Source organism: Canis lupus, chromosome 14 (assembly GCF_048164855.1).
Source record: "Canis lupus baileyi chromosome 14, mCanLup2.hap1, whole genome shotgun sequence".
Lineage (NCBI taxonomy): Eukaryota > Metazoa > Chordata > Mammalia > Carnivora > Canidae > Canis > Canis lupus.
This window is the reverse complement of record NC_132851.1, coordinates 52413107-52557285: the sequence shown is the minus strand read 5'-3', so window position 1 is coordinate 52557285 and position 144179 is coordinate 52413107. Positions and strand designations below refer to the sequence as shown.

Genomic DNA, 144179 nt, shown 5'->3' with positions numbered 1-144179 from the left:
AAACCTCTATCGCTTTACTCACTCTCCTTTGTCCACGAGATAACTTCTTTGATTCTATGAGACAAGAACCTAGCTCTCCTGCTTCACTTATATGCTACATTCCTAAAAACCTAGGTACTATACCATCCACTCAAACTGGAAAGCTTCTATTTACTTCATAGATGCTACTTTTCATTGGGATCTAAACCTGTTTCAACCTCCCAAAAACTAATGCTTGCTGCTAACTACTGGAATTGAGAGGATAACAGAAGGAGATTAAAATGTGTGTGTATGTGGAGGGCTGTGCTCAAAAGAAGAATTTCAGTGAAGTACAATATCAAAATCAAAATCTATTATGAGATGGTCCAGCATAGATTTGAAGCTGTAGATAAACTGAATCATTGAGATAGAAAACAAACTAGAAGTACTCACAAAGAAAAGAAGAAAACAAAGAGTCAATCAAAACAGACTATAAATCATATGATTCCACATATATGACATATTCAGAAAAAGCAAATCCATAGGAACAAAGTAAACTAGTGGTTTCTTGGGGCCAGAAGTTGAGGAAAATAGAGGTTAGCAGTAAATGGAATCTCAGTGGGATGATGAAAATGTTCTGAAGCTGATATATGGTAATGATTACAGAAATTCATAAATTCATTAAATATCACTGAGGTGCATACTTAAAGTGGGTGAACTGTATGAAAATATGTCTCAGAAGCATTATAAAAAAGGAGAAAAGGCTGTTCGTGAGCAAAGGAAAGTAACACAACAAGCATGAAGGAAAGAGAATGTTGATCTTATATTCAGATATCTTTTATCCCATTAAAAACAAAGATCTAAAAAGTAAAAAACAACAATTAGAAGAAAACTGAGCTGAAGGTAACCTTGTGACTAAATGAAGGGATGTCTGAATACCAGAGAATAAACTGTAAATGTTCGAATAAGCACAAAAGAAAAAAGGCCTGGTGATGTGCATACAGAAAAAAGACATTAAATTGAGGGCACAGAAAACAAGGCTGTACCAAACTGGACTCATAAGATTCCACCAATGTTAAGAAGACAATAATAGGTTTGGGTTTTTTTTAGAACTTTGAAAGAATAAATTATTATTTGGAAATATTATTCCCATGCATTAGCATTTAATAATTTCCATCTACAAAAACATTATTCCCTTTAAATATGCAAAGCTTTGGAAAATGTACTACCCATATATTCATCTTTTTAGAAATACTAGATTTATTCTACTTCACCAGAGATGAAAGGAAATTAGAATTCATAAAAAGAAATTTCTTTTTTTTTTAAGATTTTATTTATTCATGAGAAACACAGAGCATGAGAGAGACAGAGGCAGAGACACAGGCAGAGGGAGAAGCAGGCTCCATGCAGGGAGCCCGACATGGGACTCGATCCCAGGTCTCCACGATCATACCTGGGCTGAAGGCAGTGCTAAACCGCTGAGCTACCCAGGGTGCCCAGGAAATTCTTTATAAAGATATTTTCAAGTATTTTCTTAATTAGTTTAGAACCAGAACTCAGGAGTCATTTTATTAGTTAGAGTCTGTCACACAAGGATGAACTTTTAGTCCATGTTCCCTTAACTTTCCTTTTTATATAGTCATTTCTTTTCAGCTTTTAGGAATTTAGTTCCTGCACCAGACCTGCCACTGTACTGCTTAATTAATTATTTTGCTGTTTCATGAATACTTAGAAGAATAATGATCACCAACCTTTTCTAAATTATGACAAATGGAATTACTTTTACAGTGGCCCGTGCTAGAAGAATCACTAAACAAAAAAGCTCTTAATCTCCCTTAATATAAATACATTGATATTGCATTGAGATGATTCTTTTGGTATAAAAGAAGACTGAATCACAATATTTTGCCCTTTAAAAGATATAAAGTGACTTTTTTTTTTTTACCAAGTAGGAAAGACCAATGCATTTACCAAATACTATTATTACCTGTCTTCATGCCACTCCTATTATAAATTTTAGTCTAGCAACAATCGTTTTGCAATAGTTTTTAAAATAAAAATTTGTATTATGAGTTCAATTCTGGTCAAATATTCATATGAAAGTCTTTAAGGAAGTGCATTAAAATGTTACAAGTAACCATGTCTACATGGTAGAATTATAGGTGTTTAAATATATGTTATATGATTTCCACATCTCAAATTATCCATAAAGTTGTCAAACTCAGTAAATAAAATAAACATAATATATATTGAGTTAAATTTGTATTTCAGAAAAAAATTCATAGAACTTTTATTATAAGTATGTCCCAAATATTGCAAAGGTCATATTTACATTAAAATTAAATTTGAACTTAATTTTCAAAATTTTTAGATAATAACAACTCTTAATGTATTCCTCATGCAATCAATACTTGAAACATACTTATAACAATAAAAAATGTCCATTGTTTATTTCAGATGCAAATTTAACCCAGTATCCTGTATTTTCTCTGGTAACTCTAACCACCATGAGAAATTATGGTTCTTTTAGTTAGAAGTATACCACTTAATTTCATACAGTTACCTTATCAGAGTTAGAAGGGAATGCATCATTATGGTATAGCTATTTCTTTGTCAGGTTCCAAGTTGCAGATGATAAGCATATTATACATTTTATAATGAAAAAGTCTTTAGAAATAAGGACTATAAAAAGGATCACTAAAACAATTAGAATATACACAAAACATATGAATGAACCACAAAGTGAATGGGAGCTAGAAACGAATCCATAGTTAGTGGAGAAGAATCTGATGCAACTATTTCTTTCCAATTTTTCCTCTCTAAATCTTTCAGTGTGGCTTTCAACTAAGAGATGGTTTCCTATCTGTATAAATAATTTCAGTAACAATAAAAAGAAAAAAATTATTATCATGTAATGGTAAGATGCCATTGTAGATGACTTAAAAACCAAAGTTAATAGCATTGAATATATACATAGACACATTGTTCCTCAAACTTTCTTATGAAACATCTTAAAAATTGATCTTCATGCTTTCTCACTCTAGAAAGTATAGATATTTAGGTGGTGATAAAAACCAAGTCTTAGGTCTACTTTATTGATTTAGCTCTTTCCTCTTTTTTTTTTTTTTCATTTTTAAATTTTTTTTCCCTTGATTTAATAGCTGGATTGGAGAAGTCTGACTGACATGGCAAGGGGCAAAAGAATTCTCTGAGCCTCACAGGTAAATGGGTGAATGTCAAGACTAGCAATCATAACACAGCTAAGAACATTCTATAGAAGAGACCCCTGAAATCTTGACAGTGTGGCTGCTATGCCAATTGTGATCCAAATTTGTGTACTCCAAATAATTTCTTCTTAAGTAAACCAGAAAAATTCTGATTATTTCACTCCAATGACAAGAGAGTACAATGTTTAAATCCACCAGCAACTCCAACAAAGGGAAAGCTGCTTATACTGGTGAAAAGAATCCTACAAATGCAAAGAGATCCACAAAGAAAATGAAATAAAGATCACACCAAATCTCTTAAATTACAAAGTAGTCAAACACATGTAGTCTAACACTTTTAAATAAAAATAGGGCATAAATTTCCAACTAATAAGCATAGCTAAAGCTAATTTTGGAAGTTATTGTCTACTAGAAATAAAGTGTTTTTTAAGTTAATAAGCTAGATAAATTAGCGTGTGTTCATAATATGATGTAAAAAGAAAATAATTTTCTCATTTTATTGCCAAGATAAGTTTTTAATTTTATAATCAAGACTGCATTATAACATAATTCAGATAATAAAAGTTCTCTAATTTTCAATTGCAAAAGAATGGGTAGCAGAAATAACTCATAAAGTAGGGCAGAAAAAGTACATATGGCTAGATGATTTTATTTTAGTTTCACTTTTTAAAAATGAAAAAAAGTTAAAGTAAGATACAATTTTGTTGGCAGGATACAATGCCAAAGTATTGGACTCAAAAACTTGTTTTATTTTACTTTTTTTTCATTTGGATCCTGGAAACAGCTTTTTTTTTTCTTTTTTTTTAATTACTTAATCAATCAATCAACTAATTAATTTAAAAGATTTTATTTAAAAAAAAAAGATTTTATTTTACTTATTAGAGACACAGAGATACAGGCAGAGGGAGAAGCAGGCTCCAGGCAGGGAGCCAGACATGGGACTCGATCCCTGGTCTCCAGAATCAGGCCCTGGGCCAAAGGTGGCGCTAAACCGCTGGGCCACTGGGGCTGCCCTCTTTCTGTTTTTATTAAATGAGGTTGCATATTCATTCTCTATTGTTATTTATAAATAAAAATATCAATAATAATTACATTTTATTATAAGGCTTAAATTATGTTGCTATTGTTTCTCTTATTTATTCATGTTTAAATGACATGTTAACCTCCATTGCAAAAGACACGAAATAATAATTTTACATGAAGAGGAGCTGGTTAAAATGTTTGTCAGAAAAGTCACTCCTGGGATCCCTGGGTGGCGCAGCGGTTTGGCGCCTGCCTTTGGCCCAGGGCGCGATCCTGGAGACCCGGGATCGAATCCCACATCAGGCTCCCAGTGCATGGAGCCTGCTTCTCCCTCTGCCTGTGTCTCTGCCTCTCTCTCTCTCTCTCTCTCTGTGACTATCATAAATAAAAAAAAAAAAAATTTAAAAAAATTTATTAAAAAAAAAAAAAAAAAAAAAAAGAAAAGTCACTCCTGAGAATACCTACATGTGAAAACTAAGTGGGAAAGAGACCATTTTTACCTTCTAACATTTTCATGGGTGATCTTCCTTATAAACAAAGAAGGAAGGATTGTCTAATTGGAGAAAAAAATTGTCCAAAAACAAGAATGCCTCCTTGCCATGAAAGAAGGAGGCATTCTCCATAGGGTAGACCCCCCCCTTGTTTTAAAAATCAAGGAACTCCCTTTGAGTCTTGCCACAATAATGTTTCTCTCTTCTAAGTGAAAGTCTTCTCTGTTCCATAAAAGATAGAATGGCCCTCATCTGCATATTAAAAAGTGGGCATATTGCCAGTTTAGGAAAGCTCTCCTGGAACTTTTACTCTACCATAAAAGAACTGAGAAACAGTACCCGGCTACAGCAGAATGGATAGTGTCTTTCCACGGGAAAAAGAATCGATAAAGACTACAAAAAAGGAAAAAGGCAACGTACTGTAGGTTCTTAAATGAAAATTGATTTCCACCATTGACCATGGAACAGGCTCATCAGTAACATCACATTTAAAGGCAATCTAATTGTTTCTTCTTACCGTAAGGTTTGAACTTGGAAAGGGAGTATAAGAAGGAAATCAATCCTCTGTTATCACAAGTAGCTTAGTCACAGCATACTGATTCAAGAGAATACAATTGCTTAAGAGGCCATTGTAACCACTCAATGGATTGCCTCAGAAAACCAAGCTGCATTCCTCAGGAACATATGGGTTCAATTCTTAATTCTTTCTTTTTTTTCGTGTATTTACCTGACCATTAGAAACACCCCTAATTCCTTTCAGTTACATAGCAAATGATATATAAAAGAAAATGGATTAGTGCAAATTCGGTAGTTAAAGGAGGGTGATGATCCAAATTGTGGGTCATACTGATGATTCATCTCTGTTTGTAAGGGCCAACATGTTAATTTATTTACTTATAATGAGGTTACAGGACTGACCATGATATACAAATCTCTGATTTCATGGTACTTATACTGTATTTTATCTGTGAGTGAAAGAGAAGACAAAGAAGTAAAAAATTAATGAAAAAAAATACTTCCTAATAAATATAAGTGGTAAGACTTGACCTTAAATAGACCATCCCAGGCAAAGGGAAGAGCAAAAAGTGGAAGCATGATTTCCACGGTAAAAGGACAGAAAAGAGAAAGTTCAGTGTGGTTGGATCTGAATAAGCTAGAATAGTATTATGAATTGATATGGGAAGGGTACACACAAACCAAGGTATGTATAACCATGAAGACCACAGTCAGTGGGTTAGGTCTCATTGAAAGTAAATTTGGAAACTTTGGAAGGTTTTGTGGGCTAGAAGGGAGATACCATTTGATTTACACTGTTTAAAAACTCATGCTGGCCAATATAAGAAGAATAAACTGAAGAAGCTTTCATAATCAGTCCTTTAGTCCATGGGAAGAATGATTGTTCTCAACTATGGTGTAACTTTCTTTTTTTTTTTTATAAATTTATTTTTTATTGGTGTTCAATTTGCCAACATATAGAATAACACCCAGTGCTCATCCCATCAAGTGCCCCCCTCAGTGCCCGTCACCCAGTCACCCCCACCCCCCTGCCCACCTCCCCTTCCTATGGTGTAACTCTTGTTACAAGACTATTGTGTTTTCATAAAAAACTTCTTTAAGTTTAGCCATCTTGGGCTGGGACAGTTGCATAGAAAATCACTGAATGCAGCTTAATGAGAAGAAAAGTAGAGAGAGCCATGGATCACCCTCAGAGCCATAAATATTCCCATGACTAGTAAACACCCCAAAATGAGTCAACTGTCCTTTCAAAAAATCTCTCAATTCACCTCACACATCAAATACTACATTGCTAGACATTCAAGTTCTTTTTAACTGCAATAAAAACTACTATCAAGTCTATCTGTTTCCACCTGCCAACCTCCCTCCCTCATCCTTCATTCAGGCATAGTTCACTTCCATCTTTTATAGTTCACAACTATCATAGTGATAGTCTCGTGCTGGCACAATGGAAAAAGCATTGACTTAAAAGCAGTTAAATTCCAGTCCTGACACTTGTTGACTGAAGTGACCTTATAAAGTTCTTAAGTTTCCCAGGTCTTACTTGCCTAATCTGTAAAGTTAGAACAGACTCTTCCCATATCCTAGATGCCTTAGATATTTAAATTTGATCCACAAAATAATTCTATGAGTTAAGTATTGTTATTGTTGTTGTCATCATTCCCATTTGACAGGTAAGGAAATTGAGCTATACGGGCAAGGTAATCAGCTTAGTCAAAGTCACTACTACCTGATAAATTGTAGGGCCTAAATTTGAACACAGTCTTCCTGATTATAGAATGCACATTCAGAAACACGATATTATATATTTAATGAACTAAGATATCACAGATACTTAATAAAACTTTGTTACTGCTTTCATATTTCCTATGCTTCCTCCCTTATTTCAACTCGTAGTAACTATGTTCAGTAATAATTATATCCACCAGAATTATGCAGCCTTTTCCGTGCCTTAGTCCAAAATGATATTCCTCCTTCCCAATTTGTCATCTCTTCCTGAAGTCCTGAATCAGCTGCCACCCATTATTAAGAAATAAATCTGTTTGTTTAATTTCTCTCTTTATGACTTCCACAGTCATATAACCTGAGCTGGTAATATTAATTGAATTCCAAACCTGTTGGATGATGCTTCCAAAAGAAAATAATATGCATAATGTATTTACAGGATTCAGAGAAAATGATAGAATTTTCTGTGTTTGATAGCACAACTGATATATAGTTATGACTTTCTGAATTCTCACTTTCAAGTTATAGTAATTTGATAGAATTTTTGATAGAAGAAAATATGGGAAAATGTCACAAATCACAGAAAAATCTAAGCAATCACACACCTCAAAAGTTGAGAAAAGTCACTTTCTGTCCAGTTAATGGGTTTCACTAGTCACAGACAGGCTAATTAGTAGTAGAAGTAAATATCAGAAACAAATAGGAGATGGAGCATTTATATTGAAAAATATTGAACACAACATTGAGGTTTTCAGTTTCAGAAGTAGTGATGATGGTCTTCAGTGGAGACACTGGTTAAACATTTTTTTTAAGATTTTATTTATTTATTCATGAAAGACAGAGAGAGGCAGAGACACAGGTATAGGGAGAAGCAGGCTCCATGCAGGGAGCACAATGTGGGACTCGATCCCAGGAACCCAGAATCATGCTCTGAGGCAAAGGCAGATGTTCAATCACTGAGCCATGCAGGCATCCCTGGTTAAACTTTTTTAGATAGTTTTTATTTGCTTTCACGATAGTCTTAAAAAGTAGGTAGTAGTGGCAAGAGTAGGAGATAGTTTCATTAGTAACGATAGTAGTATCAGTTGAACTATTTTGTAGAAGTAAAAATCGAGAAAGAGAAACCAGTTCAAGTTCTACAGCTCATAGGGGATAGAATTGGATCATGAGTTCACTTCCTTACACTCAAATTCACTGGGTTTTCCATTATAAAAAGGCTATGAATACAAATTAATATTTCATTATAGTATGGAACTATTTAAGAAGGACATTTATATATCAGAAAACTACTTTTATGGTTTGAGTTAATATATAATATGTACCTTCTATTTTGAGCGCAGAAGTGTTTGAAGTAGAATGTTGTGCTTTAATTCCCTGAGTGGGATAAAAATTATTGAGAATAATAAATTTAAAGAGGAAATATAGCTAAATTAAATACCTTTAATGTATTTAATCCCAAATGTTTTTAATCCCAAATTATCTTTAATTGATTTCTAAATATTAAATATCATCTTCATTTTTTTAAAAAGGAAACAGAGAATTATTTCGTCCATGGAGGAGCTGTCAACAAAGTGAACAAAATCTAATCACTCTGGTTTTATCTCATGCATTGAAACATAAATATCCCTATGAAATGAAAATGGTGCTATTATTGTCTCCAAGCATGTGCACAATATTGCATTTTTAAATTATAAACATTAAAGTTCACCAAAAAATTATTACTCAAACAAGAAGGAACTAAGAACATTTATTGAATAACTGCAGTGCCGAATGAAGTGCTGCTGTTTACATGTGTATTCTCGTATTTAACCCTGACAAATCTCCTTCAAGGTATAATTGAAAGTATTTTCCAGAGGAGTAAACTAAAATTGAGAAAGATTAAATAACTTGTCCACATTATGCTACAAGTAATTTTCAGTTTATATTTGGTCATATCTAGCATTTTTTGAGACCACTTAACCCATGGCAGTGGCAAAAAGTTAAAGAAAAAAGGAAACAAACAAACAAAAAACAGCAATAATAATAATAATAATAATAATAAATTCATTAACACCAACTGTTGAATAAATATTTCTCAGTAGAACTCACTACTATTGCATAGTCATATTAACTACCAAATAGTAACAAAAAGATAACTTTTGGGCTCAATAAACCTGATCTTAATAATCCTTTGACATTCTGAAGAAGTATTAGATCCAGATCTCATTACTTTGTCTCCTTGATCCATTTTGTGTTCTTGTGATACCTCTTGGCACTACTTCTTCACTTCTATCATGCTGCAGTAGTACATTATTATAAGCTTTTTCTACATTTCCATTGTAAGTACTAAAAACTTCTCAAGAAGTTATATCAATATTGAGCACTGCAGAAATGAGATGGGGATTGCCTGTTAGCACAATCTTGGAATACTCTTGAACTGATATTACAAATCGGATATTCAGTGTTTTTGAAATCTATCATTTATAATACAACTCAATGTAAGAGAAGGAACAAAAGACATTTTTACAATTGATAACAATTCTAATTCCTGTAAATTTAATGAGAGGCATATACATTCACCTCAGGGAGCAGAGTTAAGTAGGCAAAACATTCAAACTTATAAGTCAAATTTTAGAAAGTTCATTACAATTACAGAAGTGTTCCAGGCACAAGAGGTCACTTAGATTTTGGCCCACATATTGTTTTAACAATTAGTCACCAAAAGTAAGTGATCTACATAAAAAAGCCTTAAACCACAGTTCCTACAGACCCATGAATTGGAAATGAAGGAGAAGGAATTCTGTACCTAAAATATGCTTTTTAATTTTAAACAATTTTATACAATGTAGTGATAGCTTCTCAAAATGCAACTTAAATTACAAAGTTACATTTAATTGGACATTATGATTCATATCATATTGACTGAAGTTCAAGGAAACTTAAATATAAAGCCAAATTTTAAGTGATATTCCTTAACTCCCATTTGCATTGATTTTGACTTCTATATTAAAAATCTTGGCCAGGAAGGAGGCACGATGGTGGGAGAATAGGGGTCATCCTTTCATCCGGTCCCCTAAATTTAGCTAGATAACTATCAAATCATACTGTAGCCAATGAATTCAACCTGAGATGTACAGAAAAAAATGGCTGGAATTCCACAAAGAGAAAAGTGATCACTTTTTGCAAGGTAAGGTATAGAAAAGAGAAATGGGGAGGATATATCAGCGGATAAAGAGTCCGGGGAGGGAGCTTTTGTAAGCGGGCTGGAGGAAAGTGATACAGCCCTGGAGCACAAATTTAGAACCTTTGAAATCTGCTTCTGTGAGATACTTCCCTGCTTGAGATGCTCAGTGGTGAAGCAGGGCAAATCTCAGGTGGGACAGTGCAGGGGCAAGGGTGGAGGGCAGGGAGGTGGAGGAGGGTTCTCAATATTCTCAGAGGAATAGAAAGAACAGAGATGCCTGAACCAGCAGAAATCCCAAGCACTGGAGCCAGGAAATGGTTAGGTCACTGAGCCTGGGAGAAGGCTCAGTTTGTTGTGTCATAAACCTTGAACCTCAGCAGGGCTGGAGGATTGCTCTCCCTGTTGGGTCCCTGCAAAGAACTAGAACACAGCAACCCCCTGGGAGAGGCAGATCATGTGAGCACTCAACCAGATGAACACTCTCCATGCCAGTGCCCTGCAACAGACAGAAACAGGGCAACCCTCCACTTCCTCTGGGAGGGGTAGAGCACAAGCAGTTTAGCACCACCTGGGATCTCTCAGCTCCAGGGCTAGAGATCTGGGTGTGGCCATTTTTTTTTTTTCCTTTCACCTTCAAAAGAGGCTCTGAAGGCCTCTAGGGAGCAAGGACTTCACATAGCAAACAGCTTACTCTGAGCCCAGCCACCTGGAAATGGGGGGGGGCATCTCCACCCAGGCTCAGATATCTGAGAATCAGCACAGCAGGTTCCTCCTCAAGAAGTCCAGCTGGAAGAACAGGAGAACAGAAACTTTATTAACCAACAGGAAAACATCAGGACTGGGAGAAAAAAGTATACAGAACTCGAGATTTCTCTCTTATGATTTATTTAGCTTTCAGATTAAGATTTCCCAATATTCTTTCTTTTTTTTCCCATCTCAACTAATTTATACTTTATTAACTCTTCATTAAGTTTTTCTCTTTTTTAACTTTCATATTTTACAAGTACAAGTTCTAGATATATTCTCCATTTTTTTGGCTTCCTTTCATTGTAATTGATTTTATTTTTGTATATAAATATATATGATTTTTTTTTTAAATAACTTTGGAACTTAGTACCTTCTAACATACAGAGAAAAATACACTCAGAACTAAGTGGATCACCATTTTGGTCCACTCTGTGGACCAAATTATATTTTCTCTCTCCTTCGTACCACCTCCCCCCCTTTGTTGTTGCTTCCTCCTTTTTTTAAATTTGTTTTTTTCTTTTTCTTTAACTTTTTTCTTTTATTTTCTGGTCCCTGACCTCTTCCGGATTGTCTAGTGTGTATTTTGTTTGGGTCATGGTTCATACTTTTGACTCTGCTCACTTGTACACGCATTCCGCAGGGGACAAAATGACTAGAAGGAAGAATTCACCACAAAAGAAGAACCAGAGGTAATACTCTCTGCCACAGAGCTAATGGATATGGATTTAAGTAAAATGTCAGAGATAAAATTCAGTATTAAAATTATAAAATTATTAGTTGGGCTTGAAAAAATCTTGAAAGATGGTAAAGAACCTCTGAGTGCAGAAATGAGATCTAATCAGGCAGAAATTAGAAATAGCCTAACTGAGATGCAATTTAAACTGGATGCTCCAACAGCTAGGGTAAATGAGGCAGAATAGAGTGACAGTGACATAGAAGACAAGTTGATGGAAAGGAAGGAAACTGAGGAAAAGAGAGAAAAATAACTAAGAGCCCACAAGGAGAGGCTCTGTGAAATAAGTAATAGTTTGAAAGAAAAAGTAATACCCATATTATTAGAATTCCTGAGGATGGAGAGAGAGAAGACCAGAAGGTATATTTGAGCAAATCATAGCTGAAAACTTCCCTAATCTGAGGAAGGAAACAGGCATTCACATCCAAGAGATAGAGAGGACCCCTCCCCAAATCAACAAAAATGGATGAACACCCCACCATATAATAGCAAAGCTGGCAAATTTCAAAGATAAAGAGAAAATCCTGAAAGCTCAAGACAGATTCCTAACATATAGAGGAGAAATACTAGATTGACAACAGACCTATCCACAGAGACCTGGTAGGCCAGAAAGGGCAGGCATGATATGTTCAGGGTACTAAATGAGAAAAACATGCAGCCAAGAATACTTTATCCAGCAAACCTCTCACTCAGAATGGAAGAGAGAGATAAAGAGCTTCTGGAACAGACAAAAACTGAAAAAAACACCAGACTAGCCCTGCAAGAAATATTAAGAAGATCCTGGAAGCAAATAGGGAGCTCAAAGAAACATAGACAATCTACAGAAACAAGAACTGTATAAGTAATACAATGGCCCTACATTCACATTTTTCAATTGTTACTATGAATATGAATGGGCTAAATGCTCTAGTCAAAAGACACAGGGTATCAGACTGGATAAAAAAGCAAGACTGGGGGGGGAGGAGCAAGATGGCGGAAGAGTAGGGTCTCCAAATCACCTGTCTCCACCAAACTACCTAGAAAACCTTCAAATTATCCTGAAAATCTATGAATTCTGTCTGAGATTTAAAGAGAGACCAGCTGGAATGCTACAGTGAGAAGAGTTCGCGCATCTATCAAGGTAGGAAGACGGGGAAAAAGAAATAAAGGAACAAAGGCCTCCAAGGGGGAGGGGCCCCGCGAGGAGCCGGGCTGAGGCCGGGGCGAGTGTCCCCAGGACAGGAGAGCCCCGTCCCGGAGACGCAGGAGCTGCACCGACCTTCCCGGGGGAAAGGGGCTCGCAGGGAGGTGGAGCAGGACCCCAGGAGGGTGGGGATGCCCTCGGGCTCCCCGGGACAGTAACAGACACCTGCGCCCCGGGAGATGCTCCGAGCTCCCTAAGGGCTGCAGCGCGCACGGCGGGACCCGGCGGGACCCGGAGCAGCTAGAAGGGGCTCGGGCGGCGGGTACGTGGAGGGGGCTGCAGGGCGGGAGCGCGAATCCAACAGCGCAGGCCCCGGAGCACAGGGCGCCGGGACACAGCCCAGGATCCGGCCTCCCCCCGGGACAGGCAGAGGCCAGGAGGGCCCAGGACAGCCAGGACGCTCCTGCCACGAGCTGAGCAGATCAGCGGCCCCGCCCCGGAGCCTCCAGGCCCTGCAGACGGAGAGCTCCGGAGCTACTGCGGGGGCTGACTCCAGGGCTGCAGAGCTGGCCCCGCCACTGGGCCTGTTCCTCCAGGGGCCTCACGGGGTAAACAACCCCCACTGAGCCCTGCACCAGGCAGGGGCAGAGCAGCTCCCCCAAGTGCTAACACCTGAAAATCAGCACAACAGGCCCCTCCCCCAGAAGACCAGCTACACGGACAACTTCCAGGAGAAGCCAAGGGACTTAAAGTACACAGAATCAGAAGATACTCCCCGGTGGTTCTTTTTTTGTTTGTTTGTTTTTGTTTTGTTTTGTTTTGTTTTGTTTTGCTTTTTGATTTGTTTCCTTCCCCCACCCCCTTTTTTTCTCCTTTCTTTTTCTTTCTCTTTTTCTTCTTTTTTTTTTCGTTTTTTCTTCCCTTTTGTTTCTCTTTCTCTTTTCTTTCCTTCTTTCTCTCCTCTCTTTTTCTCTTTTTCCCAATACAACTAGCTTTTGGCCACTCTGCACTGAGCAAAATGACTAGAAGGAAAACCTCACCTCAAAAGAAAGAATCAGAAACAGTCCTCTCTCCCACAGAGTTACAAAATCTGGATTACAATTCAATGTCAGAAAGCCAATTCAGAAGCACTATTATACAGCTACTGGTGGCTCTAGAAAAAAGTATAAAGGACTCAAGAGACTTCATGACTGCAGAATTTAGAGCTAATCAGGCAGAAATTAAAAATCAATTGAATGAGATGCAATCCAAACTAGAAGTCCTAACGACAAGGGTTAACGAGGTGGAAGAACGAGTGAGTGACATAGAAGACAAGTTGATAGCAAAGAGGGAAACTGAGGAAAAAAGAGACAAACAATTAAAAGACCATGAAGATAGATTAAGGGAAATAAACGACAGCCTGAGGAAGAAAAACCTACGTTTAATTGGGGTTCCCAAGGGCGCCGAAAGGGACAGAGGGCCAGAATATGTATTTGAACAAATTCTAGCTGAAAACTTTCCTAATCTGGGAAGGGAAACAGGCATTCAGATCCAGGAAATAGAGAGATCCCCCCCTAAAATCAATAAAAACCGTTCAACACCTCGACATTTAATTGTGAAGCTTGCAAATTCCAAAGATAAGGAGAAGATCCTTAAAGCAGCAAGAGACAAGAAATCCCTGACTTTTATGGGGAGGAGTATTAGGGTAACAGCAGACCTCTCCACAGAGACCTGGCAGGCCAGAAAGGGCTGGCAGGATATATTCAGGGTCCTAAATGAGAAGAACATGCAACCAAGAATCCTTTATCCAGCAAGGCTCTCATTCAAAATGGAAGGAGAGATAAAGAGCTTCCAAGACAGGCAGCAACTAAAAGAATATGTGACCTCCAAACCAGCTCTGCAAGAAATTTTAAGGGGGACTCTTAAAATTCCCCTTTAAGAAGAAGTTCAGTGGAACAGTCCACAAAAACAAAGACTGAATAGATATCATGATGACACTAAACTCATATCTCTCAATAGTAACTCTGAATGTGAACGGGCTTAATGACCCCATCAAAAGGCGCAGGGTTTCAGACTGGATAAAAAAGCAGGACCCATCTATTTGCTGTCTACAAGAGGCTCATTTTAGACAGAAGGACACCTACAGCCTGAAAATAAAAGGTTGGAGAACCATTTACCATTCGAATGGTCCTCAAAAGAAAGCAGGGGTAGCCATCCTTATATCAGATAAACTAAAATTTACCCCAAAGACTGTAGTGAGAGATGAAGAGGGACACTATATCATACTTAAAGGATCTATTCAACAAGAGGACTTAACAATCCTCAATATATATGCTCCGAATGTGGGAGCTGCCAAATATATAAATCAATTATTAACCAAAGTGAAGAAATACTTAGATAATAATACACTTATACTTGGTGACTTCAATCTAGCTCTTTCTATACTCGATAGTTCTTCTAAGCACAACATCTCCAAAGAAACGAGAGCTTTAAATGATACACTGGACCAGATGGATTTCACAGATATCTACAGAACTTTACATCCAAACTCAACTGAATACACATTCTTCTCAAGCGCACATGGAACTTTCTCCAGAATAGACCACATATTGGGTCACAAATCGGGTCTGAACCGATACCAAAAGATTGGGATTGTCCCCTGCATATTCTCGGACCATAATGCCTTGAAATTAGAACTAAATCACAACAAGAAGTTTGGAAGGACCTCAAACACGTGGAGGTTAAGGACCATCCTGCTAAAAGATAAAAGGGTCAACCAGGAAATTAAGGAAGAATTAAAAAGATTCATGGAAACTAATGAGAATGAAGATACAACCGTTCAAAATCTTTGGGATGCAGCAAAAGCAGTCCTAAGGGGGAAATACATCGCAATACAAGCATCCATTCAAAAACTGGAAAGAACTCAAATACAAAAGCTAACCTTACACATAAAGGAGCTAGAGAAAAAACAGCAAATAGATCCTATACCCAAGAGAAGAAGGGAGTTAATAAAGATTCGAGCAGAACTCAACGAAATCGAGACCAGAAGAACTGTGGAACAGATCAACAGAACCAGGAGTTGGTTCTTTGAAAGAATTAATAAGATAGATAAACCATTAGCCAGCCTCATTAAAAAGAAGAGAGAGAAGACTCAAATTAATAAAATCATGAATGAGAAAGGAGAGATCACTACCAACACCAAGGAAATACAAACGATTTTAAAAACATATTATGAACAGCTATACGCCAATAAATTAGGCAATCTAGAAGAAATGGACGCATTCCTGGAAAGCCACAAACTACCAAAACTGGAACAGGAAGAAATAGAAAATCTGAACAGGCCAATAACCAGGGAGGAAATTGAAGCAGTCATCAAAAACCTCCCAAGACACAAGAGTCCAGGGCCAGATGGCTTCCCAGGGGAATTCTATCAAACGTTTAAAGAAGAGACCATACCTATTCTCCTAAAGCTGTTTGGAAAGATAGAAAGAGATGGAGTACTTCCAAATTCGTTCTATGAAGCCAGCATCACCTTAATTCCAAAGCCAGACAAAGACCCCACCAAAAAGGAGAATTACAGACCAATATCCCTGATGAACATGGATGCAAAAATTCTCAACAAGATACTGGCCAATAGGATCCAACAGTACATTAAGAAAATTATTCACCATGACCAAGTAGGATTTATCCCTGGGACACAAGGCTGGTTCAACACCCGTAAAACAATCAATGTGATTCATCATATCAGCAAGAGAAAAACCAAGAACCATATGATCCTCTCATTGGATGCAGAGAAAGCATTTGACAAAATACAGCATCCATTCCTGATCAAAACTCTTCAGAGTGTAGGGATAGAGGGAACATTCCTCGACATCTTAAAAGCCATCTATGAAAAGCCCACAGCAAATATCATTCTCAATGGGGAAGCACTAGGAGCCTTTCCCCTAAGATCAGGAACAAGATAGGGATGTCCACTCTCACCACTGCTGTTCAACATAGTACTGGAAGTCCTAACCTCAGCAATCAGACAACAAAAAGACATTAAAGGCATTCAAATTGGCAAAGAAGAAGTCAAACTCTCCCTCTTCACCGATGACATGATACTCTACATAGAAAACCCAAAAGTCTCCACCCCAAGATTGCTAGAACTCATACAGCAATTCGGTAGCGTGGCAGGATACAAAATCAATGCCCAGAAGTCAGTGGCATTTCTATACACTAACAATGAGACTGAAGAAAGAGAAATTAAGGAGTCAATCCCATTTACAATTGCACCCAAAAGCATAAGATACCTAGGAATAAACCTAACCAAAGATGTAAAGGATCTATACCCTCAAAACTATAGAACACTTCTGAAAGAAATGGAGGAAGACACAAAGAGATGGAAAAATATTCCATGCTCATGGATTGGCAGAATTAATATTGTGAAAATGTCAATGTTACCCAGGGCAATATACACGTTTAATGCAATCCCTATCAAAATACCATGGACTTTCTTCAGAGAGTTAGAACAAATTATTTTAAGATTTGTGTGGAATCAGAAAAGACCCCGAATAGCCAGGGGAATTTTAAAAAAGAAAACCATATCTGGGGGCATCACAATGCCAGATTTCAGGTTGTACTACAAAGCTGTGGTCATCAAGACAGTGTGGTACTGGCACAAAAACAGACACATAGATCAGTGGAACAGAATAGAGAATCCAGAAGTGGACCCTGAACTTTATGGGCAACTAATATTCGATAAAGGAGGAAAGACTATCCATTGGAAGAAAGACAGTCTCTTCAATAAATGGTGCTGGGAAAATTGGACATCCACATGCAGAAGAATGAAACTAGACCACTCTCTTGCACCATACACAAAGATAAACTCAAAATGGATGAAAGATCTAAATGTGAGACAAGATTCCATCAAAATCCTAGAGAAGAACACAGGCAACACCCTTTTTGAACTCAGCCACAGTAACTTCTTGCAAGATACATCCACGAAGGCAAAAGAAACAAAAGCAAAAATGAACTATTGGGACTTCATCAAGATAAGAAGCTTTTGCACAGCAAAGGATACAGTCAACAAAACTCAAAGACAACCTACAGAATGGGAGAAGATATTTGCAAATGACATATCAGATAAAGGGCTAGTTTCCAAGATCTACAAAGAACTTATTAAACTCAACAGCAAAGAAACAAACAATCCAATCATGAAATGGGCAAAAGACATGAAGAGAAATCTCACAGAGGAAGACATAGACATGGCCAACATGCATATGAGAAAATGCTCTGCATCACTTGCCATCAGGGAAATACAAATCAAAACTACAATGAGATACCACCTCACACCAGTGAGAATGGGGAAAATTAACAAGGCAGGAAACAACAAATGTTGGAGAGGATGCGGAGAAAAGGAAACCCTCTTACACTGTTGGTGGGAATGTGAACTGGTGCAGCCACTCTGGAAAACTGTGTGGAGGTTCCTCAAACAGTTAAAAATAGAGCTGCCCTACGACCCAGCAATTGCACTGCTGGGGATTTACCCCAAAGATACAAATGCAATGAAACGCCGGGACACCTGCACCCTGATGTTTCTAGCAGCAATGGCCACGATAGCCAAACTGTGGAAGGAGCCTCGGTGTCCAACGAAAGATGAATGGATAAAGAAGATGTGGTTTATGTACACAATGGAATATTACTCAGCCATTAGAAATGACAAATACCCACCATTTGCTTCAACGTGGATGGAACTGGAGGGTATTATGCTGAGTGAAGTAAGTCAGTCGGAGAAGGACAAACATTATACGTTCTCATTCATTTGGGGAATATAAATAATAGTGAAAGGGAATATAAGGGAAGGGAGAAGAAATGAGTGGGAAATATCAGAAAGGGAGACAGAACGTAAAGACTGCTAACTCTGGGAAACGAACTAGGGGTGGTAGAAGGGGAGGAGGGCGGGGGGTGGGAGTGAATGGGTGACGGGCACTGGGTGTTATTCTGTATGTTAGTAAATTGAACACCAATAAAAAATAAAAAAAAAATAAAAAAAAGCAAGACTATCCATATGCTGTCTATAAGATACTCAATTTAGACCTAAAGACACATTCATACTGAAAATTAGGGGGTGAAGAACTGCTTACCATGAAAATGGACCTCAAAAAAAAGTTGGGCTAGCAATCCTCATATCAGAAAAATTAGATTTTAAACCAAAGACTTTAGGAAGAGATGAAGAGGGACACTATATTATACTTAAAAGGTCTATCCAACAAAACCTAACAATTACAAATATTTATGCCTCTAATGTGGGAGCCACCAATTATATCAACCAATTAATAATAGCCAATCAAAGTAAAGAAACATATAGATAATAATACATTAATAGTAGGAGACTTCAATACTGTACTCTAAGCAAAGGACAGATATTCTAAGCAGAAGATCAATAAAGAAACAAGAGCTTAGAGTGACACACTGGATCAGATGGATATATATATATATATATATATAGAGAGAGAGAGAGAGAGAGAGAGAGAGAGAGAGAACATTCCATCCTAATACAACAGAATACACATTTTTCTCAACTGTACATGGAACTTTCTCCAGAATAGAGCACATATTGGTTACAAAACAGTTTCAACCAATACCAAAAGATTGGGATTATTTCCTGCTTATTTTCAGACCACAGTGCTTTGAAATTGGAAGTCAATCACAACAAAAAATTTGGAAGGAACTCAAATTCTTGGAGGTTAAAGAGCATCCTACCAAAGAGTAAATGGGTCAACCAAGAAATTAGAGAAGATTTGAAAAGATTCATGCAAACTAATGAAAAACGAAGCACAAATGTTCTAAACCTCTGGAATTCAGCAAAGGCATACTTCTCTTGAGGGAAGTACATTTCAATACAAGTCTCTCTCAAAAAATTAGAAAAATCTCAAATATACAAACTAGCCATACACTTAAAGTAGCTGGAGAAAGAACAGCAATTAAAGCCTAAGCCAAGTAGGAGAAGAGGAATAATAAAATTAGAGCAGAACTCAATGAAATAGAGACCAGAAGAACAGTAGAACAGGTCAATGAAATTAGAAGATGTTTCTTTGAAAGAATCAACAAGATGGATAAACTCCTAGCCAGACTTATTAAAAGAAAAGAGAAAAGACTCAAATTAATAAAATCATGATAAAAAAATTAAAAATAATAAAATGAAACAAAAATTAAAAATTTAATAAATAAATAAATAAGATCATGAATGAAAGAAGAGAGATCACAACCAATATCAAGGAAATAAAAATGATTTTAAGAATTTATTATGAGCAACTATATGCCAACAAATCAGGCAATTTGGTAGAAATGGATGCAATCCTGTAAACTTAAAATTACCAAAACTGAAACAGGAAGAAATAGAAAACCTAAACAGACCAATAACCAGCAAGGAAATTGAAGCAGTCATCAAAAACATCCCAAGAAACAGGAGTCCAGGGGCTGATGGCTTTCTAGGGTCATTCAACTACACATTTAAGGAAGAAGTAATACTTATTCTACTGAAGCTATTTCAAAAATATAAATGGAAAGAAAACTTCCAAACTCTTTCTATGAGGCCAGCATTATCTTGATCCCCAAACCAGAAAAAAGGTCCCATCAAAAAGGAGAATTACAGACTCGTATCCCTGATAAACATGGATATCAACACACTCACCAAGATACTAGCCAATAGAATCCAACACTACATTAAGAGGTTTATTTGCCATTACCAAGTAGGACCTATCCCTGGGATGCAAGAGTGCTTCAACATCCGTAAATCAATGTGAGAGATCATGCTAATAAAAGAAAAGACAAGAACCATATGATCCCCTCAAATGATACAGAAAAAGCATTTGACAAAATACAGTATCCTTTCCTGGTTAAAACTCTTCAAAGTATAGGGATAGAGGGAACATACCTCAATATCATAAAAGCCATCCAGGAAAAGCCCAAGTAAATATAATTCTCAATGAGTAAAAAAAACTGAGAGCTTTTCCCGTAAGGTCAGGAATAAGACAGGGATGTCCACTTTCACCACTATTGTTGAACACTGTACTAGAAATCCTAGGCTCAGCAGTCAAACAACAACAAGAAATAATAAAAGGCATTAAAAATGGCAAAGAAGTCAAACTCTCTCTTCCCAGATGACATGATACTGTATATAGAAAACCCAAAAGACTACAAAATTGAAAGACCCCAAATTGCTAGAACTCATACAGCAATTCAGCAATGTGGCAGGATACAAAATCAATGCACAGAAATCAGTTGCATTTCTATACACTAACAAAGAGACTGAAGAGAGAGAAATTGCCAAATCGATCCCATTTACAATTGCACTAAAAAACCGTAAGATGCCTAGGAATAAATCTAACCAAAGAGGTAAAGGATCTGTACTCTAAGAACTAAACACTATTCTTTCCTGCAGGAAAGAATATCCAATGGAAAAAAAGATAACCTCTTCAACAAATGGTGTTGGGAAAATTGGACAACCACATGCAGAAGAATGAAATTAGACCATCCTTTTACTCCATACACAAAGATAAACTCAGAATGGATGAAAGATCTAAATGTGAGACAAGATTCCATCAAAATCCTAGAGGAGAACACAGACAACACCCTTTTTGAACTCATCCGCAGCAACTTCTTGTAAGACATGTCTATAGCGGCAAGGGACATAAAGGTAAAAATGAACTATTGGGACTTCATCAAGATAAAAGGCTTCTGCACAGCAAAAGAAGGAGGCAACAAAACTAAAAGGCAACCTACAGAATGGGAGAAATTATTTGGAAATGACATATCTGATAAAGGACTAGTTTCCAAGATCTATAAAGAACTCTTCAATCTCAACACCCCCCAAAAAACATCCAGTCAATAAGTGGGCAGAAGACATGAACAGTCATTTCTCCAAAGAAGACCTATAGATGGCCAACAGGTACACGAAAAAATGCTCCACATCACTTGCCCTTAGGGAAATACAAATCAAACAACAATGAGATACCACCTCACACCAGTAAGAATGGCTAAAATTAACAAGACAGAAAACAACAAATGTTGGAGAGGATGTGGAGAAAGAGGAACCCTCTTGCACTGTTGGTGGGAATGCAACCTGGTGCAGCCACTCTGGAAAACAGTGTGAAGGTTCCTCAAGAATTTAAAAACAGAGCTACTCTATGACCCAGCAATTGTACTACTGGGTATTTATCCCCAAGATACAGATGTAGTGAAAGGATGGGACACCTGCACCCCAATGTTCATAGCGACAATATCCACAATAGCCAAACTGTGGAAAGAACCAAGATATCCTTTGACAGATGAATGGATAAAGAAAGTGGTATATATGCACAATGGAATATTACTCAGCGATGAGAAGGAATGAATAGCTACCATTTACATCAATCTTATCTAATAGTTGAAACTGGAGGGTATTATGCTGAATGAAATAACTCAATTGGAGAAAGACAATTATCATGAGGTTTCATTCAGATGGGGAAAATAAGACAATGGGAAGGGAGGGGAAGGAAGAGAAACTGAGGAGAAATTGAGTGGGAAAAATTAGAGAGGAAGACAAACCATCAGAAACTCATAATTTCTTGGAAACAAAGGGTTTCAGAAGGGGAGGTAAGTGGGTTAATAGGTATTGGGGATGGGGCATGTGATATGATGATCACTGAGTGATTCACTCTCTATATTGGCAAACTGAATATAAATAAATAAATAAATAAATAAATAAATAAATAAATAAATAAATAAATTTTTAGAACTTAGGTAATTAAAATCTTAAGAGGTAATGTTTTGTTATGTCATTGATAGGTTACAATCAGTTGATTTAAGCACAATTATAATGAAGCTAAAGTCCCAGGGTGGGTTTACAATGGCAATTTCTCCTCTTGACTACCATTAGTCATCTTAGAGTCATTTGTTTCTGATTCTAAAGATGGCAAAATTCAGGAAAGAAAACATAATTCTATATCAGGCTATTTAACATCAATTTAATATCAAAATGATAAACACAATTCCAGCCAATTTCTGCATTTTTGAAGTACTTTTTTTTTTTTTTTTTTTTTTTTTTTTTTGCCAAAGATCACACCAATAATGTTCTTGATCTCTGGGATGTAAAAAGATGCCTTGGGTAATGCCTTTATCCATTACATCTTTTTCAATGCCTTGAAAAAGAAGTAATATAGAAACATGCCTTTCCAGAGTGAGCAAAAAGAAATCACAGCTCTCAAGGATCTGTACTAAATGCAAATCTGGGATAAAACTGTAATGTCTTAAATGTCTAATGTGGGAGATGCTACGTAAAAGCATGAATCTCTGAGTATATGGCTAATAAGATGTGCAGTATCAACATAATTTTAAAGTGATCCATCTGTGATGAAAAAGAACCCCAGCCTGAAGCTAGAAATATGATTTTATACTCAGGAGAAAATGATCCCTGACTCCAATGGCTGTCATGATCTCTGTCAGGACTCCAAGAATGGGTAATCCAGCCATATACATCTTTTTTTGACTATAAAATTACCCCCAAATCCCTACTTACTCTCCTTAACTGATGATGTGCATGGAGCAATGCAAGTGACATGCCATTGTTAAACTAGGTTCACCCTGGTTTCCACGTGAAAATCTTGTCTCCAAGCAGGAGACATCTTTAAGTCTCAAAGAGAGAAATCCAAATATTTCCTCACTTGTGAAATAGGACCATTAATAACCCCTACTGGGATCATTTATTCTGTGTCCTTGAGAACTTTATTTTACCTTTTATGCACAGGAGAACTCTGCCTTGAAGGGTCCACACTGAGGAGGGGAAAACCTATTAGCTCTTCTCAGGGCAAAGTTTCTTAATCTGAAGGTGAGCTTCAGGCAGGCCACACTGCACCAAAATTACACGCAAAATATTCTAGTTTTATATTAAGTCCTTTAAACTCCTGGGGATCAAATTTAAAGAGTTAGTGACTCTGAAAAGATTAATAACATCTGGTTTAGAGATCAACTGCTGTATAAAATAAGTTTCTGAAGGGAGAAATAGAGAAACAGTATTTGAAATAACACTAGATTTTTCTTCAGTTAGCTTATTTCCATGAAAATATTATAGGTCCTACAATATTTTAAAGAACTGTGTACATTGCAAAATTATGTGAACTTCTACTAATAAGTTTTGCCATAAAATTATGGAAACCCTACTTCTACCACACACATGTTCACACATACGTTTCCCCCAAGTTTATTTACTGCATTTGTCTAATTCTGCTGTTATTCTAAAATGAATTCTGTGGTAGCTTTTGATAGCATGGTAACTGAGTACACTATGGCCATCAAAGAGGTAGAAAGTCATGATATTATTCAGATCTGGCCAGGTTAGGACACAGGATTCAAAGAATTCACTAAGTTGATGAGAATCTTATCTAATCTTTCTGGAGAGAAATGTCTGACTGCACATGTCAAAAGGCCCATGTTCTTTCCTCCCTTCCCTGGCAAAATAAAGCAGCAAAACATACTCTTGTTCTTCTGGAAACATTATTTTGGGACTCAGTAAAGTTCTGAATCTGAATAAAAGCATTCAGATGCCGAACAATGTTATATACGATTCTTTCCAGGAGGAATACATGTGATATGGATGGTGCTCCAGTGGCTAGTCGAAAAGTCTACAGCAACTATATATAAAGCTTTGGAGCAATGTAAAATTTGGTTTAGCACACTGATGATGCAATATAGTGAAAATGAGATATCTTTCAAATCTTTCCTAGTCCTGTAATAAAGTGATGGGTTAAATAGTTAAAAAGTCACAAACGTCTTCAATGTTCCATTATCTCTCCTATGGAGATCCAAGAAGGCCCTCTATTTGGGGAAAAGGTCTTTGACTTAGCTTGTACCAGATGAGGCATCAACATAAAGCCCTCAGAAGAAACCTAATAATAGCAGTCATTGAGATTTATCACTAAGCAAAAGAATCAAAAACAGGACAAGAGGGACAGGGCAAGAATTCTGAGCGGTGAGAAAAGCACCATGAAGCAAAATGTGATTAACATAGATTAACATGTGAATCTCAGGCAATGAGCTATAACAGGCCAAGATGTCTGTGGCTTATCCTATGCTGGTTCCTGACCAGTATTAGGCTCCTAGGAATAAGGGTGTTAGGCTGGGCCAAACATTATCAATGTTCAATAAATTCAGATGACTCTATCATATATCGTCAATGAGTATCACCATGTATCATGAATAGCTCCAGCAAGTTATCAAAATACATGCTTTATTTCACTTATCTCATGAACTCTGTGGGTGGCAAACTCTCCATATCAATTTTGGTTAACACGATGACCTTCCATCCAACATTTAGGCACTTGTAAACTCCAGTGGATCTTAATTTTTAATACAATAACTTGTATAAGAGCAAGCATTCAGAAACAAAGGTTCTTACATTTGATGACTCTTTACAGTATATAAGAAAGTGTTTCCTGAACACTGGGGATGAATTGACTTATTAAGAACAATTGTTTAACATGTACTTGGCAGACAGGAATCAATTCACATTCTTTTTTGCATCAGCCCAAAGTCTAATTTTTGTTTAGCCTATTTTAAACATTCAAGATAATAATATATTTTAAAGGTATTTCAAAATCACGAGGAAGTATACACCAAGTGCTTGAGAGGTAAACTGTGCCATATATCATACCCTAACTATGCCAAGGCTGAGTGATTTTAATTTGTTCACTTAGTAAGCTCTTTGGAATTTCAAATGTATTTTAAACAAGCTGGTGATTGAGAATATACATTTTATTAGTGTGATTAAATATGACACTTTCATCTATTGCAGGTTGGGCCAGTCCCAGCTTCATAGCTCATATGTGAGAAATGAAATAATTTAATATACATTCTATGTGCCCTGCACAATTTTTCTATATCTCATTGAAATTCTGTCATAATTTATCATTATTTAAAGACCATATAGTAGTGATAGTCTATGAGATGTCTTCAAAGAAAAATAAAAAATGGACTTAATAGCATGTATCCATCCTTGGAGAACTCCATATCTTTTTGATTCAAGAAAGGAATACATAAATTTATGGAATGAACTAAAAATTCCATAATTTAAATCATTTGTTACATCATGCGGAATGAAACCCAAAAGTTATTACATCGGTCACAAATCATTGGTGTATATTTTATGTGGTCTGTCAATATGTTGGCATTAAATCTTTATGTAAGGAGGAATTGAAGAGGTAGAAATTAAAAGAGAGTCAAACATTGTTTGTTACTCTGCAAGTGCCTTTGACATTATGAAAGGTATATTCCTTTATACTTCATCCCCAAATAGCTGCTATCCACCTCTATCCCACATTCTGAAAACAATCATCAAATTGCTCAGGATGATCCTGATTTTAATGCCTTATCATTTCCTTTTTTTTTTTAAGATTTTATTTATTTATGACAGAGAGAGAGAGAAAGAGAGGCAGAGACACAGGCAGAGGGAGAAGCAGGCTCCATGCAGGGAGCCTGACATGGGACTCGATTCTGGGTCTCCAGGATCAGGCCCTGGGGCTGAAGGCAGCGCTAAACTGCTGAGCCACCCGGGCTGACCCACTTCCATGTTTTAAAAGCAAAATCCAATTTCATTCATTTGTTAAATTTTCTAGCACTAATAATTCAAATAATGCATAATACTAGAAAAAGAATAATTCATTTTTTAGTTATAGGAAGTGAGATTATCTCACTTGAGATACATTTTTAAACTATTGAAAGAAATACTTCAGAATTTTTAAAAAAGCAGACATTTTATGAAAAATAAAAGTTATCAAGGGCCCCTGGGTGGCTCAGTCAGTTAATCATCTGCCTTTAGCTCAGGTCATGATCCTGGGGTCCAGGGATAGAGTCCCCAGTCAGGCTTCCTCCTCAGTGAGGAGTCTGCTTCTCTCTCCCTCGCCCCTTCCCTCTGCTCTCTCTCTCTCTCTCTCTCTCTCTCTCAAATAAGTAAATAAAAACTTTAAAAGTCATCAAATCTTGAAATGCATTAAGAATTTCTGGTAATAGGGATCCCTGGGTGGCGCAGCGGTTTGGCGCCTGCCTTTGGCCCAGGGCACGATCCTGGAGCCCTGGGATCGAATCCCACATCAGGCTCCCGGTGCATGGAAACTGCTTCTCCCTCTGCCTGTGTCTTTGCCTCTCTCTCTCTCTCTCTCTCTCTCTCTCTATCATAAATAAAAAAATAAAAAAAAAATTAAAAAAAGGATTTCTGGTAATACACAATAAAATCTTTAAAAGTCATCAAATCTTGAAATGCATTAAGAATTTCTGGTAATATACTTTGTGTTCTATAATGAACTATACAATGTACAGTAACTTAATAAAAGAACATTTTGACTTCAGTGTTTATCTAAATGTTTAAAACTGTAATTTACTTTTGCACAAGAATAGTATTACTGATAAAATGATTTGTTAAAAAAAATATTTCATTTATTTATTTATTTGAGAGAGAGACAGAGCCAACATGCACGTGAGCGAGGTGGAGGGGCAGAAGGAGAGGGAGAAGCACATTCCTCACTCAGCAGGGAGCCACGGCTGGACTCTATCCCAGGACCCCCGGATTATGACCTGAGCTGAAGGCAGAAGCTTAACTGATTGAGCCGCTAAGGTGTTGTTTTGTTAAAGGCAAAAGAAAGTAACTTCTTAATGAGATTCAATTTAATAGAACTATACAAATAGTAGAGGAAAATCGTTGTCTATATCTAACACAAATGTCTGAATAAATGTGATGTGCAGGGTTAGCAATAAATGCTGCTGAGTGTACAAACTTGTACATGTGTGAATCCCATTTTCTCTCTTATCTACTCTTGCAAAAGTAAAACCTGTATTTCCCATCAGAGTACTTCCCCTACTTTTGCCCAGATCTTTTCCCTTATCTCATTCTCAAAGTCTTCATGACTTTGTTAATCCCATCTCCCCATACCATCATCAAACTCTTTCTAGATTATCCATATCAGCATTGAACTGTGATCTACTATCCCACTTGAAAACAGCATCTAAGAATAAACCAAACTAAACAAAACAATGCTTCCCTTGACCCAGCATCAGGCCTCTATCCTCCCCGACCAACTACAACTGCATTTGTTACTCAGTCCATTACTCACTAGATCCTGCCTCTACTATGATCAATAACAAAAGACTTATCCAAGTAAGTGAACATTTGTCTATCTTCATCTAACTCAGCCTTCCAGACACCATGACAAAGTGGCAAAGTAATCTCTTTTTCCTTGAAAATTTTGTGTAGGGGTTGGGCTTGGAGAGGAAGGGGAGAATCATTTATACTACCGTTCCCGATTTTTCCACTTACTTCTCTGGATTTGCCTTGCTGTCTGTTGCTCATTCCTTTTTCCACATGTATGGATTCCCCAGGGTACATCTTGAGTCCGCTTCTTTTGTCTCTGAATATTCTAACCTATGATGATAATCATAAATTCCAGCATATGAAAGATCAACTCTATTGATGTCATGCTAGTTAATTTTTTTTTTCCACCCCAGGATATTAACACCCCAGATTTTTTCCTTGCATGTCCCCATTATCTCTCCAAAACAATCAACCCATCAGTGATCTTTTCAATCTTATGTACAAACTATGATTCATTCATCATCTTTTACTTATCCTACATGCCGAACTTTAGCCCACACCACCATCTTCTTTGGCTAGACCCCTACTAACAGCATATAAACTTATTTCCTCACCTCTGTTTATTTTATATTTCAATCCATTTTTTGACCAGCTGCAAAACCCACCTTAAAATGGAAAGTTCATGATATTTCTCTGAAAAGTAAGTGTTTCAACAACTTCCCACTGCAGTTAGAATCATATCATATTACTTACTTTGGTCTGAAATTTACTGTGTAATTGGGTTCCTCTCTATTTTTTCCATCCTTATCTCTGACTACTGTCACCTTTTCTTCACTGCACTTTAGGCACTCTAATGTTCTTTGAGTTCTTAGAATAAGCCAAGTTCTTTCTGTGTCAAGACATTTGTACGTGGAGTGGACCATGCCTAGAATGTTCTCCATTTCATTTTCAAATAGTATCTTCTAATTGATTTTTTTATAGCTTGAATTTTAACACTTTAAATTTGTCATAACCACCTTCTATAAAATATCAATCTGTTTACCCTGCAAATATTTTCCATTTAGGTCCTCCTTGTTTTTGAATACATAATTAATATTAAATTATTATTTATAATGATGTCATTTGATTACCCATTTTACATTTTCATCACCCACTTTTTTGTACTTCTGTCTTTTGGTTGAAGGAATTAATGGATTATATTGACATCTGCAACCCAATAAATTAGTAGATGTGGCTATCTTAATTTTAATTTTTAAATGGCTTTAATAACCAGAATAGCTTGGCCACTGCTAAGTTGTTTTGGGAACATAGAAGTGCAAATATTTGAACCACCTAGTGAACATTTGTTGTTTTGGGAGGCTCATTTTCTCCAAGGCAGTATTTAAAATGAGCATTCGGGTTCTGGAACAGATATACATAGTTATAGATAATTGTAGCACCCTCTAAATTAAACCATACTTTATTAATAATGCCATTTTTCTTTGGCATAGATATTCAGCTTATTATATAAATCTGCAGTACTAAAATCACTAGAGATTTGTGCAAGAAAAAAAATGGACAATGAACAAACATTTCATCAAATGAAAAGTCTTTATAAAATTTTCTTATAAATAAAGCTGTTAATATATCTTTTAACAGAAGTAGCACTGTGGAAAAAGCAAGAGACTTTACAACTAAATGGTAACACAGATTTCATCATCTATAAATATAGAGATATTATCTTCCTCATAAAATTGACATGAGGATTAAATAAGATGTAAAACTCAATACTAATATTTGATGCACAGTGGATTCTAATGTGTTATTTTTATATTACTTGAATGTATCATAAAATCTCAGTACTAATTACAAGAAAGGCAAATATAATAAAGAAAATTTATAATTATGAAACATTTAAATAAGCAGCTTTATCATTTTCAACTTCACATATTAGTAAAAATGGACTCAGAATGTGCTATATGCATATATGAAATTTTAAATTGTGAATTAGTGATCTTCCATTATCAGCTTAATAAATAATTTAGTGTATTACCTAGTAAAGATTCTTAGAGTGCTCAATTTAATAAATATTCATTTTGATTTATAGTTTGTGGTTATTTGAAAATAACTTAAATATTTAAGGCTGTCTTTTCCCCATTGTATATTCTTGCCTCCTTAGATTAATTGACAACATAAGCATAGGTTTCTTCCTGAGCTCTCTATTCTGTTCTATTGATTTATGTGTCTATTTTTGTGTCAGTACCATACAATTTTGATCACTACTGCTTTGTAATATATCTTGAAATATTGAATTGTGATGCCTCCAGCTTTGTTCTTTCTCAGGATTGCTTTGGCTACTTGAGGTCTTGTATGGTTCCTTACAAATTTTCATACAATTTGTTATAGTTTTGTGAAAAATGCCATTAATAATTTGATAGGAATTCCATTGAATCTGTAGATTGCTTTGAGTAGTATGAATAAGATTTTAAAAGGATCTCTAAGCTGCCTTGTTAAGAATATAGGAGATGAGGGAAGGTCAAATAGAATTAGGTAGGTCATTTATAAGGTTTTGCTATAATCCATAGGAGATAGATCTGTTGTTTAGAACATGAGTTAACAATGGAGCTGAATAAAAGGGGTCAGGTTCTGAATATATTTTATCTTAGAGCCAACAGATTGCAACAGGATTTTCTGATGCTGGCACGTTTTGTATTTTAGAGTGAATGATATCAGTGTATCCAGAGTATTACCAAGGCTTTGGTTCTGAGTAACTGGAAGGCTAGATTTACAATAAATGAGTTGGGATGGGAAAAGATGCAGGTGAAAAACATTTACGATGTTGTTTGAAAGTGAAAGGAATTCTTGATAAGGTTGAGATGTTATACTTGATTTTTAGTTGATAAACATTCTTATAATTGAGACCAATAATTCAGGATAATAATAGTTAACATTTATGTAGCACTTATTACATGGTAGATGTTGATTTAAGTTCATTACTTTTCAATGAATCCCCATCCATATTACTCAAAATTTATTTTCATAAGGATGTTTATATAGACAATTTTTTATCCAGAGCCATCAAGGCCAGAGGCTTTTTTGATTTCAGGAATTACTAGGTTGTAAAAAAGTAGTATAGTGTATATGCAATCAATTTACAATACCTTTCAGTTGGACCTAGGGTACTATTCCTTAATTGACCATATGATTATCTCTTCAGAAAAACATAAATATTCACAGTAGGAGGGATCAGTAAGACTATAATTAGCCTGCTACCTGTTGAGGTCTGGCATTCCACCAAACAAGTTCAAGTCAATCAGATTTTACTACCAGATGAGTTGTTTAAAACATATTTTCAGATTTTCAGAATTGGGCAGCCCTGGTGGCTCAGCGGTTTAGCGCTGCCTTCAAAGTCCGGGGCAAGAGACCCGGGATCGAGTCCCACATCTGGCTCACTGCATGGAGCCTGCTTCTCCCTCTGCCTGTGTCTCTGTTTCTGTCTCTCTGTCTCTCATGAATAAATAAATAAAATCTTAAAAAAAAAGATTTTCAGAATTTATTGAGTTTCAGATAAAATTTGAGATAAAGCTCTGCAGACTTACATTAAGTGTGTAATTCTGTAAATCCTAAAAATAAAACACAAAGTTGATGCTGACAAGTCACCCTTCTATATGGGTGAACTCGTCCTTTGGATTACAGCTCAAAGGAGATAATTTCCATAGGACCCATATAAACTTCTTCAATATTTAATTCATATCTAGTATTTTGTGACATGTGCTTTGATGCATATTTTAAACTATTAGTTATAAAGCTCTTACTAAAAAATTAAATCTTGTTTGATCCTATGACAAGTACTGTTCCAATGCCTGTTGTATTCTTTATTTTTGGTTAAGAGAAACAATAGCTTGTTATCATTAAGAAAAGATAAATGGGGAATAATGTATAAGGTATATGCAAGAACTACTCACAAATTAAAGTGGTCATTATAAATTATTTCCAAAGCATTTGTCTATGCCCATAATAATTAAAAACACCCTAGAATAGAATGGCAAAATGAATAACCTTAAGTGTTACATCAAATAAATGTGTCTAGTCACTTCAAAGAATACAGGTAATTGCCATAAAACGTTAAACACCACAAGATATTTTTAAATGTTTTTAAAAAATGTTTTTTAAAAATGTTTTTAAAAAAAACATGTCAATATTTATCTATCAAGTACACTGAATTCTCAAGTAAATTGAATAATGTACTCTTTTTAAGAGTAGACTTAATTTTTTAGAGTAATTTTAGGGTTATAACAAGACATCAGAAAGTTACAGAGTTGCCATATCCCTCCCCCCCAGTCTTTCTTTGCACATGAAAGGCCTCCCCTCACCCTACTCTTCTGTCAACATCTTTCACCAATGTGGTACATCTGTTGTGAGCAATAAACCTAGGTTGACATATTATTATTCTGCAAAACCCATAGTTTTCACTATGATTCATTCTTGGTGTTGTGCATTCTATACATTTTCCCAAATATATGATGACATATATCTACCATTATAGCATTTTATGGAATACTTTCATTGCCCTAAAATTCCTCTAGGTCCACTCCTCTTCAATACATTAAAATTGTGCTGGAAATGTTGCATAGAAAAATTTAGTTTTTTTCCTAAGGATTCCCAACAAGGTTTATATTTCATGTAAAAGACCTCCTTCAGTTATGTATTTTTTCTTCTTTCCAGATACACAGGTATTATCCACCTCTGCAGCATGAATGTAGGAGAAACCAGAAATAGTCAAATGATATAAAACAGAAAAATAAGGAGAATATTATCAAGGGATAGCAGTAACCATCATTTTATCAATTCATTCATTTTGCATCTAATAAATGTATTTTTACTGTCTAGTTTATGCCAAGCACTCTTAAGTGTACTGCAAAATGTGAACATATAGGTAAAATTCCTTTGCTTAGGGAAAAAGAAAGACAGTAGATAAATACTAGGCAAAATAAGTTGAAGTATCGTGGTGATTTTTTTTTTTTTTGTAGTAGTAAATATTACAACAAGAAACAAAGCAATGTAGGGGGAAAAACTCGGTGGGAGATCTCATAGGGTAGTGGCTGGGAAGGGCCTCTCAGAGCCTATGCTGCTCTATGAAAACGGATCCAGATCAAGTGGGGGAATGAGTCACACCATGGTCTAAGAAAGAATGTTCCAGGTAGAAGGTAAAAAGATTACTAAGTCTCCTGGGTAGCTTTGAGCTAAAGAGTATAAAGAAGACAATGTTTCTACAGTAAAGTAAGTGGTCAGAGATGGGATGCAAAGTAAGAGAAAGACGCCAAATAATATTGGGCTCTTATACTATTAAGAGCTTAGTTTGTTGTTTTGTTTTATTTTTATTTTTTTTCTACTGAGTGTAATGGGAACTTATTAGGGTTTTGAGTAGGCCTATAACAAACTTTAACCAACACTTTCTAAAATATCATTGGATTGTACAGAGAGAATGGGCAAGAGTGAAAACTGACAGATGAATCCGTATGCTATTGCAATAGTCTTGGTAAGAAATGGCAGTTTCTTAGACCATAGTGTTTCTCCTTCATTCTTTTAATATGGATGAATGTACTGATTTGTTTTCAGAAGTCAATGTATGTCTTGTATTCCTAGAAAAAAAAATAACTGTAGGCATAGTGTATCAGACTATTATACATCATTGGATTTGATATGCTACTATATTAGTATATACTATATTAATATCATATTAGGTCATACATTAATATATTCATCAATGATAATGTAAGGTATTATGCCATGGGTTTCAATAGTGTAGTAATTTTTTTCCCATTTAGTATTAAGGTAGTTTTGGTGTTATGCAATGAATTATTATAGCACTCTTCTTCCTTTCTGAAAAAGATAATATAGCTTTGGTATCATTTCTTCATTAAAAGTTTAACAAAATCTACCAGTATAGCTATATGAACATAATGTTTTGATTGTGAAGGGATTTTATATTATGATCTAATTTATGATATGATATAATTTATTTAATTTCTGTAGGTCAACCCGTTACCTGTTCATTCTAGAGTCAATTTTGATATCTGTATTCATTTTCTCTGGCTGTTGTAATATATTCTCATAAATTTAGTGGCATCAAACAACACATTTTTATCTCACAGTTCAATGGATCAGAAATTCAGGTGTAGAATGGTTCAGTTTGGTTATCTGTTTAATGTGTCCCAAGGCTAAAATCAAGATGTCCTTTTGAGAGGCTCAAAGGGTAAATCACATCCAGGCTCATTTAAGATGTTAGCCAAATTTGGTTCCCTGCGAATGTAGAGCTGAGCTGTTCCCAGTTGCCAGTCAAATAGAGTCTGCTCACATTCCTTCTCATGCTCTCCATGTGATCCCTCTCCAGCAACAAAGAGGGGTCCCTCTCATCCTTCAAAACTCTTGGAACCCCTCTTGTGCCCTATCTCTTTAAACCCAGCCTGAGAATATTCTCTGCTTTTAAGGGCTCATATGATTAGATTTCAGCAAGATAAACTGGTAGCTCTCCTTGTTTTATGGTTCAGTATATTATTTACAAAGTCCTTTCAAGCCATGTAACAACAGATTCACAGATTCCAAGGATTAGTGCATAGATGTATTTGGGGGTCAGTTCTGCCCATCACGGGAGCTTTCAAAGAGTTTATCCATTTTATCTAAGTCATATTGAATCAGCTTGCAAAAACTGTTTATAATATTTCTTTATTATTGCTTTAATGTCTTTAAGATAGGTACGGATACCCTCCTTTTATTCTTAATGTTGGAAGTTTGTGAGATTTTCGTCTTGATTCATCCAGCCAGAGGTTTACTCAATCATATCTATCTTTGTAAAAAAAAAAAAAAAAAAATCTTTTAGTTTTCTTGATTTCCTCTATTTTTGCACATTTTCAATTTCATTATTTCTGCTCTTATACTTAATATATGATTCTTTCTACACATTTAACTTTATCATTTTTTTTTTTTTAGTTTCTTAAAGCAATGTCTTCAATCTTTGATTTGGTTAATAATGCTATTAATGGCTTCTATATCCCCACTGACTTTTGTGGTCTATTCATTCTAGCAGTTACTAAGAGAGGTAAGTTGAAGTTTGTAACTATAATTGTCAATTTGTCTATTTCCGTAAGTTTTTGTATCAAGCATTTTAATGCTCTGTTAATAAGTTTTGTGGAATTGTGATATAATAAGAAATACATATTTTTCTCTCATCACCGGCTCCTAGATAGAGCTCCTGAACCATTGCAATTTCCTAAGCTGTAGTGTCCTAAGAGTATTTTGTTATATTTGACTTTTGACTTGCCCCAGGCATAGATCTCCTAAAACTTTTGTAATTTCCTAAGTGATAGGAGTACTAGGAGTATTCTTTCTTCTAACACTTGGTCTTTGACTCCAGTTCCTATCACAGAACTTCTAAATCCCTTGGAATTTTCTGGGTGATAGGAGCACCTTTGTTCTAATGAAACTGCTCTTGGAGAACTCTGTATTAGCTTCAGAGTGGGGATTGGTCACCAGAAAGACAAGACTATCAATAGATACTTGGATCTTTCAGTCCCACTCTCCCATCATTCAGGGAGGGAAGAAGGGCTGAAGATGAAGTTAATAATCAATCATGCAGCCTCCATAAAAATCCCTAAAGTAGGGGATTTGGAGGACTTCTGTGTTCCTGAACACATCCATGTATTGAGAGGGTGACACACCCTAACTCCACAGGCCCAGAAGTTGCTGTCTTGGAACTCTTTTAGTCCTTGCCCTATGTATCTTTCCATCTGGCTGTCCACCTCCATCCTTTATAATATCTTTTATTGTATAATAGACTGGTAAACATATATTTCCCTGAGTTTTGTGAACTGTTCTTGAAAATTATAAAAGCAAGGAGGAGACTGTGAGAAACCTGATTTATAGCTGGTCGGTTATAAATAGAGGTGACAACCTGGGACTTGAAGTAGAGGTAGTCTTGTAGGACTGAACACTTTAATTTGTATAGGATCTGATGCTAACTCCAGGTAGATAGTTCCAGAATTGGGTTGAATTGGAGGATACCCAGATGGAGTCTGGAGACTTGGAGAACTGCTTGGTGTGGACAAAATCCCACCACACACTTGGTGTCAGAAGTAAAATGTTCTGACAGTATTGAGAGAGACAGAGTTTTTCCTTTCCTTTCATGCAGAGAAGTCTTTTTTCCAGGTTTGTAGACATTTGAGGTATTGTATGTTTTTGATAGATTGTTTTCTTCTCATTATGAAATGTTTTCTTTATCCCTATGATATTCCTCTTTTTGGAGTTTATTTTTCTGATATTAAAATAATCACTGTAATTATCTCATGCTTAGCTGTATCTTTTATATATCTTTATATATAGTTATAATTTTTCTCATTGTAAAAAAACTTCTTTACATATTTATATTTAAAATAAGTTTTTAATAGGCAGAAACTGGTATAATCTGTCTTTTAATTGGATAAGATTTTAATGTTCTGTGTTTCATAGAAAACCGTAATATTTTTCCTTAAAAATCAGATACTTTGTGACATTTTTAAACACTCAGAGATCTATTATTAATGTTAAAAAGATATATTCTCAGGAATTCTTCTAAGATTATCAAGTATAACAAAAACAAAGTTGTGAGCTGGTGAAAATGGCCAGATTTGTTTAAAAAGTTAATTGCACTATGAAAAACCACTGTTTTATATTATGGGTGAGATGAGAGAAAATATTTTTTCTATCATTCACTCTACTTTTTTATATCTTTACTTATAAATTACAGTTACATGCTCTCATTTATGTCCTTGTTTGATGTCTGTCTCCCCACTGGAGAGTGTACATCACAAAGCAGGATATATTCTCTTTTATTAATTCCTTTATACACAGCACCTACCACAGTGCTTTAAACATTGTAGATGACCAATGCATAATTGTTTAATAAATGAATGGCTAGTATTAGGCTTGCACTTGCTAATCTCTTAGGTAATAGTGATACATAACATGGAAGAGTTTGAAGTGTGTAAATATTATGACAAAAGTAAAAGGATGGATTCTCCAGAGAAAAATAAAATGTCATTTGTCAAAAACTATCAACAGACAGCTGAACTCTGATACAGTCCTGTTAAAGGAAAGAAATGGGAGAGAAACAAATTAGTGAGCTCTAGAACATACTCCATACTCTCTGCTTTGGCAAAGGTGAAACTACATGGACCCCACCTCTTCTAGGAAGGTTTTGTCCCTCCCTTCCTGTAATTTCATTCATTAGGTATTTGATTATCTCAGCCCTTTGAAGCCTTAAGATGTTTTATAATTTGGTAGATTTTCCAGTTTGTTCTTGTTAGATTGGGACTACATTCTCTTGCCACTTTATATATTCTCAAAAAGAACCCTCTCTATTCTTGGCTATTGAGTATTTTCCTTAATACATAGAAAATCAAGCTCTATTTAAAATAATGATTTTTTTTTCAGTTGCCTATCCTCCAAGTGTTCTGTATTGAAATTCCTCCAACCCCAGAATATCTCTAATAAAATGTTGAGATGGAAAATAAGATCATCTTTATTTCTAAAAGCAAAGTCCATAGATATTGCCTAACATTGACTAAAGAGAAAAGGATACTATTAGAATTATGGATTTCACCTTCAGAAGAATTCAAATCCCAAATAAGCAAAAGTGGTTGTTGCAGGGAAGTTCACCAGAATTTTGGACTCTCTTTGATTTTTTAATTTATGCTTTTCAGTAGTGCTTAAAAAAAACATTGTTTATGTATTATTGTTAACATTAAAATATTTTTATAAACATACTACCTGTAAAAATTAGGGTAGGTTTGGTTGCTGAGTCAAAATGGTGGTAAGTAAGCAAAAGTGATTCTAGCTATTTAATATTGGTGTTCACCTACAATGCAATTCATGCTAGCTCATAATCTTGCCACATATAAGGTGGACCAGGAAGCTAAACTGGATGGGGAAGAACTCTAAACATCAGAATGGCAGTTAGGAGTGAAGCTAAACAAAATCTTGAGGTTTACAAGAGTATGAGACAGACTCTGAGTGCAGAGCTAAAGTCTGGTTAGCAAAGACAAGATAGATTGAGATCAATAATCATGAAATAGAGCTAATTAGGCTATTCAGTCAAAAGCCAGAGAAACCTTCAGAGGAACAAGGACTTAGGATATGACATGTTACTATACCTCTCCCCTCTGTCTCTAATATGATACTGCAAAATCTGTCTGCATAATAAAGGTTCTGGGCACAAATATTTTAACACACATTAGAGGGAAGAAATTCTTGCTGTCAATTTGGTATTTCAGATTACTTGGCCAATTCTGAAAAACATGAGCTTTTTAACATTTGTGTAAAATATGCTCACAATGTTCATGCTCTTTTTTCTTTCAAATCTATACTGAAAATTGTTACCATGAGTCTGTTGTTATTGATTGAAGTTGTGAGACAATAAGGTCTGGTGTGTACTATTTTGTATTATAAGTAGTTAAGCTGGATCAACTGACCTAAAATAATTAAGAATAATGAACCTTAATGATGACTTCTTTCATCAACAATTTTAAAAGATACTATAAGATGAGAGAGGTAATTATTGTTTCAGCCTTGCAAAGCACCGACAAAAATAAATCCATGACACATATCTACTTTTTAATAGATCAGAAATAAGTATAACCTCTATATAAATACTTCATTTTGATTACCTACACGTTTATTTAAGGGAAAGAACTATCAAATAACAAACACTAGGTACAGTAGATACTGCATGAAGTTAAAATAACTAGGCTAAATAATGTGTTAGACAACAATTTCATTTATAATACTTTAGAATAGACTAGAAACATTAATTCATAAATGATGTACACTAATTTGAGAGCTCTGGCAGGGTAAGCAAATGATTAGAAATCATATGTGGTATTATGAAATGAGAACTTAAGCATGCAGTATTTGTGTTCCAATAAAGTATAAGCAGAATCTAGTTTTATAATGTGTGTGTTTGTAATTGTAATAAAAGCAATTTGTTTAGGACACAAGACCCCACATAAATTGATTGTAACCCGGGGACCAAAATTTTATGATTTGCTTGAATTATTATTCTATAGTTAGTATTGATGGCTTAAATGAATCATTGAATCATGAAATGTAGGGCTGGAAGCCATTTCAAAGTCACCTTTTCCAACAGTGCAGAAGCAATCGAAACAAATGGAGTCTATCAGATGGCTATCTGTCTTGTCATTAAAAATTTCCCTTAAGAGAAATTTACTGATCTCCCTGAGTACATGGCTCTGAGGTTTGATTGGCCTGACTACCCTGAAACTAAGCCTGCTTTTTGACTAAAAATTTTAATAATGTTAAAAATATTTTAAAAGCCTCTTGGAAAGCATGTCTCTCTTACTCCTTTATATTCAGCATAATGCTGAAAATGAAAATAAGAGCAGAGCACAGAGAATTTTTAGAGCAGTGAAAATAGTCCACATGATATTGTAATGATAGATACATGCCATTATACTTTTGTCCAAACTCATAGAATGTACAACACCAACAGTGAACCCTAAGGTAAACTACAGACTTTGAGTGATTATGAATGTCAGTGTAGGCTCATCAATTTTAACAAATGTACCATTCTGGTGGGGGATGCTCAGAGGTGGGAGGCTGTGCGTGTGTGAAGGCAGAGGATGTATGGGAAACCTCTCTACCTTTCTCCTGATTTTGCTTTGAACTTGAACCACTCTAAAAAAATAAATAAATAAATCCTAGAAGAGAACACAGGCAGCAACCTTTTTGAACTTGGCTGCAGCAATTTCTTACTAGACATGTCTCCAAAGACAAGAGAAACAAAAGTAAAAATGAACTACTGGGACTTCATCAACATAAAAAGCTTTTACACAGCAAAGGAAACAGTTAAGAAAACTAAAAGGCAACCAACAGAATGAGAGAAGACATTTGCAAATGTTTTATCAGATAAAGGGCTAGTATCCAAGATCTAAAAGAACTTATCAAACTCAACACTCAAAAAACAAAAAAAATCCAGTCAAGGAATGGGTAGAAGACATGAACAGACATTTCTTCAAAGAAGACATACAAATGGCCAACAGACACAAGAAAACATGCTCCACATCACCTGACATCAGGGAAATACAAATCAAAACCACAATGAGATACCACCTAATACCAGTCAGAATGGCTAAAATTAACAACTCAGGAAATAACAGATGTTAATGATGATATGAAGAGGAACCCTCTTACACTGGTGGTGGAAATGCACTGGTGCAGCCACTCTGGAAAACAGTATAGAGGTTCCTCAAAAAGCTAAAAATAGAGCTACCCTATGACCCAGCAATTGCACTACTAAATATTTATCCAAAGCATACAAACATAAAGATTCAAAGGGGCACATGCACCCCAATGTTTATAGCAGCAATGTCCACAATAGCCAAACTATGGGAAGAGCCCAAATGTCCATCAGCAGATGAATGGATAAAGAATATGTGGTATTTATGTACAATGGAATATTACTCAGCCATCAAAAATGAAATCATTCCATCTGCATCAATGTGGATGGAACTAGTGGATATTATGGTAAGCAAAATAGGCCAGTCAGAGAAAGAAAAATACCATATGATTTCACTCAAATGTAGAGTTTAAGAAACAAAATAGATGAGCATAAAGGAAAGGAAGGAAAAATAAAATAAGATGAAAATAGAGAAGGAGGCATAAGAGATGCTGAGCTTTAGAAAACAAACAGGGTTGTGGAGTGGAGGTGGGTGGAGGGATAGTGTAATTGGGTGATGGACATTAAGGAGGGCACTTGATGTAATGAGCACTGGGTGTTACATGTGACTGATGAATCACTAAATCCTACTCTGAAACTAATTTAAAAAAGAATAACAAAAAAAATTAAAACAAAGAAGAAAATACAAAAAGAGTGAAAAGCTAAAAAAAATAAAATCTTTTTTTAAAAACAGACTTTTTTGGGACGCCTGGGTAGCTCAGTGGTTGAGCATCTGCCTTTGGCTCAGGGCGTGATCCCAGCCCCAAAAGGGGCTCCCTATTAGGAGCTTGCTTCTCCCTCTGTCTGTGTCTCTGCCCCTCTCTCTCTCTCTCTCTCTCTGTCTCTCAGGAATAAATAAATAAAATCTTTTTTAAAAAAGACTCTTTTTGAATATTATCTTCACTCATATTTTATGCCCTCTACTCAATTCTGTCTCCTTTGTCTTATACTGTATCTCTCTCCAGTTCCTTTCAGTCACTCTTTCTCCTCTGGCCTGTCTATAGTCAAGTTTTTACACTCTTTAAAACAACTTTTCCTTAACTTGAGATAACCTCTAAGAGGTATAGACCCATCTATGCTTTTTGAGTTCTTCATACCATTATTTTCTAACTTGTGCTAGAGATCATATATTACATTCATTTCCTCTACTTTTTAATATCCAATATAATTCTTAACCCTTCCTATTTGATCATTATTTATTCATTCATTAATTCAACAATCATTTCTGAATTTCTGTTATGTACCAAAACCCCAATGGTGGTTAGCAGAGTGACAAGACAGTCTCAGGGTGGAAGGTAGAAAAAGCAGGTTTAGTTTTGCAGAGGACATTCCATGATTCTACTAAAATTTCTCCTTTAGAGGTCATTGATAATAGTGTAATTGTCACATCTAGCAGCCTTGACTCAGTGCACATCTGACTTAGTCTTTCTGGAATGTATGACCTAACTGACTCTTTCTTAACAATTTTTCCCATTTTAGTTTCCATGAGTGTAAATCTCTCAGGAAATGCAGGAAATATATTGGCCCACTCCAAGAATGAGACAAAAATAAAATAAGTGATAGAAAACTGTTTTGTTTTTTGTTTGCTTTTTTTTAAGATTTTATTTATTTATTCATGAGAGACACACACACAGAGAGAGGCACAGATACAGGCAGAGGGAAAAGAAGGCTCCACACAGGGAACCCAATGTGGGACTCAATCTCGGGACTCCAGATCATGCCCTGGGCCGAAGGCCAGGGCCAAACTGTTGAGCCACCAGGGTCCCTGAAAATTTTTTGATTTAATTGCCCTAGCTATGCTGCTTTTGATGTGTAGATTCTGGCAAAAAAAAAAAAAAAAAATCAGATATTTTCTCTACCTCCTAACGTAACTATGCTGCTCAGACAAGTTTGCTGCTTGAATTTCAAATTATCTCCTTTATCCTTCTAGAATAGTCCACAGTGTCACCTAGCTTTTTTTTCATTCTCTCATTAAAAAAAAAAAAAAAGATTTATTTATTTATTTATTTATTTATTTATTTATTTATTTATTTTAGGGAGAGAGAGGGAGAACACACACATGAGCAGGAGGAAGAAAGAGAGAGGGAAGGAGAATCTCAAGCAGACTCTTCACTAAGCACAAAGCCCAGTTCAGGGCATGGGACCCCCAAGATTATGGCCTGATCCTGAACCAAGGATCAGATGGTTAACCAATCGCCACCCAGGCACCCTGTCACTCTCACATCTTATGAATCTCTATGACACATTGCCACAATATTTTTTGAGTAGTACATCAATGATTATGGCCTGTACTTGCTCAAAGTTATTATACTTTCCCAGTACCAAGAATTGGTTACTCAGTATATATCCTTTTTCCCTCTCTGATTCAATAGTGTACATTTTTCACCTCTCCCCACACCTTAGATAAGCAGAGGAATTGTTTGTTCGCTTGCACAAACACAGACACGGACACATAAACACACAAGAAAAAAAGCTCATGAAGAGAAGGACTTACTCTTCTTGTTCACTGCTATATCCTCAGAACATAGCACTATACTTGCCACATATTAAGTGATTAATAAATATATTTTTGATGCATGCAAACATAAATTGATGAATGGTTGATGTTACTGTATCTTTCCTCTCGGGACTTTGAGTAAAGTTGGTATTTTGAAAGAATGCTATCTACGCAACCCTTAGGATACCACTGTGCACTCTTGATGCTACTCATATGTAGGTGCAAACTAGAAGCAGAGCTTTCATTTAAATCTTCCTTTTGCTGAAGAGAGAATTAAGCTCAAGATTAATCGGACAACATTTCCAATATTTCATCCAAAGCCATCGATAGGTTTTGCTTCTACGTTAGATGTTTTCCCTCTGCTTTTCTGTCAAATATTAGTTGCTATTCCTTTGGTATTTTAAGATCTAACTCACATGCTGCTTCACTCATCCTGTCTTCTTCCATCAGTCTGGTAGAATTTTGGTTTTGCCTGTGTTATAGAGAAATGATATCTGGCTGGAATTGCATAAGATGCTGTTTTTCCGAGCTTCATCTCTTATTGCATGTGTTACTATTTTTTTTAAAAAAAGGTTTTTTAAGTCTTATATTCTTTATCTGCAAAATTGTAGTATTTCCATTTCTATGCAACAGTGAATGCAGGTCTTCTTGGTTGACTGCATATGGGGGGCCGTGTGCAGGGGATTGAGATGTGCCATGTGGTTGCCAGATCATTGTCAGAAAATATTTCTTCAAATTCTCTTCTGCCACAAGCTGTGAGAAATAGTGTTGATAATGACTTGCCCGAACTAATGCAAGTCCTATTGCATTGAATGCAAAAATTCGTGCAGATACATTAGGACACAGAGGTCTTTCTGTAGGCATCTGCCCTAATCCCCGGGAGTGTAGCCTTTTTGTTAAGAATACATCAATGACAAAATAGAAGCAGTGTCTTAACAATCGAAATCATGTCAAAGATGTATTTGAAATGAGTTTTTCTATTACCAAATTGGATGCTGACATTAAAACTTCAGAAGAATCAAAGGTGACTGTAAGAAAAGTTGAACAAATTCTCTTATCACATTTATACTCTAGAGGCTATTGTAGGAGGTATCTTTCCACGACTTCATATAATGTCTCACATATAACCACAGAATAAATTTCTTTCTAGCCTACATTTGAAGAACAGGCTGTGGATTCAGCACCTTTTTTTTAAGGACATTATGCACATCACTGAAGGTGCTTCTAAAACGGGAAGACAGCTCTGAACTCTTCGCTGCACGTTCAGTGTGTCAGTTTTATGTCTAGTTTAGGTGTTTGGGCAGGTGTATGCATATGTGTGTGTGTTAGTATTATAATTGTAGAGTTCATGGTTGCTGACATGACTTAAGGCTCTATAGCTGAAATGATACTTGACCGTGAACAATATGTGATTGATATATATATGTATATATGTATATATATGCATACACATAAAATATGAATATTATCAGTGAATGATGAAGTGAAGTTGTTATTTTATAGTTGGATTCGTTATCCAAAAATATTTTCGTTGTAACTCATAAATTAACATGCATCCCACTCTGAAAAAAATAAGTGGGATGATTTACAGATACTCCTTTGCAGCTCAGATTTGCAAAGAGAAACAGAGAAGAAAGCAAAAAAGTATGAATAATGGAAACAGGCAAGAGGTGAAATTGTAAAAGCAGAGAATATGCTCTCACATCTATTTTTTAATGTTCACTTTAAGATTTATTTTATTTATTTCTATAAACTCTGCACATGTCCCCAAAGACTACAATTTATTTCTCTAAATTTTCATGGTATGGTGGTTAACCAAGTTAAAACCTGAGGATTGATGAAGCAATTGGAAGCCTCGGGCATTTGTGCTCAAAAATTTAACTGTAATAAAACTTCTACATCAGAGCAATACAAACATAATGCTGCTCACCTGTGTCTACTTAATTCCTCATGCATCTTCCCAAGTGATTCTTTGAGACAAAAAAATTAAAGAGGCCATGGAGTTTCTATTGTCTGTGTGTGCACATACACGTATATGTGTGTGCTTCTTTCTATGTATGTATATAGTTACGTGATAATGTATGTATATCTATCTATGTAGATATAATTTGAAGCATCTATATGTATATATTTTTTCAAGAATCTGACATGAAAGATTTTTTTAACTATATTTAATTTTTCTGGAAGGTTCTTCTTACTTTATCTACCACAGTACTTCATATATATGCAGGCTCAGCTGGCAAATAATTTTATTTTTTTTCCACTGTGAATAAATGTAAAAAAATCTAAACATTTAAAGAGTACATAAGAACTACTTTTTTTTTTTTTTTTTGCTAAGTTATTTTAAGTCAGATTAGGAACCTTATAAGCACTTGATTGTGATTCCTGATACAGAAAAAAGCTTGTTTAGAGAACAGTGTTCATTCTCTTTTAAAGGCCCCACATCATCATTCCCAACAATTTCTTAAGAAGATTTGACTCAATGGAAGGAAGGAAGGAAGGAAGGAAGGAAGGAAGGAAGGAAGGAAGGAAGGAAGAACACATCAAAGGCTGGGTATAGGAGAAAGGGAGGAGGAAGAGGAAAGAGGAAAACTGAAATAACCAATAACTTGCCATGTACAAAGAACCACATTTTGTTTTAATTATTTTGGAAACGTATTTTTATTTTTAGTTAAAAATGACATCTATAATTGTAAGCTGCTTTTATTTTCATTTGTTTTTTTCATGCAGGTTACTTTCCTCAAACATAGAAGAGTTACAGCTCAGTATTGCACTGTATACATAAAATTTTAATATAGGCTTATTCTCAGATATTATGCTTACATCTCTGTTGAAATCTCTGGTTATGCACAGAGGATATTTTTCTAGATTAGCATTAAAGAATGCACATCTTCTAAACTTTTGATAAGCATTTGGATATAACGCTGTAGAACAATCATCCCTATTTGCCTTCTCAACAACAGTACAGGAAATTGTCCACTTTCCAAACAGTTGTAAAGGTGGGGGATTTTAAGAATGATGATAATAAAATGATTATTATGTAATGTAATAATATTTATATGAAAAATAATGCAATAATAATTATCACTATTACATTACAAGACACTCATATCCAATTTTTATTTTCATAGGCTTTGTGGATCACTTGAATCACATTACTTATAAAATTCTTTTCATGTTCTTTCTCAATTTTTTTTCTATAACATGCTTCAGTTTATCTATGTTGTGTCAGTACAATTTAAATATCATGGGCATGTATTATTTCCATGTTACATATATCATAAATATTCTTCTCATTCTGTCCTTGTGATGTAGGAAAGATGTTGGGGCTTGAGCCAACAACCAAGAAAGAATTCTTGAGACGTCTTTGTTGCAAAAGGGTGATTTTATTAAAGCATGGGACAGGACGTGTGGGCAGAAGTTGCTGCACAGGGGTCATGAGGAGTGACCCATTACAGACTTTCAAGTTCGGAGGGGGGTTAGGGATAATGTAAGTCTCTAAGGAATTTTGGAAGCAAGGTTACCAGAGCCTTGGGGGGACTAGCTATTGTTAGGAAAGGGTAAAACCCTAGTCATAAGACCCTTCTGACGTGTATCGGTGGGCTATATGCTTATGGGATGATTACTATCATATAACTTGGGGGGGTAGAGATAAAGGAAGTTTCCAAAGGAATTTTTATATGTTAAAGCAGATTTACAGGATCCTGGGGAGTCAGAATAATGTTCAGCTAAGATTGCCTTTTGCCCTTAGCAAAGTATTAGCATCGAGGCAGCTAAGCTCCTAGAGGAACTCTGTCTGTTTCAAGAACTTGTCAGTGGGCTGTGGGCAGTAAAGAAACTTAATTTTTTTTTTCTTGCCTCTGCTTCTCATATTACTAAGACTGTACTAATAATATTTTGTTTCTTTTGCATCTTTGGTCCTTGATATCTGATTTGGAAAAGTCATCTTCAATCAAGATAAATATCCATCCACAATATCTTCAGGTTTTGAAAAAGTTTAAATGTTTTTACATTTAATTCTTTAATCCATCTGGAATTTTGTAACTTAAGATCAACTATAATACTTTCATTTAACCTCCCTCAAAGAAGTAATCACTCTGCACCATTTATTTGTTTGTTTATTTGTTTATTTTTATTTATTTATTTATTTATTTTTGAGAGAAAGAGGACAGGAGGAGGGGCAGGGGGAGAGGAAGGAAGATAATTCTCAAGCCGACTTCCCTCTGAGTATGAAGCCCAATATGGTTCAATCACAGGACCCTGAGATCATGACTTGAACTGAAATCAAGAATCGGATGCTCAACAGACTGAACCACCCAGGTGCCCCTGCCCTGCACCATTTATTAACTGATCCATCTTTTCTTTACATGTAGAAACTAACTGTATATTTATAGTAAATGCATACAAATATATACACACATATATTTTATTTCTAAGTTTTCTAATTGATCCCATGGATCTGTTCTTCTACTTTGGTACCAATGTCATATTTTGGTTTTCATTATTGAGACTTAATAATTGGTTTGTTAAATATAGTGGTAATGGAAATTGTTTTCAATTCTGAATTATTGTTGTGCTTAATTATGTAGATTTAATACTTTTAAACTGTCTTGTGTTCATTATTAGAATAAAACATACTAAGTAATCATGTATTATCATTTCAATGGAGCACTCTATTTTCTGATATTTTTAGGTAAGATTTTTCATCTATTAGACCTAATGTTTTAGGAGTGTGTATTGGAGTACCAACTTTATAATATTCTGATATTAGGATTATTTTTACTTCATCCCAATCATGTGATTGCTTCTCATTGTCATAGTATCAGTATTTAAGCTTGCATTTATAAAGATAGCTATTTTGGTCTAATTGTCTCAATAGGCCTTGAAGTTCCTCTATTTTGGTTCTGCTAGTTTCCATCCCATGTTCAGGAATGTTTCTTCAAAACAACCTTCACTGGGGTGGCTGTGTCATGAAAGATTATAGCCACACTATGGCAATATAAAGGAAATTGTTTTGTGTTTCTGCAGAGATGGAGCTTTCTGAATAAATTTTGCTAAAATCTGGGACCCTGAGCTAAAAGCAAGTATTGGGAGGTTAATATTCACCTATACATATACACAGAGAGATCTCCAGAGACAATTACCTAACTCCTGAGATATATGTTTGTATTTCGAAGGGAAATCATGCCCAGGACCCTGGAGAGCTATATCCAGAAACAATTGGGTATATCTGGCCTTTAGAGAGATGTATTCACATCCCATATTATTAGAGCAAGAATGTAGGATTCTTTCATCCTGTCTCCAAGGACCAGAAGTTTTTGCTCTTCCCTTTGGCAGAGAAGACAGGCACCTGCCTCCTTCTCCTTAATAGAAGCAGAGAAAATCCTCTTTACTTCCTCCCTCACCTCTGCAGTATTTGGCCACACATGCGCTGGATTTCTTTCCACCTGATTGTCATCTCAGGGCTAAAACTGGGTCAAAGAGGGCCAGTGTAGTTCCTCTCATATAAATATTAATAACTAATATTTCTGATCCAGAACACTCATATGGGTATTCTGAATAAAATTAATACAAATAAATACTTAAAACCCAATATTCTTTCTCTGTGCCTAGAAATCTAGAACCGAGACTATGAGTGCCTTTCCTTGCTTCCTTCCTGTAAACAGGCCTTGACTAGAAGAATAGAAAGTAAGAACTGTGCAGAGAGTGGTATAGAAATGATCAGGGATGTGATTTCTATCAACAATTTAACAAATACTGGTGTGATAGAGTCATGCTAAGCAGTAAGTGCCAATAAGTTCTCCAGTATCTTGCAGGAAACATTGAGAAGGAAACAAAGGACACAAAGAGAGGTGGGAATTAAGTTAGGCTTATTCTTGGCAGGAATGAAAAAGCCTTTCTATATGTAACAAACATTTATGTTATCTTTCTCAGGATCATACATTGTTTTGGCCGCTAGATGTGCAAAGACAAATTTGAATGTCTGTTCTTTAGACATTCATTGTTTATTGAAAGAGTCAAAAAGTAACCTTTAAGTGCTGTGATGAGAGTAAAGAGATGAACAAAGAAAATAAATGTTTGGAAAGCAAAATTGTCAAGGCTTGGTGTCAGCTAGAATGAAGGGAGTAGAGAAAAGAAGAGTTTATATCTTCCGGTTTAGAGGATTAGATGAATGGTGATGCCACTTGAAAGAAAAATCTAGAAGTAATTGAATCTAGGTTTAAAGCTCAGAAGAGAGGTCAGGGCTGGTGGTATGGATTTTTCCAGCATCAACATGTAGATAACCATTCCCCAAAAAGTATATTTTCCCCTGAGCCTTTTCTTCCACACCCATGGCAAATATCAAAGGCCTCAAATGTTGCTACTAATCAGGAACACAGACTATAAATCCTTCTTAGTCTTAGCCCCCTAGATAGCACTATAAAATTATTAAACTTGACAGATGAGATCAAATTAATTCTTTTTTCCCTTTCAAGCTAAATGAACAATCTTAATAACTATAGAGCAAATATAAATAGGGAAAATATCAGAGGAGCTAAGGCAAAATTTAATGCATAGCAAAATTAAAGAGGTGTGGGGTAATAGAGAAGTACAATAGACCAAAATAAATGAAAGCAGTTTAAAATATACTAGAGTCCTATTGTTACAGTATGAATCATTGTATACTGTAGTCAAATTCGTATCACTCAATCCCAGGATTATGAGAAAAAAGAAATGAAAGGGGTGTCAGTCCTGTTGTGTGACTGTAGTCTTTTAATAAGGTTACATTCTATTTAAAAAACAATTTAGATGATGCCTTGCATCTTGGAAAAATTCAAAAGCTAGCTTTGCCAGCAAAAGAGGTTGTGTTTATGGAGCACTCTGGAAGTAATAATGCATCAGTTGGATTCCCCAGCTAAACAGAACCAGCAAATCTCCATCAATATCTGCATCTGGGCCTATATCTGTAGCTCTAAAATACAGAGATTCATTTCAAGAAATTGGCTCATGTGACTGTGGAGACCGGCAAGTTCAAAACTTGTAGGACAGGTCAGCAGGCTGGAAACTCTCAGGCGAGAGCTGATGTTTCAAACATGAGGCAAAATTTCTCTTCCCTTAAGGAAACTTCCATTTTTACTGTTCAGGCCTTCCCACCAAGTGGATGAGGCCCACCTATGTTATCAAGGTGATTTCTTGAAGTCAACTGATGGTAGATGCTAACCACATCTACAACATATTTCCGCAGCAACTTGTACTAGTATTGGCTGAGTGGCAGGCAGCCTAACCTAGCCAAGTTGACACATGAAACTACCAGGGCAAATACTGTTTCTTACAATACAGAGAAATCCTCACTCATTTCAATGGTCTTAATGTGTTATCATTTTGTTACCATTTTGTTTTCTTATAAACATGATATGGCACTGATATAGGGCACTGGTATTCAAGAATGCTTCTGATAGGTTGCTGATGCCAGTCTTTTGTTCTCTGGGTTAAAACAGGGGCCCAGAAACTTCTAGTGTGTCACCTACAACTATATCCCTAAGTTCAATTAAGATCTGGTGGGAACTGTCATTATATGGTTCAGATGCATGGCCCAGGGCAGGCCAAATACAGCTCCCAGATGAACAGAGGATCAATCCCCTCCTTCCTGTTGAACTGGAGCTTTGGGGCAGTTGGTAAAAGTCAAAGGTAAAAAACAGTTTGCTTTCCCAAAGCCCCTCAAGCAGTATCTGGGGAGGGGAAATGGAAGAGCTGAAACAGTGCCATGACTGGACTCAGACACACAAACATTTGAAATAATATTAGTCTTTTCTAATGCTTCACACATTTAATCTGAGGTTTCTGTATCCTGATGGTGGCTTAATTAAATATAAATGCTGATTTATTTCTCAGGTTGGAAAACACTCTGTTGAAACTGAGCCTAAGTAGTACAAAGTGTTTCTAAAATGCTATAGCATTTATCTGGGTTAAAGATTTTTAAATGTTTTAACAGTGAGAGGAATATCGGAAGGAGGGTCGGAGAAAGAAAGGGAAAGAGAAAAAATGGGAGAAATAAATGCAGAAATGAAAGCTATATATTTCCATTTAGTTGATTTTGTTCAATTAGGTTTATGATTTTCAAAACTATAATCAAATATCAAATATTATGTGCTATTGCACAATGCTTAAATTAATAAGAGGGGAAAACTTTATTTCATCATGTTGATTGAACATTTTAAGTTAATTTTTAAAAGAATTCCCTTCTCATGATTTAAGGAAACCATGAAGTAGTGTATATTAACTAAGAATAGTAAAAGAAATAGACCAGGTTAGGTAATAAGGAGGAAAAAGAATAAAAATAGAAAACTGAGACACTAATCACAATAATAATTATAACAAATACTTTAATTATGTTAGAATAATGATAATATCTAAGTGTAATTGGCATATTTTATATCAAGGTAAAAGTGATTTAAATTTTTCCATATATCTTTATCACACCACAGAACCCTTGTAAAGGTAAATTCTTCTGTAAAGAAGTTCGACCACCTAAATGTTTGATACAAACAACACAAAATCTCAAACAAACAGAACGTGCCATTGAGAACTGCTTCATTACAAATACTGCATTCGATTTAGAAAACAGTATGAAGTGTCTATGAGTTACTGTTTTACTTCATCTATATGCTATTTTAAAACATTTGAACATATATAACAAATATTCAGAATATACATCCAGAAGGATGTTATAAATAGTTGCTGAGGATTTTGATAATAAGTAAACCAACTGTGGTTTTCTAAAGACTTTATTTGAGAGAGAGGAGAGAGAGAGAGAGGAGAGCACAGAGATAAAATCAGAGGGAGAAAGAGACTCCCCATTGTGCGAGAGCCTGACCCAGGACCCAGGGATCATGACCTGAGCCAAAGGCAGAAGCTTAACTGACTGAGCCACCCAGACACCCCCAATTGTGTCTTATCAAACCAAAACAAACAGCAGTCATAAAAAATATATATGTATATATATATATGTATATAATTTCTAGTTGCTTTTACAAATCAATTATTTTATTTATTTTTTTTATTTTATTTTATTTTTTTTTATTGGTGTTCAATTTACTAACATACAGAATAACCCCCAGTGCCCGTTAAATCAATTATTTTAAATAGATTTCAATTAACACTTCTTTGAGGATTATACAAAATTCACTCTTTAATAACCTTGAAAAGAGAACACTTGCATTTTGTACTAAAGATATATTCTTGAAGAAATGCTTGTAATTCAAAATTTATGTTTTTCAGGCAGCCCAGGTGGCTCAGCGGTTTAGCGCTGTCTTCAGCCCAGGGTGTGATCCTGGAGACCTGGGATCAAGTTCCACATAGGGCCCCCTGCATGGAGCCTGCTTCTCCCTTTGCCTTGTGTCTCTGCTTCTCTCTCTCTCTCTCTCTCTCTCTGTATCTCTAATGCATAAATAAATAAATTTTTTCTAAAAGTTATGTTTTTCAAAACTTCTTTTTTAGGTAAAGGGGATTAAGAGTACGCTTACCACGATGAGCACTGAGTAATGTATAGAACTGTGAATCATTATACTGGAAACCTGAACCTAATGTAACATTATGTGTTAATTATACTGAAATTTAAAAAAAAAAAAAGAACAGAGGGAGAAAACCATTATTTTTCTCCATAGGAATAAATATAAAATATGGGAAAGACATTCTCAGAGCACTCAAATCTACATATTTTTTTGTGCTGATAACGGCATGGATCTTGCAGCCAATCACTGGCATTCTCCCATCATCCTTGCCTGCTTACATACTGGTTTTCTTTTTTCTTTTGAAAGATTTTATTTATTAGAGTGCACATGAGCAGAGGAAGGGCAGGTGGGGAAGAAAGAGGACCTAAAGCAGACTCTGCAGAGTGTGAAGCCTAATGCGGGGCTTGATCTCAGGACTCTGAGATCATGACCTGAACTGAAATCAAGATTCTTAACTGACTGAGCCACTCAGGTGTCCTTCTTCATGGTTTTAAAATTATAAGCACTTCTGCTTTAGGATCCTTTAAAAATATTTCCTGCATTACATTAATAGTTTCTAGAGTGCACAATTCTAAATTAACAGCAGAATTGTCACATTATTTACTTGGTATTTTTTTATTTTTTATTTATTTATTTATTTTTATTTTTTGGTATTTTTTTTTAATTGTAGTTTTTTGTCACATCCAATTTCTGGTTCACAATTAACAAATTTAGGTATGATTTTCAGCAGTGATACTAATAATACTAAACAATGAATGTGTGGATAACATTGTTACTGGATATGAACATATTTTAAATGATAAACTTATGTAAAAATAAAAGAACAGCACAGTAGTCATCCAAAATCATTCACAGAAAAATCCAGTGCAAGCAAGCAACAATATTTTAGCCAAGACACTTATGTCATAGGTTTCTCAGCTCAAGCGGCCAAGGTAAAGCAAAGTGCTTTTTCCTGCCAACTTTGAAGTCCTTACATTCTTGATAATTTTTCTTATACTTTGCATTTCATACTTGTTTGTATGTGCATAAATTTTTATTAATACTTTACTACACCGTAGGGGATCACCATATACATTGTCCTAATTTTACTTTTTAAAGATTTTATTTATTTGTTTGACAGAGAGAGAGGGGGAGAGAGAGCAAGCACAAGCAGGGGGAGCAGCAGGCAGAGGGAGAGGGAGAAGCAGGTCCTGGCTGAGCAGGGAGTCCAATGGGGGGCTTGATCCCAAGACTCTGGGATCAGATCCAGAGCTGAAAGCAGATGCTTAACTGACTGAGCCACCCAGGCACCCCTATATTATCCTAATTTTAGATCTAGTTCTTACAGATCTAAATTTTATATCTAGTTTTTCATGAAGTTAAAGTTGCTGAGAATAACCAAGGTGATGCTGTGCCTGCACGTGTGTTGTACATCCTATATGTTCTCTCTCTATATATATGTAATATATATTTTATACATGATAGCTTATTCACACATTAACCTCGTAGGGTTGCACATAAACATATATGAATAGGTAAAAATGATTAGACATAAAGTTAATGTTGCCTTTTTTTTTTTTACTTTTGTGGGCAAGGACCGTTTTGTCTTATAGGAATATATTATCAGTACAGTGCTTTGCACAAAAGAAATGTCTCAGTAAAAAAAAAAAAAAAAAAAAAAAGAAATGTCTCGGTTGAGGTTACCCCCCAAAAGTAGATTTTTAGACAAGGGTTGAGTATTTGTCATTTTGGAGGAAATGCTGACAGTGTCTTGGGGAGGTGACACGGGGATCAGAAAGCAAACAATAAGGGGTATATTGTTAAATGAACTTCTGTGTTCATTGGGCATAGCTCAAATCCAGAAAGCTCTGGGAAACAGTGTGAAACATGTTTCAGAAGTAGCATGGCCAGAGTGAAGGAGCTAGGATATTTATTCACTCACCCCTACCTTTCTGTTATCAGTTACAAGGTAGGCTTCGGTTGAGGCACGTTAATTTCTCATACATTCCCAGTCTACCAGGCTCATGGGTAAGGTAGGGTCCAGCAGGCTGAGGGCAGCTCTTCCCTAAAGTGAGAAGTTGTGCTCATGTATAGAAATGTAAAGATGAATTCAGGGATATGGGCCAAGTGCAGACTGAATCCATACAATGGATAATCAAAAAACACTTAATAAAATAAAATAAATGAAGCAAGCGAAGTAATTGTTCAGTATTAAATGGCTAGTGCCAGAAAATAAAAACTTTTTTTAATTTAAATTTTTTAAGCATTGGGAAAAAAGTTTTCTTAGGTAATGATCTCTGTTCATTCCCATTTACTAAAAACCAATTTTTAAAAACATTTATTCCTTTCCAAATTCTCATTTATACGTTTCCTCAAGTAATATTTATGTATTAATATTCAGGTTTTAATACATTATGAATTTTTAATGCCTAAATCTTACCCCCTAAAGTAAACATTATTTCTCTTCTCCTCTTCCAAGGCCTTATATCTTTGAAACTAAACTGTGAGCTTGTGTTTAGGTAACATAGGGGTTAAATACTCAGGCTTTGGATTCAGACACATGGGTTCCTGCTCTGTCATTTAGATGTTATGTGGCTTAAGACACGTTACTTAATTTCTCTTATCCAACATTTGTCCCTCAGAAAGATGAAGACAGCAATACTTATCCCTCAGGATTGGTTTAAGGATTAAGTAAAATGATATGTAAAGTGTGCAGTACCTAAAATATGGTAAACATTTATCAAATGGTACTCTAGCCAGATTAAGCTGAGTGACATGGGTGGTAAACATGTAAAATCATGGATGATCTCCAAAATTTCAGAATAACATGATTTATGCATGTGAGAGGAGTTTTACATGCTAATAACTGCATATTTCTGGAAGGCCCCTCTCCCTTGCTAAGACTGGGTTATTATATCTCTCCTACTGAATATGTAGAAAACCCAAGAAGCCCCTAATTGACAATTGGCTCAGGGTTCTCCAGATCACATCTCTTGAAAAGTGACTGACTGGATTCCAGAAAACATGAGACCTACAGTGCCTTGTAAAATAGAATTCCTTAATGAGCCTGGTACTGGGTAAAAGCTTATTCATCATTCCCTGTTTCAAGCAGGCTCAACAAGCTGTAGTCACATAGCCTATGCATTTTAGACATAAATAGGATCACCTATATAGACTTTGTTTCACCTTATTTACTAATCTCCCCAAATGGGTGTGAACTCCAAGTCTACCTCACGATGTCCCCTAGATCTACTATGGGCGATTGCTTAAACTCTTGATGGCCTAGTTTCCCATCTACAAAAATAATTATAACTCATTTGACTGTTACTTTGATGATTAAAGCAGTACATGTAAGTAAACTACTTAGAAAAATAGCCTGACTTAAAGTAATGTTTTAAAATATATTTTATTTTAAACTATTATTATTAGTAGCAGTAGTAGTATTTCATACTAAATTTCCAAATCATCAATGGCCTATGACTCGGGAATCTTTGATACTTGATGTGCCATTCTTATATGCTAGCTCCTTAGATTAAATTTCGGTTGCACTATATCCCAAAAAAGGTAATATACAGTTTATTAGCTCTTAAGACCAAAAATTTTTGTCCATAAAACATTGGCTTCCTCTATTAATAGGCTTGACCTAGGCTTCACTTTGGTTATGATTCTGTTGTAATCTCTCTAAGGTTTATCCCCCATGGCTTACTTTGTAAAAATACATGTTTTTTTGTTCCACTCCAAATAAGTCACCTATCTGTCATGGGTTTCTGCCAAGATTGACCTATGGAAAACCCCAGCAATTGACTCGTTGGTCTCCAAAGTACATGTTTCCTAGTGAAATTAAATTATGGAAACATTGAGCAACCAACACACAGAAAGTACTGTGTTGCAGATAGGGCCATCAAAATTAAAAATCATAAAATAGCCATTCCTCGACTTTCTCCCGCTGGTACTTCGGAGCTGTGAATTCTCAGAGCAGCCTCCACAAATCTTTCTTGTAGCATCTAACACTGGATATTGCAATACTTCGCATGGAATAAGAAGCAGGTATCTTTTTCTTAGAAAGCATAATGTCATTTTTTCAATGCAACTTAGGTAAGGCACAGGATTTATATAGCTTAGTTCTTTTTTTTTTATAGCTTAGTTCTTTTATAAAGTTCAATAGAATGTTAATAGCCACAAAGTATTGAAATCTAGGATTTAGATTTCATTATAATGGGACCAAATGGCATGCAGGAAACCCCAAGAGTCCTGTTCAGCTGTGCAATGCCTGGCATATCTTGTGGGTGGTTTCCAGGAACTTGTGTATAATAGAAAAGTAAGAAAGAATACAGAAGATAGCAGAATGATAGGCATATTGAAATTCTTCTAAAGGTTTTAAAAATATTCAAATCTTCTTTGCTAAGAACCTTTTGAAATCATTGCCACAGATCTGAAACAAATTAAAATCAAAGCTTATCTATACTCTTATATTTTTCTAATTTCAAGTTGATAGATAAGTACTACAAAGTACTATAAAAATATTAGGATAAGCCTTCAATATTGCAAGGATCCCAGTTTGGCTAATAGGAAATGAGTATTTCAAAATTAAAAATTTCAAGATCTAGAGTAGAAGCTGAGAAATCTAAATAAAACTTTAAGGAAAATTTCCTATAGGAATTGTAAAGCATCAATATAAAATACACCATCATTTATTTGTGAGACATAACTTTGATCGATATATCTTTCTGGGAATAAATATGTGCAGAGATTGTATAAGATTATGGAATTAAAAGCTAGTGCTACTAGAAGGAATCTGTCTGTATGTCTACCAAGAAGAAACCAAGGAATCCCCAGACCCAATTAATTTTAGATTTTCTGTGGAGACCTCTTTTCTTAGTAGTTCTAGATCAGCCTTGTCCAATAAAAACATGAACCAGAAATGAAAGGTACACATGCTGGCTTGATATGGCCACTTGCATAATGCATAGCATAGCAAACCAAACACCTCTCGAACTTACATGTATACACACACACTCACACACACACAAGTGCGTATACACAATCCTGTTCCTCCATTGGTGTTTAACATCATGATAAATGATTGTGTGTCTCCAGATTCAGTCTCCACTCCTTACCACTCCTTGTTTGGCTCTGCCAGTGGTTGACACCCCTGGGAATGAGCAGGAAGCAGTAGGGGACAATCAGTGGGTCTATTGCCCCTCCCCACTCTCTCCTGGGGAGATTGCGATTTGATAGTGGCTGAAATTTTCAACCGAAGAATCATAGTTCCTTCTTGCCCATCTCATAATTAGAGCTCTTGCCAGGTTTAATAGCACCACAATCTTTCCTCACCCTTCAGGGAGGTAACACTGACTTTCTGTGGTGCTAGTTTCTGGATGCTTTTGCCATCTCCCGGTGGATTCTTTTACTTTGCCCAAATCCCTGTAAGTCCTTTATTACTTTCTCTGCAATTAAATCTGAATGTAGCATCTGTTTCTCATTGGGACCCTAATTGATATAATGCTATAATAATTTACTTACTATTACTTATGCCATAAAATTAACATCGTTTTTTACTCATATCTGCCAAATTAGCAGGCTATTTAGCTATTAATTGCTTCCTCCTATTACTTTCCATATTTTCATCTTGGACTCCATCACTTTCTAACATAATTTGTCAAAATCTCCTTTTGGCTTCTTGCTTTAACTAAAAATTGGAATTTCTTCCCCAAGATACCACATTTCTTACATCTGCTTTTTATTCTCATGCTTATACTATATGTCTGGAAAGCCCATATTCTTATTTTCCAATTACCAATTTATTCACCATTCTTTGATTTATTCTTCTAGCTTTCATTCAACAGATATTTCTTGAGCACTAATTACATATCAGGCAAATTTTAAGAAAAAGGAAAAATCAAGAACCAGTTACGTAAAATTTTGTGTCCTTGTGGTGCTAATATACTGCTAGGGGGACAGACAATTAACAAGGTAAGTAAACGTTATATACATTATGTTAAAGAGTGACATGGCCTCTTACACAGCATTTCTCTTCAGCAATCAGGCATGAACATCCTCTTTTGAGGCTTATGTCACCTGAGTAATTGTGCAAGAATTGCTGAGTGACAGGCTTACCCCATTACTCTCCATGACAGTTGCAGCTCTGGACTCAACAGCCCTCATCTGTCTACTCCAACTATTATTCTTAGTAACATCTACATTAATGTGTGGAAACTGATGCACACTGCACCTTCCGAGTTCTTTGACCTTCTTTAAAGCTTCATTCTAGTTCAGTCACTCTGACAACCAAACTTCATGAGTATAGTTAGTATGTCATAGTAACACAGATTCCATTTCTGAAATACATTAATATAACCTAACACCCTCTTACTGAAACTATCATCATTCTAGTACACCAGCAGCCCTATTTGCACTATATCTACTGTTAGATATAAATAAAACTTTAGAACTTCTGTTTTCTTATGGGCCATTGGCCACATACAGCTTTTTCTTCTTTCTCCATCTAGCATGAGCTGCAAGGTTTCCTTTGCAGACCCGTTAGCTGACACTTTCAATTTTATCAATCTCAGAACCTCACTGTAAACTTCTATACCTTATGAATCCAGACTAAGTGGGGTTTTTTTTTGCCTCTATTAACACACACACACCCACACACACACACACGAAAGAACACATACACAACAGGAACAACAGGCCTGCATTTTTGCAAATCACAATGTTCCCTATTTGTTTTTCTAGGTCTTTTTATTGACACATGAAATATTTGAAACAGCTTTTATTCAGGTCCCATAACTTACGTAATCATCCTTGCTCACTGCTGATGAGGAGTCTCTACCTAAAAGAGCTGAAGCTAATATGCATAAACTGTCTTATTTCCAGCCTGTAGACCTGTGTGGCTCACGCTCATGTTTACTTTCTTGTCATCTGTCTCTGAGAAATAGATGGTTCCATTTGGCTACTTCATTATTGTCCATTCCTTGTCTTCTCCTTCAAATCTTTCTTTTTCTTCAATTACTCGTTCTCTCTTCACTTTCTTACGTTTTTACTTTTTTAAGATTTTATTTATTTATTTGAGAAAGAGAGAGAGAGACCGAGAGAGCTCTCAAGCAATGGGGAGGGGCAGGGGGAAAAGCAGACTCCCCACTGAGCAGGGAGCCTGAAGTAGGACTCTGGGACCTCAATTCCAGGACCCTGGGATCACGACCTGAGCCAAAGACAGATGCTTAACTGACTCAGCCACCCCAGCACCCTTTCTACTAACTTTTTAATAGATGTTGTGCTCGGTATATAACAGGGCCCAAGGTTGTTACATTACAATGCAAACATATCATGAACATATAAATAAATCAAACAAGAAAAGTAAGTAAATAACTGCTTATGTCTCCTCTTCCACCTCATATTTCTGGAATTCACCACTAACTCAATGAAAGAAGAGAAGAGTTTGAGGAGCCAATCCAAGGCTACTGTAATCAGAACTCTTCTCTTTCTGCATTTATAAACTAACAGAACTAGTTATCTTGGAGTCCATATACCTATCACATTTGGGTACTATCAGATCAATCTTAATTACTAGATATTTATTTTTAAAAGGCTGGATATATTTTCAAAATTAAATGCTGTGTCTTGTGTCCAAAACTGCCTAATGGTATGCTTGTGATTATGTGTTTAGACTTGATAAGGAGTGGTATTCAATGCCTGTGATTGAAGATGACATCAAGACAGCTTTGATTTGCCTTGGAAGAATTTATCAGTCTGAGAGAATACTCCAAAGCATCTAGGAACAAAATACTTATTTCCAGTGACTGATAGATGAAACAATGGGTGATAGGAATTACCTAGAGGCACTAGTTTACTTAAAACTTCTCATTGTAGTTGACATGACCTTGGAAGGATATGAACACTGGCTCCTCAGGGTATTTAATCAACTAGGAAATAGGAGCTTACAATTGTGCCTTGGCAAATGTCAATTCACCATACCTCTCTGATAAATTTCACATTTAGTGTCACAAGAGCAGGTAAGAAGTTCCTGAAAATATCTCTGCCATGATCAATTTATCATATCAATATATATATATATTGATCAATATATATATATATATATATATATGATATGATATGATTGATTGATATATATTGTCCATTGCTAGATATATATATATCTACACATATTTTGAGGATTTGGCAGAAACTACAGAAGTTTGTGATTTATACAAGAACTTCACCTCCATGCAATGACTTAAGTAATCAGATAAGAATTGGAAAACACATAAGGCAGGTGGAAATATAGAAAAGTACTTTTATGATGACAAAGTAAGATGTGAAGAAATAGAAACAGATGGATCAATCTTAAAAAATAAAAAAATAAGACACTTTTTGTAGTAAAGAATGCTGTGGTAAAGAGCAAGACCTCTGAAAGGCATGCAAATAATAGCATAGAGACTGGAAGAAGATTTAGAGACAAGGAAAAGTATCAGAATCCTCCCCCCAAGAAGCCTGTGTGCCTACAGGAAACATTAGAACTTTATGAAACATTACATTCATACAAACTTGTAAAATGAGGATGTATAGAATGAAGAGATGGGGCTGTGTCTTCTCCAATATCAGTCTGTCATGGAGCTAACAGGATGTTAGTGTCACTACATCAAGAATAATAGTTTTCTCAGAGATTCCTCTATTGCTAAACAGTGAAGCCAGCTGATGCCACCAGATCAAAGATTGCTATAGAGCATAATGTCATGGCAAGAAACATTTGATAATGTGACACGTTAAAATAAAAAAAAAAGGTTAGAATTTTATTGCATATTTATGCTATCAACAAACCTTTGATTATTTAGGCATGTGGTCCCACTATGCCTTCAGAACAATGCTGAACAGAGAAAATGGACCAGAAAACCTTAAACCCTACAATGGTAGACGGAATAATGCCCCCTCCCACAAAGATGTTCAGAGCCTAATTCCCAGAACCTATGAATAAGTTGCCTTACATGGCAACAGAGACTCCATCAGTATGATTAAAATGATGATGCTGAGATGGGGGAAGTTATCCTGGATTATTTAGGAAGGGCTAATGTAATCACAAGGAATTTTATAAGGGAAAGAGGGAGGCAAGAGAGACATAGTCAGAAAACCATGACAACAGAATTAGTTGGAGTGATGTGCTTTGAAGATGATGGAAGGACCACAGCCCAAGGAAACATTAGGAAAATAAGTTCTAAATTCTACATGATCCGATAATTCCACTATTGGGTGTTTACTCAAGGAAAACAAAATCAATAATTTAAAAGGACATTTGCACCCCTATATTAATTGCAGTATTATTTACAATAGCTGAGATGTGGAAGCTACCCAAGTGTCCATTGCTAGATGAATGGATAAAGAAGATGTGAGATCACACACACACACACACACACACACACACAGAGGAATATTACTCATCTATAAAAAAAGATGAGATCTTGCCATTTTCAACAATATGGACAGACCCAGAGGGTAACATGCTAAGTGAAATAAGTCAGACTGAGAAAGACAAATGCCATATGATTTCACTTATATGTGGAATCTAAAAAAAAAAAAATCAAAGCAAATGAATAAACAAACAAACAAAAGGGAGAACCAGAACTATAAATAAAAAGAGAAAACTGATGGTTGCCAGAAAGAAAAAGAATGGAAGGGGGAGAGCAAAATGGGTAAAGGGGACTGGAAAACAAACCAGGGCTTCCAGTTATGGAATGAAAAAATCATGAGAGTAAAATATATAGCATAGGAAATATAGTCAATGGTATTATAGTAATGTTGTATAGGGACAGATGGTAGCTACAGTTGTGGTGAGCAGAACATAATATATAAATTTGTCGAATCATTACATTGTACACCTGAAAGTAATGTAACATTGTGTGTCAACTGTACTAAAATAAAAACAAAAAGAGAAAAGAAGAAAATAAGATAAAAAAGATTTTCTCCTGGAAACTCTGGAAGGAATGCAGTCTTGCCAAAACTTGGATATCGACCCACACATAAGATTAATTTCAGACCTCTGACCTCCAGAACAGTGAGACAATAAATTTCTGTTGTTTTAAGCCACTAAATTGGTAGAAAATTGCTACAGCAGGAATATGAAAATAATAAACCGCTCAAAAGAAATATATAGTCTGTATCTTATGCAGACGAATTGTTCAATAATTAAACCCAAATATCAAGAGTATTATGGAGTTTTGAAAATACCAGTGGAAGTCCAGAAAAGGGGCATTGGACTTTTATTGGTGGTTTATGGAACACTTTCTAAATAAGATTATTGTTAATTATGAATTATGAGGAGGAAGTAACCAGTATTCTTAGCCAATATCACTTCTGTTCTTTGATCATGCCATTCCCAGTGCTTTCTAAAATGTGAATCTGATCATATTATCCCCACATTTAAATCCTTCAGGGGGGTCCCAGGTTAGAATTCTGATACCTTTAAAAACAACAACAACAACAACAACAACAACAACAACAACAGGGGATCCCTGGGTTGCTCAGTGGTTTAACACCTGCCTTCGGCCCAGGGCATGATCCTGGAGTCCAGGAATCGAGTCCCACATCAGGCTCCCTGCATGGAGCCTGCTTCTCCCTCTGCCTGTGTCTCTGCCTCTGTGTGTGTGTGTGTGTGTGTGATGAATAAATAAATAAAAATAAATTAAAAAATAATAAAAAACAACAATTTTCCCTTAATACTTCTCTCTAATCTATCATTTTACAATAAACAGCAGGGAGAAAGAACAACAATCAAACAGGCAGCACCTGCAGTCTTTGCTTGGAAGTCTTCTTTGCTATATAACCAAATGCCACAACTTACCTAAATAAGTAACTGTAGATATTTTCCCAAGTTCTCTGCCACTAGGCAAGAACTCACTTTCTCCCACTTCCAATAACATGTTCCTTCTGAACCCTCACAGTCAGTGTGCTTAAAGTCCAGACTTCCACTAACAGTGCCTTCAAGGCAATTGAGGCTTCTTTACTGTGCCTCTCAAAACCTTCACCCACTAGCAAGCTCCAAAACCACACCTACATTTTTAGGTATTTGTTATATAGAAGCACCTCACTTCTAGTACTAAAATTGATAATCAGTATTCTATTTACATAACAAATTTACTCAACTATAGTAGCTAAAAGCTACTCACAACTGTTATCACATAGATTCTGTGTGGCATAGTCTTACAGAGCTCAGCTGCATCTGCCACCAAGGATCTCATGAGGGCTACAGCCAAACTGTATTTCCTTCTGGGGTCTGGGACTGGAGAAGAATCTGCTTTCAGATTCACTTAGATTGTTGGCAGAGGTCATTTCCTTGTGGCTGCATGACTGGAGGCCCCAGCGTTTTGCTGGATGTGGGCTGGAGGTTGGGCTCATGTTCTAGAGACAGCCAACAGTTCCATGCCCTGTGGCATGGTGGATACTCAAGATGGTGGCCACTTACTTTTCCAAGCCAACCAGGAGAATTTCATGCTCCAGTCTGCTAAAATTAAGACTTAAATAATGTAATGTAATCTCAGGGGGAACATTCCATCAGCTTTCCTATATTTTATTGTCTAGAAGCTACAGATCTTGCCCATACCCAATGTGTGTTGCTCACACCACACATTGATACCAGAAGATGAGAAATCTTAGGGTTTTTCCATCATTGATAAATTCAATTTCTTCTATATAGAAATGCACACATAAATAACATATCCCAGGACTGACTCTCCCTCAAGGGACAAGGAAGTAATTTTTCATCTATTAATTACCAAAAATATTGTTTAAATTAACAGAGTCCTCAATATCATCATTTATTTTTTAAAGGTTTTTTTATTTATATATTCATGATAGAGAGAGAGAGAGAAGCAGAGACAAAGGCATTGGGAGAAGCAGGCTCCATGCCGGAGCCCGACATGGGACTTGGTCCCAGGACTCCAGGATCATGCCCTGGCCCAAAGGCAGGTGCTAGACCTCTGAGCTACCTAGGGATCCCCCATTTATATTTTTATATTAAATTAGTATGTATTCTTTCATGGCAGGGTGGTGGAAATAGCTTGGATTATAAAATAAAAGCTTCTGAGGCACCTGGGTGGCTCAGTTGGTTAAGTATTTGCCTTAAGCTCAGGTCATGATTCAAGAGTCCACTCAGCTCCCTGCTCAGCAGGGAGTCTGCTAGTCTGCTTCTCCCTCTGCCTCCCCGCCACTACTCATGTCTTTCTCTCTCAAATAAATAAATTAAATTAAATAAAGTAAAAGCTTCCAAGACTATTACATATGTTACTGACTTGTCTATAGCTCCTTTTATAGATTCTGAGTCAATCCTTTTTAACTTTCTGAGCCTAAGTTTATTAGTCAAGTCAGGATGTCGACAATGTCATGAAAAACCATGTATGTATGTGTGTGTGTGTGTGTATATATATATATATCAGCATGTATATTTATAATGTATATACATTGAGGCAAACACATATCTTTTGTAAACTTTAAAGTTCTATGCATATGTGGTTTGGATAATATAGATAATCACAGTACTAATTACAAAGTAAGACCTGTGAATGTCATCTCAGTGGTTAGTCTTTGGGAATTCCAAAAAGATAAACTAGACAAGTGTTTTGTTTCATTGCATTTTTATTATCATTACTTTTGCCTTATTACTTTTCAAAAAGATTCTTGCCATGATCATCTGTTTTCCACAAACCTATTTCATCTACACATAATGCCTCCTCCGAGGCTTTTGCCCAACATTCTTTAGTTTTTCCTCATTTCATCACAAACATACAGTAATATTAATGCCCCATATTCTTTGTAAATAGTAGTTTACTTTGGAACTAGTTACAAGAGACTTAAATAAAACTGAGCTTTTCTTTATCAGTGTTCCTGTTCAACTTTATTTTCCACCTTTATGTGTTTGACTTAATCATTAATTATATTCTTTATCTTTTACCTCTTCAGTTCAAGCATTTGAACTGAACACTTGGGTGTTAAGATCCCTAGGAGTACTTAGGATACAGTGCTGTATGTTTTTTCTGTCTTTGCCTTTTCCTTATTTGACTCTATGTTAATTGAAGTGATGATAATAATTATGTATATGCAAATTTAGTAATATATGTAACTTATTTTTATTTACAGAGTGCTATATTTGAAAGAATTACCACAGCTAAAATTATTCCAGATGACACTGAGCCAGATTTTTATTGTCATGCAGCATAAACCAGTTGGTTTATAACGGTTGAAAGTTTAGCCTCCTGAGAAAAATGAAACTTTTTAAGAACATAAAAAAATAAAATTTAGGAAAGGGAAGTGTTTTAACCACATTAATGACTTTCCAAAAGGAATATCGAAAGTAATTTTAAAACTTCATTTATAGCCGTGAATGCTTTATTTTTTTAAAAATCTGTGAATTTCTTATTTTCTTATTTAATTATAATATATAGTCAATTTCCTCTGAAAATCTTATTTTTGGCCTTTCTAAAGACATAATGTTATTCCAGTGGTAAGTAAAAATTCTCGTCATTTATTTAACATTCTAATTTTGCTATTTAGCATCATATTTAGCAAGCAAATCTACCTTAAAACACAAATTTATATAAATAGTGGAACTGACATTGCTTTCTTCCTTTATATTTATTTTCGGGCTTTAAAGAGACCAAAGAAAAATGTAGACCTTTGATACCCTTCCATGTAAATCATTCACTTCTGTGAAGTCTACCAAGGAGCAAAGACAAGATAAAGAACTGGTAAACATTCAGATTCTGAACTTTATATATTCTCAAATACTTACTTATTAAGGTAAGTATTTTTTAAAGATTATTTGACAAATGTTTTTAAATTACATTGCCCTTGTACAGTACCATAATGATGATTGATGACTTTTGGCCCTCTTCAAGTGCAGGAGAGTTCTCCACATTAAAGCTTTAATCTTAATGTTTCAAATACTTTCACAAAGCTTTTTCTCTGGGTTAACATTAATGAGACACCTGCTACCTTAAAGCAGCTAGAAAGTCAGTTCATCTGTAAGACAAGAAATAAATCAGACAATTGGGCAGCTACAAATGAAATGGTAGGCTCAAAATACAATTAGTAGCAGTAAGCTAATTATTCTGCTTATAGTGTTTCTCACTATTTAATAGCAGATATTTATTCCACAGGGATTATCAGCTTATTGTTCCACTGATAATTAATAATTTTAGAATTTTTTTTTGTCAGTTGAGTATATTTGATTGTAGAATATATCAAACAATGAGTCAGTAAATATGTATTTCTTCAATAAATATTTAAGGGGATACAAAGTATCTCCACACAAGTTATGGGGCCAACCAATAAGATCGGAGGTAAAGATGAATAGTCCCATCCATGTTCTTAAAGGATGTGTCACATAGTTTTGAAAATTTCTACACGTAATTGTAATACAAACCAAAATACAGTAAGTGGTAAAAAGATATAAAGAAAACATTATGGTGATTCAAAATGGAAAAAACAAACATTTTTTTTGCCCAAGAGTGATTAGACAAACGTCAAGGAAGGTGGCTTTTGGTGATGCCTTGCACAGTAGCAATTTTGTTCTTTTAGATAAATGTACATGAAATCAGTGTCTGTGCAAAACAGAAACGTTACAGCATGCAAAACCTTTGAATACCTTCAGTGTGCCAAATGTTTTAGGCCCTTAGTTGGTTTTCTATTGCAGCATAAGAAATTATCACAAACCTAATGTCCTAAAGCATTACAAGTGTCTTGAGGTCAAAAGCCTAGCTTGGCTCTCTGAATTTTTTTTTTTTTAAGATATCTGAAGTCAAAGTGATGACTGGGCTGGGCTCTTACAGGCTCTGAGATGAATCTTCTAAGCTCACTCTGAACGTTGGCAAAATCTAGTTTCTTCTGGTTGTAGATCACAAGAGCTGTTCCCTTGTTGCCTTTCAGCTGTCTGCTCCTATAGGCCCTACACACACTCCTTCTCATGTGGCCCCTCCAAGTTCAAAGCAGCATGTTTGAGCTCTTGCCCTGTTTCCTACCTTTGAGATTCCTTCGGCCATATCTGTCTTCCACTTCTGCTATCAGCCAGAGAAAATTATCTGTTTAAGGACCCATGTGATTAATTTAAGCCCATCTGGATAACTTCCTCTCTTTTAGGAGCAGTCGTGCCATATAACATAACATAATCATCACCTTCGCCAGTGCTAGGGATTAGAACTTGTTTGATTCCAAAGTTCAGGTTCAAAATTCCACTACATATAAAATTAGTGGTGTTCAGAGTTGTGAAGATAATGTAAATATCATATGTATCCAAGTTAGAAGCATTGTTTTTTTTTAAGATTTTATTTATTAATGAAAGACACAGAGACAGAGGCAGAGACATTAGGCAGAGGGAGAAGTAGGCTCCCCACGGGGGGCTTGATGTGAGAACGATCCCAGGACCCCAGGATCAGACCTGAGCTGAAGGCAGATGCTCAACCACTGAATCACTTGGGTACCCCTAGAAACATTGGATTTATCAAGTAGACAGCTTCAAAAGAAAATTGGGATTCTGAGATATTTCTACAATTAGAAGTCTCTGATGATGACACCCTCAAGAAACTGCATTTCCAGAAGGAAGAACATCAAGCAGGCTAAAAAAATGGGCTCTTCACCTTTTTTATCTGCATGGGTACTTATAACATGAGCGTGATACTGCAAGACCAAGTTGACCACAATTTCAGGACTCCTAATAAAAAGAATAGCCCCAGAAAATATCCAGCCAGACTCTTTTATTAATATGGGTGATTCCAACGTGCACTTGGTACTACAGGGTCCAGCTAGTCCCACATCAAAAAGAATAAAATACTGAAGACTAAACATAATCAAGAAAGTAAAAGACTTGTACAATGAAACTACAAAATGTTACTGAAAGAAATTAGAGAAGACACAAACAAATGGAGAAACATTCTTTGCTCACAGTTTGAAAGACTTAATATTGTTAAGATGTCAGTACTGCCGAAAACAATCTACAAATACAATGTAATCCCCATAAAATTCCCAAAGGTGTTTTTGCAAAAATAGAATGGAAAACTCCATCCTAAGTTTCATGGAATCTCAAGGGACCCCAAATAGCCAAAACAATCTTTAAAAAGAACAAAGTTGAATGTCTCATACTTCCTGAGGTCAATACTTAGTACAAAACCACAGTAATCAAACGGTAGTTAATGCCATAAAGATAGACATATTGACCAATAGAAAAGAATGAAAAGCCAAGAAATACACCCTCATTATATGGTCAAATGATTTTCAACAGGGACGCCCAGACAATTCAGTGGAAAAGGTGGTCTCTTCAATAAGAGAGGTTGGTACAACTGGATATCTATATGCAAAAGAATGAAATAGTCTTACCTTACTATATACAAAAATTAACCCCATGTTGATCAAATACTTAAATATTAGACCTAAAACTATAAAACTCTTATATAAAAAAAACAGGAACAGAGTTTCAGTTTTGTCAGATAAAAAGAGTTCTGGAGATCGGTGACACAACAGCGTGAATATAGTTAACACTACCAAATTGCACTTAATATATGGTTTTAAGATGATAAATTGGGCAGCCCAGGTGGCCCAGCGGCTTAGCACCGCCTTCGGCCCAGGGTGTGATCCTGGAGACCCGGGATCAACTCCCACATCGGGCTCCCTGCATGGAGCCTGCTTCTCCCTCTGCCTCTGTCTCTGTCTCTCTCTCTCTTTCTGTATCTCTCATGAATAAATAAATTTTAAAAATCTTTAAAAAATTTTTAAAAATAAGATGATAAATTTTTTGTTCTGTGTACTTTACTATAATTGAAAAATATATATGATTGTAAAAAAAGTTCCTGATAAGTTTTAAATAAATTTTATCTACTGTTATGCTATTATTTAAGGAAATCTTAGGAACATGTACAGACACATAAGCACACGCACATACACACACACACACACAATGCATGAAGTATAAAAATGGAGTCAGGGAGAAATCTACTCTTGTTTTAAAGGAGGAACTAGATAATTTTGAGGTAAAGTCAAAGTTGAATTGATTCAATATTGCTGTCAATAGGCTCTTTATCAGTTAATATACTGTTTGTCCATCATCCAAATGATTACCCACACAATATCAAACACCTGCATATTTGGAAACATGATACGGACTTTAGTTTTCCTCATTCCCCTTGGATTTCTCTCTTCTAAAGAGAGAAAAATTGGAAATGTTGGGTTGGGATATAGAAGGCATGTATTTTTCATGTTTTCATTAAACACCTCTGTTATTGTTAGAGTTGCAGTGAATATTAACTTTTTAAAAAAATCCATCACAAAATGTGGTGCCTGGATGGCTTAGTTGGTTAAGTATCTGAGTCTTGATTTCAGTTCAGGTCATGATGTCAGGGGTTGTGAGATCGACCCCCACACTGGCTTCAAGCTCAGTATGGAGTCAACTAGGGATTCTATTTGTCTTCCTCTACTCCTCCCTCTGCTCGTGCTTGCTCTCTTTCTAAAGAAATAAAATCTTTAACAAAAATTAAATAAATAAATAAATAAATAAATCTTTCACAGTCTATGAAAGAAAACTCTTAGTCAAAATATCCTTTTATCAACACTATATTTTATTTTATAACAATGTGTTTTCTGGAAGAAAACTTTATCTTTAATGTTATTGCAGTAATCCCTCAACAAGACTTTGCAAGTGTAAGTCTTACCTAATTTTTATGTTTTGGGCTATTTCCCTACAAATGCAGTGTGTCTGTTACTATTGTGGTGATCTTCAACAATGTATTAAATTTAAAATTGAAGAAAGCTCAAATGTTCAAGTAATGCAGAAGTTCCAAGAGTAATAACAATTTTTCTGACTTTCATTTTAGCTGGATTAAAGGGTCCTGGAAATATAGTCACTAATAATGATGATAATATTTTATATTTATGTATCACTTTAAACTTTGCAGAGTCACTCATTTATTTTCAGTGTATGCATACAATGATGCTTGAGGCTTTTGTCATCAGGGACATCTTTCTGATGAAAACTTGATGATAAGACGGGTAAGTTGCCCAAAGTCAAAGCTCATGTGTAGCAGTGTTAAGAAGAAACTCAGAGGCACTTCAATCTAATTTTAGTTTCTTTTTCTTGCTTCTGTCATATTTCAAAACTACATAGATGACCACTGGTTGGGTTCTTGTAGCAAACTAATTTGCCTGTCTTTGCTTGATATTCTCTGTGTCCCAGAAAAGGAAAGTTGCTCTTTCTTCTGACAAGGTGGCATGCTGCCATTACAAGATCCTTTAATAAATAAACACATCTATTCAATGTCACAACAAATTAGAAAGTACTTATTTCTGTTCAGTGAGCCAGATGAAATCAATAATCACCAGGGAGTTGCTACTATAATTCATTAGAGCCATTTGCTGGGCCTCAGTAATCAGCTCAGAAAATGGAGCCAAAGTCTGGGCTCACTGGGGAGAGAAAGTTAGGATCAAATGTCTCAGCTCAAGCGAAAATAGTATTCAATAATCATTGAGTTTCAGCCTTTTACACTTCAAAGTGCTGCATTTCCGTCTCAATAATGGAAGAAATGGTTTCAGAATCACCTGCTAATTTTGAGAATGTACCCAGCATTTTAAAAAACTTGAAAATGACATTAGCTGAAAGAAATAATGGCAATGAATTTTCTAGATGTACTCTGATACTCTGGTCTTTTCCAGTCCCCTAAGTCCGGAACTCCTTGGTCACAACTCAGCAGCTCCTCCTGGTTGATTTCACTGCTTACTACTTTCATTTCCATTCTTGAAGGCTCCTTTTCTCTTCTGCCTCAATATTGGAGGCTTCAAAGTGATCTTGTCTTCTCTATATCTAAATCTATTTCCCTAGTGATATTCAGTTTCACAGTTTGAAATAATATTCGAATGGCCAGCAATCCTGAATTTATAAGTCTTTCCTAGATTGTTTGCTGAACTCCTCACTCAGATACCCAATTTGACATGACAATTGGCAACTCCATTTGGATTTCTTTTTTGTTTCTTAAGATTGTATTTAGTTACTCGAGACAGAGAGAGAGTGCGTGAGTGTGGGCACATGCAAGCCAGTGGGAGGATGAATGGAGGGAGAGGAGCAGAGGGAGAGGGAGAAGCAGACTCCCTGCTGAGCAGTGAGCTCCCCTGGGGGCTCCATCCCAGGACCCTGTGGGGTTCCATCCCAGCAGCTTGACATCATGACCTGAGCCTAACCAACTGAGCCACCCAGTCCCCATCCATTTGTATTTCTCAAAAAACATTTCAAAAGCAGCATGACCATAACTGACTCCTCATTTCCCTCCTAAATCTGCTTTGCTCAACCTATCTCAGTTGATAGCAACCCATCCTTCAGTTGACCAGTCTTCGAACTTTGATGTCACATTGCATTTTCCTCTTTCTCTTGGACCAGACCTCTATCTCAGGAAACTGTGGACTTTGTCTTCAAATACATGCAGAATGTACCTCTTCTTATTGGCTTCATTACTACTTCCACTTAAAGTTAATATCATCTTACCCAAACTAAGGTAAGAGCCACCTGAAAATTCTCCCTGCATCAAATGTATGCTTCTCCTCTCAGTTTTATTCTCAAAACGGCAGAAAGCATAATTCTTTGACATTATAAATCCCATAATATGACTAATCTATTTAAAATCTTGCAACGGTTTACACAGAATGAAAACAAAAGTCCTGAAAATGGCTTTCAAAGGCCTACAGAATTTGGCTAATATTTACCTTATTACTCACTCACTTCACTCCACATGTTGGCCTCAAGCAGCCCCAGGAACACAGCAGGCCTACTACAGGTGTAGAGAGCATTTGCACCGAATGCTCCCCCTGCCTGCAATGCCCTTTTTCCTAATACCTAGATGGCCATCTCCTGCAAACACTTCAAGCCTTTGTTCAGTTTCCATTTACTCAGTGACTCTTTTTAAAATAAGAACCTGTACCTTTGGCCAACTCCAGCTTTCAAGTTCCTTTTTCCCTATAGCTTTTACTATCTTTTAATCTAATACAATGCATTTTATTGCTATGATTATTATATGCTGTTTTGTGTTGTTACAATGTAAGTTCCATGAGGGACTGAATCATTGCTTTCCTCATTGTTGTACAGCAACATCTAAAGTGTCTGATGGATAACAGACACTTGGCAATGGCTGAAATATTTTTTCTCAAGAAGTTTATCTCTTTCGACTGACACAATAACTGTCTTTCCAGATATCCTATAAATTATACACATATATGTATGTGTATTTTTATATATTCCTTATATCTAATATTTTAAAATAGTTTTCTGTGTCATTAACAAGTAAAATTGCCCTATGATTAATGCATATAGTTGTTTACAGAAACAAGTTTGTATAACACTCATCTTAAACCATTCATAACATAAATCATGAGTTATGTTTAATTAAAATTATATGATAATATACATATATATACATATATATACAGAAAAGTGCTGCAAAAAATAGAGAATTGGAAATGAAGAGACGTAATAATATTATTAAATAAAATAAAATATTAAAATAAAACTAGCTTCTTAAAATTATTTACATTAGGGGAATGGCACAAAATTTCATATTTAATTATTATTCTAACATTTTATTTTTCAACTCAAATATTTTTTCCATTTCAGATAAATTATGGACAGAAAAGGTACGAAGTTCTGCTTGAACAGCATGTTTATTCAGAAAAAAATTATTATTTCTGAACTAATTTTATGAAAAGGAACAACTGATTAACTGTATCTTTAAGTTTTCAACCTGATTCGGAATGTTTTAATTTCTAGTTCCTTTTTATTACTTTCTTACTTGTTTGCTACAGTTGAGATTGGTTATATTCCATGCTCCATGGTATCTAGATAGGGTAAAAGAGTTGTTGGTTTGTCAGAGAAATTGTAAGTTATCTATTGATGCATTAAATTTGTCCCAAATTTAACAGTTTAAAACAACAGACATTTATTTTTTCTTGGTTTCTCTGGGCCAGCAATCTGAGAGTGATTTAGCTGAGTGGTTCTGGCTCTAAGTCTCTTACAGAACTAAGTTAAGCTGTAGGCTAGGATTGCAGTCTCTTCTGAACACTTGATTGGAGCAGGATATGCTTTCATACTCACTAGCATGATTGTAGGCAGACCTCTGTTCTTCACTGGCTGTCAACCAGAGACTTCAATACCTCACCACAAGGGCCTCTCCATTTGCTACCTGAGTGCTGTCAAGACATGATATCTGGTTTTCCCAAAGTAAGTAAGTGATCTGAGACAAGGAGTGTGGGAAGAACACCCATGATTTATTTTTATGTCTGTTTTATAATCTAATCTCAGCAGTGACATGTTATCAACTCTGCCATATTCTTTTCATCAGAAGAATATTATTAGATCAAATCCACACTCCAGCAGAGAATATTAGATGAAGATAATATCAAAGGACAGGGACCACTGAGGGCAATCTTAGAAGCTGCCTACCATAGTCCAATCCTAGTCTCTATTGTCCTTCAATATGCAAAATACAAACATCCCTTTCAAAGGGCCCCACAAAAGTCTCATTACAGAATTTACCCCAACTCTAGAATCTTATCATCTAAATCACATTCAGGTGTGGAAGAGATGCTGGGTTTAATTATTTAATTATGGCTCCTCAATATAGATACTCTCATTCTATAGACCAATGAAACTAAAGGGACAAGATATCCATCCTCATACACTGAACATGCAATGGTAGAAAAGGCACATCATAATTCCTGTGTACATTTCTGTTCAAAAAGAGCAAACACATAAAGTACAAATGAATCTGAAATTTGCAATTCTGAAATTCAATTGTACATATGGAAGTTTCTTGATTATGTCTGAAGGTCCAAGAATAATTTGCTCCAAAATCAGAAGAGACTGTACTGATCCACTTGTTGAGGACTGCTAAGCCTCCAAAGAGCAACTCTATCTACCATTGACAATTCAAACACTAATGAATATGGTGAATCATATGTTTCTAGCAGCAGAGCAGTAGTAGAGGAATTGCTGCTTCCTGCTCACTGGGTTCAATCAGCATAATATTATCAATATAATAGAGCTCTGTGATGTCCTGTGGATTGAAAGGCAATCAATGTCATTGTGGATGACATTATGACACAAGACTTTTGGTATGAGGAATACGATCTTCACAAAATGTTCACATCCAAGTCTCAGAAACTTGTGAATATGTTAACTTATGTGAAAAAAAAAAGAGAGCAATATTGAAAATGTAATAGATATTGAGATGGGGGAGATTAGCCAGGTGGGCTCAATGTAATCACAAGAGTCCTTCCCAGAGGGAGTCAGGAAGGTTAAAGTTAGAGAAAGGGTTGTGAGAATGGAAGCAGTTATGTTCATGTTCTACACCTCAGAAGCAATTCGTATGGCAAAATGAACTTCGCAGATGTAACAAAATTAACAAACTGGCAATGGTGGAGCTATCCTGGATTACCTCCGGGGGTCCAAATAATCAAAAGGATCTTCATAAAGGGGACTTGGGAGGAGTCAGATTTAAAGAAAAAAACAGACATGATGATGGGAGCAGAAATTGGAGTGGCCCACTTTGAGTGAAGGAAGGAGTCACAGGGAAAGGAATACAGGCAACCATTAGAAGCTGAAAAGGTAAGGAAAGAGATTGATCCCCCCGAGTTTCCAGAAGGAACAAGCCCTGCCAACATCTTGACTTTCGTCCATGGAAATTGATTTTAAGATATCTGATCTCCCAGAAGTATGAAAGAATAAATTTTGTTGTCTTAAGCCACTAAATTAATGGTAATTTGTTACAGCAGCAATAGAAAATTGATACAAAATGTAGAGAAAAAAGAACTTGTAAAATCAATAACTACATATTAGGTGCCATGGAATGAATGTATTTATTTGCACTTGCACCAAAATCTAATCTGGTACAGCAGCTACAATGGGAGTAACTGAGTAAGTTTATAAAAAAAACTACTATCATTTTCTAAGATTCATTTATCTTTTACACAGGCCAAATTGGTGAGTTGAAGGGGAATGTGGTAGTATTAACTGAAAAAACTCTTAGCACATAATGAGTCTGTTCAAACCCCTGCACTGAGACTTGACCAAAGTCTAGTATGACTTCTAGTAGCTTCAGACTGTGTTCCTAGGATGAGGCTTAAAATTTCTGCCTAGGAGTACCTGAGTGGCTCAGTTGGTTAAGCATCTGCCTTCGGCTCAGGTCGGGATCCCAGGGTCCTGGAATCAAGCCCCACAGTGGGCTCTCTGCTCAGGGGACAGCTTGCGTCTCCCTCTCCCACTGCCCCTCCCCCACTCATATCCTCTCCCTCCCCCCCTCTTTCTCACTCTCACTCTCACTTTATATCAAATAAATAAATAAAATCTTTAAAAAAATTCCTGTCTATAAAAGGTAAATGCTGCCAGGAGAAGCGTTGCTTTGGAGGGCTTGCAATTATAAATCCTTTCTCTACCCCTTTGTGATGTTAATCTTCTACCACCCAGAACCCTTACCTCAAGGATCTGAAAGTTCTCTCTTTGTAATGCAAAGATTCAGCGAGATAACTCTCATTCTCATCTCCCAGTTCCTATGAAGGGGAAGGGCCTAAATTCTAGAGGCAACTTGTTCTAACTCCCACAACTACCCCCTGCCTGTAATAAAAATACAAGATGCTTGTTTCACCTCTGGATAAGTGCAATTAGCATACACAGATGACCTACTCATGTGGATCGAACCTTCCTTTTATGTCCTTCATGGTCTTTCCTTTAGCATTTCCCAGCATTTAAAAAGTTGCCCACTTCCTGTTTCTGTGAAGTTGAGGTCAGTCTACAATGAGTTCTCTACTGCAGTAGTTGCCACTAAATAAAATCTGGCTTTACCACCGTTAATTACTGTCCAGCTTTGTTTCTCTTTGATGATAGTAATAGTAATCACACCTCTGCCATTTCCAAATCCTTGATGGTATCACCAATGTTCAGTCCGTCCAGAAATGAAATATAGTTTTTGTTTTGGTTTATTGCATTCATATGTAGAGGCAGTTCTAGTGGCTTCTGTTTTGCAGTTCCTATCACAATAACTTCACAGGCTAGGGAAGCGATGAAGAGATTCTACTGGTATTAACTATGTCTATTTCAATTATGTATCTAGAACTGGGGAAATAACCACAGAATGGGTTCAGGCGCTTGTTGGGAACACTGTAGGATTAACTAGAGCCAAACTCCCTGGGGACCTGACATTAGCTTCTACACTGACCACAGGACTACACTGGTCATTGGGTCTCTAGGACTTAGTTTCATTTCTTTTCAAGTATTTTTGTAATCCCAAAGATGTTTGATTGTGCTTTCTTCCTTAATTCAGTTATCCTGGAGAATGGCTGCAGTTGTCTTTAGGAAAGGCAGAAAGAGAAATTAATAGTATAAAATTTTAGTTTAAGAGTCCTTCCTCAAGATGACCTGGCATTCTGGGGCAGCCCAGGTGGCTCAGTGATTTAGCGCTGCCTTTAGCCCAGGGCCTGATCCTGGAGTCCCAGGATCAAGTCCCACTTCAGGCTCCCTGCATGGAGCTGGCTTCTCCCTCTGCCTCTCTCTCTCTCTCTCTCTCTGTCTCTCATGAATAAATAAATAAAATTTTTAATAAAAAAAATATGACCTGGCATTCTGTTTATTCAAGAGGCTTGAGCTCTGTGAAATGGTTCAAGCATGAGAATTGAACAAGTGAGAGGCAATGGTTCTTTGTTTTGGTTATTCAAGTCAGACTTTTATTCACTTCCTATTTATACAGATCAAGTAAAACATCAGGGTTTTTCTTTTATGATTTTTTATGATTTTTTTAAAGATTTATTTGAGACAGAGAGAGCACAAGCAGGGGGAGGGGCAGAAGAGGAGGGAGAGGGACAAGCAGACTCCCCACTGAGCAGGGACCCTGACATGGGACATGATCCCAGATGCTGAGATCGTGACCTGAGCTGAAGCCAGACACTTAACCAAATGAGCAACCCAGGTGCCCCAACACTTTAGTTTTCTGCCCATCTCTTTCATTCTGGCAGTACCATAGATCAACTAGCCAATGCAAATATCTCTACAGGTCAGAATATTGCTGATTATTGCTTTTGCTCCACTGTGTATAACAACTATAGGCATCTTGTCTTTGGCAATTAAGTTCTGCCACTTAGACCCTGTGACCTGGGATCCTATTATCCCATTTACATTTAGGGATCCCAGTTCTATGGTAACATTTCTCACTATAATTTCTGATACTCAGAGATGATTGACCAAAGAGCTCTTCAAGTTTGCTAAGGCATCTCTCACAGTTCTTTTAGTTGTGGTAAAGGGCATGTCCTCTGGATTTTCATGGGGGTGGATTGGCTAGTCTTCTGTGATAGGCATTCAGCTCTCTAGCATTCTGAATCTCTACGTTTTTGGATAACTTGAGCTATAGTATGCCAAAGAAGCTCTGGCATCTTGACTTCATTAGAGTATGTCATCTTTGGATACTCATTTCAGTCAGCCAATTAAACTATTAGAGTCATTATTAGCCTCTCAAACTAAAACACTTAATTTGGAGTCCAATTTAATATTCCTTCAATTCACATTTTCCAAGGCTTCAGGTAATACATATGGGCAAATCTGTGCAATTATTTTGGTGTGCATCACACTTCCTCATGGGTCACACTTCATACCTCAGATTCTTTGGGGCCTCATGGAACTTGAATCTTGCTATGTATCTACACACAAAGACAGGTGGTAGGAAAAGGCCCTGAAGAGAAATCTGCAGCATTTTGCAAGGCAAATGACACACAAGAACAAATCATACTTTCTTCATGAAAGGGCAGGTTAGTTTTTTTTAGGCAAAGCTCACTCTACAGAATACACAGCTTTCAAGGTTCAGTAGAATCTGTCTATATTTTCCTATCCCAAGTTTTATTATTGCATTCCTTCCCCATTATTGCACCAGCTTTATTTAAGAAGACCCTAAGTGAGTGGGAATTAATTTTGCATTATTCTTTAGCCATCTACATGATTAGACATTGAGCATGGTTTTCAGAAATCTTAGCCCTGCAGATATGAGAGATAAGGGTTTCTTTCACGGCATTCATCAAAGCTTTCGGGTTCCTTGAGCTAAGAATTTAAAGTCTTCAGTTTATCATTTTCTTTCCCTAAATTCTCCAGTGCAGTTAGAAGCAACCAATCAATCCCATTATCCTCTTTTCCTTTATACATATATGTTTATGGTAATGAACACTTTCTTGCCTTGCTTCTTATAGGCAATTGATTATAGGTATCTATAGGTGATCATTTAAGTAATCACTTGCCATGCAATTCTAGTACCCCCTTCACCACTGGGAACAAGAACATTAATGACTTTAAAGCTAATAAGATCAGAGAATCAGTTTCCAAAAATCTCAAAATCATTAAGAAAATCCATCCTTAAAATTCGGTTCTTTGAGGTAGATTGATCGATTATCCCAGTTTGCTCAGAACTTTTCTAATGATGGCACTGAGGTTCTCATATCCCAGAAAACTCCTTACTCCCAGAAAACAAAGGAGTAGGTCACTCAGCAGCCAGTCTTCATTCCAAATTCTGTGTTCAAGGTTTACTCAGAGATGTTTATCTGAAGCTTTCCTTCTGCCCTCTAAAACTCACATAGGCATCTCAGATCCCACCGTAAGTAGAAAGGGAATTCTGGGAAATGAGTTCAGCCTCACCACATTGACAGATTTCAATGCAAAACCACCACAATATCATTAAATACCATATCCTCCCTACTTTTAGGGAAAATTGTTTGTGATTTCTGCTTTTTGAACTGTTACTACCTAAGAATGAAACAATATCCATCCCATGTATCTAGAACTTCATGTGGAAGATTTTTTTTTTTATCATAGTGCTTCTTCACATAAGTGTATACATTTGGAATTGAGTCTAATACGTAGCCTTAAAAATATTATCTGTGGTTATTTTAGTCACAAGCATAGAAATCCAGTTCTACCTATTTGTTAAGCTATGTAAAATGCGATTTCTCTCAATGAACCCTACATTTTCAATGAATTTCACAAACCTCATATGTGCTTTGTTCGATTGAAATATTTTTGGTAGCATGGCATGGGGAGATTTTTGTATCCAAGGGGGTTGTGATACTAAAAGGGCAGCCACATTGATAAAGAATTCTAGGAAAGAGCTGAGATTGTAAATACATGAAGCAACCAGGCAATCAACAGCAACAATAACAACAAATCAGGAAAGGAACTTCAGAGATTCTCAGGCTCTGAAATCAGAATTTTACAGTGCTGCTATGTAGATATCCCAGGTCCAAAAAAGACTATAAATCATGTGAAAAATATTTTTTCGTTTTGTTTGTATTTAATTTCCTTAACACTACAATCTCTTTATTAAGATAATTTTCAACTGAGGTGATTTCAGAGAATTTCTACATGCCGTTTTCATTCCAAAAAGAAATATGTAATGAAATTCTCAATACCATTAGGTCTAAGTGTTTCTATTTGTTCTGCTGTTATCAAGAAATACTCAGTCTTAAATTCAGGTCATCCAGTACCCACCCTTCTTGGGGAGGGACATAACAAAAAAGATATTCTTTGTCCGGAACACACTGGGATGTGCTCAGGAAAAGTAACACAAATTTGAAAGAAACTCTGAATCTTGAGTCCAGAAATTAAAACACTGTGTAGTTTCAGCATTGTTCAGGCCAGATATGAGGTCATCTGAGACAGGAAATAAAATTATGAATCGTAAATTCAAAACATGTGTAAACCAATGTCCCAAACCTTCGACTATATAAAGACAATGCAGAAAGAGGAGGGTTAATTCAGAAAATTATTCCTTCAGTGATAGGATTGAAAAAACTATCCAGCTATTTCCCACATTCTAATACTCCAGTACATTTGTTAACAGAAATCAATAAAATGTCATTAAAATACAACCCAGGGACTCCTGGGTGGCTCAGTGGTTGAGCATCTGCCTTTGGCTCAGGTCGTGATCATGGGGTCCTGGGATCAAGTCCCACTTCAGGGTCCCCCCTGGCAAGGAGACTGCTTCTCCCTCTGCCTATGTCTCTGCCTATGTCTCTGGCTCTCCCTGTGTCTCTCATGAATAAATAAAATCTTTAAAAAAAAATAAAATGCAACCCATACTAGATACTAGTTGAAGTGATTTGTTTACCCGTTCTATGTGTTGGGACAGTTTAGTAAATATTATTTGGGCTGAAAGCATGTGGAATCCAAAATGTTTTCATTATACTATCCATTTATTTTTTAATTCTTAATTATAGAAGTTATAGCAATTGTCATTTAAAGAAATAGTATTTTTAAAGATTACCTCTGCTTTTTGCCAAATTAAATAAAAACTATATGTAGAGAACTCCAACCTCACTTTTCTGAAGTACTTAACATGCACTAATTTGCATATATGGTCCTATGTTGCCACATGTTTTCTTCATGTATATCTCAATTAAATGGATTTAAAATATGTTGAAAAAACAAAATTTAAAATATTATACTTAAAAGCATAGTTATTTAAAGTGTTATACGAAAGTACTTTCATGATTTTTTTTTTTTTTTTTTTTTTGGTAATTGTACAAATGGAATGGAATCACTAAATCTTTTTGTGATTATTTGAAAATCTGTGCTCTTAGATTTAATATGGTAAAACAGTATATATAAAATTTGTTGAATTAAAACAACTATATCAAAGTACTTTAGATTAGTTCACTGTGTCATTTAAATTACATAAATTTCTTAAGATAGTTTTGTACTCATGTCAATACATTCACTAAAAGAAATCTGGTTCCACAGATAATGAGAGGTTCAATTTCAGCCTTGCCTTTTCTCAAATTCTCAAATTCAATTTTTCAGAATGGCCTGAATTAATGAGTCGTTTTTATGATAAAACTCTGAAAGAAACATTAAAATGATGAATGTATCACAAACTTAGGAAAGAGCTGGTGTCGTAAAAAGAACTTAACACTTCTAATAATAAATAATTCTCTCAACTGCTGAATTTTCAGTTCAATACCTTCTCAGGAAGATGTCAGAATGAAGCATTAAGGGTTGCTTGACTCCATCAGAATGGGAATAGAGTGGCAATCTTGAGGAGAAAGCAACTAGAGGAATCAATAAAGCTCCCCAGGATGGCTCCACAGAGAGTGAAATGGAATTAGTAGTATGAGCGCTTGTGATGGACTAGATATTTTCAACATATTTTTCCATTTCGTTCCCACAACAAAGCTAGATATGATTCTCCTTAATGTAGGGGCAAGAAAAATATGGCTTAAAAAGCTTATATGAGTTAAAATAAATGACAAATATGATTTGGTAAGCCAAGATTTAAAATAAATGACAAATATGATTTGGTAAGCCAAGATTAAAAGTGAAATCTGGTGGAACCAGAGGCTCAGTGTGGTCCACGGAAAAGCAGCATCAGTACCACCCAGAAGCTTGTTGAAACAGCCACCTTGGCCTCATCTTAGATGTACTGAATCACAGTCTGTAGGGATGACACTCAAAATTGGTTTTAACCAGCTTCCCAGGTGCTTCTAATGTATACAATAATTTCAGAGAGTACTGCCCTATACCACACAGGTGACTTGGAATTGAGCTTCATTTATCATATTTACAACTACATGTCCTTGTACAAACCACTGAACTCTATATATCATTTTATCATCTTTTTAAAAGGTGAAAAAAATATCCTCTATGCTTTTCTCATAAGACCTTTAAAAAAGAATACATATCCTACAAACCATTATAAAATATACATGCTGAAATGTATTATTATCATCAATCATAATTAGTACAATTATTCTCTGTCACAAGCATGAAATATTTGTAGTTAAAACTCCTTAAAGAAGCTGACCCCTCCCCATCTTATTTCCTTTGTCAAGAGTTCTTAGAGTTGCCCTTGAGCACAACAGTAACTGATGACCTTGTCAACATAATAATTATATCATTTGAGGGTCTGCTTTCCCAACATGAGCAACAAGCAATGAGCTTCCTTAGGTTATTAAGATCAAAATTAAAATGTAACTGGTTTTCATTTTTGTTTTTGTATTTTTTTTTTAGGAGAACAAGATTGGGATTTGAGCAAATCCTGCTTCTAAAGAAAGGACAGTGCTGAGTTACAATTGTAATTCATCATTCATATCTTAATTTAACAGCAGGTTTGAGCCAGCTTTGGAGACTAAACATCAAGCATTCAGAAGCGTGATCTGTCAGAAATGAGATAACCTTGTAGAAATAGGAGTTTGTGCTTTGTTTCACAAGGGTTAAGTCCCTCCCTATTTCTCTTTCAGCATACTGGGAGTTTGTGGGTGGGTGTGGGTGCAGACAAGGGTATGAATAATGCATAAACAAGTTATGTTTTTAGAAACTTCTAAATGAGGATAATTCTGAAATCGAGACAGTTACAATTTCTGAAGACTGTCTATATCTTCTTTCTGTTTTTCTTAAATCCAGAATTTTGTATTAATCCCTCCTCCATGCCAACATTCCTCAAATTAGTAAACCTAGTTTTCTCATCTCTTATTTTTATTTTAAATACGATTACTACAAACTCTCTGGAAAATATCTTCAAATGTGCAATTAAAGACAAAGTACACACATGCAGGCCCACACATTTTATGCCTTCCTCAAAATAACCTAGAATCAAGCATCTTAAACTTTTGGGGGGATAATACTGTTCATATATTGATCATGCTGGGATCTATCTGTCTCTTTGTCTCTCTGTGTGTTTCTCTCTCTTTTTCTATCTCTGTCTGTCTCTAACAGACACACAGGGACAGAGAGAAAGAGAGAGGTTTGGAAGAGTTTATACCTTGAGGACCATTTGTGAAGCTGCTGTTGAAAGGCTAGTCTGGTCTCAGTTATTCTTGAGAGGGAGCATCTTGCAACTGTTAAGGGCCAACTTTGAAACCAATTACCTTGTAATTCTGTTCCATTACTTAGCTACTTTGTTAACTTTGGACAAGTTACTTTCTCTCTGACTTCAGTTTCCTATCTATGAAATGGGGTTAACAAAAGTGCTTACCTCCAAAGATAAGTATTAAATTAAATACATATTCAAGTATTAAATTAGTAAGTATTAAAAGAAGTTGAAGTTCCCTTACTTAAAAGGGTCATCTTTCTTAAGTTCATCAGATCAATTTTTGAATCGACTCTTAAGTGGCAACTTTGCTGTTAAATACTTCTAGAGGATATGCTTTGCAAATGTGAGAAGCAACTAGAATCTAGAAGAGTCAACTCAGCCTCCATACCCTCTAAGAGCACCTATTATTTTTTCCTTAAAAAAGCACATGCTACTACAAAAAGAAGACTTTCATGAAGTAACAACATAGTTTTTGTGATGTGAGGTATTTGTAAGAGAGGACACTAATAAGATAAAACCAAACAAAGAACCGGTGTTAGACAAAGAGTTGATAAATATCAGATTCTATTGAGGAAACAACGGTAGCCTAAAGTAAGACAACCATAAATTGTTACTAAATCAAAGATACTAAAAGCTGAGTGTGTGTGTGTATGTGTGTCTGAGTGTGTTTTGTGTGTGACTATTGGGAAAATGAGGATTCTAAAAACTCATTATGAACAACATACAGTAATTTGAGGATATAATAATGAGTATATTACATGAAGAAAAGAATGAGCAAGAACATGAGGAAATATTGAGTGAATTCAAGGAATAAAGAAAAAGAAGCAGACTGAATTAAAGGTGTATATTTCTAATATCATTTATACTATGCATGGATTCACAAAAATCAATATTATCCCTAATAAAAAACCAAACATTTGGAGATTTAAAAAATCATATTGAAAGGTACACTTCTAATAAGAGTTTAGATTACTATAAACTCTCTGGAAAATATCTTAAAATGTGCAATTAAAGTCTAAAATATGAGTACATCTTATGCTCTCAATTCTACATCAAGAAACCTATTTTAAAATAGTATTCACCAATAAAATATATATATATATATCTGAGAAGGTTTATTGCAAGTTATTTGCAAATGTAAAATAATAAAACAATATATGAGCAATGATTAAGTAATCATTAAATTAATTCTTTGGCATCATTAAAATAAAAGCAATTCAACATTAAGTTATAAAATACCTTTTAATAACTTAATAAATGCATATAAATGTAATGTTAAGTGAAATGTATATAAGAAATAATATAAAATTATATCTGCAATTTCTACTATACAGTTTTATCTGTTTGTAAGCAGAAGTATATATACGAGTCAAAGTGAATAAACAAAAATGTTCTCAGTGATGATTACAGATGATATTTTTTCCTAGTTACCACTTTTCTGATATACAGATATTACCTCTTTAATGACAAATAAACAATTCAACACCAGACTTATATATACTCCAAAGAATGTATGTGTGGGATTATATTAGGAGGAAAAATCAGCATATCAAAACCTTAACCAATTTGTCTAACCACAAAGTTAATCATAATTATCTAAATATTGATTTTTAAAATTTATTTATTTATTTATTTAGGGCACAAGAAGAGGGAGAGGAAAAGATCTCAAACAGAATCCAGGCTGGGCACAGAGCCCAACTCACAGGATTTGATCTCACAACCCTGAGATCATGACCTGAGCTGAAATCAAGAGTCAGATGCTTGGGTGCCTGGGTGGCTCAGAGGCTGAGCATTTGCCTTTGGCTGAGGTCATAATCCCGGGGTCCTGGGATCAGTCCCACATCGAGCTCCCAGCAGGGAGCCTGCTTCTCCCTCTGCCTATGTCTCTGCCTCTCTCCGTGTGTCTCTCATGAATCAGTAAATAAAATCTTAAAAAAAAACATAAAAAAAGAGTAAAACGCTTAACCAACTCAATCATCTATGTGCCCCTGAACTTTTATTTTTAAATTAATTATAAACCTGTTTAAAAATATGGAAAATATTTGAAAATATTTGAAAATTTTGCATATTCCAAAAATATACATATAATTCACTCTTTTGAAATATGACCAAATAATATTAAACTTTTATATATATATACAATAAATAAATTTCTATTAGAAACTATGTTAGTTATATAATAAAATTCCATTTTATAAAAAGGAAAATAATTACTCAAAATAATTGATTCTATCATACATGTGTATTCACATTCTTAATATCTCTGTATGTCTCTTATTTCTCCTTTCCTATTAAAAAGGATCTTAGAAATGTTATATTTATTTAATTAAATAATAATACAATATTCCTAATAATTGAAAAACTATTTCTAATAATTGAAAAGCTATTCTTATTCTTATGAAATTTGGGCCCATTGTGATTTCTTTCTATGTCCCTGGAATGAGCAATACATACACTCCATGCTTCTAAGAATTTGAGTTAGTCTTTTATATGTAGCAACAGAATTGAATAAGTAGTTTGTGAATGTCCTTTAAAAAAGAAAAGAAAAAAGCAGTTGAGTGGGATGCTCTATTTGAACAAGACTCTTAGTTGTCAGTGGATCGTGAAGTACTGTGTCAATTACTTGCAAGATTCAGTATCACTGATAAGTTTCTACATTCCATGGTCAACGCCCTTAGACGAAAGAAGAGGTTATATTGACTGGATTTTCAAAAGACATTCTAGTCACTATGACATTCTAGTCACCATCTAGGACTAAAGAAAGAACAAGAATGTACTTCTTGACTTCCTTCTTAAGATGAGAATTTCCAGAGTAGAGTTGCCTCTTTGGTAAAGGCGAAGTTTTCCTTGAAGAGCAAAGGGGCAGACCTATCCTTGATTATGATGCCTGCAAACGTTCATCTCTCTGTTCCATTTATTCCTCTGAATTTTACAAGGTAAAAGTAAGTGAAATAAAATATTTTCAGTGAGGCACTTGCCTTGAAATCCTTGAAATAATACAGGCTGACATGAAAATGGGGATGGAATCATGCTTAGATAAAATTCTGCAGATTCATTTAAAGCATGCAATCTGGTTGGCAGAGAAGAAATACGAGATAAAGAGATGAAAAACAGCACAAGAGATAAGTTGAGGTCTTGAGCTTTAAAACCAAGTATGATAAAGTCAGTGGAATATTGCATTTAGGTTGCTCCTCCTCCTCCCCAACTGTATTGAAGGAGAGATTAATCCCTCAAAAAGAGCATTGCTAACACTTCAAAAATCCAATTTGTGAACAATGTTCAAGTGTCTGAGAGTACACATTTATAATCGTAACAACCTAGTCAGTCTAAACTTGGATGAACCTGTCATTCATTTTCAAATATCAGAGGATGTCATACCCTGAAGAGAAAATTAACATCAGAAAGAATGAACATTTTACGGAAAATTGAAGAAAGAACAATAAGAAATACAGATATTTTGTTCCCCTGACAATTAAGTTTAGTTGGCTGGCACTATAGCAAAATATTTTTGGTTTAATATTTTGGTTAGAAGATGTAATAATGACTTTTTGATGCTCTTTACTAAATACTTAAGTATATGCAGAAGGCCAGCTGCAAGGTAGATGAAAGTAGAGAAAAAGTCACAAAAGAAAAACTATAATGAGTGCATTTCGTATTTAAAGTATGGGTCTCACATACCAAAATCCATCTTCTCAAAATATAAACATAAAATACTTCATTGAATCTCACAGAACATTATAATTATTTTTTTCTTTTTTTTAAAAAAAATATATTTATTTATTTGAGAGAAATAAAGAGAGAGCATGATTGAGGGAAGGACAAGGAGAGAGACAGAGAGAGAGTCCCAAACAGACTCCATGCTGAGTGTGGAGCCTGACAAAGGGTTCAATCCCACAACTCTGAGATCATGACCTAAGCCGAAATCAAGAGTTGGATGCTTAGTTGACTAGGCTGCCCAGGGGCCCCTAAATAATTATTATTAATGTCACTAAATTTTAGTTTTCTCATCTGTAAAATGACAATAAGTTATCATAGTAATCAGTTTTTATATACCCCCTTACACAACCTTCTGTTTGATTGCTTATCCATAAGAACTTAAGAGACAGATGTTTAAAACTACATATCCTTTTTTTCTTTAAACTTGTTATACAATACCCTACATCACAACATCTCCCAAGAAATGCTATCAAACAGCTAAAATTTAGGAAAAAAATTAAATCATTTTCTTTGATTCAAAAAGCAAATAAAACACATTGAGAGGGGCACCTCATGGCTCAGTTGGTTAAGTGTCTGCCTTCGGCTCAGGTCATGATCCCAGTGTTCTGGAATCAAAACCCACATCAGCCTCCCTGATCAGTGAGGAGTTTGCTTATCCCTCTCCCTCCGCTCCTCTCTGTGCTCCATCTCTCTCTCTCTCTCTTACTCTCTCTCTCTCTCAAATAAATAAATTAAATATTAAAAAAAAACCACATTGAGAAATTGTTTGACAATACTTTTCTGAAGCCTGTATTGGCAAATGTAGAAAAAGGCAATATTAAAGGAAAAAGCTTTGCCTGTGTTATGAATGGTTTATTTGAATTAAAAAGAAGTTTTAAAAAGCCAGACACAATGTCTTGTTGACATTTTAACATAAGGCACAAAGTGTTGTTGATCTTCCTGGATGATTTAACATGAGCATTCATTCTCCGTAAGGCTCATGGACATATGTCTTTAAATATTTTGACTGTATGATGAGAGGATTTAGAGTACACATTGAAATAATAAAACACTGTGATTAAAAAAAATACTCTTGAGTTAATAACTGGAGTTAGCTTAAGCGAAACTGAGGAATTTGTGAGACAATAGAAAGAAAGAACAATTCTTATTTCCAAGGAATTGGAACAAGGAACCAAAAAGCCAAAATGAATTTCCTCTCTATGAGCTCTGCTTTTCTCTAATATCTGCCTCACTTTTTAACACTAGAGACCATATTGCTCCCCACTCTCATGGTTAAGGATGGGCACCCCACAGTTTCTAAGTTTGCAATTTATAATTCTGACTCATAGAGAGAGACTCAACAGCGTCTGTAATCCCAACCCAGACTTCTCAAGAGACAGAATATGATTGGCCCAGCACGAGGCAGCAGCTTAGCTCGTCTGATTAGTTGTGGCCAAAATGACACTGTCACATAGTACAACAATAGCACTTAATCCCTGGGGGTTAGGGAGGCAATTCTCAGAAAATAAGAGGTCATTGTGAAATGGCCAAATGCCATCGAATGTAACAACATCATCTAGCATTATTCTTGAGTCTGAATACCCAGTTAGGTTGGCCTGTACCAGCTACTTTCCAGAAACTGGCGTCCTAGCTAAATGATTTCCTATGTATGATTCCTCTTCAAAATGTGCCCCTTGACCAGGCTACCCATAGTGACCTCACTTTTCCCCACAGTCCAATAACTGCTTGAAAACCTTTTGCCATTCTTCATTGAGTTATACTGAGTAAAGGCAAATTGAAAAATGAAACTAAATTTTCTTGTTGATAGTTCTGTTTTTGCCGTTTGTTAAACACGGTTTATAGATGCTGATTAAACAATGCTATTCATCTTTCACAGATAGGATTCCAGTTATGTGTGAAGCATAACAAAAGACCTCATGATTGGGTTTGCCTAGGAAGTCCATTCAGCAAGAAATATAAAAGCAGTCAGGTCAGTTGTATGCCGTTATGTGGAGAAACCACTAAAAAAAACAAAAAAAACACAGACAAAAAATCAGCTGATTGGTGGACTGAATTTTTTTTCAACACTGAGCTGATGTAGAGAGGATGACAGAGTTAAAATCAGAGTCTCTGCAGTAAGTGAATGATCATACCTTACACGGCTTGCCCCTCTCTTCAATGGAAAATATAGACAATTAAGAAAGATAACCCCAAATCCACTGTAAGATATCAAAATCTGAGAAAATCTAGGATAATTATTACTTATGCTTTTAAACTAATATTTAAATGCAGCATTTGCATTTTGATAAGAATGAAGTTCAAGGGGATCCCTGGGTGGCTCAGTGGTTTAGCGCCTGTCTTCCACCCAGGGCCTGATCCTGGAGACCCGGGATCGAGTCCCACATCAGGCTCCCGGTGCATGGAGCCTGCTTCTCCCTCTGCCTGTGTCTCTGCCTCTCTTTCTCTCTGTGTCTCTCATGAATAAATACATTAAATCTTAAAAAAAAAAAAAAAAATGAAGTTCGAGATTTCTCTGAGACCCAGGGGAGTTTGCTATGCATTTCTATAAACAGTCATGACTGCTTAAAATCTGCTTATATATTTCTATAAACAGTCATGACTGCTTAAAATCTGCTTATATATTTGACTCTAAAGGTGGCTGGCAACAGTTACAAAATTCCTTGGAAATATTTACATTTCCAAAGAAGAAGCTAGGGAAGAAACAATTAGCCAAAAGAGCTAAGCACCGTAAGTGAATGTGGTGTGGCCCACAGATAGAACACATATTTGGCCATAGGGATTGTTCCATCTCATATCTCCTTTTACATCAACCTGCAGAACTGGCATATAATGTTTCAAAGGGTTTACAAAATAAAATTCCTCACTCATAAAAGTTAGCTTTAGTATTATATAAAAGCAGTCTTAACGTATTAAGGTTTAACATTGACACTTCAGTCATATCTGCATTTGACTTGGCATTTTAATAAAAAAAAACATTGATCATATTTCTTCGCTACTCCAAAAATCATCTTTGGGGGATGAGTATGTTGAAATCCAAAACCAGATGAGTAATTATATGCGCATGATAACTACTTCTGCTCCTCTGCTCTTAGGACTCCAGAATTAAAAAATATGTTCTGATTTTTCTATATGAAAGCCGTGGCAGTGTATTTCTTCTTGGTACTAAATCTATGCTTTTTTGAAATGCTTTTTGAGATGATGATTCTGGGGCTGAATTCTGGAAACATTTCTGCTTGGATAACTTCATCAATAGTAAGCCTTTTCATGAAGGATAGATGAGGATCATTGTGAGGCTATCACAAAAGAAAACGCCTTTCTCTCCGGCCAAGTATGGTGAGTTACTGCTCTGTAGGTATGCCTGCTTGCAAGCCTGTGGGAGGCCCAGTGGTGCTTATCTTCATGGTCTTCCCAACCAGTTCTGGTTCACCCGTATGCTTCAGGAAGCTTTTTTGCCACGCTGTGGACTATTACCACAAACCAACTTTGACCTGCCCACAGTCCCTTGTGGATTTTTCTGCCTCCTAATGATTCACCCCCACAGTCCTCACCCATTCCTCTGTCAAATTTCTCTGCCTCTGGTGGACCATGTGTTTTGGTGGCAGACACACATTCTTCTACAAGTTTAGAATCTCAGCTTTGGGGTGGATGGAGGTGGGGCCAGAAGATGTTTCCCTAAGTTCTTAGTCTCTTCTTTGGCACTTTTTCTCAGCCCTAGAGGTACAGGTGCTTCCTGCCTTTGCTTTGGCTGAATTTCTAGAGTTCTAGGTTGCTATTCTTTTTTATTAGTTACCCTTTTTACTAGTTAAAAATGATTCACATTAAATTGCCCCTGTTTCAATTGGTGATGTTCTTTTTGCTTCATAACTGATGGAAATGCATATTGATAATGTAAAAAGTCACACTGACGAGTTTCAGTTGTACCAATGGTGAATCTAATCTACAAGAAAATATCACTAGATCTCAAGATATGGTGTTAAAATACCAATCCAAGTGGGTGGGATTCATTTGTTTCAATATTTGTGTTTTAGGTTTAAAAAAAACATTGCAGAGGGAAGGCAACAGTTGGACATGAAAGGTAAATCTATCCAGTAAACTACTGTGTACTCATTACTTTGATTCATTATAGAACATCTTGTACATATGTGTTTCCTAAATATTAGAAGCTTTGTGAGAAGATTTATGTGACTATAAAGAAGTTTCCCAACAATATTCATTTCCATTACTCTATATTTACCTCTGACAAATGAGAACAGTAACTGAAGCAGCTTAAAATAGTTAATGGGATACTGTTGCCATGTCAATAGAACTCTATCTCTCAGGAAAGTACCCTATATCCTATTAGGCACTGCTAAATCTTTCCTATTTGGGGTTTTAGTTATATTGCTTCCCATATTATCACTGTATTACAGAATTACCTTAGGTGACTTTAAAGCAGTGATATTGTCATATGAAGTGAAAAGCACTCCAAGCACTTGGAAAATATGCTTGGAGCTTGTCTGCTAAAACCCACCTTCCCTCCCCAAAGCAGAAGACACTCAAATCGCCTCTAACAAATCAGTAGAAATCCTAAAGTTATGACCTTCAGGATGAAGTTTTCTTCAGATTTCTCTTCTCCAAATATCAATCCAAATCCTACTGGCTCATTGTAGATGTTGACTAACCCATGATAACTCACTACTCTACCACCCATATCATAACTGAAACAAGAAAAGCTCTGAAGCTCCACCACAGATGTCTATGGTGTGCACTTACTTCAAGGTCAAATGGTGGAAATGGCGGCCTCGCAGCTCTCCATGTCCTTTCTAAGTAGTCGCCCTCCGAACTTTATAGATCTTGCTCCTGTGAGCTAATCATATCTGACTATACAACTCCTTCTTTGCCTTGTAGGTGCTCCAAATTTCCCTATTGTTGCTAAATAGTCATTAATCATAAGGACTTCTAAATTTATTATTTCCAACTTAAGCCTTGTCATTATTTTAACATAGCAATGTTCATAAAAATAATGTTTCCAAAGAATGCTGGCAAATGACTCTTTCTATATCCTTTTTTATTTTTTTTAAGATTTTATTTATTTATTCATGAAAGAGAGAGAGAGAGAGAGAGAATGAGAGAGAGAGAGAGAAAGGCAGAGACACAGGCAGAGGGAGAAGCAGGCTCCATGCAGGGAGCCTGACATGGGACTTGATCCCGGATCTCCAGGATCAGGCCCTGGGCCAAAGGCAGAGCTAAACTGCTGAGCCTCCTGGGCTGCCCAATCTTTCAAATCCTTATCACTCTCCAAGACTCAAAACTATTTCATTTCCGAAACTGTTAACTTAAACATGCCATTCTCTGGCCACAATCTTGGCTGCCGTCTTCATTTTCTGTACTTAGATTTCACATAGACCACCACTATATGACACAAAAAAATGCCAGCTTCCCTTTATTGCTTCTGTATCCAGCTTTAATTCCAAACAAAAAGACCCTAATTTCAATAACTATTTTGAAAATACTCACATCTCCTGAACCACTGCTTTCCCATTTCAACCCCATGGCAGATCTACATCCACTATGACCTCAATCAGAAGCTTTGTCTATGACTACAATCAGGTAGCAGGACATTTCTGGAGAAAAGTTGCATATCTGAGAAGTTTATAATAATTTGTGGTTTTTACTTCAATATTTCCCAGAGATATCACAATGTTTCTTCAGTAAGTTACCTCTCCTTAAACCTCTGACCTCTCTATATCACTTTGTACTCAGAATATTACTTTTCCTTTGCTGCACTGATAAAAATAGAGAAGTTTCTATCAGATGTGAGCTCTATCAATTTTCTCTCCAATAAACAGAACTATATGCACTATAAACATTCTCCTCTTGCTTTGACACTATAATGTAGGGAAAAATGCCTTCTCTTAAGTTTCATCTTTCCATCTCAGCTTTGGTCCCATATTCTTTGAAATTCTTAGGGTTATTTTGTTATAGATTATCTTTTCTGTCTGTCAGGGATATTTTCAATCCACTAGGTTCCTCCCAGTAGGATCAAAATATGATTTTTGTCAGTGGTTTTCATAATGTGACTCTGTAATGGTGCAGAGAGTTCTTTTACAGATGTCGATGCTTTGGTTCTATACCCAGAGGTTCTGATCAGTTGACCTGTAGTAGGTCTTGGACAACTTTTTTTCCCCTAGATGATGATTTTAATGTAAAAGATTGAAAAACATTGTTCTAATCTCTCATATAATTAAAATTCTTCATCCCAGGACCACCAATCTCTTCCAGATAACACTGTATTATTTTTTTTCCCTTCAAAGAGAAGTGTCTCAATGAGTAATTTATACTAATTGTATAAATGTCTTTTTTTTTCATTATTGACATCAATACCCTTCACAAAATCTTTCCTTGCCAACCACAAAAATGGTTGCTATGTAACTAAATCCCATATATTCCTTCAATCTTTATTTTACTCAATTTCATAGCATTTTGCATATGTGATCATTTGATATTTTTGTAATACTCCTCTTAATTTTTGCTCCCCTCTAGTTCCATCTACCATTCTGGAAATAGCTTTTGAAACTCTTTTATCATTATTTCTTTTATATATAACCTTTACTTACTGGAGTTCATAATTCCCTGGGATTCTTCTGGTATAGAAGGTATTAACTTTGAAACAGTAAGTTTTGTATCCAGTATTCTTAAAGTGTGGACCGAAGCATCCATATATCCATCAACATAGGCTAGATCTGACTGAAGGTTTTAAAAACCTCATACCTTAAAATAGCAAAGGTTTATTATTACCCATTCATGCTTCATGATCATCAACAGAAGTTGGCAAGGAAGGAATCTCTGCTAATAGAAGTCATTCGAGGAATCAGGCTGGCAGATCAGCTACTACCTCAGATGTTGCCTATCTGCCAAATAAATAAATAAATAAATAATCCCAGCCCATAAGTGATAAATACCATTTCTTCAACTCAATGACCAGGACTAGTCCTATGTTCCTCCTAAGCACAAAAGGTAAAAACAAAATTTTTTAAATAATAAAAAAAAATTCTACCATGGACCTGAAATCAGAACCGCATAGTAGTGAACAGCACTCAAAATTACCACCTAAGTAAAAAGACCTTGGTTACCCATAAAAGAGCTTCTGAACAAGACAATTTGGAAGACAGCCCCATATTCTATATGTGGTATGTAACAAGCAATCAAGAAATCTGTATGTACACTAAAATTAGAAACCACTCCCTATGGGTTCTATGGAAAAACTTCAAAGAGGCTGAAATACCATGCAAAAGTGTGTATCGGTACATAAGTCACATTAAAACTATATTATCAAAAGCAACACACTTTTGACAGTGAAATATACATGATTAATATTTCACCAGAACAGGGACACAAACCAAGACTATCCAAAGTAAACTGGGTGAGAAGGTCATGGGACATAGAGGCAGAAGATAAGAGATATTAAGGGATTTTCCCAAAGCCAGATGGCTTATTTGAATAAAAAACAAGATGAAACAGATTTGCTGGTTCTAGTGGTCTTTTCACTACTTCATTCTCTATACAAGATCCCTGCTTGTCTTCATTGTAAATGTAGAACTTCTCATATAGCATTTATACAGTTGGAATGACTAATGACCATTTTCAAAAATAATGGAGTATTTTCCTTATAAATTCCACACTGAGGACTTTGATTTGGGATTATTTTGGTCCTACTTACACTTTTAATTGCCGTATGTTTCTGAGTTGGACTTTGAAAATGTAAATTTCTAGAAGTTAGAAAAGACACTTTTCAGAATTTCTCCTAGCAACCGTAACTACCCTAATAATACAAAGGCTATACTAAAAATTCAGTTACCACAGTTTTGTTTCTAATGTGCCATATTTCTACTTCACATTAACATAAGTAAAATATCATTTCAACTGTACCTAAATTACAAGACAATGAAGGCTAACTCTTTCAGAAAATAATCTCAATTTTATAATCTTTATAACTTTTATAATCTTTATTACTCCTATAACCTGCTAGTACTTTTACTATTCTTTCTGGTGGATGTCCCTCAGTTGCTCACTTTATCTTAGTTATAATGATTCTTATTGTGTCTCTGTGTCAATTGAGTTCTTGATAAAGAAATAAGTTGCAAGAAAATAAATTACATAAAAAAGTTATTTTGATAAAGGATTGTGATGCCAAATATACAAAGAACTCTTAAAACATAACAGTAAGATCAAGCCATTTAGAAAATGGGCCAAAGGGCAGCCTGGGTGGCTCAGTGGTTTAGCACCACCTTCAGCCCAGGTCATGATCCTGGAGACCCGGGATCGGGTCCACGTGGGGCTCCCTGCATGGAGCCTGCTTCTCCCTCTGCCTGTGTCTCTGCCTCTCTCTCCTCTCTCTCTCTCTCTGTGTGTGTCTCATGAATAAATAAGTAAAATCTTAAAAAAAAGAAAGAAAATGGGCCAAAGACCTAAACAGACACCTCACTAAAAAAAGATACAAATGCAAATAATCATATGAATAAAATGTTCCACATCATATATCACTGAGACATGAAAATTAAGACAGCACTGCAAATCAAAACACATCTGTTGGGATGGTCAAAATCTGGAACACTGACAATGCTAAATGCTGATGGGGATATGGAGCATCAGAAACCCCTGTACACTGCTGGTAGCTATGCAAAATAGTACAGTTACTTCGGAAAACAATTTGATTTCTTACAAAACTAAATATGTTCTTACTATACTATCCATAATCATGCTCCTAGGTATTTACCCAAATGACTTAAATACTTGTCCACATAATACTTGCACTTGGGTGTTCGTAGCAGCTTTATTTGTAATTGCCAAAATTTGGAAGGAACCAAGATAAAGTAAGTAAATGGGTAAATAAGCTAGTCAATCCAGACTAAGGATATTATTCAGTGCTTAAAAAAAAAGGAAGAAGAAGAAGAAAAGAAAGAAAAAGATAAATCAAAAAGAGCTATCAAACTGTGAAAAGACATGAAAGAATCTTAAATGAGTGTTACTAAGTAAAGAAAACCCAATCTAGACAGACTATATTGTATGATTCCAGCTATATAATATTCTGAGAAAGACAAAACTATGAAGACAGTAAAAAGATCAGTGATTTCCAGGAGTTAGGAGTATGGGATGGATGAATAGGAGAAGTACAGTGGATTTTAGGGTAGTAAAAATACTCTGTATGATACCAGAATATAAATACATGGCCATTCTACATTTGTCCAAACTCACAGAATGTCCAACACCAGGAGTGAGCCCTAATGTAAACTATGGACTGGGGTTATTATGATTTGCCAATGCAGAGTTCATCAGTTATAACCAATGTACACTCTGACTGGGAAGGTTGACAATGGGAGAGACTATGGCATGTGTGGGGTAAGAGGCATATGAGAAAACCTCCGTACCTTCCCCTCACTATTGCTGTGAATCTAAACCTACTCTAAAAAATAAAGTTTTAATAAAAAAGTTGTCAAGCGTTCTTTCTAGCTGTGTCCTAAGGTGAAACATTTATTATCACACATGAAACAAATACTAATAAATTTATTATGTAATATTCTTCCAAGTTTTCTGATATTTTTTAAATCACCCTAAAAGAATGAATATTCATAAAGAAAATGGAAATACACCCTCAATTTGTCAGTCTGTCACATGTGAAATGAGATTTCTGAAGCAGACAGAAAGATTATAGTTATTGAAGCATAAATGAATGTGACATCATCTATGCAAACTACAAATGACAGACACCTAGCCATTTTACTACTTATTATTTTACTGATCATCTTTGAAGAAATTCACATGATGCATGGGTTATATACAAAGTTAAGGAATAAAGCAATTTTATTAAATTTTTTTGACATCATGGAATGAAACCTCTTTACCACATTTAAATAAGCTTGCTTAGTATTTTAAAGTAAGAATAATAGGCTTTATTTTTTCAAATGGTTCATTATCCAGTCAAAGGTAGCTTCTTTGAAGTTGTTCCTTACTTTTAAAATTCTTTTCAATTATTTATAAATTTAACCTAAGGTCACTTATGTATGCATGCTAAATTTTATAGGAGTATAGGTAGTTTAATAGAATTGTCTTTAGAATACCTGTCTTACTCTCATCTCTGTCACCTCCCTCTTCTCCTCATGAAATATATATTTTCCATGTTTTCTGTCCTATTTAAATCTACATATATATATTATAATGTTCATTATTTTGCAAAAAAAAATGAAGTTCAATATACTTTTCTGCATCTTATATTTCTCACAACATAGCTTATAATACTTTGAAAGTAAACTGTTAGAGCTTAAACTAATTCTTCTTAATTAATGGCTGCATATTAACTCATAGCTAGATATGGCATAATTTGAAAAACCATCACAAAGAATAATAGGCTTGTAGAATAGTTCTACAAAAATGCTTCAGTAAATTTTTTTATATGTTTATTTTTATGTTCTAGTTCTTGAACTGAGAGATTTCTATAATTAGGTTTGTTAGGATGATAGATGATTTAAAATTTTAATATATTTTCCAGTTGGTTTTTCAAGGTATTTGTAATTTCACATTTGACATTATTCAACAAATGAGAGTACCATTTTCCCACTGTGCCAGATAGTAAAAATTGTTTGCTTCTTTTTATTGTTTTCCAGTCAAATGCATATAAAACTACCTCATATTACCGAAGTTGATATTTATCTTATTATTAGTGATTAAATTATTTTTTTAAGATTTTATTTTTTAAAAAATCTCTATTTGAGAGAGAAAGAAAGGAAGTGAGATCAGGCACAAGCGAGGGTAGGGGCAGAAGGAGAGGGAGAAGCTGACTTCCCGCTGAGCAGGGAGCCTGATAGGGGGCTCTTTCCCAGAATCCTGAGATCATGACCTGACCTGAAGGCAGATGCTTAATCAACTAAGCCACCCAGGTGCCCTGAAAGTATTTTTTCACTTGTTGGTTAGCCATTTGAATACGATCTCACAATTTTTTATTCAATATCTTGGCCCATTTATGTATTGAGTTGCTTGCCTTTTGCTTTTTGATTTGTAAGAGTTAAGAGCTCTTTGAGTAGACTAAGAATCTAGACTTACCATTGAGTATTTTCTGTATTGAATATATATAGATATATAATTTCTCCAAATGGGTATGCTTATATTCTTTTTTATGGCTTTTAGGATTCTATTTTTTTTTAATTTTTAAAAATATTTTATTTATTGATTTATTTATTTATTTATTTATGAGAGAGAGAGAGCACACGAGTTGGGGAGGGAAGGGCAGAGGGAGAAGAAGAAGCAGACTCCCTGCTGAGTAGGGAGCCTGACATGGGGCTCAATCCTAGGACCCTGAGATCATGACTTGAGCTGAAGGCAGACTCTCTCTCTCTCTCTCTTTCTCTCTGTACATACATGTGGTTTTTTACATGTACATTTTTACCATTTGAAAAGTCTTTTTTTCTACACTATAAAAGTTCATTTTCTTGTAGATGTATTGTCACTTGGGCCAGAATACTAACAAATAACGCATGTTTCCTACCAAATTGAAATACCACTTTTCACGTAATACATTCTTATATTCTTACATACTGAGAGCTATCTCTGTATGTCATACTCTATGACCCTGTGCTATTCATCTATTCCAATGCCACTGCCACATTGATGTTATTATGGTGATGTTAATTAGAGATAATATGATATTGACAATTTAGAACTCCCTTACTTCTTCCGAAAATTTTCTTTTTAGATATTATCAGGTATTAGTTTACTGTATGAACATTGAAGATAGTTTATCCAGGGGAGTAAGGAAATTATTTTGAAAATCCAAAAGTAACTGGAGAATTTATATATGTAATGTGCTGGATTCATAGCCAAGGACATATGTCTTGTCATATGTTAGACCTCTTTTATATATTTATTAAAATTTTTACTATGATTTTGATTAGAAATAATTATATTGTTATGTATTTCTTCTTAAAACATTTCTAATTTTTTTTTAATTTTTTACATATATATTTTTTTAGATAGTCACATACAGAGAGAGAGAGAGAGGCAGAGACACAGGCAGAGGGAGAAGCAGGCTCCATGCACCGGGAGCCCGATGTGGGATTCGATCCCGGGTCTCCAGGATCGCGCCCTGGGCCAAAGGCAGGCGCTAAACCGCTGCGCCACCCAGGGATCCCCAAAACATTTCTAATTTTTAAGAGTTAATGTGGAGTTGTAAATTGTATCTTTTTCCAATTTTTATTGCTGGAAGCATACTTCTAGCATAAATAATAATTGAATTTACATACTAATATTATATAAAAACAAATTATCAAGTTTTTTTTTGTTTGTTTTTGTTTTTTTTTGTTTTGTTTTTTTTTTTTTTTCCTGGAAGCTTTCTGACTGGAACCTCTCAGGGTTCTCTAGGAACTCAATCATAAAAAATTCAATCAAAGTAAAAGGAGTAAATTCAATCAAATTTGTCTCTTCTTTTCCAATGTTTATTTTGCTTATTTAGTTTTCTTGTCCAACACATCGGTTAGAATCCCTAAGAGTATTAAAGAAACACAGGTGATAACTGGCATCCCTGGCTATTTCTTGTTTTAATTAAAGTGTTTAAGATTTCCACACTGGGATAATATTTTTATCAAGTAATTATAATTGACTTGTAATATTTATATAGTTGCCTTTTATTATGTATGTTTAGTAGCTTATCTATGATGATAACTAAATGTTATCAAATCTCTGTTCTGCATCTTACATGTTTATCTTTATGGTTTCTCCCCTTGTGTATTGATGTAATCAATTATATATACATATACACTTGTATTCAAACCACACTTTTGCTCCCAAAATTAAACCTTTTGGGCCATAGCATATTATTCTTGATAAATGGCTGAACTACAGTGCTAATATCTTATCAGAATTTTTGCATCTATTTTCACAAGTAATAAAAAACATATTTATAGGGCAAACAAAATACATCTAAACGATTTCTTGCTATACTGCATAAGTATATCTTGAACTAATTTACTGCAATAAATTATTTTGACTTTTTAGTTTTACCGAGACTGTGTTAACCAACAACATTTCAGCAATCACTGAGATAAAGAAATGTGAGATTCATTGATTCTGTACTTGGTCCTTAGCATATAACCCCAGGATCATTAAGCCACAGAAACCTAAATTCTCTAAATCTCAATAATAAAACATATCAAAAGTGTTAAATAAGCCAATGAAATCCATGTAATTATACATTATTTTATAGCTGACCTCAAGGGAAAAAAAAAATCTTACCTCTGATGTGATTTCAAAGGTGCTGGGAAGTCACCCTATCTTCTAACATATATTCTCCCAGGATTTAGTGCCTGACACAGTAGAGAATACCTACCACCCTGTTCAAGTACGTGGCAGCTATCAGTTCTGATTGGACACTTACCATCCTCTATATGTTGTTAATATTTTGAATATCTCACCAGGTTATAAACATACATTTTATGAGAGTAAGTTTTAATAAAAAAAAATGAAGATGGCTTGAATACACTGGATATTTTTTAATATAAAAGAAGAATCATAGGGCCAGAAGGTAGATTAGAGAATTATGGAAAACAGAGGCCTGAGTAAATATAAAGTGATAGAGAATGTTCCTTAAGATTTGTTCTGTTCACATCTGCATTTTCTAGCCTACCTTTCCTATCCTGACACTAGAGAAGTATAGGAAAGACATCACGTATCTTAAACTATTCACTAAGGGAGATACTTCTGATGTTCCACAGAAGGAAGAATCCCAAGGCAAGGAAGGTCTTTATCCATGCCCATATGTAGATTATTAGGGTTTATTTCTCAGCTATAAGGTATATGTTATTCTTTTCCCATGGGAAAGACTGCTACCATTTTCAAATTACAATCTAAGATACTAATTTCTATCCAATTCTAAAATTAGCATATATATAGTCTGCAATTATAAACATATATATTATAATTGATTAAATTAAATGGATTTTAACTCTTTTATTATTTGATAGTGTCATAAGAATTTTAAAAGATAACTCCCATCAAGAAGTTGTCAGTCAGGGATGCCTACGTGGCTCAGTGTTTGACTCTGGAATTCCAAGATTGAGTCCCACTTTAGGCTCCCTGCATGGAGTCTGCTTCTCCCTTTGCCTATGACTCTGCCTCTCTCTGTGTCTCTCATGAATACATAAACAAAATATTTTAAAAAAGAAATTCCCAGTCATATTGAATTCACTTAGTATTCTAATACCAATGGCACTCTAAAGTAGAACCCAGAAACTCTACTATTCTTAGTTCTGAATTAAACATTGATTTTCCCTTCAGAAAAATAAGGTTGGTTGACTCTCAAAGATTGATACCAACAAGGAGTCTGGAGGAAGTCTTATACCTTCTTTCTTCAGATAAATAATTGAGACACTGCCAAGGAGATGGGAGTGTTAGCTTGAGCTTCCTTGTGTGTGTAAAATTCTGGAAGTATCTCAGATATAGGAAAAGTCCAGACAGAACACTTGGAGCCATCCAGAAACACTTTAGGTCAGAGTGATCAGACAGAATGGAAGACAAAACATGATACTGGTGAAATGGGGAAAAAAATATAGCCATTTTTCCTATTCCTTTAATTTGGGCAAAACTGCCAAATGAAAATTATGGATCGTCTTCAATCAGCCATGCTTTAAGGCCACAGTTCCCCATAGGTTAATAGATTTTTTGACAACAAAAGAGAGGCCAGAATCGATTAGAGCACTTCATCATGTCAAGGCTTTTTTTTTGTTTTTTCAAAGAAGGAAGGATAATGATTTGTCAGTAGCCCAGCCATTCCTCATTAAGAGACTTTTTTATGAAGAGCCAGCTGTAGTCCCATCCCTAAGATGAAGGCTAGAAACTAACAACTTTGATATCAGAGAGGTCTGGGAGGTAATCGTTTCACTTATCAAAATGTCTGGTTTTTCACTTTGTAAAGTGAATTGCATGACTTGTCAGACATTCCACATAGTTTTTAGACAAATGTCAGTATTGATTTTATTCCTAGTACTATTATGTATGGAATCAGGAAAATAGACATAGTTTCAGGAGACAAATGAGTACTATAGGTGAGTAGAGTTTCAGACTTTGTTTCTTAACAGGAAGCTTGGTAAAAATACAGCCAAGAGACATTTCAAGGAGCTCTAATGAAATATAAGAAACTAGATATTTGAAATACTGACTAATATGCATGGTACATGAGACACAGAGCTGTGGTGCTTGACTATCTTCCAATTTATTGTTTTGTGTCCATCATCATCTTCACCTAATGGTAAATCTTACTGTGTATGATGGTTTTTGTGTATTTAATATTGAAACTGAAAGTAATAAAAAATTAAAAAAAATTTAAAGAAACTGAAAGTAAAAATTAGAGAATATTCATGGGACCTTGTAAGATTAGCAAGGTTACTATCCAGAATAGAGATAAAATTTTAGATTCAAGGCACTTAACTTGTTTTCCCCCCCAGAAAAGAAAATAATACATAGAAACATATTAAGGAGGAGAAATCTATACATCTATATAGGAAACACTATCTTACCACTCTATTCTTTCCTTTTACCTGAACTAAACATAGAATCATTTTTACAGCTGAAACAGGTAACTTTTAATAAAATGGGTGAGCTCCAAAATGGAAATTGTAAAAATGTAGAAGATTATTTAGATTATCTTTTAGTTACAATGGATGTACTCTGAGAGTCCCCTTCATTATGGGCTGTGTCATGGCAGCCAGAACTTACATACTTGTATGAGGCTAGTGGCAAGATACCAAGTAGGGGAAAAAGCTTGAGAAATTTCTGAAGCCAAGATGCAGAACTCCCTGAAAATTGCATGAAGTAACTGACCAAGGTAAAGAAAGAGAAGGAGGATAGAAAAATATACTAGAGAAAGATTGATTTATAAAATAAAAAATATACTAGAGGAAGAATTATTTACAAAAGAAAGAAAGCAGCAGAAGAGTGGTAAAGTGGTGAGACATGTGAAAAGAAGAAATATGAGCAAAAGAAAATAAATCATTATTTGATTTGAAGTTGAGGACTGAATTTATTTTTAAAAAATATATGTTTTTTTAATTTATTCATGAGAGACACAGAGAGAGAAGCAGAGATGGGGCAGAGGGAGAAGCAGGCTCCCTGTGCAGAACCTGATGTGGGACTTGACCCCAGGATCCTGGGATCACGCCCTGAGCCAAAGGCAGATGCTCAACCGCTGAGCCACCCAGGTGCCTGAGGACTGAATTTAATATTCATAATTATTACCTCATAGAATTTGTCACTTGACGGTCAATATATTGTGGAAATATGATTTTTCAACTTTAGCATACTAGGGCCTTCATCCATCTACCAGAAAGAGATGAACATAAAACTCTTACCAATATGATAGTGGGAAGTGATTTCATGTCTAAAAGCTTTTCTAGAATGGTTTCTTTCTCTCCTTGCTTTGCCCTATCAGATTACTTTTCTAACTTCACTGTTTCATCTTTTCTTCTTCTTTTTTATAGATTTGTTTATTTATTTGAAAGATAGAGAGATCTTGATGGGAGGGGGAGAGCAAGAGGAAGAATCTCAGTAATCAGAATGCTCTGATTACTACCATGGGGCTCAGTCTCAGGACTGGGAGATGACAACCCTAAGATCATGACCTAAGCTGAAACCAAGAGACAGATGCTTAACTAACTGCACCTCTCATCTTTTCTTCTGTTCTTTCTCCTACTCCATAACAGCTATCAAACTACTGGCCTAGAATCGTATAATGCCAAATATGCCCAATTCCTCATCAATTTTGTACTGAGTTTAACTTTTGTTGAAATGTTTTTTGTTGAACTTTAGCTTATGATCCTAGACCATCAAAATGGCCTCATGATATATTAGTAAATTTGGTAAAAAACAAACAAAAAACCAACAAGTATCCTTTTCAAGCCCCCACAGGATTTCCACCAATAAAGATCTATAGACATTAATATGCTACATTCAAGCACTCAGGAAAACAATCCAAGGAGTTCATATGTTCTAATAAATATGCTTACAGGGATTAAAGATGAAAGGGAAGGAACCACAACAATACAAAATTGATAAAAGTCAAATACATTTTTTAAAAAGATAAAAGAGAAATAGCCAAATAGAAATTCTAGGAATAGAATGGAATCTATTGACATTAAAGATTCAATGACAGATAATGAAAAAGATTAAGTAGATGAAGAATGATTTTACTGACTACATAAAAAGCAGGGTTAAGGGTAAAAAGGGGATAAAATATGAAAAGGAAGATAAGAAACAGTGAGATTAAAAAAACCTAAATCACTTCTGATAGGAATTTCAGAAAAACTTTAATTCTGCATCTTATCATGAATGTTCCAAAACATTTCAAATAAATGATTTAATCATGTACATTTTAGGATGACAAATCAATATAATAATATTTGTTAATGAGAATTTAGAAGTACATATATCTTGGAATTAAAGAACCTCTTCTAAATAACTCACCCTTATAAATGCCTACTGGTGGTAAAAGTGATCACAAAGTTGTATATTATTTAGTATGAATCTTAGTAGATTTCAAAACTATAGAATATAATTAAACAATATTTAGAAAGTTGTAACATAAAATGCATCTTTTGAAACACTGACATTTTGAAAAAAATCAAGTCACTCTTCAATTAAGAAGCTAGAGGAATAAGAAGAAAAAACAAGATAATCCAGAAATAAAGCAGGAGAAAAGAAAAGGTTAATGAAATATTAAATATAGACTAGAAGGATGTCTCCTTGAAAAATCTAATAAAAGTGGCAAACTTCTATAAAGATAGATTAGGAAATGCATAAAGGGTATGGAAAAAATATTAGGAGACTTAAAAAGCCATCATTACAAGAGGTTATGAGCAAATAGATGATATAAATTTGACAACAAACAAAATGTATTGCTTTATTAAAAAATAACCTATAAAACCTAATATAAAAACTAGGAACATACTTTTTATAGGTATTAAATAATCAAATCAATATTTAAAATTCTCCCTCAAAATAAAGAATCAGATCTGGATGTATTTTTCAGCGAATCTTATCAAAACCTTAAGTAACAGATATTATAAATCTTGTTTAAACATGGCGATAGTAGGAAAAAATGAGTGTCCCTCCTTTCATCATATAGGGAAGGTATCTTTGATGCCAAAGCCAGGCATAAATTGTGCGAGGAAGTGAAATTATCATTTAATTTCACAAATGAGGGATGCCTAGGTAGCTCAGCAGTAGAGCATCCGCCCTTGGTCCAAGGTGTGATCCTGGCGTCCCGGGATCGAGTCCCATATTAGGCTCCCTGCAAGGAGCCTGCTTCTCTCTCTGCTTATGTCTCTGCCTTTCTCCCTCTGTGTGTCTCATGAATAAATAAATAAAAACTCAAAAAAATTCACAAAGGATCATAAATGAACATGCAGTACATAAAATATGAGCAAACTGATTATAATAAAGTTTATTAAATAATTATGTGTCATGATTAAGTTCAATCTGTTTAAGAAATGCAAATATAGTTTATAATTAAATAAATATCAGGGCACCTGGGTTGAGCATCTGCCTTTTAGCTCAGGTTGGGATCCCAGACAGGGTCCTGGGATGGAGTACTACAGGGAGCCTACTTCTCCCTCTGCCTATGTCTCTGCCTCTCTCTCTGTATCTCTCATTAATAAATACATAAAATCTTTTTAAAATTTTATAATTAAATAAATATCAATAATATTGAATACATTAACATATTAAGGTTAAAATATAATTATAATGCAAAATACAAATAGTATTTTATTAAAATATCTTAGTAACTTTTTAATAGAAGTGAACAATCACAACCTGATAAAAAGATATATCAAAAGAGTGGGTGAAATGTGCTTAAAATAGAGGAATTAGGCAATTTCTCTCTCTCTTTTGAGAAATGTAATGCAGACATGTAGATGATGAAGTTAAAAAACAATAACAAATTTTGTTTGGAAAGGGAAACACAAAAGAACATTTTTTACTTTATGATCATAATTATCCTCACAAGAATTTTAAGCTACTTTGTAAAGAATATTTTTAATATGTGAGATCATACAATATCTCTATCCAAAATTCATTATGTCTCAAACATCCCAATTAGAAAGATTTGCTATTTTTAATATATACCATATACACCAGCAAAAGAAAAGCAAATAAAATTTTAAGAGGTCTGACATGGAATTTCAATAAAAGACAGAAGAACTTTCACAGAAAAGTATAAGATCCATATCAAATGACCTGTAAGAAGACCTAAATAAATATAGAAGTATATAAATTCTGTATAATTTTATTTAAATCCCAAAAAGATTTTTTCAGGGACTGACAAAGCTGATCTTAAAAATTATATGGAAATAGTGTATCATAAAAACAACAACAAATTTGTAAGAAGTGCTAGCTATGAGGACTCACTTTTCCAAATATCTAAGACACTATTGACCATATGACACCTATTCACAGAATTATTTTTATATGAAAGTACAGTATAGAACAGAGAGGCATCGCAGATAACAGTTACCTCTGACAGACTTTTCAATAAGGGATATTGGAACAACTGCCTATTGGAACAACTGCCTAGGGATAAAATCCCTAGGTCACGTCATATAAAAAATGAAAAGTATAAAGATATGAATGTGAACAAAATTACATAACTATTAAAATCAATATATGCAATAGTGCCAAAAACAAAATTTTAAGATATCAATTTTGATATACGTTTGACATATATTCACTTAGAACAATGCCTTTCTCATAAACTCTCTCAAAGAAAGTTAACTAGAGTTCTGTTGGATTCAATAGTTAGGTCATTACCTCACTAACTTAAGTATACCTTTCTACAATCTTTCTGACAAAAAAAAAATTATTTCTCCAGTATACGTGAGACTACTAACTAAAGTCCATTTCTTCCTCTTACAAGGGATACAGCTATGCTACATTTTTTTTTTTATGCTACATTTTTTAACTTGTTTTGCATTTAGTTTCAGCCAGGTAAGTAAGTTCTAACCAATGTTCTATGAACAGAAAATACATATGATTTTGAGTACTGGGTAATAAAAAGCCCCTATACTTGTGCCACTTAGAATGTTTTCCTCTTCTGACAATTATTTCAAGGGTGGATTTGCATGCCATGTTTAGAGGATAACAGAGCAGTTTTACTCTGTGCCCCAAATGAACATGCAAAGTCAATCTGCCCCAGCCTACAATATTAAATGAGAAAGAATTAGATTACTCTTAGAATAGTTAATATTTGGATTTGGATACTATATTAATTATGGTTCTTCGGAGAAGCAAAACCAACAGGATATATGTATCCTATTTATTGATTTACTATAAAAATTGGTTCATGCAATTATGGAGGTGAGGTCCCACACCTGCTGTCTGCAAGCAGGAGAACCAGAAAAGTAGGTGGTGTCATTCTGTCCAAGTCTAAAGGCATGAAAACCAGAGAAACTGATGGTGTTAAAGACCCAAGAATGCAAGGTGTCAGGGTCATTGATATAAGTCTCAATTACAATCCAAAGGCAGAGAACTGGACATGCCAGTGTCAAGGGCAAGAGAAAATTGAGGTTCCTACTCAAGGAGAGCAAATTTCTTTCTTCTCTACCTTTTCGATTCAGGCCCTCAATGGATTGGACGATATCCACTTAAATTGGTAAGAGCAATCTTCTTTATTCAGCCTACAGTTTCAAATGCTAATCTCCTCTGGAAACACCCTCACAGACACACCCAGAAATAATGTTTTACTGGCTACCTTGGCATCACTTAGCCCAGTCAAGTTGGCACATAAAATTAACCATTATAGACACTATATTTTCTCGAAGTCTACATTATTCTAATACCACTTATTCCCTGAACAAAAACTTACAATAACTCCTAATCTGGGGATGCCTGAGTGGCTCAATAGTTGAGTATCTGCCTTCTGCTGGTGCATGATCCTGGTCTGGGGATTGAGTCCCACATTAGGCTCCCTGCGGAGCCTGCTTCTCCCTCTGCCTTTGTCTCTGCCTCTCTCTGTCTTTCACAAAAACATAAATAAAATCTTTAAAAAATAATAATTCCTAATTGGAAGTTACACTCCAAAATCAAAACACTTTTGTCCAATTCTGCCTACCACATTTTAAGCAAAACATGGACTACTGAGCATGCATTCAGATGAATAATCAGATAGATAATGGACTTAATATAAGATATTGAAGAGCTAAATACTATTCAACTTGAAAGTAAAGCAAGAGAGCTCATGACTCTTACTTGTTCACTCATTCAATTTACTGATTGCCTACACATCTATATTTTAATTCCTTGTGCTAGAATTGAAAAGATGATTTAAGCAATATATTTGTACCAAAAAGCAGATACCATTGTGAGTAGAATAAGATTGAATAAATGATTATGATAGATAATCTGAGCCATGCAGAGAACTACCACTTGGTAGAAGTAGTGAATAACACAGCCAAAGTTTGAGGTTTGAGGAATTTTTACATAGGTAATACTTAAGTTTATTCTTGTAAAATATATTGCAACTCAAGCTAAACCAGGCCCAGATGGGCCACTGAAACAGACAAAGTAATACATGAAAAGCATAAAACAGTGTTCTTCAAATATTTTTCAGTGCTGTCATATGGAAGAAAGCACAGAATTGTTTTTGCTTTGTTCAGAAATATCAGTAAGAGTGTTTTCTGTGAGAGATTTAACAGAATGTGTAAAGCCAGTCATTTTCATGGTACTAAAACTGGACTTGGTAGTTGAACACAAAAGGGCTTAGGGAAAAGACAGAAAACACCAGGAGTGGTTTCCTAGATGACAGCAATGAAGTCAAGCAGAAAAGTGAGCTTGAACCTGGTTATTTATCAAAGAAGCCAGGCACATGGTAAGTGTGGAGACATACTTGTGGAACAAGAAATTGAAGAACTATTCATTTTAAGAGCAAGATCAAAGCAGATAAAGAAGCACTGCTCTAGATTAGCTCTGGACAGTGAGCACTAAGACTTGATTGGCTTTCAAGTACTGCCAGCTAGAGCTGGGCAAACAGTCTCATAAGTGCACTGTCTTAGAAAGTTTGGAAAAATCTTTTTTTAAATATTTTATTTATTCATGAGAGACACAGTGGAGAGAGAGAGAGAGAGAGAGAGAGGCAGAGACATAGGCAGAGGGAGAAGCAGGCTCCATGCAGGGAGCCGGGTCTCCAAGGATCAGGCCCTGGGCTGAAGGCAGTGCTAAACTGCTGAGCCATCTGGGCACCCTAGATCTTTTGATAAAAGAAAAAACTTTTAATTTTTTAAATGAGTTTTCTATTCTCTGCAATATATTCCTCCCTGAAATGGGTTTAATTTTACCCTTCAAAAAAGATATGCTGGAGTCCTTCTGTGGGTATTATTTTTTGTGACTTTATTTGGAAGGGCCTTTACAGGGTCATCAAGTTCAAATGAAGTCATAGAGTGAGCCCTAACCCAATCTGTCTGCTGGTATCCTTGTAACAAGTGGAAAGTTGGACACAAAGACACACACACACAGGGAGAATGCCATGGAAAGACGAAGACAGAGATTGGAGTGATGTATCTACAGGCTAAAAAGTGCCTAGGATTGACAATAAACAACCACAAGAAGCTAGAGGACAGCCAGGGAACAGATTTTTCCCTCCTGGTCCTCAGAAGGAACCAACTTAGCCTCCATCTTTATTGAGACAACAAATTTCTGTTGTTTAAGCCATATAGTTTATGGTACTTTGTTGTAGAAACTCCAGAAAACTAATATAATTATAATTTAGTGAGAATTTAACATTTGATATGTAACTTGTTAGGTACTTTCTCATCACGTTATTTGTTATAACTTTAAGGTATATTAAACATAGCAATTAGCACATATAAAATTTTCTAATTTAGAATTTTACATAAATGAAATCAAACTTTTCCCAATAATTTTGATATTTCTTTATCAATAGCTCATTTCTGTAACTCTTTCTTTACCTCTTTCTTGTTTTCTTTTTTTTTTAATTTGTCAGATTTTGATATCACAGTCACAATAATCTCATAAAAAGAGTCAATCATCCCTTCTCTTCTATTTTCTAAAATGTTCTGAAAATTTATTTCTTAAATGTTTAATAAAATTCACCACCAAAACCCTCTGGACCTTGATTTTTTATTTTTGGAGATATTTTTTGGAACAAATTTAATTTCTTCAATAGATATAGAGCTATTTAAATTTGGGGGTGAGAAGGAGGTTGTGTGAATTTTGATAAATTGTATTTTTTAAGAAGTATGTCCATTCATATAAGTTGTCAAATTTGTTGGCATAAAGTTTTTCGTAATATTTGCTTATTACATTTTAATTCCTGCAGCAAGTATATGATAGCCCTATATATATGATTTGTGTTCCCCCTTTTTCCTTAAGTAAGCTTTATAAGCATTTGTTTTATATTTCAATGTTTATTTTTTTGCATTTTAATTAATTGCCTATCAATCTTTGGTTCTTAATTAGAATGCTTAGACCATTAACTTTTAATATAATTATTGATACAGTTGAATATAGGTCTCATATTTTATTGCAATTTTCTGTTTGTCCCCTCTAATTTTGGTTGTTCCATTTTACCATTTATCCCTCCTTTTGGATAAGTTGATCCTTACATTTAATGTATCTGTTGACTTTTGTAGCCATATCACTTTGCATAATTTTTGTTACTCTAGAAATTAAAATATACATATTCAAATATTCAGTCTAAGAGTTAATGTTGCACTACTTCAACAAAATGTAGGAAGTCTGCCACCATGTGTCTATTTATACCCTCACTAAGCTTGATCTTACAGTTGTTAAATCTATTATATATAACACGTTGAAAGCCCCACAGGAAATGTTAGATTATTTGCTGTCAACTTGTATCCTTATTTTAAAGAAATTAAAACAAAAATATTCTACTATACATAGCTGGATTATTTATTATTTCTGGTCTTTCTTCACTCCTAAAGATCCAAGATTCTCTCTCGTATCATTTTCCTTCAGCCTGAAGAACTATCTTTAACATTTCTTGTAGAGTAAGTTTGCTGGTGGCAAGTGCTCTTATTTTCTCATTCATCTCAAAATCCATTTTTATTTCACCTTCATTCTCCTAATTCACTCAATTACTCCAAATTTTTCTTTCCTCTACAACCTGACTTTATGTTTACTTTTATCATAAAAACATAATTCTAAGATCTCAGGTAGTTACTTTTTGTATTTTGTTCGTATTTTGTTCAGAGTTGGTGGTAATCAGCAGAAAAGGCTAAAGAGACTTAAAACAGCCATACAAGATATGTATCTCTATATAAACTTATTTTTGTAAAGAGTGACATGGAAGTGCAGTGATGAAAGTGTAGGTTTCCAATATGGAAAAAAGCAGGCAGGGGCCATTCACAATGAAAATCCACGTGGAGAAAAATGAAACTTGTCACCTTAACCCACAGCATACATAATGAATGCTCTACATGGGTCATTTATTTACATTTAAATACACGTAAATACATTTACATTTAAATATATTTTTAGATATAACATGTTATCTTCATAGAGTATAAAAATATTTTTTAAATGCAAAAAGTACTAACTATAAATGAGAAAAAACTAATAAATTGACATTATAACTAACAGATGTCTATCAAAAAATAGCAATTAATAAGTGAAAAGGTAATCCCCAGGGTGGGAAAATATATGAAATATAAATATATAACAAATGATTCATTGTCAATATATAAATAAATCTATCATTTATACCACACACACATACATGTATCTGTATATACATAAAGCACTCATATGTAATATATATTACATAATATATGATCTATATATTATCTGTGCATATGTCTATAAACAGATAATATGCAAAACTGTCCTACAAAATGCAGACAACTCAGAAAAATGATGAAAATACTTGAATACTTCAATAAATACTTAATAAATAAATACTTAAGTACTTCATAAAACATAATTTCCAATGAATAATAAGCATTAGAGAATGTATTGAACTTCATTAGTTATTAAGGCAATGCAAACCAAACAACATACACAATATACACACACAGAATGATACCACTCGTCATCCAGAAGAATACTTAACTGTATTAGTTAACTATGGTCATAATAATACTATGTAAGAAATAACCATATAATATCAGCATCATACAACAGTGAGCATTAGTTCAGGTTTCAGGCCAGCTATAGGCCAGCTAGTCTAAGATAGGTTCCATTGAGTAGCTCTGCTCTGCTCCTCATGTCTTTCATCCTTCTCCTAGGATCCACATGATTAACTTGGATATATATTTCTTGTGTGAATTACTGAAGCACAAGAGAGCAACCCAACCAGGCAATTATTTCTCATTACTGTACTCACATTGTAAAACTAATATTTCATTGACCAAAGCAATACATATGGCCAGGACTAGAATCTAATGGCAGGAATTTATGGTCTATTCATTGAAGTGAGGGAAATAATGTATCTTTATTAATCTAATCTACTGCAGTAATAACATCAAGTGATGGTGAGTATATGAATTATCTAGAACTCTCACAATGAAGGTGGAAGTGTAAATTGGTGTATCTACTTTGAATAACTATTTGATACTATCCGAAAAAAAAATGGGATAAGTTATATTTTTGACCCAGTAATTCTACTTAAGTTATATACCAAAAAATGTATTTATGTGTTTATGTATATATATATATATATATATATTTATAAATGTTAATTTTAACTATATGTAATAGCTAAAGTATAATATGTATGTAAAATTCTGCATATTCATATTATGGAATAATGGAATACTATCAAACAATGAGAATAAATGAATGATTGCCTTATTGAACAACACAGATAAATCTTGGAACATTATATTGAACAAAAGAAACAAAATGCTGTTTATGAAATGCTTCTGTTTATATAAAGTTCAAATACAGGTAAGAATAATTCAGGATGTAAGAGGATAGGCTAATGATTACCTTTCAAAGAAAGATTTGACTGAAAGGAAGGGAATGAGAAGCTTCTTAGATACTAGTAAGGTTCTGTTTCTCCATCTAGGTGTTATTTTTTTTTAATGTTTTGCTTTATTTTGTTTGTTTTGTGTGTGTGTGTGTGTGTGAAAATTCATGAAACTGATCATTTAATCTTTATTGTTTTCTGTATGAATGTGTACTTCAAGAACCATTAAAATGAAAAAGAAAAGATTGATAAACACAAACTGGGATAAAAGTAAAAATAAAAGGAAGCTTTGGATGGTAATTTGGAGAAGCACAGAAGATAATGCAATGCTATTGGCAAAGTTCCAGTTAAGTTAGATTGTAGACTGATGGGTATTCATTTTACTGTATTTTTTTTCACTATATAAATATATGTATATTGACTATTTGCATACCAACTATTACACAGTAATTAAAAATCATGTGATTGCATAATATAATAAAAAAGAAAAAGAACCTTGTGACTGCACCAAGTAGGTTCTCAAAATAGTTATGAAATAAATAACTAAACAAGATTAATTCGTTTTATATGTTTGTATGATAATAAATCATATTATTATTGTATATTTCATTACATTAAAAATAATAATACACTTAATATTTTACAATGTTTTAATTTGCTTTACATTAAATTGTAAACATCCATTTTTCAGTTTTTTGTTGTTGCCACAAAAAGATACAGTCATATGAGTAGGTCATACTTCATTTATTAATCTACTGAAGAGAAAAAGCACAAACCATGATGCAATAAATTTAAACTCTTCTATATGGAAGCCTATATTGTCCCATTGATATGAATGTGTTTGTGATATTAATTTCTAAGGATGAGAGTGTGGCAAAGAACATATAATGCTTAGCAATTAATAAAACATCCTCCAAAATGATGTAGCAACTCAGTTCACATTCCACCAACAGTAAAAGATAGAGGCTTTCTTTCTCCCTGCCAACAATATAAGACAGACACATATAATTAACACTATTGTTGAAATGAAGAAAAAACTCCGTTTCATATTTTTTGGTAGAATGTGAACATATATTCTGATATAAAGAAATATAGATAAGTGGATAGACAAATAGACATGTACTTTTTAAACTCTATTTTAACTTTATTATAAGTGAAATTAATCATTTGTTTTGTAGTTCATTTTTTTTGCTCTCATTTTATTTGGGGTGTTCCTTTTTACTGATGATTTATTGTTGTTCCTTTCATAATAAAAATTGGCATTTTCTCTCTTTTATTCACAGTACTAAATTTTTTAGTTTATCTTCTAGAATTTTCGTGATGATTTTATTTCAGTATAAGGCTCTCTTTTTGGAATATGTGTATTTGTTTCCACAATCTGAATGATTATCTAGTAGTTGCCTTTTTTCTTTAAAATTTTGATTCAGCCCAACTTATTTTTTCAATCCAGCTTCATTTTACTTTTCAAATGGCTAGCCATCTAATACAAGTACTGAATAAGACATTAATAAATCTCCACTAATTTAAAAGATGTATTAATACTTTAAATGTATATACTTTATATCCCAAAATCTTCATTTTAAGATAGTTTTAAATATATCATGATTATGCAATTCTTCTTTACTTTGTGCTTAGAAAAAATACAGCCATTTCACGTAAAAAAAATTGAACTTATCGTGAAAAGTATATAGTTGTACATCATCATATTCAATACATACTTCCATTTCCCCACCCTTTATTCTCCTGTATTTTGAAAGCCTTCACTTGAAAGTTTGGTGACAATATACAAACATCTAACGTTGAAAAGGAAATGATAGGCTCATAATGAATTTTGTAGGTGCTCAGGAAACATTTTTTTCAGCCTCATTGTTAGGTTTACTTTTTTTTATTTGTAATATACCTACGGAGGAAATAAAGCCTCATCAGTAACATAGATATAGAATCTCTATTCTTACATATGCTTTTTCATCTGATACTGAAAAGCAGTCTTGAATTCATTTCAGAAATGTTTACAGCAAATCTAACTGACAATACATATTCACCAATGTAGAAATCACCTTGAAATCTTGTGTTCTTGCTATGTAAAAAATATTATTTTCTTCCTTTCGTGATAGTCAGTTTAGAAGAAGCTATATAATAGGAAACAGGGAAAGTAATGAAGATTATATAGTTTGTATCAGTAAATGGGTTGAAAATGTTTTTGATTGAAACTTTCTTTATAAATACTATTTGGGATTTCAATAAGGGCATATTGCAAATGTCACTCAGTACACTCAGCAAATGTTACCTTCTATCACTGAACACAACTCAGGCTCCAATGTGATTTGAGTAAAAAGGAATCATGAGGGAATAGCTCGTCAGTGACACTTTAGCTTTTCAGTCTTGATTGATTTCGATACTGAAATTGAGAACAATATTGCTGCATTTGTAAACAAAGTTTACTTCTAGTTTTATGTAGCTATTAAGGGTTTTCCTTTAACATTCAGGAAATTATTGCTTCTTCCACTGAAGTCTGTATTTCATTTTTATACCATAATAGATTTTAAAACTGAATAAGTCGCTCTGATATCCTAACTGTTCCTATGGGCATTAGTTGTATTTCCATGAAATCAACTTCTTCAAGAATCCTTTAGTAGGAAGTCCCTCTCCTTTTCCAAATCCATGTACTCTTAATACAACTGGTGACTGCCCCCATCATCAAAGATATGGATATAGGAAAATCTGGGAAAGCTTTCTTTTGCATTTGCTCTTTCACCCCATTACTGACTCTTAATAATAAAGGCTCATATCTAAAACAATCTGTACAATAACAGAGTTTTCCAATGACAAATTATATAAAAATATGTTGATTCAGTGATGAAACAAATCAAGTTATTCAAAGCCCTATTCTCTATAACCACTATAAAACCAGATAAATGTCCACAGATTATTCTTATGTGTGATTCTTTTCATTCACATTCTGTTATCAAAATATTTAATTAGAGCAAATAAATTGTGATTATTTTCAAATTACACTAATAAATAACTCAGGACTTTTGGATTACTCTAGTTTCTAGTAAAGATTCAATAACCTAGGCCATTCTTAGGCAATCATTAAAATCAGCATCCTGATATTCATATATTGCAAGTGGTTGGGTAGTGGCCAAGGGATGCCACTCAAGAAACAAAATCAGAGAGCTTCATAATCTTATCGCAGAAAAATCTCTGAGCCTCCTATTCATATAATCAACCACCTTCATCCTACTTTTAATTATTACTGGCTGCTAGTTAAGGGTTGCTTTTAGCTCCTAAAGGCTGCTATGTAGTACTCACACATGGACTTCCATTTTTAAAGTCAGTTAAGATGTACAGAACCTTTTTTTTTTTTTTTGCATATTTCTGGCTTCCCATTCTGCTACTAGCTCTGCTTTTAATAGGTTAATGTAAATAAATTAAACCCACCTAGATGATTTCCTCTGAGTAACTCAATGTTGACTGGTTAGCAACCTTAACTATATCTGCAAAACCCATTTTGATATGAACACAGCATAATCATGGGCAAGAGGGTCTCCATATTTATCATCATTGGTATTAAGGAGAAACATCTTGGGTGATGATTTTAGAATTAGCCCACCACAGATATTGATCCCCCATCTCCTACTAGGCATAAAGAGGCGATGCTCTAATTCTACTGTCAGGAAAATGTCAATGAATCTAAACAGAGAGCTGGTCTTCAATCTCTGCCCAGCAGAAACGGATGGTGTTATTATTCACCTGCCAGGGTACTTTCGTGGATGTCTAGCAAGGGAGCTGAACTGCCAACTACACTTAGTAAGGTAGTAAAGAGGTGGGCTAGTCAGCACTTCATGTACCCTGCCCTGGTACCAGCAGGACCTGGTGAGGAGCTGAGTCCCAACTCCCATCCAGCAGCAACAGGATAAAATGAGACTGTGTGAGGGAAGGCTACTCAGCACTCTGGTCTCTACCTACACTGGATCTCTGATAAATCAACATGGCCCATTGTGATAGTCCCTAAATGTTGAATAGATCATTTGGGATTTCTAGAGCTGACACTTTATCTTGTCTGTTTGTTTGTTTGCTTGTTTGTTTATTTGTAAGTGATTCTTTCCTTATCTTGTAAAAATTTTGTAAGGAGTAACTACAAATGTCTAATGAAATTTTAAAAGTCTGCACATAGTTTTTAATAGCATGCTACAGCAAATAAAACAGAAAGGACAAATATTGACATTGTAAATACCTGTGGATTCTACTACCAAAAAAAGATTTAAGTCACAAATCTTTAGTCTCAGGAAACAAATAAAATGACATTTACAGATATGTTCAGTAACTTGATAATCAGTCTTAAAATATCTCATTAGTAAACTCAGTTGGTCACCCCTCAGCTTAAAATAATGTCTTAAAAAATAAAATTGTGGGGGATCCCTGGGTGGCTTGGCAGTTTAGTGCCTGTCTTTGGCCCAGGGTGTAATCCTGGAGTCCTGGGATCGAGTCCCATGTCGGGCTCCCTGCATGGAACCTGCTTCTGCCTCTGCCTGTGTCTCTGCCTCTCTCTCTCTCTCTCTCTGTGTCTCTCATGAATAAATAAATTCTTTAAAAAATAAATAAAATAAAATTGTCTTTAATAAAATCTTTAACATTTTGTATTTTATGCCAAGAAATGAAGAAATCTAGAGTAACTGGCAGATTTTTTTCTAAGTTAATAATTTGAGTAGGGTCCCTGGGTGGCGCAGCGGTTTAGCGCCTGCCCTTTGGCCCAGGGCGTGATCCTGGAGACCCAGGATCAAATCCCACATCGGGCTCCCGGTGCATGGAGCCTGCTTCTCCCTCTGCCTGTGTCTCTCCCTCTCTCTCTCTCTCTGTGTGACTATCATAAATAAATAAAAAAATTAAAAAAAATAATTTGAGTAAACCACACCAATATGATACGAATAGAAGTAAATATATTCAGGAATGTTAAAATCCTTTGAGAGATTTGAATATCCACCACCACCCTCTACCACCAACATAAATCAATGAAAAGAAAAGTTAAAGATTTCATGATGCATTCTGTTATCTATATATGATGGCTGCATTTTCAGTTTATTTACTGGGTGAACATAGCAGTGTCCTCAAATTTTATGAATGAGGAGAAAACTACAGCCTAGAAAAGATCAATGCTTCAATATCAGTTGACCTGAAACAAAGACAGGGGTACAGTATAATAGCATGAATATTTCTTTATTTTACTACGAACTAAATTATTCAGTTAGACACAGTTAAAAATAGAAGCTAGCCATAAGTTACTGTAGTGAAGAAGAATATACTTTTTTCCCCACTTTCTGATCAAATTATGTATATGGAATAATAACTTTCTAATTTTAATCCTATAAGAATAATGTACTTAGATTTAGAGGATATTTCAGCATTAGTCTTTTCATATTTATGTAGAGGGTCAGAATGCCTAATAACCCATAAATATAATATTAAACTAGATAGTTTTTTTTTACATGTTGTAGTTTATTGATACTGTATTATGACATCTAACACTTTCAAGATTATAGGCTGTAAATCAGTCCCAGATTAACTAAATTAAATCTTCTTATAGATTACTGAGTATGTAAATTCAGCTATCATCTGAACGAATGGTCTAGAAAGGCACAGATAGAAAACACCTGAGAGAGAAGGCTGTAAGGACAAAGCATGTAAAAAAATCATATAAGCTGTCAGCATCTAGAAAAATTGTTCACTGTTTTTGACAAGCAGGTCAATGGTGAATACTCACCTTTTGCCTTTTGGACTTAAAAATATATATAGTCAGCAAGTTGGCAGTTCTTAGTCACTATGTAATTCAATGAGGAACCAGGAGAAATACAGTTTCTTGTCTTTTACATTGTGCTTTACAATTTCAGAATATCTCAAAACACTTGAGCTTGACCTTCATATTCTCATTGTTACAGGACCAAAAAAAAAAAAAAGTGAAATAAACAAAACCAAGCTTTCGTTGCCTCTTAAAATAACAATTTCATAGTGATTTAGCAGAGAAAAAATACTCAGAAATTAAATTTATTTTATTCAAATATAGCTCCATTTTTCTCCACATAAAAATGCCTACTTCTTTGTAACTTATTTGAGATATTACCCAAATGTTTAACATAGTAAGCAGAAAAGCCCCTCATATTGCCAGCTGCAGTAATAAAAACAAGCTAGAAAGTCAATACTCTGACTTTGTTAAAATCTCTATATGTATTTATTTCCAAAATAATAACCGCAGAGGACAGGAGGGGTAAACTGAGAGGAAATCATCTCTAGATGTGCTGTATAATATGGTAGCGATGAGCTATTGAGCAATTGTCATATTATTAGTCCAAAATGAGTTATGCTTAAATGGAAATACATAGTAGATTTTGAAGACTTGGTTTGGAAAAGAGAGTATAAATTTCATTAATAATGTTATAGTAATTAAATGTTGAAGTTATATTTTGAACATATTGAATTAAATATTTTATTAAAATTCATTTCACTTTATATCAGGTAACTACAAAATTTAAAACTGCATATGTGGCTTTTGTTTCTGGCTCATGTTATATTTCTGTTGGACCATGCTGGTCTATAGAAAACTCATAGTTCTTCTAATTACAAGTTTCTTTAACAGGTTTACTCTAAAACCATCTTCCCAATCACCATAATCCTAGGAAAAAAATATGGAGGCAGAATGTAATGTTTCTTTATTGCATTTTTGCTCTCCTACTTTTTTTTTTTTTTTAATTTTACCTGTTTATTTATCTGTTTCCCATTGTGAACTCCCAAGGGTGGAACACTTCTCTTTGAATTTCTTTTCTTGTTTTAAGAATTTATTTATTTATTTGAAAGCAAGAGACAGAGAGAGAACAAGCAGGGGGAATGGCAGACAGAAGGAGAGGAGAAGCAGACTCCCCACTGAGCAAGGGAGCCGGATGCTGGGATACAGTGCCCTATCCCGGGACTCCTAGATCACTACCTGAGCCTAAGGCAGATGCTCAACCAACTGAGCCACCCAGGTGCCCTCTCTTTGCATTTCTAAGAAGTAAGATTACATTTGCACACAAAAGTTACAAAATAAATACATGTTGAATCAATGTCTCCAACTCCCAATTTCTATTTTATTTTATTTGGAATGTTATGTATTTATTTATTTCCTTATTTGTGTATGCCTGTCTCTCCTCACTAGAAAGTAAGCTCCTGGGCAACCCGGGTGGCTCAGCGGTTAAGCATCTGGCTTCGGCCCAGGGCGTGATCCTGAAGTCCTGGGATCGAGTCCCACATTGGGCTCCCTGCATGGAGCCTGCTTCTCCCTCTGCCTGTGTCTCTGCCTCTCTCTCCCTCTCTCTTTTTCTGTGTCTCATGAATAAATAAATAAAATCTTAAAAAAAAAAAGAAAAGAAAGTAAGCTCCCTAAAGTCAAGGACTTGGTTTGCTCTAATTAATTGCTATTATATGACTCTAGAGTCTAGAATACTGCCTGACACAAAGGATGCTCAAAAGTGTCTGTTGAAGAAGTGAAAGTAAATGGTTTGAAAAGAGCTAGACAGAGTGAAGAGTCAGTTCCAGCTGGGAAGGCAAATATCTTCCTTTTCCTTTCTATATACATAATGAGATTTTATTTTCCAAATCATCCTAGTTAAGAAGATAGCCTACTAGCTTTTCTTTCTTGATGGCAGAAATCTTTTTTTTTTTTTTTTTTTTTTCTGTTCCAATCATCTGCTCTTATATGGAACATTATCTCATACTTGTCTGTTTTCAGGGTCAGGTTATAAATGCCAATTAAGGCAAAGCACTTTTACAGGAAATTGCCACACTGTTGTTTTCATGTGAATAAAGTTGTCCCAACTATGCCCTACTTCTGTTTTGTGTAAGGCCAGCCTTCAGTCCCTCGAACAAGGAGAATGTCTTTTAATGAATATCTGTAATTATCAAACAATATATTCTTGAATGAATTATTGAAGTTTTTCACAAAATATCAATGGTATACTTAGGGTGATTGGGAGAAAGGGAAAGGGTGTTAGCATAGCAGTCATCAATAAATACAAGTGGGCTAAAATAAATAACATGTATTAATTTTCTAAATATAAGCTAATATACCTTCTTATGCGTGTTTGATATTGAGTCTCACATCTATGGATAAAGAGAATATTGATTTTCATTACATCATAGACTTCTTGAAAAAAAGATAAAAATTAGTTTTTTAGAAAAACAGCCAGGGTAAATAAAAAAGGCAAAGCAAAAAACTATGGACTATGACAATTTCTTTATTTTAGAAAATAAAACTTCTTTGAAGTCCTAAAACCTTCATGTTACCTATCAAAGAAAGACAGATATGTTCACCAATCACTTTTAAAAAATGACAATCTCAGGCAGAAGAATCAACCTTAACATATAAGACCATGAATATTTCTAGGAAGAGTGTCAGATGCTAAGGATCAACTCTTTATTCAATTCTGAATTGTCACTGTGACAACTAATGTGACTTATTCAAAATGCAATGCTTTACAATTCAATAGTGATATTACTAAAATATATTACAAAAAATGAAAATAATCCTATGATGCATGTAGCTATTTAATTTATATATACATTATCCATATAGAGAGAGCTCAACCCTCTGCAGTAAAATTGACTTCTCAACTTTCCTGATTTCCCAAAGATTATTCCCTACAATTCAAATACTAAAAAAAAAAAAAAAAAAAAAAAAAAAAAATACTATAGAATTTTCAAGGCCCTAAATTAGATAAGCTCCCACATTCTAGTCCATACCAAGGAAGTTTAAGAATTATTAGATGGCAAAAGCTATAGGTAAAATTTTCCTACTAAAATAATAATAAGAGCGAGTTTTCCAATGGCAGTTGAAATGATTTCACCAATAATTATACTGTCCAGATGAATGGCACACAGATAGTAAACTCATGGAAGAAAATGATTGATTATTCAAGGGAAGGAATTTCTGTCCAGCAAGTTCTTATAACTAGAGCCAATATGGCATGCACCTTCCTGCATAGATCTTTCCTAACTGCTGCCACTTAGCTGATAAGAGTGCACTGTGGTAAAAAGAGCTCCATATTTCTCTTCTACTCCTAACTCTGGCACTAATTAGTTTGTGAACATGAGCAAAAAACCTTACCAATATGCATTTCTCATCTCTTATCTGAAAAATTATTGGGACAGAATAAAAACTCACTAATGTTAATTTTTAGATGTAAGAATCTATGGCAAACAAACAAAAATAAATAAAACAAAAGGAAAGAAAACAGAACAAAAAATGGAAAACCCCTTTTTTTACCACAGATATTTACAAAGTTAATTTAAGAGCTTTCATGAGTATTTTACAGGATATATACTCAACAATAAGTTAGAGAATGTCATTTGTTTATTTGATTGGTTATTTTCTGGCATGACTCTTTAATCTTGCTTATTATAGAAATGATCATACTCATTTAATAATGTTAGTAGTTTTTATCTGATTAAAAATTAAAATAAAATTGTAGATTAAAAATGTAGCAGTTATATGAGCAGCTCGACACAACAAATTTGGTAACCTAGATGAAATAGACCAATCCCTTGAACTACACAAGCTGCCAAAATTCACAGAATAGGTCATCTGAACAGGCCTATGTCTATTGAAGAAATTGAGTCAATAATTAATAACTTCCCAAAACAAATAGCATCAGGCCCACATAGGGTCACTGGTGAATTCTACTAAACATTTAAGAAAGAAATTATACCAATTCTCTATAACGTCTTTCAGAGAATAGAAGCAGGGGAACAATTCCTAACTCATTTTGTGAGACAAGAATCACACTATTAAAAACTCCTAAAATATGACAAAAAAACCTAGATAAGTTTGTGTATAGTGATGATTTTTTAGATGCAACAAAAAAAGGCACAACCCATGAAAGAAACAATTGAAAAGCTGAACTTCATTAAAATTAAAAACTTCTGCTCTGTGAAAGACAGTGTCAAGACAATGAGAATATGAGCCTCAGCCTCAGTCAAAAGACACACCAGATAAAGGACTGTTACCCAAAATATACAAAGAACTATTAAAATTCAACAATAAGAAACAAAAAATCCAATTAGAAAATGAGCCAAAGACCTTAACAAATGATTCACCAAATATGTACAGATGGCAAATAAGTATATGAAAAGATACATAGAATAATTTCTCATCAAGACAATGAAAACTAAAACAACAACAAAATGCCACTACACATCTATTCTAATAGCCAAAATCTGAAACTGACAACACTAAATGCTGGTGAGGACGTGGAGCAACTGTAACTCATTCACTTTTAACAGGCATACAAAATGATACCACCAGTTGGGAAGACAATTTAATGTGTTTTTTTTTTGTTTTTTTTTTTTTTTTAATGAAGTTAGACACACTCTAACCATATGATCCAGCAATTGAGCTCTGTGGTATTGACCCAAAAGAACTGATAATTTAGGTCTACACAAAAGTTTGCACATGAATGTTTACAGCAGCTTTATTTGTCATTGCTAAAACGTAGGAACAACTAAGATGTCCTTTAGCAGGTGAATGGATAAATTGTGGTACATCCAGACCACAGAATAGTATTCATTGCTAAAGAGAAATGGGTTATCGGCCATGAAAAGTCATGGAGAAACTTTGCATGCATGTTACTAATCAAAAGAAACCAATCTGAAAAAGCTGCATACTTTGTAATTCCAACTATATGACATTATATAAAAAGTAAAACTAGAATGACAGTGTTTTCATTGTCAGTGATCCGTGGTTCCCAGGAATTGGGAGTAGTAATAGGGGTGAATAGTCAAAACACAGGGGTATTTAGAGCAGTTAAAATATTCTGTATAATACTATAATGGTAGATACATATTATTACACGTTTGTCCAAACACATACAATGTACAACACCAAGAGCGAAATTTCATGGAAACTATAGACTTGAAATGATTATGATGTGTCAGTGTAGATAGACCAATTGTAACAACTGACACTCTAATTGGGAGATGTTGATATTGAGGGGGGCTGTGCATGTGTGGGCAGAAAGTAGATGGGGAATCTCTACATCTTCCCTCAATTTTTCTGTGAAATGGAAACTTCACTAAAAATCCCTTTAAAAGAGGAGTGTAGTTATTTATTTTGCATATATAAAGATATATTTTATTAATTAACTTCAAAGTCAAGGTGGTAAGAAATCTTGATTAAAACACTCAGCTGTGAGAAACAGTACTGTTAAAAATTGAATCAGCAACAATGGAACATTTGCCTTTGCTCAAAGGATCTGAACAATTGGGGTCACTTTGACCTACTGAAGTAGCCTCAATTTCCAACCTCAGTTTTTCAGATAAAAGTAATTTTGGAGGTTCACTTTCTTGATTTTTTTTAAATTATTATTTTCACAGCATTCCTCACTTATCTTAACTTTGTAGTTGCTGAAGAAACAGAACCCAAAGTCTTACTATTAGTGCTGCTGGTAATCAGACTATACAGAATTTTAATATTCTAAAAGAATATTTCCAAGTAGATGTGGGCAAGGCCACATAATTTGAGCAATTATTTCCTTACCAGTGACTTCCTTAGCTCTGCTTTGTTTCTCCTGCCTCCTGGATAAGACTACAGTGATAAACAATTCAGAGCTGTTTCATGTTTCTCTAATTGCTCCTTAGAAACAGCTGTTAGGAGCAGCCCAGGTGGCTCAGCGGTTTAGTGCCGCCTTCAGCCCAGGGCATGATCCTGGAGTCCTGGGATCGAGTCCCATGTTGGGCTTCCTGCATGGAGCCTGCTTCTCCCTCTGCCTATGTACTTGCCTCTCTCTCTCTCTGTGTCTCTCATGAATAAATAAATAATAAATAATCTTTAAAAAAGGAAACAGTTATTAGGTACAAACAAGCCCTATTAAAAGCCCATCCTTTTTATTTATCTGGCCATTGTTCCCCATTGAAAGTGCTTTTCCTTGCTGCAGAAATTTAATAATTTAATAATCCTAACTTTGACTGCAGGTGCATTCTTGGTGGTATTTACCAGATAGGCTTTCTGTCTATCTTAAGAGGGTGGTAGACATTTGTTGATTGCCTCTTAAGTTCCAATTCTCTTTCCTCCATCAACATTTTTTTATCTTCCCTTTCTTGGCTACAGGGCTTGAGTGGGGTTGATTGCCTGAAACAAACGTCCCTAGCCAATAAAAATTGATTCAACTCAATGGAAATAAGTAATCTCCAAGATCTGAAGAGATAGCAAGAGATACGTTCTATTTTATCCTGGATTGGGAAATGTAAAAATGTATGGTCTGAACATGCTTTAGTGATGTTTCTATCCTAATAGGAGAATCTAGAATTCTAGTGTAAAAATTGACACCATTATAAGCTCAGTGAAGCTACAGACATGAAGTCCTAGAGGGTCTAATATTGTTTACTTCTGAACTTTTTAAGGTAAGTAAGCCAATAAAATCCTTTTTTAAACTAGTTGAGGTATATTTTTTTTTCTTTAAATGTACTTGAAAACCTCCAAACTCATATAATTATAAATGTAATCTGACCTCGGCCAGAGAATATGATGAAAATTCAAAAGAGATGTCAAGGGGCAGCCCAGGTGGCTCAGCTGTTTAGTGCCGCCTTCAGCCCAGTGCGTGATCCTGGAGACCCAGGATCGAGTCCCACGTCAGACTCCCTGCATGGAGCCTGCTTCTTTCTCTGCTTGTGTCTCTGCCTCTCTCTCTCTCTCTGTGTCTCTCTCTGTCTCTGTGTGTGTGTGTGTCTAATGAATAAATAAAATCTTAAAAAAAGAGAGATGTCAATTTTGATGACTCCATGAACCATGGTTAAATAAAACAAATTAAAGACTAGTCTGCCCGTATTTACCTTAGCCCATCCACAAGGCAAAGAAGACATAGTAATTTGGGAATTGTGTGTTTGATTGTATTCATCAATAACAGCAGAACCAGCTCTTGTCCTCTTCATGAGGCCAGGGTCTGACTCAGAATAAAATGAAAAATGTTAGCCCTGAGGGTTAAAGACTTGAGATTGTTTGCTTACTTTGGAAAAGAGAACTCTTAATAATTGTTTTTCAGTGTTGGGAGACTCTAAATGGTGAGAGCAACTACTAACTATGCTCTACCACCAAAGAAGAAAATATTTGAAAATTTTGTTAATGCTCTACTTTGAAGATGAGAAAGTGAGCTTCTGAGACTTACGTGGTCACTCATAGACTATATCTCATGAAACAAAACTGATAGTAAAAATAATAAGTACATTTTATGGTTTAGCCATTCTGTTTCAGGCCACATACACAGTTTATCTAATTTAATGAAGTATAACTATCATAATTTTGATTATACAGATGAGAAACTGAGGTACTGAGAGCAATTTACCCAATAGCACTGAAGTCATAAAAGTCAAACCTGGGAATTGAACCCATATCTCTCACCCTCCAGGGAACATATACCTACCTATAAACTATAGTACATAACTAGGATCCAAATGCTATGATTCCCCATCCAGAGATTATAAACATCTCTAAAGATGGGATCAAAGTATCAGCTTGTTTCTCAAATAAGTTATGGACACACAACCAATAGAAACATGAAATCTTTCTTAGATGATTAATTCTATAAATAATATTGTTTTACTAGTTATGTCTTGTCTTTTTCTACTTATATGTGTGAATGAGGGAGCTGGGAGTCCTTTAGTCAATAATGAATATCCACTACTTATTCTTCTTTTAGGCACTAATATTTATAATACAATTTTTTTTATGAAACCTATACTTTAGTGGGTGAAACAAACACTGTCAAGTAAAACAACAAGTATATAATATTCAAAGTTATTCAAAGAAAGTAATCTGGGAATGGGGATAAAAAATGACGAGGCAGAGATGGCAATGCTATTTTGTTAGGATGACAAAGGAAGGCAAATGAAAATATAAAAACTGAGGAAAACCTTAAGTGAAACAAAGGAAAAAGTCATATAAAAATCTAAAATGTAAGAAGAGTACTTCAATTTAAGAGAATAAGGACAAAGTCCTTCAGGCGAGTATCAGTTGACAATTTGAAGGGACAGTATTGGTCCAGTGGTTAAGTAAAGGTAAGCGATATGGAGAGGTAGAAGATGAGGTGGAAAAAGTTGATAATTCATAATGTTGCATAATGGCAATTCAGGTCATATGGCTTTGTAGGACATGTTAAAATATTTAGATTTTTTTGGAGTTTTGTGGAAAGAGGCTAGAGTTTCAGTTAAGTGTGATAATAAATTTTAAATCTAATCATTAATCTTAAAAAGATGAGTTGGCATTATAATTATTGCAATAGAAAATGGGATCTGCAGTGTAAAAAATTTAAATATTGTAATATTTTCTTAAAGGACAGCTGCCATTTTCTGACACATTCTACCCTTATTCTTTAAGCACTATTATATTATCACATTAGTTTTTGGTTATATAAGAAATATAAAATGGTATAAACTTTTCTACTGAAAAAAGTCGAACCCGAAAATAAGATTATTTTTAGGAAATCACAGAAAGTTTCACTGCCAAAGAGACGTTTGAGAAAGTTATATGCAGTTCAAAGCAAGAATCTATAAATATAAAGACAGCCTCTCTTGGCTGGAGTGTTCACAACAGTAGATATAATGTAGTTTTAACTTTTTGCATTCAATAGACATAATCCATTAATCCCAATGAAATATAATTTTTTCCTCTGGGTTTTGGTAGTTCTAAGCAAAATCTTCTTTAAGGTAACAGAATTTAATCTGCTATTTTGTGGCCTTATTATACTGCTTCAGGAGCTTGGACTTGAAGTCAACTGATATGGCAAGTATCAAAAGAACTCATTTCTAACACCAGAAAAAAATTTCTTCTATCCTTATCCAGACTGTATCATGATGCTGTCTCCAATTAATATATGTATCATCTAGCTCCCAGTATATTTTAGAGAACCATAGCCATACCCAGCTTTCTACACTCATAACATTTTTAAGAATTGATTATAGGTTAGGGAAAAAACTAAAACCATATATCTGTGTATTAAATATGCATATTTGTTGTACAAACTTGAAATGACTTCTGTTCTGGAAAAGATGAAATAACTTGAGAGTAAATCTCCAGCTAACTTAACTATAAAATATGGTTAAAATATAAAAACAGTGTTTGAAGGCATCGTATTTTAAACACAGTAAGCAGTATTTGGGAAATAAAGATTCTGAAGGAAAAGAAATATATTGATGTGGATGCTAACTTTCCTCTCATTCCCAGGCTTGACATTTGATTATTTACTGAATGTTCAGAGGCAAAGAGCAAAAACATACAGCAGTGGTCTAGAGTTTGTAGCAATCTCTTTGGGCTGAAGAGACAAAAATTGACACCAAGGTTTAACAACAACAACACAAAGTTTTAACTCTATGGGTCAAGGTGCAGAGAAAGAGAAACCAAAGATTTTAGCAGCTTTATCATACTGGGTTGATGAAAATTGGAGTTTAGAAGCTTTCAAGTATGAGGGGGCTGAGTAAATATGCCAAACTTTCACTTCAGCCTTAGAAGTGATATCTGCTAGGAAAAAGGCAAATTGGAAAATTACCAGCATTACCTGGGCAGGTGATATGCCCATGCTTTATTTACTAGAAGAAAAATAAATTCCTTCTGGGGGAAGATACCCTCATGCAGACTTTTTATTTTTATTTTTCATATACAATGTTGACCATATAAAGTAAAACTTATACATCATATAAGGAAACAAAATTAAAATGTCAAAAATTTTAAAAATGGACAAGTAGAAAAAACAGATATTTAATTTTTTAAATCCCAAGGATTAGCATGTTTATTAAAAGAAAATTTAAAAATTAAGAATTTCACAAAACCCAGGAATAAATAAATAGCAAAAGGTTAATCCTAAAACTAAAAAATGCAATAGTTCACACTAATGTTACAACAGGTAGGTTTAACACAGCAGAAGGAAAACAAATTGAAATTAGAATACACATCAGTAACATTAATAGAGATTGAAGCAAAGCAAGAGAAGAAGATGAAAAAAGAGAAAAGGGAAAGGATGGAAAGATATGTGTATTTGAATTTGCATGAAAAGATAAAGGTAATAATGAGCAAAAGTAAAACTTGAGATGGTACTGCCCAAGAATTACCCAAAACTGATGAAATGTATTGTGATAATCCACCTTCAAGATGACTCCTGATATCCATGCCCTTGTGTTGAGTGTTGGCTGGATTTAGAGACTCCCTTCTAACTAATAAAATGAAACAGAATTAATGGTTGCTGACTCTAAGACTAGACCATAAGAGGATGTGTGGGATCTTATTTTCTCTCTCTCTCTCTCTCTCTCTCTGTCATTCATTTTGGGAGGAGGAGTCCGCTGCATGAAGAGGCCTACAAAAAAAGCAGGAAATTAAAGCCTCTGCCTCCTTCCATGGTCGTGAGCCTGGATGTGGATCCTTCAACTCTTAGACAGCTGCTACCCAATTGACAGTTTAACTGTAATCTCATAAGACAATCTGAACAGATCCACCCATCAAAGCAACCCCTAGGATTCTGATTTTCTGAAACTTCATGAGAAGATAAATGCTTGTTTTAAGTAACTGAATTTTTGGGTGATTTGTTATTAAGCAATGTATAATTAATACAATAGTATGGTCTAAAAAATGAAGCTGGTAGTATGACTACAAAATCCTTTGTTAAGACCTTAGAAAGAGCAAAAGTGGTACCTGCAAGTATTGTTCAGTCAGACAAAAGACTCTTAAAAGATTTTAGAGAGTACAGTTCACAGATTCTCTCAATTTAAAAAAAAATGGGCTTCTAAGAATTATAAGGACATTGTTCCTTAAGAGAAATATAAGTTAGAAAAGGGCTTAGTCAAAAAAAAAAAATCTACTGGCACTTTTTTGTCAAACGGTGTGGACACAAATAAGATTCATGGGAGATCTACAAAGTCTGAAGATTTCCATATTCAGCAAGGTGCCAGCTTGAACTGAAAGAAAGAGAAGCAGTACAAAATGAAGTAGTCCTTTAGTCATCCAAAATTCTACTTGCAGGAAGTAGATGGAGGAAATTGTGCCGTGGCAAACACATACTAACTTTCATGAAAAGGAAATATGGCTCAGAAGGTGATCAAGAAACAGAGAGTAGATTCAAGAAACATGAATTGTCATTGCCAGGTGTAGTAGGAGTTATAACTTCCAACGTAATTCCTGCTTTCTATTTTGCCACCTATTTAAATAAATTGACTTAACTAACCCAAAAATTGTTTTCTCCTGATATTCAAGACATTTTATCTCTTTCAAGAACCTAAGTCCTCATGGAGTTTTATAGCCAATAGGAAACTTAAAGACCTGCTAATTTTTTTTTTTTAGTTCTTTATTTAAATTTAATTTAGTTAACATATCCCATATTATTAATTTCAGGGATAGAATTTAGTGATTCATCCGTTTCATATAGCACCCAGTCAGTGCTCATTTCATCAAGTGTCCTTGTTAATGCCCCTCACCCAATTACCTCATTCCTCCCATGAACCTCCTTTCCAGGAACCCTCAGTTTATTTCCAAGAGTTCAGCATCTTTTATGGTTTGCCACCCTCTCTACTTTCATATTATTTTATTTTTTCCTACCTTTCCCTATGTTTATCTGTTTTGTTTCTTATATTCCACATATAAATGAAATCATATGGTATTTGTCTTTGACTTATTTCACTTAGCATTATTAATTCTATCCTCATCATTGCAAATGGCAAGATTTTGTTCTTTTTGATGGTATATATACAAACCATATCTTATTTATCCATTCACCTATGATGGACATCTGGGGTCTTTCCATATCATGGACATCACTGCTATAAATGGTGGGATGTGCCCCTTTGATCTCTATGTTTGTATCCTTTGGATAAATATCTACTAGTGCAATTGCTGGATCATAGGGCATTTCTATTTTTAACTTTTTGAGGAATGTCCATACTGTTTTCCACAGTGGCTAAGACAGTTTCCATTCCTAACAACAGGGTAAGAGGGTTCCTCTTTCTCCACATCATTGCTAACATCTGTTGTTTCCTGAGGTGTCAAATTTAGACATGTGTGAGGTGGTATCTCATTGTGCTTTTGATTTGTATTTCCTTAGTGCTGACTGATGTTGAGCATTTTTTCATGTGTCTGTTAGTCATTTATATGTCTTTTTTTTTCTTTTTCTTTTTTTCTTTTTTTTTTTTTTTTGAGAAATGCCTGTTCATGTCTTCTGCCCATTTCTTGACTGGATGTTTTGGGTTTGGGGTTTTGAGTTTGATAAGTTCTTTTATATTTTGGACACTAGCTCTTTATCTGATAAGACATTTACAAATATCTCCTCCCATTCTGTAGTTTATCTGTTAGTTTTGTCAACTATTTCCTTTGTGTGCAAAAGCTTTTTATCTTAGTAAAGTATCTTAGACTTTACTAAGATAGTTCATTCTTTTTTGTTTTTATTTTCCTTGCCTTTAGAGAAAAGTCTAGCAAGAAGTTGCTGTGGCTGAGGTCAAAAACTGCTGCCTATTTTCTCCCCTAGGATTTTGATGGATTCCTGTCTCACATTTAAGTCTTTCAACCATTTTGAGTCTACTTTTGTATTTGGTGAATTTCTACTCTTGTAGATTAAGGACCTCTTGTCTGAGTTGCTTTTAGGATTTTTTCTGTATCTTTGAAATTTGCAAGCTTCACTATCATATGTTGAGATGTTGACACATTTTTATTAATTTTGAGGGGCATTCTCTGTGCCTCCTGAACTTGAATGCCTGCTTCCTTCCTCAGATGAGGGAAATTCTCAACTATAATTTATTCAAATAAACTTTCTGCCCCTCTCTTCAACTCCTCATTTTCTGGGACTAATATTATTTGGAAATTATTTCACTTTATGGAATTGCTGAATTCTCTCAGTCTCCCTTCATGATTCAATAGTTCTCTTTCTCTCTTCTTTTCAGCTTCCTGTTTTCCATCATTTTATCTTCTATATTACTGACTCTTCTGCCTTGTTCATCTTCATTTTTATAGCCTCCATTCGGGAGTGCATTTTGGTAATAGCATTTTTAAGTTTGGCCTGACTAGATTTTAATTCTATATCTATTCGTTAGTGTTTTCTATGTTTTTTTCAAGACCAGCTAGTATCTTTTTAATTATTGTTTTTAAATTTAGTTCAGACACTTTATTTATATCCATGTTGATTAAATCCCTGGTAGTGAGTACCACCACCTCCAGTTCTTTCTTTCGGTTGGATTTCTCTATCTCATCATTTTGTGTGTGTGTGGGGGGGGGGGACAGAAGAAAGAAAGAAAAAAAACATAACAATGACAACAGAAAAAAAAAGTCAGGAAAAAAATAAAAACACAACAAAGAACTAGATATTGGGTGTGTTTTTGGTTTGCTTGTTAAGAGAAATTAGATCTCAAAATAAGGAAGAAAGGGGCAGTCCGGGTGGCTCCACAGTTTAGCACCGCCTTCAGCCCAGGGCCTGATCCTGGAGACCCAGGATCAAGTCCCACATCAGGATCTCTGCATGGAGCCTGCTTCTCCCTCTGACTGTGTCTCTGCCCCTCTCTGTCATGAATAAATAAAATCTTTAAAAAAAAAAATATATATATATATATACAAAAGTATATATATAAAATATAAATATATATATACAAAAGTAAAATGAAATAAAATACAATGAAAGGAAACAAAATAATATGTATATAAATAATGTATTTGTAAAATATCTTTAAAAGAGTAAAAAAGAATTTAAAAATAAGAAAATAACAAAAAATAAGTTATTATTTTTAATTCTTTAAGAATTAAAAAGACATCAAATTCTACATACTGTTTTCCTCAAGAGCTGAAGCTTTTCCAGCCTTCTATGATCTGTAAACTTGGTGCAAGCCAGTTCATGCTGGTCTTCTGGAGGAGGGGCCTGTTGAACTGATTCTTAGGTTCACTTGCCCTCTTGCAAATATACTTTTTTTGCCAGGAGGACGGGCTCACTGAAGTGGCTCTGGATTCACTATGTAGTGCTGTTCTGCTTCCTAAAGGCATTAAGCACCCATGGGCAGTATAAAAATGGTGGCACCTACTATCCAGCCCCAGAGCTGAAATTTCATGCCCCCTCCACTCTTCAGTGAGTCCTCAGAGAAAAGCAGCCAATCACTCTTATCTCCCTGGTTTCCATCCAAACTCTGTGTTCACCTGGCCTGTGAATGAGCATTTTATCTCAGGCACGTGACTGAGTTTCAAAACTCCAAATTTCATGGACTCCTTGTTCCTTCTAGAGGAGGGAGGGGGTTCTTGCTAAACTTCTGCCTGTTGCTAGACTCCTGCTAGGAAAACAGTTGCACAACCAGCCAGTGGTTCACAATTTATGGCAATACAGAGCAGAAAGCCAGCACCTAGGCTTTGCTGGCCTCCCCCACTCCTATGCTTGGGAACTCTGCCGCACTCAGGTATCCCCATTCTTCTGGTGACCCTGGGGATCCTGAGACCACACTGTCCCACCTGGAATTCTACCCCACTTTGTCACCTGAGTACCTTTAAGCCAGGGATGTCCCCACTATAGAAGACTTCTAGAAGTTCTGATTCTGCCCTCCACTGCTTATAATACTTTGCACTAGCCTCCTCAAGCCAGCTCCCTCCCTGCTGTCATATCCTCTGATATATTGCACCAAATTTATGTCTCCTGCACCCCCTACATTCCAAAAGATGATTGCTTTTCTACTTGTAGAATCGCAGCATCTCTTTTCTCAGATCTTCGACTGATTTCACAGGTGTTCAGAATGATTTGACAACCATTTGGGTGAATTCAAGGGACCAGACAGTCTTAGGATCCCCTTCTCCTCTGCCCTCTTAACTTCCCTAAAGATCTCCTAATCTAACATTTGTCTAAAATTTAACAGCTGTGTACCCATAGAATCAGGATTAGGACTCAGTTCAATGTTGTCAGTATAAATGTCAGTAAAAATCCAAGAGCTGGCCTTCTGACTTCACTATGGGCACATTTTTTAACCTAATGTACAATTTCATTAAACCCTATTAAATATTTTTCTAAATTATATGAAGAGATTAGAGGTTTACTATATGTATTACATTAAAAAAAATTAAAAGACTTAAAGGAGTTGTATTATATCAGACAAATTATTATTTAAGATTAGACGATACAAAAATGTATGGATGCATACAAGTGATTGCCAACATTTTGAAACACCAAAACTGAAATGAATGGGCAATTCAGTAAAGAATATGAGGAAAATACTTTATATGCTTCAATTTGTGAAGAAATAACTTGTCAATTACATGTTTGCAGAAATGTCCATGTGACTTTTCAATAACATAATTAATGAGATAGATTCATCCTTCTCTGGTCAGGATTTAGAAGCAGGCATGGCATCACTTTCGATGTATGCTGTTTGTCAGCACAGCCTGGCCAAGAGACTTGTACCTTCTTCCCTCAGAACACTGGCTCTGAGAATTCTGAGCAGCCAAGTAAGAACTCTCCTGAGGCCATCATATTGAGGACACCATGAGAGAAGACCACATGGAGAAACCAAAAGAAGCCCTGAGACTACATAAAAAGAGATATCCCAGGTGTTTCAGCCCCCAGTTGTTTGAGTTATCCCTACTGATACCCTGTACATTGTGGAGCATGGGCAAGTCTTTCTCTGTGTCCTTGCCTAAGGATCCACAAAATATAAAAATAATAACAAATGGATGTTAGTTTAAGTCACTCAGTTTGGTGATAATTTGTGTTATAATACAGAACCAGACACTGACCATGATAAAACCTGGAACCAGATATTAATGAAAAATCAAGAGTCTATATAGGGTATTTTCTTAATAATACTATCCTGCCTCCAAATGAAAGTATATATAACCAGTAAATATCATCCTAAAGTTTGTGATTAGGCCATTATTTCAGTAGCTTTATTTGGAAAGCAAGGGTAAATTAGCAAAACTTACTACAAATAGGAAAATTGAAAGATCCTTAGGAATCTAGACATCCTCCCACCTGTGTAGGTTGGTTATTACAAGAGATAAGATAAGCATTTTAAAATGTCTGGCCAAACTGCATATTCATCAGAGATAATGATAGCTATTTATCTAAATTACCTTTGATGAGAAGCCATTCAGCCAACAAATATATTTACTGAACATGTATAGTATAATAGATAGGATACCAATAGGTATTGGAGAAAAAAAGATAAGACGAAGCCTAGATTACCTGATCTCATGGAATGTATATTCTAGTTGGGTAGAAAGACAAAAAAAACAAATAAAAGACAAAGAAAATATTTTTAGGGCAAATAAGAACCAAGAAATAAATAAACCAGAAAGTTAGAGATCATGGTGGAAAAGTCTACTTTATTTTTTTTAAGATCTAGTTTATTTATTTGAGAGAGAGAGGAGAGAGAGAGAGAGAGAGCACACGAGCAGAGGAAGAGGGAAAGGGAGAGGGAAAGGAAGAAGCAGGCTCCTTGTTGAGCAGGAAGCCTGATACTGGGCTCAATCCCAGTTCCCCAGGACCATGACCAGAGCAGAAGGCAGACACATGATTGACTGAGCCACCCAGGTGCCCTGAAAAGTCTACTTTAGCTAAAGTAGTCAGGGAGACTCTCTTGGAACACAAATGATGTAAGAGGAGACAAAAATGAAATTGAGACAATCAGATGAAGAGGAAATTGTGGCCACATTTATAGTGGGAACAGGGTCCAACATATACATTTTCACCAAAATGAAAATAATTTTACATCTTCTAGCAACTGAAAAATGACCAATGGTATTAGGAAAGGAGATAGATGTAACTGTGAAGTTTAGTGATTCAGCAGAGGTGGATTATACTCAACTGTACAGACAAGAATGTTCAATTTTATTCTAAAAACTTTGGAGAACAATTCAAACTTATAAGCAGTGAAACAATATGATCCAACTTACACTTTTAAAAGATCACTATCAGCAGCACTTGGGTGGCTCAGTCAGTTAAGTGTCTGATTCTTGATTTTGGTTCAAGTCATGATCTCAGGGTTGTGAGATCAAGCCCTGCATCAGACTCTGTGCTGGGCATGGAGCCTGCTTAAGATTCTTTCTCTTCTTCTCCCTCTTCCTTTTCCTCTTCTCATTCTTTCTTTCTTTCTTTCTTTCTTTCTTTCTTTCTTTCTTTCTTTCTTTCTTTCTTTCTTCTTTCTTTCTTTCTTTCTTTCTTTCTTTCTTTCTTTCTTTCTTTCTTTCTTTCTTCTTTCTTTCCTTTCTTTCTTTCTTCTCCTCTTTCTCTCTCTCTCTAAAAAAAAACAAAAACAAAACACTTTTACTCCCACGTAGAGAAGAATTGAAGCAAATTGACAAGAGGTAACTATAGCAATTTAGATAATAGTTAACAATAGTCCAGGATAAATCACATAGTAACATAGTAAAGGAATCTAAAAATTGGCGCATTTCCAAAAATATTATCAGTGTATAATTCAAAGTTGTCATCTTCATAATAAATATATTTCAGAGATCTAATCAATAGGACTTACTGTTGAAAGGATGGGGGCAAGGAAGCAATTGCTAATATAAACAGATTATTATAAATATAGTTATATATAAATTATATTTTAGCTATATGAATATAATTATTACCATTAATAAAAAGGGATTCCCTCTGAATTCCTGGCTTCGAGTGGGTGGTAGTAGTATATACTGAAATGAGAAAGAAAAAAGTAGAGGAAGGTTTCAAAAAGATATCAAGAGCTAGAGATGCTGTCTAAGAGATAGCTATTTGTGAGATATGAAATTAGAAACAGAATCAAGGAGCTGCCTGTGCAAAGAAGATAAAACTTTTGAGTCATCATCATGGAGTGACACTGGAATTCTTTGGAATTAGTGAGATTACTGAAAGTAATGAGAAAAAAAAAATCTTTAAAAGACCCAAAACCAAATCCCGAGGATTTCAACAACTAAAGATTCAGATTAGGAGGATGAGCTGGAAAAGAAAATGGGATAAGTAGTAGAAGAAAATCCAAAAGAGAAGGATTTTGTGGAAACCAAGAAAGGAGAGTACTTCAAGAAGGAGAAAGGTATTCATAGAGTCCTGCAGTAGAAATGTCATTGACAACCTTAGCAAGACAAGATGCAGAGGAACACTGAGGGGCAGAACTACCCCTACTACTAACACATTTGATAACTACCTTCTTCAATGAGAAAAGGTAACTCAGGAGATGAGGCCATGGAAAATCTTTGTGAAAACATATCATCTACAAAGTCTGTTAATAAATGAGGCCAGACAGGTGATTAAGAGTACACTTATCAAAAATAACAACATGGGATGGCTCAGTTGGTTAAGTATTGGACTCTTGATTTCAGCTCAGGTCATGATCTCAGGGTTGTGAGGTGGAGCTCTGAGTTGGGCTCCGTCCTCAGTGGGGAATCTGTTTGTCTCTCTCTCTCTCCCTCTGCCCCCCCCCCTTGCTTGTGCTCCCTAAAAATAAATAAATAAACAAATAAATCTTAAAAAATAAAACAACAACAAAGAGTACATTTATCATGATGAACACTATGTATAGAATTGTTGCATCACTATACTGTATGCCTGAAACTAATATAACACTGTATGTTAACTATACTGGAATTAAAATTTTAAAAATAAAAAATAAATTAAGAATAAATAAATAAATGAGGTCAGATAATTGCTGCTATCACCGAAATGAAGCTGCAGTCCCAAGAACAAACAGAAGCTATCAGAATGTTTTATGTTTGTGGAGATGGATTATCAACTGGAGAAGAAGAAATTCTCTAGGGAGGCAATAAAAGCTAAGACTAAAGGAGTCAACCTTTTGAAAAAGAGATTGGATCCAGAGAAATGCAAGCATGGAATGCTTTTGAAATGAAAAGTAACACTTTATGTTGTAGTAGGAGAAAAGAAAGAAGTGTGGGCTAAATTTGTAGATTTGGTGGTGGAATGTGGAAGGAAATGGCTCTTGATGGCTTCTCATTTTTCAGTGAATTAAAACATGAATATTTAGCTCAGACTAAGGATGAAGAAGGTTAGGAGATGGAAGAAGGTATATCTTAGAGCATAATATGAGCCCCAAAGAAATCATTATTAGAGCTGGGCAGTTTTGAGGACCTGTTTAAAATGGATAATATGAATTATTCAGGGTCAGCTGAGCAGCTATTTGCTGAAGTACAAACCTGGAGAAAATAAATGGATATTGGTGTTTAAATCATTCGTGTCTTCAGGTGAGTTCTATTAATATAAAATAAAAGAGATTTGGTCGGCTTTACAAAGAAATAATGATAATGACAGAGTGTGAATTATAGGCTAGACAAGGAAAAATGAACACCAAGAGGTCTGATTAATAATGATAAAGTGGTATAATACATGGATTAGAAATCTTGATGAAATCAAAGAATCATTGTAGTAGAGGTACTTCAATAAGTAAATTGGAAAATAGGATATAATGAAAAAGAGACATTTTTATACTGAGATTTCAGACACAGATCAAGTGTAATAACCTAAGCAAATGTATGTATAATATAAACTTATAAAAACCTAGAAGAGAACTAAAAAAGAACATGCCATGTAAGATTTAGTTATATTAAGTTTCCGATTAAGTACTACTTTCACAATTATTCTATAAATTTCAACAGAATATCTGGTTAGAACTGCTAACTTAAGAGATAGGTGCTAAATTCATATGTAAAGAGCATGTGCCTGTAACCTGATGGCATGAGGATGTAAGTTAGGATCCCTCAATATAGTTATGCTCCATGAGCTGAATATAATAAGTGGAAAAGATCTCAACTATAATTATAATTTTAGAAGAGTTTATTTTTTTCCACAAAGAAGGAGATACTTGTGGGTTTCTTTTTGAAATTTAAGTAACACATCTGATAACTAACATGTATCATCTGGAAAAAAAAATGTGTTACGAAAAATGTCTGAGTTTTGTTGACTTTTTTAGGTATATGAGGAAAAGCGAACTTAGACATGCCTTTACTTCATTGTTCAAAAGTAACGTGAAATGTGCCTCAGAGGAAACAGAGCATATACTCATAGCAGGTGCAAGTCTTGCTCCATAAATGCAAATAATCTAGAAATGTATTTTTCCTTATAATTCTATATAATTTTCAGGTCCACCACTGAGAGAGTGGAAAGGAAAAAACGATCCAAGTCAATTTAATTTCTCTCCCCTATTCCCTGGGATTGTGTGCAGCTTCTAGTATTTTGCATAATGGCAAGGATTTCATAGTTAATATCTGGTCCTATATGACTTCAGTCTCAGTTGACAACCACTGAAAAAGTCATCATCCCATCAGAGTGTCTTTCATTTGTCCATTCCAGTGTCTCCACTTTATTTCATGTTAAAATTTGAATAGCCTCTTTACTTTCATCTTCATTCCTTGCTGTCATTCACTTTACTGCCTCCACACCATACCAGAACATGACAGTATTTCCATGGATGTCACATGACATCTTGGTCAATGTCACTCTATAGTTCATATAATCATTCAGCTACACCCATGTTATACTGGTGCAAGTGAGAACCAAGTAAGCTCATTTCTAGATACATCACACATATATTCCATGAATGGGGCCTTGCTACTCTTCTGTGGTCTACTAAGAAACAGAAGCGCTTATCTTTTTTTCTTTCCTTAGATTAGATAATTCTCATTGCCTCATTGGTTTTCTACTGTTCCACTCCACTTGCAGCTCATCCTACTTGAGGCTCAAACTCTTTTACAAAAGTGGCCCTACCACATATAAACTCTCCCTGTTTCAATTTTGATAAGTTTTGCCTTCCATTCTGATTTAGTCTAAGGATGACCTGGTTTTTATACTGTAGATATTCTCTCCATATTTATTTCCTAAGATATGAATTCTATTTCCCTCCAATGGCTAAAATTTTTAAACACAAAGGCAGTACTTGACCACTCAGTACTCTTAGCCATATTACCCTTCTCTGAGTGGGCAAAGGATCTCATCATGCAAGAAAACACAGGGAGAAATTACAGATTAATATTTTGAAATTGTGCATTGCTATGCGCTAATGATACAGAATTAATAACATCTTTTCAAATGAGATTCAAACAATTTGAAAATTTTGTGAAGAATTGTTAGAAGTCTATAAAAATAAACTGCAGATGCTGCTTTTGAAGGGAAGGTTATAAGAGTAGGGGAATACAGATTAATAGAAAACAAGAATAGATGTGCTATGACACTGTGCCAATTTTAATTAAATAATTACTGAGACCAGGGCAAAAATACAGCTAAGTATATTAGGTTATCTGTTCTATATCTAATAGATAATTAATAATATTGTGTCTTTGTGTTATATTATAAGCTAAATTAAGCTATCATGCTGTTTAGAGAAAATAAGAAAGGTTAGCTTTGATCATATCATAAGACTTTGGTCTAAAGTCCTATGGGGTGCTTTAATATGAAAGCAATATACTAGTATGGGAGCCGTAGTAATGAAATATTGATGGTCACATCATCAAGTGATTAACATGTATGATAATTAATGAGGAAATAAGAAAATATGCGTTTAGATGGTCAAATGCATAGACTTAGATTTAAAGCACATTATTATAATATCCCTGTGTATGTCAAACTCAATCATGACATGTGTTAAAATAAAATCCCCAGAAAGTCTAATCCCTACTTTTTTCGACATTTATTTTTTTTCCTTTTTTTCTAAGACAAAGTCTTTTCAACCTAGAGACTTACTGAATGTTGTTCTGTTTTGAACACTTCCCTCTATCTGTATTTTTTTCCTATGAAGTTCACACCTAATCATTATTCTAACTTTAGCTCAATTATTACCTCTTTTAGAAAATCTTCGTGTTCTGCCAAAGGAGAGTTCAGACCTTGTTAACACTGTTCTCCTAAGAGTAATGTCTTAAGACATCATAAAATATAGTATTTAAAGATCTTTTTAAATTTGTTTATTTAGAGAAAGAGAGAGCATGGGAGGAGAGGCAAAGGGAGAAAGAGAGAGAATCCCAAGCACACTCCCTGCTGAGCACAGAGCCCAGTGCAGGCCCTGATCTCAGGACCCTGAAATCATGACCTGCGCTGAAATCAAGTCAGATGCTTAACCAACTGAGCCACCAATTCATCCCATGAAATGTGGTATTTAATTATGTTTTTCCCTCTTCCTAGACCAGAAGTCTTAAGAAGACTTAGACAATATGCAAGAGAAACTCTGACATATTTCTATTTCTTATGTTTTCAGGATCTAATGCATGGCAGTTTTTAGTCACCTCTTAATAAGATAAATCAGACCTTATAACTTATCTGGTTAGAATCCTCTTTTGGCTGACTGCTACAGTTGGAATAAAATTCAAAATGCCATTTCTAAGCTTCAAGGACTTATAAGATTCTGCTGACATCTTGAACCCCATCTTTTATCACTATACCACCAGTTATTATACTATGATCTAACTATCTTTGTAGTCTCCTTTCTAGCATCTTTGTACTAGCTATTTATCCTGCCTTGATTATTGTGACCTTATAATTCTCCTGTGGTTGACTCCCTCAGCTCCTCGGAGAAAAGTTTATCATTCCAACATAAGTGCCAGGTTCTACTCTTTGTGGTCAATTACTAAACCATTACATTGGTTTATTTTTTTCGTACTACTTATAAATGGCCATTGTTTTGAGTATTTTCATGCCTATTTTCTATTTACTTCCACTATTAGAAACCCTACAAAACATTGTTATTTTTCTTTAGTCAATTATCTTTTAAAGAGATATTAAAGTAATAAGGAAAAAGTCTTCATGTTTTCAGATGCAACTGTCATTTTTTCTGTGCTTCATTCTTTTGTATAGATTCAGACTTTGATTTGTCATTACTTTTCCTCTGCCCTTCCTTTAACATTTCTTACAGTATAGTTTTACTGGTGATTAAATATTCTAGTGCTTTTGTATCTAAAAAAAAATACTTATTACTATTATGTTCTTTGGAAGGTATTTTTGCTGGGTATAGAATTCAGTGTTGACAGTTTCTCCCATTAATTTCAAGGTGTTACTTTCTGCATGCATCCTCAATGGAGCAATGTCACTCTCAAGAAAGTGAACATTGATTGTGGAGGAGAGGGCAAAAACTATATTATAATGGCTTGTGTTCTTCAAAAGAGCTACAATACATACAGCATAGATTAGTATTGAACATTTACCTGTATTTATATCTGTATATATTAAATACACATACAGTATATCTGTGATATTGAGATTTTTATCAGGCAGGAGTGATTAGGAAAAAAAGTATTTTACAAGTCTTCTGGGTGAGGGTGATAATGAAAACAAGGTTGAAGAATACTTCTCTATTGTCTTCTCACTTATGCTGTTTTGGTGAGAAATCTGTTAATAATTTCTATAAAGTTTTCTCTTCTTCATATAATGCTTCAGAACAATATGATTATGCTAATACTTGGGGGTTTTCTACATATATCTTTGAGATTTGTTGAAATTCTTAAATATGAATTTATTATTTTCATAAAATTGGAAAAATTCCAGTCATTATTACTTCAAATATTTTCTACCCTTCCCCTCCTTTGAAGAACCCGGGGACACGCTTTCTCTATCTAATTTTGGATAGTGCCTATATCTTTTCAAGTTCACTGATCTTTTCTTCTGCAATATATAATCTTCCATTCATATCATGTATGACAAACATATATATGTGTGCATGTGTGTGTGCATGCATGCATGCATATGAGTAAAAAGAACAGAAACATAAAAATTACTCTTCTTAATAATGTTAATATTCAAAGTCAGAAATTAATATATCACTTCATATAGGCCAAGAATTCCATGGCTGACTCTAATGTAGAAGGCTATATTTAAGAATGATGATTTAACTCATGACTTGGTTATATACCTTGATTATTGAGCCATATTAAAAGGAGATCCTACATTTTATTTTAAGGTGGGTTTAAAATACTATGAGAATAGTGAGGCCATCTTATTTGAAACAATTTTTTCTTATTTGAAAAGCACACCTATATAAGCAAATGATTGAAAGGTGATTTTGTTCGAAATTTTAAAATAAATAAATAATAAATAAACAAATGAATAAATAAATAAATAAATAAATAAATAAATAAAACAGATGACCAAGATCTATTTGAGTGGAATAATGGAAACCAAAGCCAAGTTATAAAAATTGGAGAATGAGGATAAGAAAGTTGTATCAATAATCCCTGACTAAAGAAATGCAATCACAAATGGGAACTTCCTATCATTTATAACAAAGAGGGAATTGACGAGATACATGTCATTTGTCTGATTTAGAAAGTTCCACTAAATATATGAATCTATACATATAGTTCATTGAAAGCAAAACAGATGATATCCTGAGAGTAATTATAATTTTAAAGGTAGCAAATTTTCTCATGCACATTTCTGTCACATTTCCACCTTGCTACTATTCTGCATTGTGACCTCAAAGTGCCACTACCAGGTGATTTGTCTCCATGGTGAAATAAAATAAAGATACTCCAATGTACACTTGACATTTCCCTTAGACCAGAGGTTTTTAAAGCATTTTTTTTCCTGTATGGAAGCACTTTTATTGAAAAATATATTTTATTATCAATAATTTTGGTGTTGATGTAATTACATTTACATTATGTTCATGGCACTAAAAGCAGTATAATGTCAGCACTCTAAATGTGTCTGACCACCTTTTTTTCTATGATAAGAGGAAGGAACTTATTTAAAATATTTATTGAATATTTCATATCCAAGTAAGGAAAAAATGGAACCATGAAGATCTCCTTAAAATTGTAGGTTTTTGCTTTGCTAGAAAGTAATTGCTAGCTCCATTCTTTTCTAACCTACATATAAATAATTTCCTGTTGGTGGAATTCTAAATAAATAAACACACGCTGGATCAATCATTGCACAGATGGCATTGATTTTTGACCAAAGTTTTACTAAGTAAAAAAGAGGGTAACAATGGACCAAAATAAACTAATTAGACCAAAAGTCTGCCAATTTCTTTATCAGGATATTAGACTAAGAGCCTTATAAAAGAAGAAGTTGGTGTGAATTTTAAGGGGATAGTTAATGGTTCTGCATTTTGAACTAATTAATATTATTTGAACATGAAATAGACTATACTCTAGAAACAACCTCTGTTATTATCATTCATTTCATGTTTTTCTTTGAGAAGATATATTTGCTTGGGATGCAAACTGAGGACTGAAGGTATACTCTTTCATCCACTTCTTTTGGGGAAATTGTTTTTATAGTAATTCGTGTTGGTCTAATAAAATGACCTGGATTAGCATTACTGTTTTTAGGTGAGATTCTTGAGATTGGATTTCCAGGCTATTTAGCACTGAATAATTTCCAGCTATAGTTCTAATCTGTTTAGACTTGTGAAGTCTTAAATTACCATCTAGGTATAAATGAGCAAACATTTCATTAAAAAATGAAGAGTTTTATGACAATACCTTTCCTTGGAAAATGGAGCCACCTGAGCTTTTCTAATAGCTGGTGACATCCATTAGTGGTTTTCTCTGAAATTGAAAACATTTTCCATCTGTTCATACACACTCATTACAAAGTAGTTAAGAGCCTGTGGGATCACAAAGGCACATTTTGGCAAATTACAAAATATCAAAATGAGTTATTGAAGAGGCAGCAATGACTATATAATAAGCTTCTCAAACTTGCAATTGTCTGCTTTTGTGTAAGAAAAGA

At 34.9% G+C, this 144179-nt stretch overlaps 1 long non-coding RNA gene across 8 annotated transcripts; it reads right to left on the bottom strand.

Annotated features, from left to right (window-relative positions):
• Positions 1-28009: 28009 nt before the first annotated feature.
• On the bottom strand, positions 28010-128973 carry LOC140603487 (uncharacterized). 8 transcript variants are annotated; one of them, XR_012006467.1, is made up of 6 exons: positions 128638-128965; positions 125371-125480; positions 118280-118441; positions 114806-114916; positions 65850-66009; positions 28010-28115 (listed from the first exon to the last, which is right to left on the bottom strand). It is a non-coding gene; the product is annotated as an uncharacterized lncRNA (long non-coding RNA). The 8 variants fall into 8 exon arrangements; XR_012006473.1 differs by lacking the exons at positions 28010-28115; positions 65850-66009 and adding an exon at positions 114441-114647 and having other exon boundaries at positions 128638-128739; positions 128884-128973; XR_012006472.1 differs by lacking the exons at positions 28010-28115; positions 65850-66009 and adding an exon at positions 114441-114647 and having other exon boundaries at positions 128671-128739; positions 128884-128973.
• Positions 128974-144179: the final 15206 nt, after the last annotated feature.